The sequence below is a fragment of the Mastacembelus armatus genome, chromosome 19 (assembly GCF_900324485.2).
Source record: "Mastacembelus armatus chromosome 19, fMasArm1.2, whole genome shotgun sequence".
NCBI lineage: Eukaryota > Metazoa > Chordata > Actinopteri > Synbranchiformes > Mastacembelidae > Mastacembelus > Mastacembelus armatus.
The window spans coordinates 3,413,282-3,531,025 of record NC_046651.1 but is presented as its reverse complement, the minus strand read 5'-3'; the positions used below and the strand labels follow the sequence as shown (position 1 = coordinate 3,531,025).

Genomic DNA, 117,744 nt, shown 5'->3' with positions numbered 1-117,744 from the left:
CGTTAATAAACCCACCCACTGTTTTAATCACACCCTTGATCTTGTTCTGACCTATGGCATCGAAATTGAACATCTAATAATTTTCCCCCCAAATCCTGTTTTGTCAGATCATTCTTTAATAACTTTCGAATTTAAAATGATGGATCATGCAGCGTCTGGAAGAAAATTCCACTACAGCAGATGTTTATCTGACAACGCTGTTAATAAATTTAAGAAAATGATTCCATCTTTATTTACATCTATGCCAAGTATAAACATAATGGAGGGCAGCTGCCTTAATCCTACTCCCTACCAAATTGATCATGTTGTTGACAGCGCTGTAACCTCACTGCGTGAAACGCTTGATTCTGTAGCCCCTCTGAAAAAGAAGTTAGTGATTCAGAGAAGACTAGCCCCATGGTATAATTTACATGTTCGTACCTTAAAGCAGGCATCACGAAGGCTGGAAAGGAAGTGGCGTTCCACAAACTTAGAGGAAATTTTTCTAGCCTGGAAAAACAGTCTACTAACATATAAAAAAGCTCTCCGTAAAGCCAGAACTGCATACTATTCATCACTAATAGAGGAAAATAAGAACAATCCCAGGTTTCTTTTCAGCACTGTAGCCAGGCTGACAAAAAGTCACAGCTCCGTTGAGCCCAGTGTTCCCTTAGCTCTCAGCAGTGATGAATTTATGAGTTTCTTTACAAATAAAATCACAACTATTAGAGATAAAATTCAGCAGATGCTTCCTATACCTGCAATAAATGAATCTTTTACTACAGTAGCTCTTGAATCATTTGTAGGACCTCAGTTATGTTTAGACTGCTTCTCTCCTATAGATCTCTCTGAATTTACATCAGTAGTTGCTTCATCGAAATCATCAACGTGTCTCTTGGACCCCATCCCGACTAGACTGCTTAAAGGCACCCTGCCATTAATGAACTCATCTTTATTGGACTTGGTAAATTTATCTCTAGAGACCTTTAAGACTGCAGTAATCAAACCTTTACTCAAAAAGCCTAGTCTTGATCCAGGTGTCTTGGCTAATTATAGACCAATATCCAACCTGCCATTTATTTCTAAAATCCTAGAAAAAGCTGTTGCTAAGCAGCTATCAGACCACTTACACAGGAATGAACTATTTGAAGATTTCCAATCAGGATTTAGAGCACATCATAGTACAGAAACAGCACTGTTGAAAGTTACCAACGATCTTCTCTTAGCCTCAGATAATGGACTTGTTTCGATACTTGTCCTCCTAGACCTTAGTGCAGCATTCGACACCATTGACCACAACATCTTATTACAGAGACTGGAGCATGTGACTGGTATCAGAGGAACAGCGTTAAAATGGTTCCAATCCTATTTATCGGACAGATTCCAGTTTGTTCATGTCCATGATGAACCTTCCACACGAACAAAAGTTAGTTATGGAGTTCCACAAGGCTCTGTGCTAGGACCGATTCTGTTCACCCTGTACATGCTTCCTTTAGGATATGTCATTAGGAAGCACTCTATTAATTACCACTGCTATGCAGATGACACTCAGTTGTATCTATCTATTAAACCTGTTAACACAAACCAGTTAACCAGAAAAACTAATCCATGCATTTGTTACCTCAAGGCTAGATTACTGTACCTCCTTCCATCCATCCATCCATCCATCCATCTTCTACCGCTTATCCGGGGCCGGGTCGCGGGGGCAGTAGCCGAATCAGGGATACCCAGACTTCCTTCTCCCTGGACACTTCCTCCAGCTAATCCATCTAGGCCTATAGCAGCATAACTAAATGATGGTTCAGGGTTACCTGAAGCCAGCCCTAACTATACACTTTGTCAAAGAGGAAGGTTTATGGTCTAGCCTTAAAACTACAGAGAGTGTGTGCCTCCTGAACCCAGACTGGGAGCTGGCTCCACAGGAGAGGAGCTTGATAGGTGCTTTTGGAAACTCTGGGAACCACAAGTAGATCTGCACTCTGAGAGCGAAGTGCTCTATTGAGATAATATGGTACAATGAGGTCTTTAAGGTATGAAGGAACTTGATCATGAAGGGATTTGTATGTGAGAAGAAGGATTTTAAATTCTATTCTGTATTTTACAGGGAGCCAATGAAGAGAAGCTAAAATATGATCTCTCTTGCTAGTTCCTGTCAGGACTTTGGCTGCAGCATTATGGAAATACTGGGATATCCAGATAGTAATGAGTTACAGTAATCTAGCCTTGAGGTAACAAATGCATGGACTATTATTTCTGCGTCATTTTGAGACAGGATGTTCCTAATTTTGGCAATGTTGCGCAGGTGAAAGAAGGCAGTTCTAGAGATTTGTTTTATGTGTGAGTTAAAGGACATATCCTGGTCAAAAATAACTCCAAGGTTTTTCACAGTAGTGCTGGAGGCCAGGGCTATGCCATCTAAAGTAGCTATACTGTTAGAAAAGTTATTTCTGAGGTTTTTAGGCCCAAATACAATAACTTCTGTTTTCTCTGAATTTAAAAGCAGAAAGTTACTGGTCATTAAGGCCTTTATATCAGTTAGACACGCTTGAAGGTTAACATAATAAGCCCTATTCAGAAGTGTTTCAGTTATACTAAAGTAAGATGGATTAGGTCACTTGAGGGTAAACATTTTAATTTCAAACAATGGACTTCAAGGTTTTGTTCATCTGCTTCACCAGCCCATCCGTCCGTGGATGGTACATGCTGGTTCGAATGGATCTGATGACCAATAATTCGTAAAGCTCCCTAAGTGCGCGGCACATGAAGGAAGTGGCCTGGTCTGTGAGGATCTCTTCTGGGATCCCGCTTGCACAACACTTTTCACTGAAATGCTGCGCAGTGGCACTGCCTCAGGGTACCGTGTTGAATAGTCCAACAGGACCAACACAAAACGGTACCCTCATGTACTCCGGTGGAATTGCCAGATTAAGTCCATTCCTGATGGAGACAATGAAGTGAAGTGACTTGTGGCCAAGTACGGTGACCCATACTCAGAATTTGTGCTCTGCATTTAACCCTCTGGGGTCTAAGAATGTTTTGGGGTCCTGGTCAAATTTTGACATGCCCAGACATTTGTGCTTTTTTCAGCTGCTTTTAAACATATTAATGGCTAAAGTTTGATAACACTGTAATTAGCACAAACTGTACAATAATATGTGAGCAGCACAATATGTGAGCAACATGTTTATACAGTGGGTACGGAAAGTATTCAGACCCCTTTAAATTCTTCACTCTTTGTGTCATTGCAGCCATTTGCCAAAATCAAAAAAGTTAATTTTATTTCTCATTAATGTACACTCAGCACCCCATCTTGACAGAAAAAAACCAGAAATGTAGAAATTTTTGCAAATTTATTAAAAAAGAAAAACTGAAATATCACATGGTCATAAGTATTCAGACCCTTTGCAGTGACACATATTTAACTCACATGCTGTCCATTTCTTCTGATCCTCCTTGAGATGGTTCTGCTCCTTCATTGGAGTCCAGCTGTGTTTAATTAAACTGATTGGACTTGATTAGGAAAGGCACACACCTGTCTATATAAGACCTTACAGCTCACAGTGCATGTCAGAGCAAATGAGAATCATGAGGTCGAAGGAACTGCCCAAGGAGCTCAGAGACAGAATTGTGGCAAGGCACAGATCTGGCCAAGGTTACAAAAGAATTTCTGCAGCACTCAAGGTTCCTAAGAGCACAGTGGCATCCATAATCCTCAAATGGAAAAAGTTTGGGACGACCAGAACTCTTCCTAGACCTGGCCGTTCAGCCAAACTGAGCAATTGTGGCAGAAGAGCCTTGGTGAGAGAGGTAAAGAAGAACCCAAAGATCACTGTGGCTGAGCCCCAGAGATGCAGTAGGGAGATGGGAGAAAGTTCCACAAAGTCAACTATCACTGCAGCCCTCCACCAGTCGGGGCTTTATGGCAGAGTGGTGCGACGGAAGACTCTCCTCAGTGCAAGACACATGAAAGTCCGCATAGAGTTTGCCAAAAAACACATGAAGGACTCCCAGACCATGAGAAATAAGATTCTCTGGTCTGATGAAACCAAGATTGAACTTTTTGGTGTTAATTCTAAGCGGTATGTGTGGAGAAAACCAGGCACTGCTCATCCCCTGTCCAATACAATCCCTACAGTGAAACATGGTGGTGGGAGCATCATGTTGTGGGGGTGTCAGGACCTCAGACTGAGCCAAAGGTTCACCTTTCAACAGGACAATGACCCTAAGCACACAGCTAAAATAACAAAGGAGTGGCTTCGGAACAACTCTGTGACCGTTCTTAACTGGCCCAGCCAGAGCCCTGACCGAAACCCACTTGAGCTTCTCTGCAGAGACCTGAAAATGGCTGTCCACCAACGTTCACCATCCAACCTGACAGAACTGGAGAGGATCTGCAAGGAAGAATGGCAGAGGATCCCCAAATCCAGGTGTGAAAAACTTGTTGCACCATTCCCAAGAAGACTCATGGCTGTACTAGCTCAAAAGGGTGCTTCTACTCAATACTGAGCACAGGGTCTGAATACTTATGACCATGTGATATTTCAGTTTTTCTTTTTTAATAAATTAGCAAAAATTTCTACATTTCTGTTTTTTTCTGTCAAGATGGGGTGCTGAGTGTACATTAATGAGAAATAAAATGAACTTCTTTGATTTTGGCAAATGGCTGCAATGACACAAAGAATGAAAAATTTAAAGGGGTCTGAATACTTTCCGTACCCCCTGTATATGATTGTGTTTTTGAGAAAACAGTGTTTATAAGACTTAAACCACTGAAGAACCACTCCTTGAATTTCTACATATTGCTCAAGACGAGAAACCAAGATAGTGTGATCAACAGTGTCAAAAGGCACACTAAGATCTAACAAAATTAGAATTGCAGAAGCCCCAGGGTCAACAGTTAATAAAATATCATTGTAGACTTCTAGGAGTACCGATCCAGTACTGTATTTTGCTTGGATTGGAAAACTTCAAGTACTGAATTTTTTTCTAAAAAAGTCTGTAGCTGGGTGAGAACTATTTTCTGAAACTTTTGAAAGAAGGGGAAGTTTTAAAATTGGTCTAAAATTTGAAGAACCTGTGGGATCCATATTAGATTTTTTAATAAGAGCCTCCACTATTGCATGTTTAAAATAGGCGGGGACAGAGCCTGAGATCAAACAATTAATTATAGCCAAAACACTTGGACTAATAACACTAAAGGCTTGTTTAAAAATGCAAGCAGGAATAATATCTTGAGGACAAACTGAAGGTGTCACATGTTCCACGATCTTCACCAAGGTTGCCAAAGATAGGCTCAAACTGATTAAGAACAGCAGAGCATATAAATGGGACTGACAGATCATAATCCAGTAGTTGGATAGATGATCTAAGAGAGAACGTTTTCACTTTCAGTTTTGTTTTCACAAGTTTGTAAAGAGGCATCAAGACAATCAGAAGCAGGGGGATTAATAACGGCATTAAGCGTATTGAACAAGACTTTAAAAAAAAAAGAAGATATTATTGAAAAATATTTAGCCCTTGGTCTGTTTAAGGATTTCTGATCGTTTGCTAGAGAATCCCTAAAAATCTCTATGATTTAGGAGTTCTTTAGCCAAAGAGTTGGAAGGACAACAAATATGAATATCAAAATCCCACAGAATTAGAAATCTATCATACTTTGACATAATTTCTCCTAAAAATCCAGTAAACTCAGAAATAAAATCCTTATGTAATTTGGGGGACCAGTAAACCAGTGCACATAGCACAGGGTTGGTTATGTCAATTTGCAGCAGCTGCAGTTCAAAACTGGAGTATGCATCAGCTGGCAGTCTCCTGCAGCTGAAGTGTCTTTTAAAAACTGATGTAAGTCCTCCACCTCGACCGGTAGTCCAAGGAGAATTTACAAAAGTACATTCCAGTGGCACAAGTTCCGAAAAAGGACTAAGATCCCCACCATTAAGCCAGGTCTCAGTCACAAATAAGAAGTCCAGAGGTCGCGAGGTAAAAAAGTCGTTCAGAATAAAAGACTTATTTACTCATGATCTTGAATTAACCAGCACCATCATGACCACAATCAGGTTGCAAGCCGACTGTGATACATGGCACAGTGGCCGAAGGTTTGTTAGATCCACACCAACTCTGCAGAAACAAAACAAACGTACCTGAAGGAGAATTGAGTGGAAAACAGGTACAATAGGCCAAATGCAGCAGTACTTCAGCTCCAGGCAACGCCAGGAAGAGTAACGATCCTGAAACAGCTCATATTGGCGAACAAATGGGTTGGAAAACTGGCATCAGATTCCTTAGGTCTTTCTTAATTGATATTTCGACTGAGTTTCAAATATCAAGCAGTGTTTGTTTGTCATAGACATAGTTGAAACGTAAAAAAATCAATAACAATATTGAGGACAATAACAAACAGTCAAGTAGATTGGAGACGACAAGCCACACACACCGGTGCCATCTTGCTTGTTTGTATAGGTCTAAGAATTTCAGGATCCATGTGAGAGGCACTGAGTCCTAGGCTCAGACCCACCAAGGCTGGAGACTGCACAATATTGGAAAAACATGGGAGAAGGAGGCATCAGGGAGGTTGCCGTGATCTGCTCACAGGTCCACCAGCACCTGGGCATTAGTATTATGTGATGCCTCCTACTCCATATGTTTTTCCAGTGTTGTTCAGTCTCCAGCCTTGGTGGGTCTGTTACTGCCATGTTGCATCTCTTCAATCTCTCTGTGGGTGTTGGAACACTGAGCTACTAGTTACTTCAGCGCAGTTTCCATAGGTCCCACATCGTCCTCATATACCCCCTCTCTATGGGGTTACTCATGTAGTAGCATTCTCTCTTCTCAGCCCTGTCCTGGTTCCCGAGCACCTGACGTAGGCCTTGTTGACCCGGGCAATGTCCGAGCCAGTATGACTCCAGTAGCATTATGGACCTTGCCTAAGGGCCCACACTGACGCCCTGGTTGGGGACTCGAACCCCAACCCTTTGATTTCCAGCACTGAAGTCAGTGGCCTTAACTGAGCTATCCAGATGCTTATATACAGTATCTCACAGAAGTGAGTACACCCCTCACATTTTTGTAAATAATTTATTATATCTTTTCATGTGACAATACTGAAGAAATAACACTTTGCTACAATGTAAAGTTGTGAGTGTACATCTTGTGTAACAGTATAAATTGGCTGTCCCCTCAAAATAACTCAACAAACAGCCATTAATGTCTAAACCGATGGCAACAAAAGTGAGTACACCCCTAAGTGAAAATGTTCAAATTGGGCCCAAAGTGTCAATATTTTGTGTGACCACCATTATTTTCCAGCACTGCAATAACCCTCTTGGGCATGGAGTTCACCAGAGCTTCACAGGTTGCCACTGGAATCCTCTTCCACTCCTCCATGATGACATCACGGACCTGGTGGATGTTAGAAACCTTGCACTCCTCCACCTTCTGTTTGAGGATGCCCCACAGATACTCAGTAGGGTTTAGGTCTGGAGACATGCTTGGCCAGTCCATCACCTTTACCCTCAGTTTCTTTAGCAAGGCTGTGGTCATCTTGGAGGTGTATTTGGGGTCGTTATCATGCTGGAATACTGCCCTGTGGCCCAGTCACCGAAGCGAGGGGATTATGCTCTGCTTCAATATGTCACAGTACATGTTGGCATTCATGGTTCCCTCAATGAACTGTAGCTCCCCAGTGCCGGTAGCACTCATGCAGCCCCAGACCATGACACTCCCATCACCAAACTTGACTGTAGGCAAGACACACTTTTCTTTGTACTCCTCACCTGGTTGCCGCCAGACACGCTTGACACCATCTGAACCAAATAAGTTTATCTTGGTCTCATCAGACCACAGGACACAGTTCCAGTAATCCATGTCTTTAGTCTGCTTGTCTTCAGCAAACTGTTTGAGGGCCTTCTTGTGCATCATCTTTACGCCAAGAGGCTTCCTTCTGGGACAACAGCCATGCAGACCAATTTGATGCAGTGTGCGGCGTATGGTCTGAGCACTGACAGGCTGACCCCCCACCCCTTGAACCTCTGCAGCAATGCTGGCAGCACTCATACTTCTATTTCCCAAAGACAACCTCTGGATATGACGCTGAGCACGTGCACTCAACTTCTTTGGTCGACCATGGCGAAGCCTGTTCTGAGTGGAACCTGTCCTGTTAAACTGCTGTATGGTGCTGCAGCTCAGTTTCTGGGTCTTGGCAATCTTCTTATAGCCTAGGCCATAGGTCACTAACAGTACGGGTGCGGACCCAGAAAACAAAGGGAGAGAAACAGGCAAGTGAGACGGAGAAAGAGAGAGAAAAATAAGGAACAAATGGCACCCTCCAAAAAAAGAAAAGTGGACTGCGAAAATAGTGCATTTAATCCGGAATGGACAGACTCATTTCTGTCCATACTTTCCACTGGGAACACTAAACCAGTGTGTCTCATATGTTCAGAAACCGTGGCACTTATTAAAAGTGCCAATGTGAAACGCCATTATGAGACACAACATAAAGATTATGAATTTATTTGATTTGACAGTCAGGTATTGATTACATGCAGATGTTGATAAAACTACTAGGCTAAGTAAATATATATCACACTAACTAGTTAGACATTATGATCTTCCGGACCTTTGCTTCAAGAAATTGTCTCTAACTGGACCTCTTTAAATTTTAGTTGAATACCCCTGGCCTAGATCATCTTTATGTAGAGCAACAATTCTTTTTTTCAGATCCTCTGAGAGTTCTTTGCCATGAGGTGCCATGTTGAACTTCCAGTGACCAGTATGAGAGACTGAGTGCAACAACACCAAATTTCACACCTGCTCCCCATTCACACCTGAGACCTTGTAACACTAATGAGTCACATGACACCAGGGAGGGAAAATGGCTAATTGGACCCAATTTGGACATTTTCACTTAGGGATGTACTCACTTTTGTCGCCAGCAGTTTAGACATTAATGGCTGTGTGTTGAGTTATTTTGAGGGGACAGCAAATTTACACTGTTATACAAGCTGTACACTCACTACTTTACACTGTAGCAAAGTGTCATTTCTTCAGTGTTGTCACATGAAAAGATATGATAAACTATTTACAAAAATTTGAGGGGTGTACTCACTTCTGTGAGATACTGTATATACTATTAGTATTACTATTAGTCCATTGACTGATGTGACGTGATCTGCTGTTGTTCCCAGATTAGCTCTAACTACCTTAGCAGAGGTATATCAAACAAAAGTAAGTGGAAAAAATTGTATGTTTAAAATTTTAAATATCATCCAGTGGCAACTGGCAACAATTTCCCTGGATTTATCAGTGGATTGAAACCATTCCAGGATGTCCTTCAGTGCTTTGTTTTGGGTGTAACTTACAATGGAGGTCAACAGTTGTATAGCAGCTGGTGTTCTGTACAGACTCAGGAAGCTGGCAGGAAACAAGCAGAGCATGAAAAGGAAGAACACATGGAGAGAAGAATAGGCACAGTGACAGCTCACTCTTCTGATCAGTATATCCTCTTTCAAACAGGACATATGCACAAAAGATTATTACTCAATACAAATTATATATTAACATTTCTCCAAAGCATACTTAAAGAATTCAGATGTAGATCATTTGTAAAGATTAGCTATTGAGGTACCTAATAATGCTTACATATATTTGATGTGAGAAGTGGTTGAAGGTTTCAGGAAGAAAACTCCTCCTAAAACCACAAACTGTCCTGTAATAAACAAGACATAGAATGTTAACTAGAAAATTGATTTTTTTTTTAAGAAATTGTGCTGGCTGGAAATAACAGAAAGGGGATTAAGGGGAGAATATAATGTAAGCATTGAAGGGTGTTAAAATGAAAATGATAGTTTAATGACTTAAATGAGCTTAAATGTATCGTTGTTATGATACGCCTGCATTTCTGTTCCCAGACATGTCATCCCACTTCCTGTTGTCCTTGGTGACTTTGTCCCACTCCCAGCTTTACTTTTGTTCAATTTTTTGTCAACTGATTGTCCTGTTTTTTGTATATATTTATTTATTTAATTCATTTTTTGACCTGTCCTGTTTGGCAGCTTGAGAGCACTGAATGGTAGGTCTGAATGCCTTATAGTAGAGTGATATACTCTTCCTACAGCATGTTTCTTTATTTTTTAAGATATTCATGTCATGATCCTGTCATGATTCCCCTTTGGGACTTCCTGCCGGGGACCTTTTGACTGGAAGGACTTCCTGTTTTCCCCTGCATCGGTCCCCGGCAGCTTCACAGTGACTACTGATTATTCTCACCTGGGTTCAATTATCATTTGCTACCTGTATTTGAGTTCTCTGGCTCCCTTTGTTCCGGGCCGGAGCATTAGTTGTGTCTACTGCACCTAATGTGAGTGCTTCTGTCCGTGTTTGCCTGCCTGCCCGCCGAACGGCGGAGATTTGAGTTTCCTGCCTGAACCTTTGGGAATAAAGCTTGTCTAGTGTCTGCATTTGGGTCCTCACCTCCTTTCTCCCGCACTATACCGGGACTCGTGACAGATCCGCCCCTTGAACTTCCTGTTAGTTTTATTTTGAAGAGGATCATGGCAGGATCTAGTTTTGGTTCATAGTTTGTCGCTGTACTTTAACCTAATTAGCTCATGGGCACCTCGTTTTCACCCCATGCCTTTTTTATACACCTGTTTGTGCCTTTTGTCCTTTGCCAGGTTGTCTGTTGAGAAACCTACGTCCCATGCCTTGATTGCCTGATTTCTTTTGCCACGTTCTACTCTGCTTGTTTTCTCGGTTTTTTTGAACCCTGTTGATCACGGATTGCCCTTTTGTTTCCCCAAGTTTAAGTTAAGTTGTTCTGGCTTTCTTTTGTGTGTGTTCTCACCATGTCTTGCGTGTCTGTCTACTTCCTCTTGTGTTGAGGTTTTGTCTTGTTACCCTGTGCATGTTAATTCCCTTTGTTCATGCCTTGTCTCCCTTATGCTCATGTTCCGCAACTCATGTGTTCTTGTTCATGCTTTGTCCCCTCTGTTCATGTCTTGTTTCTTTGGTGTTCTTGTCAGCCTTGTTCATGTTTTCTTGTGGTCTGGTGAGTTTCCCTTAATGTGTGTGTGACCCAGACCCTCATGCCTTGTCCCCCCTTTTCATATTCATGTTTTCCCCTCGGTCTGTGAGTCCTCAGTATGTGTGACCCAGGCCCTCAAGCCTTGTCCCTCCTTTTCATGTTCTTGTTTTCCCCTTGGTCTGTGAGTCCTCAGTGTGTGTGACCCAGATCCTCATGCCTTGTTCCCCTTAGTGTTCATGTTCTTGTCCCACGTTCCTGTTTTCATGTAGTCCCGTGTGCCTTGTGCCATCTACTGGTCAATCCATCCTACGACCATTGTTTTCAAATAAAGTCTCTCTCTGTTTAATTCTGTGTCCTGTGTGGGTGAAGTGTGCTCCTGACCACGTCCTAGTTCATGACAATTCATCAAAATGTACAGGATAGGTAGGTTAGGAAGGGCAGGATAGAGAAAGGGGAGAGGAATAGGATAGGGACGTGGAAAAGGGGGGACAATACAGAACAGTACAAACACAATATAAAGTGTGTATATTTATATATATATTGTCATTTTATCTGCCTTTGATCATTCTCATTGTAGCTTTTCTGCCTACCTCTGCCTGCTTGGATTCTGTTCACTATCTCTGTGGGATGTAGCCTGAAGTCTTGTTTTCACTACCTTGCTGGGACTTTGTTCGATGTGGACTCTGGTTTTGGTTATCAGGTTGGTACCATGTCTTTCTCTGCTTACTCCCATGTCCTCTTCCCTGTCCCCTTCCTGGTCTCACTAGTCACCATGCCCCATGTTTACCTCACCCTCATATGGTTTACCTCACCCTGTGTATGTGCTTTTCCTGACTCCTCTCCTGGTATTTAATAAATTTCCATGTTCCCACCATCCTGATTGTCTTGTACTCTCTGTGTTAGGATCCACATCTTTTTATTACTTGAAAGACCTTAAGATCATAACACCAGTCTCCTTACTTTTCTGCTCGAGGAACTCAAAGGTGCCCTCAAATGTACAGACTGGAATGCATTGTCACTGCTTGCACACCGGAGTGTAGTTGAATATTCCTTTGAATTCAAAAGGAGTTATTTAAATGGGGGTTATCAGAACAATTAAAGGATGAATTAGCCTGTCGGGATGACACGGGATGTTTCTTTTGTCCAATAAGCAATCCACATAGATAACCAGTTCAGGGAGGGACGACGTGAAAGAGCAAGACAGAGCCAGGTTTCCCAACCTCCACACCTTCCCACTCCTCTCCAAAAAGTACAGGCCTTACCTAGACCCTCACCGAGCCCCAACCCGCCTCCGGGGGACACGGAGGAACCAATGCAGCTGGGCCAAGCCAAGTTGAGCACCCAGGAGCTCCAGCGGTGCATGAATGGAGGGTTATGTCTGTATTGTGGTGAGTCGGGCCAACTGATCCGTGCTTGTGAGCAACGGTTAAAAGGAACGACTCACCAGTGAACCTGGGGGTGCTGGTGAGTCGTGTCTCGGTAAGCTCAGTTAACCCCAGGTTGTCGTTGTCGGCCGTCTTCGTGATCGACCGGCAGACATGTCCCCTGTCTGCTTTGGTCGATTCGGGGGTGGACGACAACTTTCTAGATGCTGAAGTAGCACACCAACTACAAATTCCCCTTAGTCCGTTAGCTCTCACACAGTGTCAACACACTTAGCAATCATAAAACATCACCCGTTAGAGAAAGCAAAATGTTACATTATTATTCATGGTATTTCCATATCTAGATCACTGTCACATGGGTGTCCTGGGACCCAATCATTCACAGTCTTCAACTGTATTTCAGCAGTATTTGTTGATTTGGTTACAGAATTTATGTCCATGTCCTCCATGTAAAACTTTACATCTGTGTTAAACTGTCCTCTTTGAAGCGGATTCTGTGAAAATCCTTGATTCCTATGATGTCCTCTTGTATTGTTCTGTCGAGATTTCAGGCCCCTTCTGTGAGGTTGTGTAGTTCCCTGCTGGTAGTACAGCAATACAGGGTTTCTATCGTGGCAGTGAGTTGTTGTGATACCACTGTTGCTGTGACTGACCATGTTGCAGGTCTGATGTTTGCCCATCTGAGTTTGAAAAACCTGTGACACACAGCATCTGGTGTATGTTCTCTTTGTTGGTTTGGCTCCTCAGCCAGTAATCAAATGTAGCTGCTGGTGTGACGTTGTTCTTCTTGCTCTCCTTCTGAACACCCTGGGTACTTGCTGATGCAGCCATCTGAGCCTGAGAGGCTGTGCTGCTGGTAGAACAGCCATGTGCATAGAGACAGTATATGGAGCAGGAAGGTTCCTATTTCTTGCCCTACATTTCTATTTATCCTTCTTATTTTCCTCAACATCAGACTTTTCTAATTTTACCATTAATCCTGCAGCAGATTTTTTAATTTTACTTCTGCCCCCCTTTCTCACTCTGCCAATTTATTTTTCCTTTCTTTGCTTTCCTTTTTTCACTTCCTCTTCTCTTTCTTGTAACAACATTGTATAACCACACATTTATCTCATTTATCTGCTATTATTTTAGCACTGGGGCTGGTGCTTAAACTCTCACTGGACTTATAACAGACACACACAATAAGTGATCTTTCCATCTCATCATATGGTCAGATCTTATCACACAACCACTAACTTTGTATAACTTTCTTCAGTCAGGTAGTTTGTGTGACACTTTCGTTCCGAGCAACGTACCCTTGTTCAGTTCAATTCAATTTTATTTGTATAGCGCCAAATCACAATACAAATCATCTCAAGGCACTTTACAAAAACTAAAACTAAAAACCCAACAATTCCCTTATGAGCAAGCACTTGGCGACAGTGGAGAGGAAAAACTCCCTTTAACGGAAGAAAAAACCTCCAACAGAACCTGTCAGGATTAGGGGAGGTGACTTGTCCAGCACTTCCCCCCGCTGACTTTAGACTGTTTAGTATTCTGAAATAATCAGTTGATTCGCTGCACCTGCCCGCTGCATGTTTTAAGCAGACCAGGACAGTGCGCTCCTTGCCAGATTGTGGTTAACCCTCGTGTTGACACTCTCCTGCCACTTGATAGAACTCAAGCTCTGAGACTTCTTTTTGAATTTGCCTTTAAACCCGAAGTGCTATTGTCCCTGCTTTCACTAGTACAGATGTGTGTCTTCTAGAGATCTGCCTTTGACCTGTGCGAACCGTGTGACGAAGAGGAACTACCTCACCTGGATTCAGTACGGACTACTACGACGTATCTGTGGATGCCATTATCTGACCAGAGAAGGAGATAAGTAGCTTAATATCAATTCTTCCCTTATGTGGATGCTGAAGACGAGGATTAAGTCCTTAACGCTCCCCACAAATAACAAGCATTGAGGAAGTCAATTTTTGTACCCGACACAGTGACTGTGACTTTTGACAGTGGAGTTGTTCTGCTGGAATATGAGGAAAAGCTGTTCTGTTTGGACTTGAAGATTTGAGTTTATACTATTATGAATGAGGGACAATACGGGAACTTCCTGGATCGTCGCGACAAGGAGCCCGAAAATAAGAAGACCACAACTAGGGGAAGTTAAGAAGTGTTTTAGTTTTCCCCATTCATCTGTGTCCCTGATCGCCTTAGTTTTTCTGTGATAGACGATTATGCTAGCTCCTGAGGAACTTAGGGAGCAGTCTAGATCCAGTTGGCGTTTTTCCAGATCTTCCACCAGATCGATCCTTCGTTATTTTCAATAAACTTTAATTGTTCTCTACCTCACTCGTTGTCAGCATTTATGAGCTCTGAACAATCTTGGTAAAATCCTAACAGAACCGGGCTCAGTTTGGGCGGACATCTGCCTCGACCGGTTGGGGTGAGTGGATAGAGCAGAGAAAAAAGAACAGCAACAATAAACAACAAATAGACACTGCAGGTTGGTGGGATCAGTAACTGCACATCAGCGATATACAGCTCCAGGGTAGGGGAGCTCAGTGCACCGATGGTCCTTGGGCAGTCTAGGCCTATAGCAACATAACTAAGGGATGGTTCAGGGTTGCCTGAAGCCAGCCCTAACTATATGCTTTGTCAAAGTGGAAGGTTTTAAGTCTAGCCTTAAAATTACAGAGAGTGTCTTCCTCCTGAACCCAGGCTGGGAGCTGGTTCCACAGGAGAGGAGCTTGATAACTAAAGGCTCTGCCTCCCATTCTGCTTTTGGAAACTCTGGGAACCACAAGTAGATCTGCACTCTGAGAGCAAAGTGGTCTATTTGGATAATATGGTACTATGAGGTCTTTAAGGTATGAAGGAGCTTGATTATGAAGGGATTTGTATGTGAGAAGAAGGATTTTAAATTCTATTCTGTATTTTACAGGGAGCCAATGAAGAGAAGCCAATATAGGAGAAATATGATCTCTCTTGCTAGTTCCTGTCAGGACTCTGGCTGCGGAATTCTGGATTAACTGGAGGCTTTTTATGGAGATACTGGGACATCCAGATAGTAATGAGTTACAGTAATCTAGCCTTGAGGTAACAAATGCATGGACTAGTTTTTCTGCATCATTTTTGAGACAGGATGTTCCTAATTTTGGAAATGTTGCGCAGGTGAAAGAATGCAGTTCTAGAGATTTGTTTTATGTGTGAGTTAAAGGACATGTTCTGGTCAAAAATAACTCCAAGGTTTTTTACAGTAGTGCTGGAGGCCAGGGCTATGCCATGTAGAGTAGCTATAATTTTAGAAAAGTTATTTCTGAGATTTTTTGGCCCAAATATAATGACTTCTGTTTTCTCTGAGTTTAAAAGTAAAAAGCTACTGGTCATCCAGGCCTTTATTTCAGTTAGACAGGCTTGAAGTCTGGTTAACTGGTTTGTGTTAACAGGTTTAATAGATAGATACAACTGAGTGTCATCTGCATAGCAGTGGTAATTAATAGAGTGCTTCCTAATGACATAGCCTAGAGGAAGCATGTACAGGGTGAACAGAATCGGTCCTAGCACAGAACCTTGTGGAACTCCATAACTAACTTTGTTCGAGTGGAAGGTTCATCATGGACATGAACAAACTGGAATCTGTCCGATAAATAGGATTGGAACCATTTTAACGCTGTTCCTCTGATACCAGTCACATGCTCCAGTCTCTGTAATAAGATGCTGTGGTCAATAGCGTCAAATGCAGCACTGAGGTCTAGGAGGACAAGTATAGAAACAAGTCCATTATCTTGTTGTATACACGTTGTGCACACAAGACACTGAAGAAGTCACCACAAAGCTTATGAAATTATCACCTCATTAATATGCCCAGTTCATTATGTGGGACACATTCTAAGACAGTTCTCATTGACAATAATAGCTTACTTCTACAGTACTGTATTCATTTTCATGTTTTCCTCATACGGGTTGTTTCGTTTATAATCATATGGCTTCCCAAAGGAAGACTTACTTTTGTAATCCACAGCCAGTGGAGTTTTCTCAGTTTCTTTTTTTATTCCTTTTTTGTTTTTTAGGATTATTTTTTCATCATCTGGCGTCTGTCCCTCAGACTCACTGGTGTCTCTACCATGACGGGATTACAAAAATCACGTGACTGCTTTGTCTCTTAACGCTAATATACACACACCTAGGGTTTTTCTTATTCAAGACTTACCAAAAACATACAAAAGAAATGATTCATAACACTTTACTAACTTATTAAATTAATGGAACATCCCGTTCAGTCCCCCGTTTGTCTGAACGGAATTTTCCCTTTTGTTTTTTAAATTTTACCACCAGTGTTTCCTTCGGTCTAGAACAAGCTGGTCAGTGGCATGTCCATCCCATCCTCGTCGCCAAATTGTCGTGCAAATTTCGTTAAGTTTGAGAGTTGCTAATGCTCAGAAACAAACACAAGTGTGATGAATCATCTCAGGTTTAATGACGTGCGCACAGAGAGCAGACTTTACAGAATTCTCTTTCTCCTCCAGAATCAGATTTATATAGCTTGACAAAAAAGGGTGGACTCATATTGGAAAATACTGTTTTGTCACTAACCTTGTAACCTTGTGCTCTCTCTCTCCCTCTCTCTCTCTGTACCTTCTGCAGGTGTCCCCGGTCCTGGAGCTGTATATCGCTGATGTGCAGTTACTGGCCCCACCATCCTGCAGTGTCTTGTTGTGTCTTGTTGTTTATTGTTGCTGTTCTTTTCTCTCACCTCTATCCACTCACCCCAACCGGTCGAGGCAGATGGCCGCCGAAACGAAGATTGCAGCTACTCCTCCACCTCGACCTGTGCTTCGACAAACATAATTTTTATGACTGAGGGGGGTTGATTCATTCAGACATATTCATCCTGCTGTAGCCAGGTTTCAGTAAGACAGAGTAAGTCAATTTGGTGATCAGTTATCAAATCATTTACTAACAGAGATTTAGATGAAATAGACCTAATGTTTAATAATCCACATCTGACTGTTCTGTTTTTCTGTTCAATAAGATGAGTGGTCTTAATTTTTATTAGGTTTATTTGTATGTAATGTAGATGGCCGAGAAGCAGACACTCTCTATGTGGTTTGAGGGAGGACTGCTCCCCCGTCTGCCACTCCTCTAAGGAAACTGCAGAGAGGCATTTTAGATTGAGTCCTGGTTCCCGGTTGTCAAACTTTAGGTTGGCTTATAAACTTGGCCAGATTTTTAGAGAGAACAGCTCCACCATCCAAAATGGGATGGTTGCCGTCCCTGGCTATAAGAGCAGGTTTTCCCCAGAAAGCGTCTCAATTGTCTATGAAGCCCACATTGCTGGACACCACATAGACGGCCAGCGACGGAATGACGAGCTAAACATGTCATCGCTGGTCAGATTCAGGAAGGGTGCAGAGAAAACTACAGAGTCCAACATTGTGTTGGCAAAGTCACACACCGACTCAACATTAATTTTAGTGACCTCCGATTGGTGTAATCAGGTGTCATTGCTGTTGATGTGAATAACAATCTTACCAAATTTACGATTAGCCTTAGCCAGCAGTTTCAAATAGTGTTCGATGTGGCCTGCTCTGGCCCCAGGAATGCATCTCACTGGTCACTGGAGTCTCTTACTTCACATTTCTGACTAATTACGGAGTCGTTTCTCAGCGGGTGTGTCACTGAGTGGGGAAAATCTGTTAGAAAAGTGAACAGGCAGGTGAAGATCCATGGGCTTCTGCTTAGCAGTAAGTTTCTGTCAGACCCTCACCCAGGCTAATTCTCTGGGCTGCTCCGGAGCTGCCATCAAGAGATAACAGGCCCCAAGTTCGGTGGCTCCATACCCTTTAACAGGGCTTGGCTAGCGGGCTTTTGTTCTAAGGTGCGGAGCTTCTAATTCAGCTTCCAGAACCTTTCACTTATTACAAGTATCATTATCACTAAAGGAGGCAGCTGCTACTTCCAACAAGCCTGGGCTCCCATTGACTTCCATTCAAAAATCAACACCAAATACTAAGTCAGTATTGTTGCCATAGTAATCATTGTGGCTTTGTCATCTTTTTTTGAACACGCTTGTAACGAAGGACTGTGCTTATCAGGGAACTTTCACCACTATGGAGTGTCGGATTAGGACACAGAGACTGGTATTGGTAGCACTGAACTTTACTGCAGGTTTTCAGGGTACGCAGACAGAAGCTTCTCCACTTTTGTCTTGCAAGCGTGTTGTGTTGTGTGTGTTGTATAGTTCGTCTACAGACTAGCAACAGACTAGCTATAGTTTAACACACCTAAAAACCAACTAGCTAAACTCTAAACAATTCATTAACTGCTACATTTCAGTACAAGTCAAGTACCTTTCTATTTTGACCAGTATTTATTGCTATTTCCTGACTTAGCGCTCGTTAGCCTACCGGTTAGCGTAACTAGCTAGTTAGCTTAGCTAACATGGCCTCTCCCTCTCTCTCTCTTTCTTGCTCGGTGTGCCACATGTTTAGTTATTCCTCTGCCTCCTTTAGCGATAATGATACCTGTAATAAGTGTAAGGTTCTGATAGCCTTGGAGGCGAGGATCACTGATTTGGAAGCGCGGCTCCGCACCTTCGAACAAAAGCCAGCTAGCCTAGCCCCGTTAGCTGGTGTGGAGCCACCGAGCTCAGGGTCTGTTAGCGGTCCAAGGGCAGCTCCGGAGCAGCCCGGAGAATTAGCCTGGGCGACGGTCCGACGGAATCGTACTCCTAAGCAGAAGCCCACGGCTCATCACCTGCCTGTTCACGTTTCTAATAGATTTTCCCCGCTCAGCGACATACCCGCTGAGAAACCGACTCTGATAATTGGCGATTCCATAGTCAGGAACGTGAAAATAGAGACGCCAGCGACCATAGTCAAATGTATTCCTGGGGCCAGAGCGGGCGACATCGAGTCAAATCTGAAGCTGCTGGCTAAGGCTCATCGTAAATATGGGAAAATTGTTATTCACGTCGGCAGCAATGACACCCGATTACGCCAATCGGAGGTCACTAAAATTAATGTTGAGTCGGTGTGTAACTTTGCTAAATTAATGTCGGACTCCGTAATTTTCTCTGGACCCCTCCCCAATCTGACCAGTGATGACATGTTTAGCCGCATGTCGTCGTTCCGTCGCTGGCTGTCTAGGTGGTGTCCAGCAAACAATGTGGGCTTCATAGACAATTGGGCCACTTTCTGGGGAAAACCCGGTCTGGTAGCGAGAGATGGCATCCATCCCACTTTGAATGGTGCAGCTCTCATCTCTAGAAATTTGGCCGAGTTTATTAGCCGACCTAAATCCTGACAATCCAGGGTGGGGACCGGGATGCAGAGACTCAGTCTAAAACGCCTCTCTGCAGTTTCCTTAGAGCCGCCGCCCCCCTCAAACCACATAGAGACTGTGTCTGCCCCTCGAACATATAAATCAAATAAATCAGAAGTTAACAGAAGAGGAGTTATTCATAAAAACTTAATAAAAATTAAGACCACTCCTCTTATTGAACAGAAAAACAGAACTGTCAAATGTGGATTAATAAATATCAGGTCTCTTTCATCTAAATCTCTGTTAGTAAATGATTTGATAACTGATCACCAAATTGACCTACTTTATCTTACTGAAACCTGGTTACAGCAGGATGAATATGTCAGTCTGAATGAATCAACCTCCCTCAGTCATAAAAATTATCATGTTCCTCGAAGCACAGGTCAAGGTGGAGGAGTAGCTGCAATCTTCCACTCAAACTTATTATTAAAAATTCGTCGTCAGAACAGTTATAACTCATTTGAGAGCCTCACTCTTAGCCTCTCACTTCCACAAAATGGAAAACACAAAAACCAGTTCTACTTCATTGTGTACCGTCCACCTGTCCCTTACTCAGAGTTTTTAACTGAATTTCCAGACTTCCAGTCTGATTTAGTGCTTAGTTCAGATACATGATTTTAACATTCATGTAGAATAATAGTCTCAGCACTGCATTTAATTCAATATTAGATTTTATTGGTTTCACTCAAAATGTTAATAAGCCCACCCGCTTTCAATCACACCCTTGATCTTGTTCTGACATATGACACTGAAATTGAATATTTATTAGTTATTCACCAAAATCCTCGTCACACCATCCTTTAATAACTTTTGAATTTAAAATACTGGATATCACAGCATTTGCTACAGCAGATGTCTGACAACACTGTTAATACATTTAAGAAAATGATTCCATCTTTATTTACATCTATGCTATGTGCCAACACAGTGGAGGGAAGCTGCCTCAATCCTACTCCCTACCAAGTTGATCATGTTGTTGACAGTGCTGTAGCCTCACTATGTGAAAACAGGAACAATAAGAACAGTTTATGAATTTCTGTCAAGAATTTAAACAGGACTGGTGACCTGTCCAGGGTGTACCCCTGCCTTTCACCCAAAGAGAGCTGGGATAGGCTCCAGCAGGTCCCTGTGACCCTTAAGCAGGGGATAGATCATGGATGGAAGGATGGAATTTAAACAGGCAAGGACCCAAACACAAGCAAACACAGGCAAGTCAGGAACCTCAATTCAGTATTTGTTTAATAAAATAAAACTGGTAAAACAGACAGGATGTCACGGTTCGGTCAGGCTCCCTCCTCAGACAATCACTTCAATCAGCTTCACCTGAGTCCTTACCACGATCACCTTCACCTCATTACCACAGCCACACATAAAAGCACTCTCCACACTTTCCTCCTGGTCCGATCTCGTAAACACGACCTGGACTCTACTACTGCCAGCTACACACCCAACCTTCACTTCCAGAAACCCATACATTGTGACTCACCTCCTATTCCTGTTCCTGAGCCTGTTCCTGTTCCTCGCCTTCTCTGCTCCTTCCAGATTGTGAATCTCCGTCGTCCGTTTGCACTGTTCAATAAAACACTTCACTTACCTCTGTTTCCGCCTGTATATATGACAGAAGATCGGACCAACTACCGAACCACAGGATGAGCATTCCTGATCCTGTTCTCGAGTTGGTGGACACCACGGAGGAGGACCGACTGATTTCCCGGACATTACAGATCTGTCACGCATAATTCAGAATGCCCTGTGCTATAGGGATATCTTCGAAGTGTGTGCCGCGACGGCCCAGATTTTCTTGACCCGCCCGACTATTTGACTAAGGAGGGGGCAGACCAAATACTCTTCCGCCTGGCCACAATCAGGTCGGTCTTGGAGCAGTGCCTGGATCTGTTCACTCCCAGCGACGAAGCCTGGGAAATATGTGACTCCTTAGCCTTGTTCCAGCAGCCGGCTTCCCAGTCACCTACTTCCCAGTCAGACTCGCAGTTCCCTTCGCTACAACCGTCTTCTCCACAGCCTTCTTTGCCTCAGTCATCCTTGCCACAGCCTTCCTCGCCACAGCCTTCTTTGCCACTGCCTTCCTTGCCCCAGCCTTCCTCGCCACAGCCGTCCTCACCATAGCTGTCCTTGCCATAGCCTACCACGCCACAGCGACAGACTCGCCGCCATCGGAAGAGACCCACTAGGGAGTCTCGGCACAACGCGGAAGCCGCCCCCATCGAGTCCTCTCTCATGCTCCCACAACCACGGCGGTGATCTCCTTCGCCTCCACCACTGCCGCAGTCTCCAGTCCCTCAGTCTCTAGTCCCTCAGTCTCCTTCAGCCTTCATTCCCTCGCCTGTTCCCCGGCTCAGCTTCATGTCCGAACCTGCCTCTAGTGGTTCTAACTGGGAAAACCCAGATGAAGAGGAAGACAGGGAGTCCTCTGATGAGGAAGACGACCCCGTCAGTAACTCTCGTCAGAATCCTTATTACAGAACCCGCCTGGCTATCCGGCCCGGTAGGTTGCCTCGGAGGAGTCCACTTCAGCAGCAGCGTTCAGGTCTCCAGCAGTCTTCCTCGTCTCCGCCGCAGTCTGCCTCGTCTCCACCGCAGTCTCCATCGCTTCCACCGCAGTCTCCCTCGCCTCCACCGCCAGAGTCCCCAGCGTCTCTAGAGCCCAAGTCTCCAGAGTGCCCAGCGTCTCCCGAGTCCAAGTCTCCCGGTCCTCAGTGTGCAGACGACAGCGTCCCCGCTGAGGTTCCGCCCTGGATCCTGGAGCCTCAGTGCAATGACGACGACATCCCCGCTGAGGCACCCATCCAGGTTCCCGAGCCTCGGTGCGCCAACGACAACGTCCCCACTGAGGTCCCAGCCATGCAGCAGCCAGAGCCTCCGGAACCGCAGCAGCAGCCAGAGCTTCCCAAGCCGCAGCAGCAGCCTCCAGAGACTCCTGAGCTTCGGGGCGCCAACCAGCAGCAGCGGCAGCAGCAGCAGCCGCTACCACAGTCCCCAGAGCCGCCGCTGCAGCAGCAGCAGCCGCTACCACAGTCCCCAGAGCCGCCGCAGCCGCTACCACGGTCCCCAGAGCCGCCACCGCAGCAGCAGCAGCCACTACCACAGTCCCCAGAGCCGCTGCCGCAGCAGCAGCAGCCACAGTCTCCACAGTCTCCGCTTCGATGGGGCCGTCCACCCGAGTGGTCCCAGTCTCTCACCCGCTTCAGGGGGTTGTCCATCCGAATGGTCCTGGACCTTGGACCGCCACGACGCCTGTATCAGCCCTCAGGAGTGGGCCGTGGAGAGGGGGGTACTGTTACGGTTCGGTCAGGCTCCCTCCTCAGACAATCACTTCAATCCGCTTCATCTGAGTCCTTACCACGATCACCTGCACCTCATTACCACAGCCACAAATAAAAGCACTCTCCACACTTCCCTCCTGGTCTGATCTCAACTAGACTGCTCAAAGACACCCTGCTATTAGTTGGCTCATCTTTATTAGACTTGGTAAATTTATCTCTAGTATTAGGCTATGTACCACAGGCCTTTAAGACTGCAGTAATCAAACCCTTACTCAAAAAGCCCAGTCTTGAGCTAGAGATTTTGGCTAATTATAGACCAATATCCAACCTACCTTTTATGTCTAAAATCCTTGAAAAAGCTGTTGAAATGCAGCTATGTAACCATTGGTATAAGAATGAATGATTTTCAATCATGATATAGCATAGAAACAGCATTATTAAAACCTCTAAGAATTCTTCTTGCAAAATATGGAATGGTATACTTTATCAATATGGAGTGATATAAATATTGATTGAGGATGCGTTGCACATGTTGCAGATTGCCCACGCCAATATCAAGGCATCACCTCCATGCTTCACTGAACGCGTTAGGTAGGCCTCTATCTTTTTTTTTTTTCTTTTTTTTTTTGAGGTCTGCATCTGACATATGTCCTTCTCTTGGATCCAGACACCTTGTACTCATCTTTCCATAAGACTTGGTTCCAGTCATCCAAAGTCCACTGTGTGTGCATCTTGGCCCACTACAAACCACAGGTTTTAGTGGTTTGATTCTTCGCTTCACTAGTCCACGTGTCGTAGTGTCCTTGTGCAAGACACTGAACCCTAAGTTGCCCCTGGTGGCTGTTCCACTGGTGTGTGGATGGGTGAATGGCCAATAATGTAACAGCGCTTTGAGTGCACTTGAGTGTAGAAAAGCTCTATACAGTATGTACAAGAAGATATACCATCTTCTGCTCTGATTGGATCCATTTGATCCAAGTGTACAACTTTTAACAAAATTCTGAATTTTTTGGCTATATCTTGTAGAGAATAACAACATAATACTGGCAGAGTTAAAGGACAGGATGTAGAACCGGACATCTAAAGGCAAACAGCAGAATATGGTACCTCTGCAGAGTCACACCAGCCCTCCTCTCTTCCTGTTTTCACACTTCCTTAATTCCTTCCATTTCACTCTGATATGCCACTGCTACTGATGATGATACCAACTGAAACTATTTACTTAATTAATTCAGCGGACTGCTGTGAATATGTTTATAAGGCTTTCACTTCACGGTAAAGATATGACAGTCATTTGGCAATATTGCCACTGTGGTGCTGGTTTTAGTAGTCTTGTTTGTATGTAGGTATATATTTATTTATTTAGTGGTGTGGTGTGGTGTGGTGTGGTGTGGGTGTGTGCTTATGTATGTGTGTGAGAAAGAGAAAAAAAGAATCTTAAATCCATTCATCTGTCTAATTATATATGCATTACTGCATATATGTTACTGCATTATATACCTATTGTGTACCATCAAGCCATCTGTATGTCTGTTCCTGCAACTGTGACACATTTCCTATGATGTGCACATGTGTGTGTAGCAGGGGACTCAACCTTCCTTGTGAGGACCACATGTTTGCTCACCATGTAAATCTTTGCATTTAAGAGTGAGGACTTGATTTTAGGCTGGGATGAGCTTAGAGTTTGGTTAAAGTTAGTGTGTGGTTAGTGTTTATTCCTTATTAGGATAAAGGTTAGGGTTTGGGAAGAAGTGGTTATGGTTTACAGTAGGGTAAATCTCCAAGAGAATGCAAGTCAGTATAAAGTCCCAATGAGTAATAAGTCAAGACTTTATGTAGAGCTTATTGTCAACTATTGCATCCCCCTCTTAACAGGCCAATCCATTTCGGGAAGAATAGCAGGAAGTAGAAAGTGATTGTGTAAGCTGGTCAAAGCTTGCTGCCTTACTCAAAATGTAGTTTCAGAAAATGTGGTAACCTTTCTGTGGTGCTGTTTATTATTATGGGAACCTCTCAAGTGGTTTGCTTAGCTACTGAGATCGTATGACAGTTGTATTTATGACACCTTGTATTCACCAAATATTAGGGAATATCAGGAAATACAAGTCTCTGCCTAATTATAATAACACACATACTTACATACAGATTTAAAAACCATGTAATAGCAATAAATGTAACATTTCTACAAACCCTCCTCTATATTAAAGGTAACAATAAGAAGACACCATATACATATAGTAAATTATGAAATATACTTTTGATGTATTGCACTTTTTACTACTTTATATGTCCAGTTTCTGTTTCACAGGAAGCCTTGCTATTCTACAGTGTGCAGAGGATAGTGGAGAGGTGAGAAATGTTACCTCAGTCCAAGGTTTGAACCAGAACCTAACCCCATAGGTACTTGCAAGGGTCACAGAGGTGCCTTAGGAGAAATTATTCAATGTAGATGGGTAAAAATTGGATCAGAATAATTTTGTAAGTGTCAGTCAGTACTGTGTTACCATAGGTGTATGTCATAGTTACCTATTTTTGCCTTCCTGTTTTGACCTACTACCTGTTTTATTTTTCCCTAGGACTTATCTTTTTGTCTGTTCTTCTTGCCATTTTGCAAGATTTTCCTGTCTGTCTACTCAAGGACTTTGCCACCTGTTCATCTGGTCATACTGTATTTCTTGGTGTTTTACAGTAGATGAGTCATACGTTAACTCAGGTAGCAGCTGAAGCTAATGTTGTTAGTTTCAAAGTCCGGTGAATCACAAGGTCTCTTTTTCCTGTTGCATTCCTCTTTTCTGCTGACCATAGCAAGTGCCCTGGAATTCACTACACACATGTGGAGCCAAACACATAGTTTTTGGTTTCCTTCTCTCTCACATCTAATCCTCATACTTGGAATGTGAAGACAGAAATGGCCAGTGGCAGGGTCCATGCTGCTTTACTTAAACCTCCCAGTCAAAGTGAAGAGGAGAACAATGAGGAGGAGAAAGCTTGGGAAAATTTTTTTGCAGAGTTAGAATCTGTGGACCTGACCCTAGGAACCACCTTAAGGTAAACTGAGACAGGACACGGTTCTTAAATTGTCATCTGACACCATCAAAAAATCATGGTGGACTCGATAATCTGACCTAAAAAGTCAGTGATTTAAACTGCTAACTGATCTTATGGCACATCAAGCAATGCCTTTATGAACCTCTACATTGTATGTAAAAACTTGCATGTACTGTATTTAGGCTGAAAACACACACATTTGCTTTTACTATATTTGCCTGAAATGCCGAAAGTGTAATTGAACTTTTAGCACAACGCACTATTAAAAACACTTTGAACATTGAAGGAAACTAGCTTGCAGTAGTTAAGTAGTTGTTTTGCCCTATAGGTATCACTACAGCCAACAGACTGGCTGAGACTGCTGAGGATATGTGTAGTCAGATAAAAAAAAATATGCAGAGACTCATGACTGAAAGAAATATACATAATTGACAAAAAGAGCACAATTTAAAGATAGGGCAGTAAAGTGGGCACAGTCATTTTGTAAGAGAAGATGAAAATGCTCTGTCCATAAAACTAAATCGACTGACTGATTTTAAGTAAGGTTAGTGCATTAACATTTAAGTACAATTGGCCTTTCTAGTGCTATTGTTATTATTTGAGTTTAATTTTAAAATATCTGTAAATACCTATCTACCTATGCCCTGTGATGGACTGGTGACCTGTCCAGGGTGTACCCCTGCCTTTCACCTAAAGAAAGCTGGGATAGGCTCCAGCAGATCCCTGTGACCCTGGTTAGGAATAAGCAGGTATAGATGATGGAAGGATGGATGGATGGATCTGTACCTATACTTACATAGCAGACTATTATTTGCTAGATTGACATAAATACTATGAGTCAACAGCCAACAACCAGTTTGGCTTTCCATGCTGGTCCTGTTTTTGAGCAGATGTGTTGCTATAACCAGTTGTACTGAAAAGTACAGGATATGTAGAAACAAATCTGCTGGCAGCTCATTTGTGATAGCTGTAGCGCCCCGCACAGGCCGGACCTTTCAGTAAGTGCAGTAATAGCCGCAGCATAAACACAACGATCATGGCGGAGAATGAAACCCTGGAGTGTATAACTGAGCACGAGCGGATTCTGCAGGAGATCGAGAGCACCGACACAGCTTGTGTCGGCCCCACTCTTCGGTAAGATTATAAGGCTGCTTAGATAGCGCTGACTAGTAAGGTTTGTGTGTTTGGTTGCATCGCCTACCATGTCAAACCTTTTGTTCATGAGCTAACGTTAGCTGAGCTAAGATAGCTACCGGTAGGCTAACAGGCTGTGTGGTGTTAAAATCAGGCATGAGTCTCATTGGCTTGCTAGCTAACAAGCTAACATTGACAAGTGTTTCAGTTTAACGCAGCAGTATTAAATTAACGTTTGTGTCTGGTTTTCCGGATTTTAGTACTGATGGACGTCTGGTCACCTGTCAAAACATCATCTGTGGGTGTGGCTGTAGACTCTAGCTAACGTTAACTAGCTACATCTTGATAACATTATGCAGCTGATGCTAGCTACTAGTGCTAAGAATTTCGACTAGCTAACTAGTTCAGCAAAACACAAAAACAAAAAACCCCCCACAAAATTAAGGCTACTGAAGTTCTGGTGTTGTGTTGTGGCTGTCAAAGAGCTTAATAACGGTGAAAGGGTATCTTACAGTGCCCAAGCTACCGCTCTTTAGATTGATTGTAGTACCGTTACGTAGTTAGTTACCAAGCACGGCATAAACAGTAAACGGCCCGACCTCTCTTACCTTACCAACCTCTTGACCTGTAGATGCGCCTGCAGGCCATGATAGTCTTTCAGCATTCCTGAAGAACTATAATTTAACTATTCATTAACATTATTTTACATTTGACATAAAGGTGTAACATTAAAACATAGTTATCTTACTCTGCAGTCATTCTATAACAGCGACCTATTTGTCTCAGCAACCACTTGCTTTTAAGTATTAATAAAATGACTCATATAGCAGCATGGAGACTGATGATTAGTGGGCTATTTAGATATGCTTGAGTCTTTTTTTATATGTTGTTCCTGAGCTCATACCCTATAGCCCAGTTCTTCACTTCAGTTATTTGGGGAGTTCCATGATAATTTGCTGTATTTAGAAAACAATTGACAGTGCCAGCTATACATTATAAACATCTGCTTCTTTTCTGTGTTATATCCATAAAACAGGATAGGTCATCTTGAGTTTTTGGACATTTGAATCATGCTTAAAAAAAGGAGAACATAAATTAATTGGCAATAAAAGTAATGAAAGAAAGTTACTTACCTAAAAGGTTTAATACAGAGTAATCACATTTTACTCTGGGAATTTGTGCTATATAAATTATGGCCTTTTATTATATGATTGTTATTTCTGGTCATTCTAGTGACAGAATGGATTGATATCCACACATGTGGATCAATACAGGTCCAAATTTTGTCACAAAGGAGCTAAAACTCAACTGTCTGCATTGTTTTTTGTAAGACTATGTCCAGGCGGACCATTTGGACAGTCCAACATTGGCACAATGTAACCAGATAACTTTCTGGATGTTTAGAACTGTAAAACACTATAATTTTTATTACAAATCAACAAAACTAGGTAAACTACTCATAAAAGATGTATTTATTCTAAAAAAAAAAAAAAAGATGCCAATAGAAGCAGTTGATTCCTCCTGTCTGGACCTTTCTCTTCTGAGATGTTTCTGTTATTTGGCTAGCAATCACTCCTTTATGTAAATATTATCAGCCAACCATGCTGCTATAAATAAAAGCACAGAGATTCAGGTGTCCACCGATCTAATTGAGCCTCTAATTTTTCCTCAGAACAGTTTTATTCTGCCACAAGCCAACGCTAGCACTGTTAGCCTGTACAGTAACTGTTAGCTGTATAGTAGCTTCATATTGAGCTGAATCATCGTCACAAACGTCAATCAAGTGTCCCATATTGCACTGTAATGTTCTATGAGTGATGTCACACTGTAAAATATGAAATATGACTCCCCTTCCCCCATAGCTGTGCCTGCTGCTTGTCGAGCGTTGTCAAGGAGACGGTACTGTAGCAGTGTGTGCCATTTAAATCCCCCCTCCTCTTTGCAAACCATACAGTGTGATACATCGTTCGAAAGGGCTTTTCATTGGGTACATGTGTCAGTCACCACTGGCTGATTTTACTGTCATTAGAAGTTGTTCTCCCTCTGGGTGGGTTCTTCTCTGAGTCGTGACTCCCATTGGTTTTCGTACTGACTTACACTGTAAAACACAACGAACAAGTTTGATTGAGGGCTCATGTGATTCACAAAAGCCCACAGAATGTCTGTTTGTCTGTTGTTTGTCTGTAGTGAAAAAACAGCGAAATTCACCATAAAACAAAGGTAAGAAGTGGCGTTTTTTCATCATTTGTACTCTAGTTAAACAAGAGTCGCTGTAATAATTCAATCCTAAATTGCTTTATACCATTTGAATTGTGAGACTTTCTGCTTTAATATGTTTAATATATAGTTTGTCAGACTTTATTCAAATTTGTCCAATGATCTTTGGTAATACATCTGGACATACAGTCCAAATACAGTTTTCAGTCCACGCCTGGGCCCAGGGTTTGGATTCGGTTAATATTTTTTGTCAGTACATTGCAGTTTAATGAATTAGATATATGGATTGGTATATACCATTCCTGATTTGGGGATCACACATGATGTGTCCTTGTTTATTATTTATTTCATATTAAATGCTACTTACTCGTGCTGCATAATGGATATTTTTGAAAGAACAAAGGACCTTTAAACCATCTAAATAGGTACTATGCCTTGTCATACAGGGTGTCACCACAAAGTAAGGCAGCTAATGTTTGTTGCTTCTTAGCTGTGGATGTGGAATTGGGAGGGCACCTAGTATTAGTAAGCATATTTTAGGATCGGGATTAAAACGAATCCCTATGGAATATATAGAATACATAAGTACTGATGGTACAAAATGACAGTTAATATTGTGATTGTCCAGGCATTTTTTCTTTATTGAGTTGTTCCCTCCAGAGGTTCTTCATAGCATCAGCCTTCTGCTAAAGGTTATAGCTTATACTGTGTCTTTCAAGATAACAGAGCACCACAGTTTGTAGTTGTGCCATAAATTAACACCATACATGTGTGTGAAAGATAAGACAGCATGAATTTGAATATTCCATGTCTTTTGTTAGTAAGAACCCCAGTACCCTCAATCTCTTGCTAGATATTTTGAATGAAAATAGTAGGTGTCAAATGTTAATTTATCATTTTTTTCATTGTCGAGAGATGGTTAGTGTGAAATAAATAGTTACTTTTTTGCAGCATTATCTGCACTGTACAGGTGATGAGGTGTAGAGGGTAGTTCTGAATTCACTGAGAGGAAAGAAAATTACAATCCCCCAAAGTGGAAAATTGTCATTGGTTCATAAATACAAAGTCTGTGGAGATCCTCAGTCGTCTAGGTGAAGTTATATGTAGGTTGAGTCATGGCAACTGGACTTCTAGTTATTAGGTTGATACGTTTCACCACTCACCCGAGTAGCTTCATCAGTCTGAGAGAAAGCTGGTATGGAAACTCCAATTTTTCTTTCATGTTGGTTTCACTCCACCCCTAGTCCCATAGGCTCATTAGGTGAGCTATGTAAATCAGGTGAGAGTCGTTTGACCCACACTCCTGAGTTGGTTTCACTTCACACCTGGCCTGAATAGGTTCTTTAGGTGAACACAAGGAGTGAGGTCAGGTGAGGGTCGTTAGGATCTAATGGTAGATTCATGTGACCCCTCTGATTCACCAAGAGTGTGTCCTTCCTGGAAGACATTTGACGTGTTCCTTCATTTCCTGGGAACAGATGAAAGGTCAGCCTGGTAGATTGAAAACAATTTATTCAATTCAATTTTATTTTATTTGTATAGTGCCAAATCACGATACAATCATCTCAAGGCACTTTACAAAAAGCAAAAAAAACCCCAACAAATCCCTTATGAGCAAGCACATGGCGATAGTGGAGAGGAAAAACTCCCTTTAACGGAATAAAAAACTTCCAGCAGAACCAGGCTCAGTTTGGGCCGCCATCTGCCTCGACCAGTATGGGTGAGTGGATAGAGGAGAGAGAAAAGAATGTCTTGCTATGTCTGAGCCCTCCACCCCAGTTAAGGGAGGGTTTTTACATAGCTCACTTAATTAGGCTATGGGACTAGGGGTGGAGTGAAAACAACCTGAAAGATAAATTGGTGGCTCCATACCAGCTTTCTCTCAGACTGATGAAGCTACTCGGATGAGTGGTGAAACGTTTTGACCTAAAAACTAGAAGTCCAATTGCCATGACTTAACCTCTAGATCAAAACATAAAGAACACAGTGCACTGTTAAAACATACACATAAAATCCTTAAAACACTGCCAATATTAAAACAACACAAAATCATCTGAACAAAAATTATGAATAGGACTGCATAGTCATAAAATAATAAAAAAGGATCTTGCTTGATACTAAAATTGGGAAATTGAGAGACATCACTCACTACAGTAGATTGGTTAGGTTAACCATTTACAAAACTCTGTCTCTATGGCTGTGCAAAGCATATGTAAATAACCTGCACAGGAGATGAGTGCACCCGTATTTCTGTTGATTTCCATGACTATTTAACAGCAGTGACTTTGGGTTCCAAGTAAAACTTTTTACATACACAAATTCTCTTTTTTGTCTCTGCTGGGTGAAATAATCACAGAAGCTCTTCAAATCTTTGGCAGTTAGTTAACACACAGAAGAATACTTAAACATATTGAAACTAATAACATTATTTGCATTTGGAACCAGCTTAACCCTCTGGGGTCTGAGGGTGTTTTGGGGCCCTGGACAAGTTTTGACATACTGACATTTGTGCTTTTTTTCACTTGCTTTTAAACATATTAATGGCTAAAGTCTGATAACACTGTAATCAGCACAAACTGGGCTACAATAATATGTGAGCAGCAAGTTTATACATGATTGTGTTTTTGAGAAAACAGAGTTTATGCATGGTTAGTGAAAAACTACAATTTTGAAGTCACTGACCCGCATAATGAGCCTTCCAGTCAATGTGGCTGAGAGTGGATTAGTGCAATACAATGCGGAATCAAACGTTGGTCATTTGAGTCTTGTTTATCCTCTGAGGAGAAATTAAGCTCTTCACCTCTGTCTGGAACATACGAAGAAGATGCCAAAAAACGCGCCGGCGCCTTCATCGACCCCTGAGGGTTAAGGGGCTCAGTAGACCGTAAATCGTCAAATAGTTCATTTCTGTGTAAGTGGTCTGACAGCTGCTTAGCAACTACAAATCATGACAAGCAGCACGCTTGGCCTAATGGCTAGGGAGTCGGACTTGTAACCTGAAAATTGAAGGTTCAAGTCTCAGGTCCGGTAGGAATTGTTGGTGGCAAAAAGAGTGAATAGCCCTGTCCACCCTCAGTACCACGACTGAGATGAGACCCTTAAGCAAGGCGCCGGACCCCCAACTGCTCCCCGGGCGCCGCAGCATTGGCTGCCCATTGCCCCGGGTGTGTTTGCACGGTGTGATTGTGTGTGCACTTGGGTTAAATGCAGAGCACAAATTCCGAGTATGGGTCGTATAAGTCACTTTCACTTTCACATCAGCTCCACGCAGAGGAGCTTTCTCTACTGCTCTGCCAGTCAACGAAATTGGTCACACGATGACAATTATTTGCACTTGCGCGCACACATGCTACCAAATATATTTTGAGATTGCACTGACTTAAATTTGGTTTATGATTAGGAAGGTTCTTACATTATTAATATAATGTAAGAAAAAATATATTCTAAAAATAGATTTGTAAATGTTCTGTAAAGAAATAGAATAGTGTTTTTATTTTTTATTAGAACCCCTTTCTTCCAAAACCTTTTACCACCCTTTTGCCATCCCATATAAAACATTTTATATATATCACTTTTATAAGATTTATCTAAAAAATCTTTAAAAATGGACTATAGGTAACAGGTTAATTCAGTTCACTTCAAAAATCAGCAACATACAGTTTGCCTAAAGATGTCCAAAAAGCCCAAAGGTGTTCTCTCAGTTGTTTTCTGTTTTACCATACCTGCCTTATCTACTATTCCTTCCATTCCTTCAAATTTCCTGTGTCCTCCTCTTGTTGTTGTCTTTCAGGTCTATATATGATGACCAGCCCAATGCCCATAAGCGATTTATGGAAAAACTGGATGCCAGGATAAGGAACCATGACCGTGAGATTGAGAAGATGTGCAATTTCCACCACCAAGGTTTTGTGGATGCCATCACAGAGCTCCTTAAAGTCCGCACTGATGCAGAGAAGCTAATGGTAAAAGACATAACCCTATAAATACAGGCCAGCAGAGATGTTAGCAAGACATTTTTTCTGTAACCTATATGCTAATTGGCTAATTTGCTTTGAACCGACAGCATGACAACCTAACTTAAGACGTATATCTATAGCATATGATTTTTCTGGAATTAGTGTTCCAGAGGATGACCAGAAGAAGTGATAAATCAAATGTGACTGGTCATCATAAAATCATAAAGTCATGAAGACATTTCACTGTCTCATTCAAACTCACCAGAAGAAACTTTTCAGAAGTAAAACATCGCCAAGAATTTATATTAAATTTTGTTTATTTTATGAACAGCAGTAACCTACAAAGCAAGGTCATGGGTTTATGTTGTTTGCAGATGAAAGTCTTGCTTACTTTTTTTACTTCACTTTTGCTTTGGTACCATTGCTTTGGTACCATTGTTGAAAGGTCGGGTCATTTTGATCATTGCTTTCTGCTGTGTGACAAGAGCTAAGAGTTCAAAAATCCCAACCAGAATTGAATCTGTGAGATCGGTCAATCTGTCATTAAACCCACTGAAAGACCTAGTCTACCCATGATGGGTTCAGGTTGAACTGTGCCAGCACAAACATTGCAATTATTTGTAAACATATTTGTAAACATATTCCACACCTCCAGCTGGTCTGCATGACGTGAAATATCAAATTGAAAGATTAATTAATTAGGTTCTCATAAATCAATCCAGTATATTGCTTTTGGTTTGGGTTTTCAACATGCAGCAGTTTCCACCGGTTTAAAAATACAATAGTTTCTGAACTGTAAGTTGCACTGGAATAGCAAATAGCAAAAACAGCCTTGTTGAAAAAAAATGCATATATAAGTTGCTTCGGTGTATAAGTTGCATTTCTAATTATAGTCTAAATTAGCCTATGAAGAATACAGAAGAAGTGCTAAGTCCTTTACAAAGGGCTTTTCATGAATTCGGACTGGTATTATTGCATTTTTGTGAGCCAGTCACATTGAAACATTAAAATTTACAATGCATTCTCTACTTCTGAAATTCCTCTGAAATATATTGTTTAATTTCAGGGAGAAAAAAAACCCCAGTAACTTCCAAGTTGTAACAAATGTGGGTCAAACATGAGTAAACTACGCATTTGTCTGTGGCAGTTTTAGGTGGCAAATTTATTTATATTTTAATATCTCTATATGTGAAGTATGTGTATCTGAAACTGAGTCAAAAAAGCATGCCACACAAACTATTATTGTGTGGCATGTCTTCACTGAATACATACATTAAATATTCTTACTACTGGCAGAAAGGTAAGTGATTCCTTGGAATTTAATAACAGGTTGAACCTCCAAACATGGGCATTATAATCTATGACTCGTTACTCATGAACTGAGATATGGACTAGTTCCCATTATTCTTTTTAAGTTTTAACTGTGAATTTTCTTACCAACATTACGTCAATGTGGGAATGCTTTATCCACTCACTCCAACCCGTTGAAGTAGATCACAGTTCTGCTAGAGGTTTCTTCTGGTAAAGGAGGTTTTTCCTCTCCACAGACACCAAGTGCTGCTCATAAGGGAATTTGTTAGGTTGTAAAGTGCCTTGAGATGATTTTTTTATGATTTGATGCTATACAAATTAAATGTGAATTGAATAGTTTTCAGTATGAACAAAAAATAGTATCCTGACTGTGTTATTGCTTAAAATAGATTATTCATAATTGTAGACCATATTTTAAGATACAGCATGTTTAGACTTGAGTGCTTGTAATTTAAAAGTGGATATATACATTTTCTTGTCACCCTAATATCAATATAAATAACTGAGTAAAGTAAGTTGTGTGGACTTGTAAAATAAATCTGTTGGAGGAAAAAAGAATAAACAGGAAGAATATGGCTTTCAGTTAAATGTGTTTGTTTTCAAAGGGTCAAGTGACAGACACTAATCGAAGATTACAAGAAGCTGGGAAAGAGGTAAGTAAACATGCATGTATACATGAGTGAGACAAGTCTGCTCTTTTTTGTCTGTCATTTGTCTGGACATATATATGTGCTCATTAACTGTAAGGCTAGTTTTGCATTAGACATGACATTTCTTTAACCCGTAGTAGTTTCCCAGTTTCCCAATTATGTGGCAGCCTCAACACTCAGAGTTTATGCTCAGGGTTTGTACTTGTGGATCCTGCTGCTTATGTGGCTGCTGCTGTGTACTTGCTCCAGAAGACCTCTTATTTAGTTGGTTTAAAATGAACTTCATACCAGCCCAATTCTGTGTGGAGAAAATGGGATAGAGACATACTTACTTGATGTTTGGGAGCTGTAGCTGAATTCATGCTAGGCAGTGAGGCATTGTACAATTGCACTTCGGCATTGTAAAAAAAAAAAAAAACAACCTGAAAATTAAGTGATTGTCACTGAAAAAAAAGTTTGGCCTTGAAAAAAAACGTCAACAAAAACGGAGAATATTGTAATTATTTTCAGGACTAATGCTTCTTTCAACGCCAAAGATTTTTTTCTGCATTTTTTTTTTTTTTTCAGTGCCGAACTGTCACTGTACTGGCTCCATAGTTATGTAGTCAGGTGTTGTTCTTTCAGTCAGTTTTGACCTGAGAACAATGAAAAACAGTTTCAAATTAACTATATTTTATCTTTGCTATTTGAATGAATGTTTGCTCTCAAACACTGTTTATTTAGTGCAGGGCATTATTTATTTATTCATGAATGAATTAATGAATGAAATACTGCCCATTTATCAGTTTCACTGACGAAGAGCTGCTTGATCTGAGCTTGTGTCAAGCATTCAGTCCTTTGAAAAATGTACAGATGTCAATGTCAAAACACAGCTCTTGACGGCCAAGACAGATGAGACAGAGGTCAATTCAGGTAATTTATCAACCTTAAAAGATTCTGAACCATGCTTGGGAAGGTAGAGCCCATGCATGAAGTGTGGCATTTGGAACCAGTCTTGAGTTGCCATGCTTGAAATCTGAAAATTCTGCATTGGTGTTACAGCATTTAAAGTAATTTATAGCAATCCTTGCTCTGTCATACTGGCTCTCTGTGACTGAAATGCTTGGAACTGTGCTGCCTGGTTTCCTTGCTCTGTCATACTGGCTCTCTGTGACTGAAATGCTTGGAACTGTGCTGCCTGGTTACCTGCACTACTGTGCTACACTGAGACCTGCTGCTGCTGCCGTCTCTCCCTCAGCACGCTCACTACTTGGGCCAGTGACTTCACTGACTGACTGGAAATGAAACGTAAAGCTTAAATATAGTCTTGAGTTCTGTTTCGCCTCCCTTGACTGCCTGTTAGGTAAATTCTTTTAACAAATAGACTCAGAGGACGAACTTGGATAAGATTATATAGAAGTTTTACTTGCAAGGAGTAACAGTCACACAGCACCTTGGTACAGCATGAGGATCACTGGCCACTTGCAGCCTAACACATCAGTTTTAATGGAAATACAAAAAGGGAGGTGATTTCTCACAGAAAGACATCTGGGCCCTTATCAAATAGTCAAGGTTAGAGCAAACTGCTCACTGAGAGCAACAATTATATTTCCACAATACACAATAGGCCCTATTCAGAAGTGTTCCAGTTATACTAAAGTAAGGTAGATTAGGTCACAGGAGGGTAAACATTTTAATTTCTCTAACACATCCCTCCTGTTTATGCTTAGCATAACTATTATATGAAAATGTTTAGCAAATCATAATGATAATTATTCTGGTAAAACACAGTGAAATCATAAGGCATAACTAGTATGATTAAACAAACAAGAGCACAATCACAAATCTAAAATGATTAGCACACTGAAATATAACTTGTAGAAATGAAAAATAATCGTCATAACTTTCTGTCTTTATGGGCAAACAGTCATCATCACAACATCACTTTCTGAAGAAATTTTCAATGTTGGAGTCATTTATGCCTTACAGTTCAGAAGTTAAGACAAATCTATCATAGTCCGTGTCATTTCTCGGAGGTGTGCACATATTTACCTGGTTCACCTGAGATTATTTACATGTGAACAGTGGACAGTGTACAAGGTGGGACTGCATTACCTGTAATGAGGTGAGACAGGAAAAAACGGACTTCTCCTTACGTTCATACGGATTAAATAAAAAGTGATGATTTGTTTTCGACTTGAATTGTTTCACTCAAAAGAAAACATTTCAAGCTTTCTAGCCATATAATTCTTATTTTTATGAGGCAAGTATTCGCTGAGATTCTGGTTGTTTTATTTACGCGGCTGTGAAGAGAAATGGCAGAGACAGAAAAGGCCGAGAGCGCACCCTGTCGGCTTTCTTTATTTAAAAAAAGCACAACGTTTTGTTGTTATTATGATGGTATAGCACTAAAACTAGAACCTTTACAGATTTGAATGATATACTTCTTTTACCTGTACGATCAGAATTGACGGAGTAAGTTTGTTTCGGCCTTATCAGGAAAAGATGCGTCAAAACGTGCCGGCGCGTGCGTCGACCCCAGAGGGTTAAAATAAATAAAAGCTGGTCAAACATTAGCTAGTGTGTCTTGCTAGCCATTAACCAAAGAGACATTACATGTAGTCTTGTAACTTACTTTACTTACTTTTACGGCAGCTGGCATATGGAAGTTTTTGGCCTTTGCATTCAGTTTTAAAGTTGGCAATTCAATATGCAATTTGATGTAGTTTGAAAACGCATTTTGCACTTGGCAATTCCATGTGCAAAATGGCAATTTAATCCTTAATTCAATTTGAATTGTTGTTTAAAATGTTAAATGAAGCTGAATCAATGTCATACAGCCAAAGATCGTTTTGTGACGCTTCAAATAGGGTAATGGCTATAGAAAAAGCACACAAAACTCAAACAAAGACTTTTGTCTTTGTAAACTGTATAGTAAACTACATGAGAAATTCATGGACCCTGAAAACAGAAGCTACAGGCAAAATCTACGTATAGTGGGAATCAACGAGGACATGGAGGTAGTGAACCCAAGCCACGTCATACCGAAGTTTTTTACAGAGGTGCTTGGAGAAGAAGACTTCAAATCACCGATCATTATAGACATAGCTCACAGAGAAATTCATCCATCGATCCAATTCCCTGCTGCTTTATCTTGGGCCAAAGTAATGCGATCCCACCTTGTACTTTGTTCACTGTTCACATGTAAATAATCTCAGGTGAACCAGGTAAATATGTGCACACCCCCGAGAAATGACATAAAACATCAAACTTCATCATAGAATTTACTCACTTTTTCTACGTGTTTGGATGATGGCGCGTTACGCAGGTGAAGAAGGGCTTCTTATATTCCACACAGAGACAAATAATTTAGTTTGTCCTCAGAGTAAAAACACTGATTTTAACTCAAATGATGAACGTTTGGCTCCTCATTGTTTTGTATTGTGCTGCACTAATCCCCTCCCATCTACATTGACTGAAAGGCTCATTATGCGCGTCTTTGTCTGGTCATTGAGTGCGTCTTTTGTCTTCTCAGGTAAATCACATGACTATTCATCCTCAGACACACCCTCTTGCATATGGCCTTTCTGGACAAAAAGTGTCTTAGAAAATTTAAATCATTGTATTGTTTACTGTGAATGAGTGAACAAGATGACTTTCACAGCATTCTGAAGTAAACACTTTAGCCTACAACATGCAGGTCTCTAAAGTCTTGTGAACCAATGTTCTGTTTGTGTTTTATGGTCTTATTTCAGTGAGTAAAAAATTGTAGTTTTTCACTAACCATGCATACACTGTTTTCTCAAAAACACAATCATGTATAAACTTGCTGCTCACATATTATTGTAGCCCATTTTGTGCTGATTACAGTGTTATCAGACTTTAGACATTAATATGTTTAAAAGCAACTGAAAAAAGCACAAATGTCAGGACATGTCAAAATTTGTCCAGGGCCCCAAAACCCCCTCAGACCCCAGAGGGTTTATTCAGTTTTATTTGTATAGTGCCAAGTCACAATTCAATCACCTCAAGGCACCTTACAAAAAAAAAAAAAAAAAAAACATCAACAAATCCCTTATGAGCAATCAAATGGTGACAGTGGAGAGGAAAAACTCCCTTTAACGGAAGAAACCTCCAGCAGAACGAGGCTCAGTTTGGACAGCTCCTGCCTCAACCGGTTGGGGTGAGCGGATAGAGGAGAGAGAAAAGAACAGCAACAATAAACAACAAATAGACACGGCAGGTTGGTCGGGCCAGTAACTGCACATCAGCGATATACAGCTCCAGGACCGGGGACACCTGCAGAAGGTACAGAGAGAGAACAGAGAGAGAGGGAGAGCTCAGTGCACCGATGGAGAATCCTCAGGCAGTCTTGGCCTATAGCAGCATAACTAAGTTCAGGTTTGCCTGAAGCCAGCCTTATCTATACACTTTGTCAAAAAGGAAGGTTTTAAGTCTAGCCTTAAAAGTATAGAGAGTGTCTGCCTCCTGAACCCAGACTAGGAGCTGGTTCCACAGGAGAGAAGCTTGATAGCTAAAGGCTCTGCCTCCCATTATACCTTTGGAAACTCTGGGAAGCACAAGTAGTTTGTTTTGAATTAAAGGACATATCCTGGTCAAAAATAACTCCAAGGGTTTTCACAGTAGTGCTGGAGGCCAGGGCTGTGCCATCTAAAGTAGCTGTATTTTTAGAGAAGCTGTTTGGGTTTTTAGGCCCAAATACAATAACCTCTGTTTTCTCTGAATTTAAAAGTAGAAAGTTACTGGTCATCCATGCCTTTATGTCCTTTAGACACCCCTGAAGTTTGGCTAATTGGTTTGTGTTATCATTCCTGTGTAAGTAGTCTGATAGCTGCTTGGCTTTCAAGGATTTTAGAAATAAATGGTAAGTGGTCTATAATTAGCCAACACTCCTGGATCAAGACTAGGCTTTTGAGTATGGGTTTGATTACTGCAGTAATAGCCTGTGGTACGTAGCCTGATACTAGAGATAAATTTACTAAGTCTAATAAAGATGAGTTAATTAATAGCAGCGTGTCCTTAAGTAGTCTAGTCGGGATGGGGTCTAAGAGACATGTTGACGATTTAGAGGAAGCAACTGCTGACGTGAATTCTGAGATCTACGGGAGAAGCAGTCTAAACATAACTGAGGTGTTACAGATGATTCATCAGCTACTTTAGTAGAAGATTCATTTATTGCAGCTATTGGAAGCATCTGATGAAGTTTATTTCTAATAATTATGATTTTATTTGTTAAGAAGCTCATAAAGTCATCACTGTTGAGAGCTAAGGGAACACTGGGCTTGTGTGACCTTTTGTCAGCCTGGCTACAGTGCTGAAAAGAAACCTGGGATTGTTCTTATTTTCTTCTAGCACGATTGGCCTGTCGGTACCTACATCTACCACTATGACTTTCTTCTGCTGTTTGTCCATCACTACTATGTCCGGTTAGTTAGCCATCACCTGTTTGTCAGTCTGTATCTGAAAGTTTCACAAGATATTAGCTTGGTCATTCTCCACCACCTTTCGAGGTGTGTCCCATTTTGATCTTGGGAACTCCAGCCCATACTCGGCACAGATGTTCCTGTACACTATGCCAGCCAATTGGTTATGGCGTTCCATGTATGCCCTGCCTGTTAGTATCTTACAACCTGCTGTTACGTGCTGGATTGTCTCAGGGGCATCTTAGCACAGCCTGCACCTGGGGTCCTGCCTGGTGTGGTAGACCCCAGCCTCTTTTGATCTTGTGCTCAGGGCCTGTTCTTGTGCTGCTATGATTAATGCCTCTGTGCTGTCTTTCAGTCCAGTCTTTTCCAGCCACTGGTAGGACTTTTTGATATCAGCCACTTCTTCTGTCTCTTGGTGATACATACCATACAGAAGTTTGTCCTACCATGGTGGTTCATGCTCCTCTCCCTCTGCTTCGGGCTTCTGTTGCCTGAGATATTCACTAAGTATTCCATCGCTTGGGGCCATCTTCCTGATGTACTCATGGATCTTGGCTGTTTCATCTTGGATGGTGGCTCTGATGCTCACCAGTCCCCGGCCTCCTTCCTTCCTCTTAATGTACAGTCTCAGGATGCTGGATTTGGGGTGAAGTCCTCCATGCATTGTGAAGAGCTTCCTTGTCTTGACATCAGTGGCTTCTATGTCCTCTTTTGGCCAACTTATTATGCCAGCTGGGTATCTGATGACCGGCAGGGCGTAGGTGTTGATGGCTTGGACCTTGTTCTTCCCATTTAGCTGACTTCTTAGGGCTTGCCTTACTCTCTGTAGGTATTTGGCTGTGGTTGCTTTCCTTACGGCTTCTTCTTGGTTCCCATTTGAGTCTGTGAGGCTTTCTTGTAGTCAATCCAGGCAGCGCGCAGATTGGGCTGTCTGGTCTTACAGTCTGGAGTGAGTGCTTTATCTACCAGTAGTTGATGTTTTGCTCCCCTGTTGATCTTGCCCATTCCTTTCTGGGCCCCGCTCATGTATTGAGCCATGTGCTTACTCATCATAGCGACTATGATGCCTGACAGGAGCTTCCATGTTGTGCAGAGGCAGGTTATTGGGCGGTAGATGGATGGGACTGCTCCCATCCATTATCAGCTGGTTCATTTGAGCTGCCAGGCACTCATGGAGTGCAGTTAGCTTCTTTAGCCACCACTCTGCAGTTGGCTGTCTTCTCTCCGTGTTGTTCTTATTTTTGTCTCCAGCCTCCTTCCCCATGCAGGATACTGCTCTTAGTGGTGATGTTTATCTTGTGACCAAGCATCTCAAGGATCACTGTTGCCGTGGTGTATATCAGCCTGTTGGTCTCAGTGATGGTCACAGTAGGGATTGTTCATAGTGCTGCATTCACATCTTCTAGTAGACTTTCAGAGGGTACTTCACTTAGTCCTGGTAACTGGCTGCAGAGGTTTTCTGTGTGCAGCTTATTCATGATCTTCAATATCAGGTCAGCTGCTCTTGTGTTGAGTGTGTGGGGGCTTGTTATTGTGGCTTGGTACCCAATCTCGGGTGGGGATGGTATTATTTCCCCCATGACCTGCGTCCTGGCTCCCCCTTGCCGTGTCATTTGTGTTGTAGCTCTTCAGTTTTTATTTGTGATAACAGTTGCCATTTGCGGATGTTGGATGGTGGGTTTTGAAGTTTCCACAGGTCCCACATCCTCTTCATATATCCCCCTCTCCCTGGGGTTACTCATGTAGTAGCATTCCAACAGTTCTCTCTTCTCAGCCCTTGTCCATGAGTGTCGTGTTCCAGTAGCCCATTTCTCATCAGGTTGCCCTGGTTCCCTAGCACCTGACGCGGACCTTGTTGACCTGGGTGACGTCTGAGCCAGTATGACTCCTGTGTTTCTATCACTCATTTTTGTAATAAGGTAGGCCAGTCGCGTTAAGGGCCTTGCCTAAGGGACCACAGTGGTCAGGACTCGAACCACCAACCCTTTGATCATCAAACTTTTGCGATATTGATTTGGTTAGTTAAGTAGCAGAGGGAGTTGTTAATCAGTTTCATGTACCCAGTGGGAGTAAATCAAGTCTTGAGGAACCCCAGAGGACAAAGGAGCAGGAGGTGATTTGAAGCCAGCAAGGCCTCGAGTTCCATCATTGAGCCAGGGGTCAGGTTTAACTTTAGGTCGTTTGGTCATTAACCCTCTGGGGTCGACGCACGCGCCGGCGCGTTTTGACGCATCTTTTTCTGATAAGGCCGGAACAAACTTAAATTACTCCGCCAATTCTGATCGTACAGATAAAAGAAGTATATCATTCAAATCTGTAAAGGGTCTACTTTTAGTGGTATACCATCATAATAACAACAAAATGTTGTGCTTTTTTTAAATAAAGAAAGCCGACAGGGTGCGCTCTCGGACTTTTCTGTCTCTGCCATTTCTCTTCACAGACGTGTAAATAAAACAACCAGAATCTCAGCGAATACTTGCCTCATAAAAATAAGAATTATATGGCTAGAAAGCTTGAAATGTTTTCTTTTGAGTGAAACAATTCAAGTCAAAAACAAATCATCACTTTTTATTTAATCCGTATGAATGTAAGGAGAAGTCCGTTTTTTCCTGTCTCACCTCATTACAGGTAATGCGGTCCCGCCTTGTACACTGTCCACTGTTCACATGTAAATAATCTCAGGTGAACCAGGTAAATATGTGCACACCCCCGAGAAATGACACAAAATATCAAACTTCATCATAGAATTTACTCACTTTTTCTGCGCGTTTGGATGATGGCGCGTTACACACGTGAAGCGGCGCTCCTTACATTCCACACAGAGACAAACAGTTTAGTTTGTCCTCACAGTAAAAACACTGATTTTAACTCAAATGAGGATCGTTTGGCTCCTCATTGTGTTGTATTGTACTGCACTAATCCATCCCATCTACATTGACTGAAAGGCTCATTATGCGCGCCTTTGTCTGGTCGTTCAGTGCGTCTTTTGTGTTCTCAGGTAAATCACATGACTATTCATCCTCTGACACACACTCTTGCATATGGCCTTTCTGGACAAAAAGTGTCTTAGAAAATTTAAATCAGTGTATTGTTTTCTGTGAATGTGTGAACAAGATGACATTCACAGCACTCTGAAGTAAACACTTTAGCCTACAACATGCAGGTCTCCAAAGTCTTGTGAACCAATGTTCTGTTTGTGTTTTATGGTCTTATTTCAGTGAGTAAAAAATTGTAGTTTTTCACTAGCCATGCATAAACACTTTTTTCTCAAAAACACACTAATGTATAAACTTGCTGCTCACATATTATTGTAACCAATTTTGTGTTGATTACAGTGTTATCAGACTTTAGACATTAATATGTTTAAAAGACACTGAAAAAAGCACAAATGTCAGGACATGTCAAAATTTGTCCAGGCCCCAAAAACCCCCCTCAGACCCCAGAGGGTTAATGGAGCCACTGAACCCAAGACAGACAGGCAGGAGGAATAAAACCAGGCAGTTAGGTCCCCAGTGTAGGCAGAGATGGAAGCGGGTGGAGGACCAAGGCACTCAAAGGCAGCAGAGAAGCAGAAGTTCGTGGGTGGGGTCAGTAACACACTCCACCAAGTTAAAGGAGTTAACAATATCTAAAAATTCCTTCACCAAAGGTATGTCAGGGTGTGAAAATGGTAAAATCTCCAAGAATGAGAATCCGGTCATAGATTGGCATAAATTCTTATTATATCTGGGAGGATGATAAACAACACAGGATTAGATCGGCCAATTTCAAAAGTGGCCAGTTTAAAACTGGAGAATTTAGATAACAAGGAAGACTGCTTACATGTAAAATCGTCCTTATAGACAACTCACATACCACCTCCTCTGCCCGAAGTCATTGGAAAGTTAAAAGAGGCAAGAGCTCAAAGAGAGCACCAGCGTCCTTGGCCAACAACCATGTTTCGGTTATGCAGAAAAAAATCCAAATTATTAGAAGTAACAAAATATCTGCATGGATGATTATGTTTCAGCTGGGAACAAGTTATTTAACCCTAACTGATGCAGTGAGTAGCTTCTCATTTCTTAAACAACAATGTCAGAAGACACATCCTGTGGTCATGGAAAAGACGTTAAATCTGTTCTAGAAGGGTCAAATTATTGGCAATCATCAAGCAAAGAAAACATTTTAGGAGAAACTACTGAAAGTGGGTTAAGAACTGTCCAACGCATTATTAAAACTGGAAGGATAGTGGGGAACAATCATCTTGGAGGATGACGGGCAGTGTATTTATGTTCTCGCTACCTATATATATATATATTTGCTACACCACTGTGCAGTATATTACGTGCCTGTTGCACTGTGTGAGTGTATCTATTTATTTTCTTTCCATCCTTTGTGTACAACCTTTGGCTTTGTAAAATAAAAGTAATGCAGAGATATTTAAAAATGCTGATAATTAATGAAGTTACCACTGCAGCAGCAGCTAGCTGTCTATCAGTCTATCCAACTACTGTGTTGAAAGAATTCTAGAATGGCGCCTGTTAGGTGGCAGCCTGTTACAGCAGCTCCTCTGTTTGTTTTTTTGCAAGTTTTTTACTGAATTATCATCTGTTAATCCGAGTCAAATCAAGATCTATGCTTTCTCTCTGATAACGGATGAAAGTGGACGAGTTGGGTTTTTCTAATTCCTGTGGAGAGACATATGGAGATTTTGGAAACTGCATCAGAAAATATACGTTTCTGTGGCAACGGCATCTATACAAGAGAGCAACTGCTAGCTCTCAAGGGAACAAGTCTGCTTCTTGGTATAAAATCTGACATCCCCCAAGACCTGAGGAGGCATAGGAGGGGCTGCAGAGCAGGAGTGAAGCATCGAGAAAAACGTAGGAGATTTAAACCATTTATGTGAGGTCACTCTGCAACAAAGTGGATGAACTTACAGCTTTAGCTAGCAGCCAGCGAGAGTACAGAGAGTGTAGCTTGCTTTGCTTCACCGAGACCTGGCTGAATAAAAATATACTGGACAGCTCGCTTGAACTGCCTGGGTTCTCACTAGTGCGAGCGGACAGAAGCAAACAGAGCGGCAAGAAAAGAGGAGGTGGTCTCGCAGTTTTTGTTAACTCCAAATGGTGCAACCCTGGACATGTAACAGTGAAAGACTGTATCTGTACTCCAGACATTGAGCTGTTGGTGGTTGGACTGAGACCATACTACCTGCACCGTGAGTTTTCACATGCCATTGTTGTGACTGTGTACATTCCTCCATCAGCTGCAGCACAGAGTGCATGTGACATCATCCACACAGTTTTGTCGCTGGTCTCCAGACAAAACACCCCAGTGCCCTTATACTAATTAATACAGATTTTAACCATGTCAGCATTTTGGGAACTCTGACCAACTTCAAACAGTATTTGGACTGTGCAACACGAGAAAATAAGATTCTTGATCTCCTTTATGCCAATGTGAAGGAGGCATACAGCTCTTCAGCCCTACCCCCACTTGGTGGATCAGACCACAACTTAATATATTTAGCACCAACATACAAGCCTGTAGTAAGACAGCAGTCTGCTACCAAGAGGTATATGAAAGTTTGGTCAAAGGATGCTGAGGAGGCCCTGCAGGAGTGCTTCAGGGTTACAAACTGGGACCTTTTCATGGATGCTCATGGTGAGGACATCGAAGGCATCTCTCACTGCATCACAGATTACATCCACTTCTGTGAGGACAATATTGTTCCATCCAAAAAAAGTTTGTTGTTTCCCCAATAATAAGCCATGGATAAATAAGGACATTAAAGGCCTCCTCAACAAGAAGAAGAGGGTGTTCATGGCAAGAGAGAAGGAGGAACTCCGAGCCGCACAGAAGGAACTCAAGAGGAAGCTGAGGGAGGCAAAGCAGCTCTATAGAGACAGAGTAGAGCACAAGTTGAGACAGAACAATATCAAAGAGGTGTGGAATGGGATGAAAATAATGACTGGCTATAAGAAGTCACACACTGCTGTGGAAGGAGACTCAACGTTTGCTAATGAACTTAACCTGTTCTTCAATAGATTTGACACCACCTCTGCTTCTTACTCTGATCCATTGTCCTCACACACCATCCCTCCTCCCTACACCACCTTAGCTGATTCCTTGGGGTCTCTTTACATCCCCCCACCCAACATCTCTGCCAATGCTGCCTCACCATTGCCCACTGATGCCATCTCCTCTATCAGCAGCCATACAACATTGAAGTATACCTCATCTCCAATAACTCCTCCCCTGCCCTCATCATCCGACTCCTCATCAACACAATACACAGGCCCAGCCTTTGCCACAGAACAGGTGAGGAAGGAACTAGCTAAACTAAAGGCCAACAAAGCAAAAGGACCAGATGAGATCAGTCCCAGAGTACTTAAGGTGTGTGCTGGACAGCTTGCAGAGGTTTTTCAGAAACTCTTCAACCTCTCTCTGAGGCTCAAAAAGGTGCCTAAGTTATGGAAAACTTCCTGTATTGTGTTACATTACCAAAAAGAACTCGTCCCAGTACCCTTAGTGACTTCAGACCAGTAGCGCTAACATCGCATGTCATGAAAGTGTTTGAGAGACTGGTCCTGCAACATCTGAGGTCCCAAGTGTCTGAATTTCTGGACCCCCTGCAGTTTGCATATCAAGAACACATTGGAGTGGAAGATGCCATCGTCTTCTTAATGCACAGAGCATACTCCCATCTGGAGAGGCAGGGCAACACTGTGAGAGTCATGTTTTTTGACTTTGCTTTCAACACTATTCAGCCCCACCTGCTAAGTGCAAAGATGCAGGATTTGGAAGTTCCCGCAGATATAGTGGAGTGGATCAAAGACTACCTCACTGGGCGGCCACAGTTTTTTCGCTTAGATGGCTGCATATCTGATGTGGTGATGAGCAGCACCGGTGCACCCCAAAGAACTGTACTAGCACCATTCCTGTTTAAACTCTACACCTCAGACTTCTGCTACAACTCAGGAACCTGTCACCTCCAAAAGTTCTCTGATGACTCTTGGATGCATCAACAATAATAACGATGAGGAATACAGACATTTGATAAAAAGCGTTGTCTAAAGCTCAATATCAAGAAAACCAGAGAACTGGTGATGGACTTTAGGAGGAACAGGAAGACCCCAGTCCCTGTCTCCATCCTTGGAGATGAAGTAGAGATTGTGGACTCCTCCTTGGAGTCCACATTAACAACAAACTGGACTGGTCAAACAATACAGATGCACTCTTCAAGAAAGGACAGAGCAGACTGTTCTTCCTCAGGAGACTGTTCTTTTGGTGTGTGCAACACGCTACTGAAGACGTTCTATCAGTCTGTAGTAGCGAGTGCACTGTTCTTTGCAGTTGTGTGCTGGGGAGGTGGCATTAAGGCTGGTGAGGCCAACAGACTAAATAAGTTGATCAGGAAGGCAAAATCTGTTGTTGGACTGGAACTGGACAGTCTGGAGGCTGTGGCAGAGAGGAGGATGGTGGACAAAATAAACTCCATACTGGACAATTCTGCCCACCCACTTCATGAGGAACTGTGGCGAATGGGAAGTTCATTCAGCCACAGACTAATTCCCCCTAAAGCCAAGACTGAAAGATTCAGGAAGTCTTTTGTGTCCACAGCCGTAAGACTCCATAATTCCTCAATATAAACAATAACGCACGTACACACACACACACACATATGCATGTACGTGCACGCACGCACACACACAAACCCCCCCAAATAAATAGTTAATTACTTTATTAATTACTTTATGAATAGTTTTATTAAATTTAATAACTGCTGTAACAACTGAATTTCCCCTTGGGGATTAATAAAGTTCTTCTTCTTCTTCTTCTTCTTCTTCTTCTTCCTCTTCCTCTTCCTCTTCCTCCTCTTCCTCTTCCTCCTCTTCCTCTTCCTCCTCTTCCTCCTCTTCCTCTTCCTCTTCCTCCTCCTCCTTCTCCTTCTTCTCCTCCTCCTCCTGTCCTTTCTCACTCGCATTAAATCATAGTGAATTTCCCAAAACAAACATTTCAGTAGAGGTGTGTGTGTACCAGGGGAAGTGTGCATTACCATTCAGATGGTTTTCCACCTGAAAGTAATTTTTTTTTTTAATGACCACATTTAAATACAAATGAAAACCTCCAGCCTCATTTTGTTTCTGTATCTTAAATATATACATTATAATATTCAACCACTACGTGTTTAATCAAGCATAATCTAAAAAAAAAAATTGAGCAATTTTTCTGATATATACAGCATTAGCATTGTCAGTATGACTGTAACAGGAAGTTGGGTGCTGTATAATCATACATTCATTCACTTATTGTCTCTTTTCATTGTGTGTTAATTCCGTCAGGTGACAGTTCAAACAGAAGAGGTGATCTGCTGTCGTATCCAGCAGAGGAACATGGCCACCACTGTTGAGAAGCTCCAGCTCTGTCTACCAGGTACTACTCCTGACTCTGTGTTAAAAGATGGTGTTGGAGTTAGTCACTTGAGTGACTAACATGTAGAGTGAGTAGTTTTCTGCTTAACCATTAATGTCTTTAAATGGGGGTCATAGTTAGAGCTTGGATAATTTTTTTGAATATTAGGTTTTTGTACTTTCTTGCTTAGCATTTGTAGCTTTCAGTGTGCTATGAGAATAGATAAAAGTTCTCTGTTTCTAAATTATTATTTAGGAGAAAAACTTAAAATTGCTTGAATTAACAAAGACTTATACTGTTTCCCATCATTTCTTACTTTGCAGTACTAGAAATGTACATCAAACTAAAGGAGCAGCTGGAATCTAAAAGGTATCCCTCTCACAAAGCATTGTATCATAATGTGACCCATGTGTAATTGCAACATTAAAAGCAACTTTCAGGAATTTGGAAATCCTGAAGGTGTGTGTGTTTATTTGTTGGAGAACGCTGTTTCCTTGGTAAGCAAATTCACTTGTTGCTAACATGCTGTGTGTTTCTGTACAGCGTATTTACAGAGTAGCACTACTCCAACACACCTAAAAACTATCTAGATTCTCTGTACAACTTGAATCCTAAAATCGTTACTTATTCCTGCACTAGTCAAGTACCGTTCTTTGACTTGTCCAGCACCTCTTGCTATTTCCAGACTTAACTTGTTACTTCTGGCTCACTAGCCTACCAGTTAGCTCAGCTAGATGCTAGCATTGCCTCTCCCTCTATTTCTCCCTCTACCTCTCCTCTCCTGCTCGGTGTGTCACATGTTTAGTTATTTCTCTGCCTCCTGTAGTGATAATGATACCTGTAAAAGGGTATGGTTCTGGTCGCTTTGGAGGTGAGGATCACTGAATTGGAAGCTCTGCACCTTGGACCAAAACCTAGCTAGCCAAGCCCCATTAGTGGGTGTGGAGCCAACAAGCTCAGGGCCTGTTAGCTGTCCAGCAGCAGCTCTGGAGCTGCCTGGAGAATTAGTCTGGGTACCTGTCCGATGGAAACATACTGCTAAGCAGAAGCCCCATGGCTCATCACCTGCTTGTTCACGTTTCTAACCGATTTTCCCCACTCAGCGACACACCCGCTGAGAAACTGACTCTGGTAATTGGCAGCTCCAGTGACCAGAGTCAAATGTTTCCTGGGGCCAGAGCAGGTGACCCTGAATCCTATTTGAAGCTGCTGGCTAAGGCTAATCAGAAATATGGTAAGATTGTTATTCACATTGGCGGCGATGACACCTGATTACGCAAATCAGAAGTCACTAATATGAATGCTGAGTCTGTGTGTAACTTAGCCAAAACAGTGTCGTCGTTCCGTCGCTGCCTGTCTAGGTGGTGAACAGCAAACAATGTGGCTTTCATAGGCAATTGGGAAGCTTTCTGGGGAAAATCTGGCCGAGTTTATTAGCCAACCTAAAGTTTGACAATCCGGACCAGGACTCAGAGACTTAATGTTAAACACCTCTCTGCATTTATATTGGAGCTGTCACTCCCCCCAAACCCAATAGAGAGATGCTCCTCGACCATCTTTTTTTTTTGTTTTTTTTCTTTCAGCTTACTCCCATTTGTGGTCGCCACAGCAAATCAATTGATCCGCATTGTTGATTTGGCACAAGTTTTACGCCAGATGCCTTTCCTGACGCAACCTCAGTGTCTGAGGATAGCAGCCCCTGGTCTTCCAAGGTGGTTTCCCATCTAAGTACTAACCAGGCACGACCCTGCTTAGCTTCTGAAATCAGATGCTATTGGACACTCGCACTCCAGTGTGGCTGCATGCGCCTCGACCATCTAAATTATATAAATCAGAAGTTAACAAGAGTTATTAATAAAAACCTAATAAAAATTAAGACCTCTTACTGAACAGAAAAACAGAACAGTCAAATGTGAATATCATCAGGTCTCTTTCATCTACAGGGCTCGCAAAATCGCTAGCTCGACGTCCCGGGGCTATTGTGTCTTCCAGTCGGGCTACCAAAATCTTTCTCAGCCCTGCCCGTCGGGCTATCATATGGGGAGGAAAAATATATTTCAATGCTTCTGCATTCTTTCTTAAATATAGTTGGGTAATTACTTAATTTTCGGGCATTGGGGAGCCACTGTCAATATGTGAAGTATTGAAATTACGTTTGAATTGGCGCTTGTTTTTTTTTTTTTTTTCTTTTACTTTCATTTTGCGATCACGCGAACTGCAGTACTGATTGGTCAGTGACGGAATAGTTGCGCACCAATTCCTCTGACATCGCCCTGTTAGCTATTAGCCTATCCTCAAGTAACAAGTGAAAACTCCCGCCGCAAGCTTAAACGTGTGATAGAGGTTGATTGCGCAGTGTAGAGAATTTCAAAAATCGATGACCGTTATGTGTGTGTAAAAATAAGCGGCACATGGATTTGTATTTTAGTTCTGCTGAGCCAAATAAGACAGGTCAGGGTGAAGAAGTGACAGCCAAAGAAAAGCTGACTACCACAAAGCAGGAAAACCTCTGAAAAATCAGACTATGAGGCAAAAAGAAAGCCAGGTTTTTGGTTTCATGGACTTTCACTTCGAAACAAATATTTAAGTTGATTATTGTAATTTGACTAATTTATACAGTTGTTGCAATTTGTGTTTTAACACATTTTAGATTGACGTTTTGTTTCCTTTACATTATTATACATTAAAAATAATCTCTCTTTTAGTCGGGCTACTTAAATTTATTTTGGGCTACCAAAAACTGTAGAGTGTCTGCCCGAAGGGCTACCAGGGATTTTGAAATTTTGCGAGCCCTGATCTAAATCACTGTTAGTAAATGATTTGATAACTGATCACCAAATTGACTTACTCTGCCTGGATCAACCCCCTCCCCCCTATTTTTCATGAAGCACAGGCCGAAGTGGAGGAGTAGCTGCAATCTTCCTCTCAAACTTAGTATTAAACTCTCACCCTGTGAACAGTTACAACTCATTTGAGAGCCTCACTCTTAGCCTCTCACACCCAAACTTGAAAACTCAAAAGCCAGTTCTACTTGTGTTCATTGTGTACCATCCACCCGATTGTTACTCCGAGTTTTTAATGACTTCCTATCTGATCTAGTGTTTACTCCAGATAAAGTCATTATAGTGGTAAATTTTAACATTCATGTAGATCGTACACAAAAAATATAGTCTCAGCACTGCATTTAATTGGTTTCACTCAAAATGTTAATAAACCCTCCCACTGTTGTAATCACACTCTTGATCTTGTTCTGACATATGGCATCAAAATTGAACATTTAATAGATTTTCCCCATAATCCACTTTTGTCAGATCATTCTTTAATAACTTCTGACTTTAAAATAATTGATCATGCAGTGTTTGGAAGAAAATTCCACTACAGCAGATGTTCATTTGATAATGCTGTTGTAAAATTTTAGAACATGATTCCATCTTTATTTACATCTATGCCATGTGCTAACACAGTGGAGGGCAGCTCCCTCAATCCTACTCCCTACCAAGCTGATTATGTTGACAGTGCTGTAGCCTCACTGCGTGAAACGCTTGATACTGTGGCCCCTCTGAAAAAGAATCAGAGGAGATTAGCTCCAAGGTACAGTTCACATATTCGTACCTTAATGCAGGCATCACAAAGGCTGGAAAGGCAGTGGTGTTCCACAAATTTAAAAGAATTTTATTAAGAAGAGTAAGAAACAGGTGGACAGTACACAGTGACAAGTAGAATTGTTTTTTTGATTGTTTTTTGTGTGAGAGGCTAAGAGTGAGGCTCTCAAATGAGTTATAATTTTTCTGAGGATGTAAGTTTAAGTGGAAAGATTGTAAATACTCCTCCACCTTGGCCTGTGCTTCAAGGAACATGACAATTTTTTATAACAAAGGGAGGTTGATTCGTTTACACTGACATATTCATCCTGCTGCAGTTATCAAATCATTTACTAACCGAGATTCAGATGAAAGAGACATGACATTTAATAATCCACATCTTGACTGGACACCACCTAGACAGCCAGCAACGGACATTAGTCTGATTTGAGACTGGTGGCTCAAGATCGGTTAGAACGGGCAGGTGATGAGTCATGGGCTTCTGCTTAGACGTACGTTTCCATCGGACCGTCACTCAAGCTAATTCTGCGGCCGCTCCGGAACTAGCCTGGCTACTAACATTCCTGGGCTAGCGGTGCTAGTCCAACTCGTCCAACTCTTGAGCATAATGTTACTTTTTTATGATTACGCTGCTAATTATACAACCGATTAACACAACTAAATCTTAGTTCACATATCCATACCTTAAAGGAGGCATCATGAAGGCTGGAAAGGAAGTGACGTTCCACAAACTTAGAAGAATTTTATCTAGCCTGGAAAAACAATCTAATAACATGTAAAAATAAGATCTTTGTAAAGCCAGAGGTGCATACTATTCATCACTAAGAGAGGAAAATAAGAACAATCCCAGGTTTCTTTTCAGCACTGTAGCCAGGCTGACAAAAAGTCACAGCTCTGTTGAGCCCAGTGTTCCCTTAGCTCTCAGCTAAGGATTTGAGTGGCCTTGTAATGTATACCACTTTTCTACACTCAAGTGTACTCAAAGCGCTTTTACACTATTTGTCCATTCACCCACTCGCTCACACAAACAAACATTCATATTCACATTCATACACCAGTGGAACAGCCACTGGGGGCAACTTGGGGTTGTGGACTAGGGAAGCCAAGGATCGAACCACCAACCCTCTGGTTTACCTGCTCTGCCTCCTGAGCCACAGCTGCCCCCATTTAAAACTCAGAAAAACATAAAACCCTGCATGAACCATCAGCCAGATGTTTTTAAGGGCTCATCCTGGTTATTCAGGTCCCTGTTTAACTTGGTCCATTTCTTTATTTTTAATTTGCTAAATGTTTCCTTTATTATTTTATTTTTATCAGCTGTTCTAACATCCTGTTGCTTATTCACTTATTCACTTCAATATGAAGCTACTAAATATTTATCCACTCACTACAGTTTGTCCTTTGTAACTGAACATAAGTGACTCTACATTGATGACACTATAAAACTGTCAAAGTGAGACAGAAACACAGGACAGTAAAACAAATATTCAGTAAAAAACCCCAAAAAAACTCACTCTGTGACCACTTACACAGAAATGAGCTATTTGAAGATTTTCAATCCGGGATTTACAGCACATCATAGTTAGAGGATGTGTTGCGACAAACAGGTTGTTTAGTGAGCTGAAAAGTGTCCAAAAACGGTAAGAAAATACTTATCTTTAGTTTTTAATTTAGCCTTATACATTTCATTGGTTCAATATGAAGCTACTTTTGGAGAGCGATTGTGTCACGCGTCGGTGTGTAGTGCAGACCAGAGAACAAGATGAGGACCCAAGTGCAGACAAAAGGGCAAGCTTTTTTTCCAAGGCTCAGGCAGTGAAACCAAAATTCTCCGCTGCACGGCGGGCAAGCAGGCAAGGGCAGATACAAGACACTCACACACAGGTACGGTAAACTTAACTCAATGCAGCGCAGTGCAATGCAGTGCAATGATCCAGCGGGGAACAAAGGAAACCTGAGAACTTAAATACTAAACACAAGACACACGTGAAAGCAATCTACTAATGATAACAGAAACATAAAGCCACCTGGAACTAAACACAGAACAGAAACAGGAAACTAACCAAAATAAGACGCCAGGAAGGGCTCAAAACCGGAAACCAGGTTCAGATCCTGACAGATTGTCTGGTCTATATTGTTAGCGAGCTGTAGTTTAGGCTGTAGGCACGGGTACCAAAACATGCTAACAATCCCAGTGGCTAAATTATTATAGTCACACACAAACGGCTACAGCTAATGATGGCCGTTGAAAACCATTTGTTTCCAACACGTAATTACATTGTAGCGTATTAGAATTGACGCTGACTGTCGTGTGCAACAAATGTGAAAGTAGAAACGCGTGAAATTCAGATGAAAATTCTCGTTAAAACACACAGGATAACGTTCCTCAATAAATGTGTCTGTGCGTCCGACACACGCAACACGGCATGATGCTCCCACCAAAAAATACACTTTTATTGAGGAAAGTTAATGTGCACGTTATAGCCAGAAGTTTTGTCTGAACTGCACGCGTTTCTACTTTGACATGCAAATGACTTGTTGCACATATGATTTGTTTACAAATATTCTTAGACTATGGCCCTTTGAATTATAGCAGTGTCTGTCAACAAACATAAGGATCACGACAGGTACCCTGCAATAAATCAATCCTGTTTTTTTCCAAAACATATTAGGATTGTGATGTGCATGGAATAATGTAATTATAGAAAAAGTGAGTTTAAAATGACAGATCTTTTTGTTTTGTTTTTTTATAATTATAGTCTAATGGCTGAAAAGAAATTTAACCCAGTATGGCAGTATTTCACTCAGCCAACATCAGGGAAGGCCAAGTGCAATATCTGCCAGAAGATGCTGAGCATGGGAGCAGAAAAAGCAAGGACAAAAAATACTACAAACATAACAATAATACACTTTTTATTCCTGGGCACTTTTATACCATGAAGAGGGAAAATTAAAATCGGCCAAAAAAATCGGCATCATATATCGGCTATCGGCTGCCCTGATTTCTAAATATCGGCATCGGTATCGGTTAGAGAAAACCCATATCGGTCGACCACTAATCATAGTACAGAAACAGCACTGTTAAAAGTCACCAACGATCTTCTCTTAGCCTCAGATAATGGAATCATCTCTGTACATTTCCTCTTAGATTTTAATGCTGCATTTGACACTATTGACCGGCATCTTATTACAGAGAATGGAGCATGTGATTGGTATTAAAGGCAAAGTGCTGAAGTGGTTTTAGTCTTATTTATCAGACAGACTCCAATTTGTTCATGTCCATGATGAACCTTTCACACGCACAAAAGTTAGTTATGGATTTCCACAAGGTTCTGTTCTGGCTAACAATTTTTTTTCCATCAGATTTCATAGATAGAAACATAACAGTGGTAATTAATAGAGTGCTTCCTAATGACTTTGCCTAAGTGAAGCATGTATAAGGTGAGAATCCGTCCTAGCAGAGAAGCTTGTGGAACTCCATACCTAACTTTTGTGTGTGTAGAAGGTTCATCATGAACATGAACAAATCTGGTCACAGCCTGCTTATCAGCCTGGTGATGGAAGCACTGCACCTTGACCCAAGGCTGAAACCTTATGATGTGTGCAGACCATAAAAGACAGTATATTTATTCCTCAGATTTCAGAAGTTATTGAACGCTGTGTATGTGTAATTGATTTCTGGAAGGAGGTACAAGATCCCCTCAGTTGTTATAATCATATTATTTCAGTTAAACATAATAATTTTTAGTTTTATGGAAAATGAACCACCTGAGTGTTGCAACGCAATGATGGCTGGGTTTCACAGCTTTTTTCTAAGCATGTGTAGAAAATGGCACCGTTGCAATTTAAGTCAAATGAAATTTTATTTATTCACTTTGTTGTTACATTATTAAATAAACCAAACTAAAAACTAAGTAATTCAGTTGACAAACAACAGTCCTGTAATAAACCCTGCTTCATGAAAGTAATAATGTTCAATTCATTGTTTCAGCAAGGTGTTAATTTAATCATATGATCATTTTGTGAGATGTAGCTTGTGCTGATATTGAACTGTGCTGCATTTTTACAGAGAAGTGTTTCTGTTGTGCAGCAGGCTCACAGGGGTGGAAATAGCCTTATTCAATACGTTCGTATCAGAAATAATATATTTGCCTCAAGTGGCTTTACGTTCTGTACAGCATACTGTAACCTCTCTCCACTGACCCATTATTTGGTTAAGGAAAAATTCCCCAAAAAAACCCTTAATATGAAAAAAATTAAATGTATGAAACTGCGTCAAGAACAAATGAGGCAAGTTACAAATAATAAACATATATGAAGGACATTATCATTATCAAGATGGGCTTCCAGCACTTTTCACAATCAGATCAACTTTTATTTGTCATGAAGACCTGGAAAGACTACTCAAACACACCAGAGGGATAACCCAAGCACACTATTCATACATAAAGGAGGAAGGATCAAACATACATAAAAAAGTGAAATGGACAATATGATTATTGCGAGGTAGAGAAGAGGCTTGGATTCCACTAGAGGCAAAGATCATTATCTAAAGCAAGGCACCAACAGCCAGGAGGTAGAAAGGTGTCTAATGATAACCGTCAGATCAGTACAGAGAGCCTAAGTGAAAAGAGAGGATAAGGAGGAAGGACAAAGTGAGAGAGAGGCACACAGCTTTGATGCTCAAGTGCTTGAGGGAACAACGTGGAGATTACTATGTGTACTACATTTAATAGATTGACTGAGACTAAGACTTACCAGTCCATCTCCAACAGGTAACAGGTACAAGGACTATGCTGCTAATTGAACATTAAGGTTATTGCCAAAAGGAGATTATTCCAAAGAATGGGGAAACGATAGGAAAGGGATGGAATATGAGGTTTAAGGAGCTCAGACAGGTATAATTGGGTCTGCCTGTTAAGGATTTTGTATGTCGTTAGCAGCAGTTTAAAATGTGATAATGGAACCGGCTATCTGAACCCATTGAGCTCCCCTACCCTAACCCCCCCTCCCTTCCCCTCCTCTCTCTTCTCTCCTCCCACCTCATGTATATTCCACCATTGAATGTCACTAACCTTGTGCTCTCTCTCTCCCCTAGTTTGTGCTCTCTCCCTCTCTCTCTGTTCTCTCTGTACCTTCTGCAGGTGTCCCTGGTCCTGGAGCTGTTTATCGCTGATGTGCAGTTACTGGCCCCACCACCTTACAGTGTCTATTTGTTGTTTATTGTTGCTGTTCTTTTCTCTCTGCTCTATCCACTCACCCCAACCGGTCGAGGCAGATGGCCGCCCAAACTGAGCCCGGTTCTGCTGGAGGTTTTTTTCTTCCGTTAAAGGGAGTTTTTTCCTCTCCACTGTCGCCAAGTGCTTGCTCATAAGGGAATTGTTGGGTTTTTAGTTTTAGTTTTAGTTTTTGTAAAGTGCCTTGAGATGATTTGTATTGTGATTTGGCGCTATACAAATAAAATTGAATTGAATTGAATTGAATTGAATTCCTAATGGTTTCATTAAAGACTGTGCTTACCAACTGAAGCTATACCCTATGTCTCTGCAGATACTATGCTGCGTTGAAAACCATGGAGCAGCTGGAGACGGTCTACATCCCACGGTAGGGTTCTGCTTAAATTAATTCACTATTTAAATTATTTTGTGTAAATATGAATGTACAGCAAAAAGGGGTACCTGCTTTAGCATTGAAAACTTCTGATTTATTTTCTGTTCAGTTTTAGAGGTTGCTACTGATTTTTCTACATAAATATGTTCTAAGGAAAACAGGACAGAAAACGTTTATTTTTGATGTCTTGTTGTTGGTTATCATTAACCAATGGTTATTATTAACCATAGAACCAAAACAATGAGGCGTGACAACTTTTCTGTTGTACATCAGTGAACCTTTGTTGATGATCAGCGCAGCATTAATATTGATTTTGAGTGTTGTCTCAACACAAATGACATTTAAGCATGAAATAAATTTTATTTAAAACTCCCTCCACCATTATTACTGACTGCTGTATGTTTATTAATAACAGGGTGCTTTTGCCTACTTCTGCTGAAGGCAGTGCAAATCTGTTTGCTTCTCTGAAATCTGAGGTTATTACATATAAAAGCAAACAAAATTCACATTTCAACGTGTAAATATTTGCTGTTTTGGGCAGTATGTTGTAAAAATTGAAGGATTGGCTCTAAGGGCTGGGTCGGTCGGGCTGGGGTGCGAAGCGGGGCTGGGCTCGAGCCGCGGCTGGGGGAGCAGTCGCCCCGTCACTCTCCTCTTACTGCCTTTGGAAACAGGGTGCGCGGCCCGCCTTGCGGGACCCATGTCCATGGCACCTCGCACATCTGCGGGCTTAGATTCTTGCGGGGCGTTTGACACCGCATGGAAGGCGGATTGGTTGAGGAGGCTGAGTACAGCGATTGGCATCAGTGACTCTGGACATGTGCCGAGCCCTTTTCGGAGATCTCCCTACCTATGTGCCCTTGGCTAGGTTACCAGGGTCACAAAGGTTTGGCTGGGGTATCAGGGGCACGAAAGTTTTGTGTCTAGGTGGAATTCTGACTTAGAGGCGTTCAGTCACAATCCCACAGATGGTACCTTCGCACCATTGGCTCCTCAGCCAAGCACATACACCAAATGTCTGAACCTGCGGTTCCTGTTTCAGTGACCAGGAGAAAGAGTGAAAGGTTTATCTGCTCACAACAAATATACTGAAGTGCACACTTTATCAATGTAAACCAGACATGTAGTGATGTTGAATTTGTTTGGTTCCCTGGTGCTAGTATTGATGCCAGTAACTCACTCTTCTGGTTCTGTGTTACTAAATTATATTGTAAATAAACTGAGCAAATAAAGATATACTGACATACTATCGAAGTCTTAGCCAGATTGTAAGAACATCTGCACAATTTACTTAAACCTTTTCATAAAGTTATGCAATAACATGACAGTGTCTAAACATGTTTCAGATTTTATTGGTGGTCACCATATAACACTATGTAATATTGAAGTTAACAGTCTGTAAGCAACGTTTATTTCATGTTATGCACTAGTTACAAGCTAGTGGCTGATGTTATATCCCATGTGCCATTCTGAGATATCTGCCAATTGGCAATTTGCCTGACCAGCAGACTTCTAATCAGAGTCCGGGTCTGAGTAAAGTTTAAACTCTTTAATATTCCCTTCTACCATCGTGTACAGTGATTTCACCTGTCAACTTGTGGGAAGCGACGGTGGTGGGCAATGAGTGATACCTTGGATAATTTATGTGTCTAGAGATGGAGGAGCTACAGAAAAAATCTAAATCTTAAATCACACTGGAAATTTTATTATAATGTATAATCCTGTTATTAGATTTGGTCAATTTGGCAGCTGTTTTGCATTCTTTTTCATGTAAGACTGGAAACTATTGGTTGGATTTGATCTGAAGATGAAAATTCTTTGTAATGAATGTATTTTCCTTATCCTGTGTCCCCTGCAGGGTCAGTCAGTACAGGTTTTGTCAGATCATGGCTGAGAACCTACCCAGACTGAGAGAGGAGATCAAGGAGATCTCCATGTCAGACCTTAAGGACTTCCTGGAAAGCATCAGAAAACACTCAGACAAGGTTGGAGAGACTGCCATGAGACAGGTATGCAAGTCTGTGTCTTTGAAACCTCCCCCAATAGCACTGATATTTATCAGCTCATTGATGATGAGTGATGTTCCTCCAGGCACAGCAGCACAAGACTTTTAACAGTGCAGTAGCTAAGCAGGCCAGTATGGGCAACTACACAAAGCCTGTGTACTCCCTCAATGGACGCACACATACGCACAATGGCCTTATGATGGACAACTCAGGGGACGAGGATGAAGCAGATGAAGAGGTGAGAAAACACTGGGTAAATCCCAATTCTGCTAATTGCATCCATGCTTCCCTTATCTTTTTTTTTGCATCTTAATGCCACCCACATAAGATGCCATGAAAAGATGCGAGGAAGAATAGAAGCATGGAAACAAAGCAAGGGCAGGAACCATGTTTTATGAGACATGGCACATCTTTTCCTCCAATCCCTAATGTGAAGGGCCCAGTCACAAACTGATTCTGAGTTCTCAGAATAAGAGTTCTTCATCATGGCAGACCTGTACAACTTCCCTGTCAACGAAGGACCTGTCTAAAATAGGGGAATTGAGATTTAGCCATTCTGTTTCACAGAACATGATTATACTAAAATATATTTTTTTTCCCAATATGTGTGTGTAGCCTCAGGCTACACTGTTTAGTTCTTTCTTCTATAATTAGGTTTACAAATGGGTATTCGAATTCTGCACAAAAAGTTTTTTGGAAGTCCACAATCAAGAGCCCCATTTCAGAAACAAGGTCAGCAGAGTATAGTTGTACTGTATAGTTGTATAGTTGACAGTGATCTTGTTTCCTCAACTGTGTTTGACAGATTCTTACAGCTCAGGACCTGGTGGACTTCTCACCTGTCTACAGGTGTTTACACATCTACACTGTACTGGTACGTGGCCCTGCCTCTTACTATTAAACATGCATACTTCTTCACATATAGGGCTATAGCGATGGCTTGTATTTGTTGTTCACATGTCCTCAGTTTTATTACCATCTTATCAGTCATCTGTAAAACACATTGAATTGCATGACCTGTACAAAAGTTGCTTTACAAATAAAATTTGTTTGATAGGCCAATTTTACAACTATGAATGATACTACTCAAGATAAGATAAACTTTATTAATCCTGAGGAGAAAATTCAGGGAAAGCGATCAAAATAAAGAAAAAATATGTAGGTGGCTAATACAGTAATTCCAGAATGTAACATGATGAATAAATTACTTTAACACTGATAGTCAACATACTTTTTACTGATGACATTACCATAGGAATGTTAGAGGACTAAAGACTGAAAGTCTGTCAAAGTAGAACTGTAACTGTGTTGCTTCAAGGCCTGTGGGGTGGTTGTTAAAGTCTATTGTATTTCTGTATTTCTCTGTTTGCAGGGTGACCGAGAAACATTTGAGAACTACTACAGGAAACAAAGGAAAAAACAGGCCAGGCTAGTGTTGCAGCCACAAGCTAACATGGTAAGCAATCAGAATCAGAATCTTTGTTGTCATTATACACAAAGTACAACGAAATTATGTGCAATCCTATTTCTGTGCAAAAATAAAATTTACAGTTAAAACAAATACTAAAATAAATAAAAGACCAATATGTGTGTGTATATGTATATATGTATATATATATATGTATATATATATATATATATATATATATATATATATAAATAAGGAAAGCAAGGAAAGCAGCCACAGCCAAATACCTACAGAGAGTAAGGCAAGTCCTAAGAAGTCAGCTAAATGGGAAGAACAAGGTCCAAGCCATCAACACCTACTCCCTGCCGGTCATCAGATACCCCGCTGGCATAAAGAGGACATACAGTGGGTACGGAAAGTATTCAGACCCCTTTAAATTTTTCACTCTTTGTTCCATTGCAGCCATTTGCCAAAATAAAAAAAAGTTCATTTTATTTCTCATTAATGTACACTCAGCACCCCATCTTGACAGAAAAAACCAGAAATGTAGAAATTTTTGCAAATGTATTAAAAAAGAAAAACTGAAATATCACATGGTCATAAGTATTCAGACCCTTTGCAGTGACACTCATATTTAACTCACATGCTGTCCATTTCTTCTGATCCTCCTTGAGATGGTTCTGCTCTTTCATTGGAGTTCAGCTGTGTTTAATTAAACTGATTGGACTTGATTAGGAAAGGCACACACCTGTCTATATAAGACCTTACAGCTCACAGTGCATGTCAGAGCAAATGAGAATCATGAGGTCGAAGGAACTGCCTAAGGAGCTCAGAGACAGAATTGTGGCAAGGCACAGATCTGGCCAAGGTTACAAAAGAATTTCTGCAGCACTCAAGGTTCCTAGAGCACAGTGGCCTCCATAATCCTCAAATGGAAAAAGTTTGGGACGACCAGAACTCTTCCTAGACCTGGCCGTCCAGCCAAACTGAGCAATCATGGGAGAAGAGCCTTGGTGAGAGAGGTAAGGAAGAACCCAAAGACCACTGTGGCTGAGCTCCAGAGATGCAGTAGGAAGATGGAAGAAAGTTCCACAAAGTCAACTATCACTGCAGCCCTCCACCAGTCGGGCCTTTATGGCAGAGTGGCCCGACGGAAGCCTCTCCTCAATGCAAGACACACGAAAGCCCGCATAGAGTTTGCCAAAAAATACATGAAGGACTCCTAGACTATGAGAAATAAGATTCTCTGGTCTGATGAGACCAAGATTGAGCTTTTTGGCGTTAATTCTAAGCGGTATGTGTGGAGAAAACCAGGCACTGCTCATTACCTGTCCAATACAATCCCTACAGTGAAACATGGTGGTGGGAGCATCATGTTGTCGGGGTGTTTTTCAGCTGCAGGAACAGGACGACTGGTTGCAATTGAAGGAAAGATGAATCCGGCCAAGTACAGAGATATCCTGGAAGAAAACCTCTTCCAGAGTGCTCAGGACCTCAGACTGGGCTGAAGGTTCACCTTTCAACAGGACAATGACCCTAAGCACACAGCTAAAATAACAACGGAGTGAACAACTCTGTGACCGTTCTTGACTGGCCCAGCCAGAGCCCTGACCTAAACCCAATTGAGCATCTCTGGAGAGACCTGAAAATGGCTGTCCACCAACGTTCACCATCCAACCTGACAGAACTGGAGAGGATCTGCAAGGAAGAATGGCAGAGGATCCCCAAATCCAGGTGTGAAAAACATCATTCCCAAGAAGACTCATGGCTGTACTAGCTCAAAAGGGTGCTTCTACTCAATACTGAGCACAGGGTCTGAATACTTATGACCATGTGATATTTCAGTTTTTCCTTTTTAATAACTTTGCAAAAATTTCTACATTTCTGTTTTTTTTTCTGTCAAGATGGGGTGCTGAGTGTACATTAATGAGAAATAAAATGAACTTTTTTGATTTTGGCAAATGGCTGCAATGACACAAAGAGTGAAAAATTTAAAGGGGTCTGAATACTTTCTGTACCCACTGCAGAAGCCACGGATGTCAAGACAAGGAAGCTCTTCACAATGCATGGAGGACTTCACCCCAAATCCAACATCCTGAGACTGTGACCCCCAAACTGGGAGAGTGTCTCCAGCAGATCCCAAGAACAACATCAGAGATCTCAGTCCAGAAGAGTGCAGTGCTAGGAACAGCTAAGATACTGCGAAGAACCCTCAAACTCCCAGTGCCTCTGTGCTGTCTTTCAGTCCAGCTTTTTCCAGCCACCGGTAGGACTTTTCGATATCAGCCACTTCTTCTGTCTCTTGGTGATACATACCATACAGAAGTTTGTCCTACCATGGTGGTTCATGCTCCTCTCCCTCTGCTTCGGGCTTCTGTTGCCTGAGATATTCACTAAGTATTCCATCGCTCTGGGCCATCTTCCTGATGTACTCATGGATCTTGGCTGTTTCATCTTGGATGGTGGCTCTGACACTCACCAGTCCCCGGCCTCCTTCCTTCCTCTTAGCGTACAGTCTCAGCATGTTGGATTTGGGGTGAAGTCCTCCATGCATTGTGAAGAGCTTCCTTGTCTTGACATCCGTGGCTTCTATGTCCTCTTTTGGCCAGCTTATTATGCCAGCGGGGTATCTGATGACCGGCAGGGCATAGGTGTGGATGGCTTGGACCTTGTTCTTCCCATTTAGCTGACTTCTTAGGGCTTGCCTTACTCTCTGTAGGTATTTGGTTGTGGCTGCTTTCCTTTTGGCTTCTTCTTGGTTCCCATTTGCCTGTGGGATTCCAAGGTACTTGTAGCTCCCCTCAACATCCGCTATGCTGCCTTCTGGGAGTTCAACTCCTTCAGTCCTGACAACTTTCCCTCTCTTTGTTATCATTCGACCACACTTGTCCAGTCCGAATGACATTCCAATGTCGTTGCTGTATATCCTGGTGGTATGGATCAGTCAGTCAATGTCTCGCTCATTCCTGGCATACAGCTTGATGTCATCCATGTACAGGAGGTGGCTGATGGTTGCCCCATTTCGCAGTCGGTATCCAAGGCCAGTCTTAGTGATGATCTGGCTGAGGGGGTTCAGGCCTATGCAGAACAGCAGCGGGGACAGAGCATCTCCTTGGTAGATGACGCACTTGATGGAGACTTGTGCTATCGGCTTGAGGTTGGCTACTAGGGTTGTTTTCCACAGTCCCATTGAGTTCCTTATGAAGGTTCTTAGGGTCCTATTGATGTTGTACAGCTCCAGGCATTCCAGGATCCATGTGTGAGGCATTGAGTCGTAGGCTTTCTTGTAGTCAATCCAGGCGGTGCACAGGTTGGTCTGCCTGGTCTTACAGTCTCGAGCGACCGCCCCGCTCATGTATTGAGCCATGTGCCCACTCATCTTAGCCGCTATGATGCCCGACAGGAGCTTCCATGTTGTGCAGAGGCAGGTTATCGGACGGTAGTTGGATGGGACTGCTCCCTTTTGGGGGTCCTTCAGGATCAGGACTGTCCTGATTTCAGTTAGCCACTCTGGGTGAGTCCCATCCATTAGCAGCTGGTTCATTTGAGCTGCCAGGCGTTCATGGAGGGCAGTTAGCTTCTTTAGCCAGTAGGTGTGGATCATGTCAGGCCCCGGTGCTGTCCAGTTCTTCATGTTGGAGACCCTTTCTCGGATATCTGCCGTTGCGATGGTTACTGGTTCCTGTTCAAGGAGGTTGATGTGGTCTGCTCTCAGGTCTGCCAGTATTTCAGTTTTTCTTTTTTAATAAATTTGCAAAAATTTCTACATTTCTGGTTTTTTCTGTCAAGGTGGGGTGCTGAGTGTACATTAATGAGAAATAAAATGAACTTTTTTGATTTTGGCAAATGGCTGCAATGACAGAAAGAGTGAAAAATTTAACCCTCTGGGGTCTGAGGGGGTTTTTGGGGCCTGGACAAATTTTGACATGTCGTGACATTTGTGCTTTTTTCAGTGTTTTTTAAACATATTAATGTCTAAAGTCTAATAACACTGTAATCAGCACAAAATTGGCTACAATAATATGTGAGCTTCAAGTTTATACATTATTGTGTTTTTGAGAAAAAAGTGTTTATGCATGGTTAGTGAAAAACTACAATTTTTTACTCACTGAAATAAGACCATAAAACACAAACAGAACATTGGTTCACAAGACTTTGGAGACCAGCATGTTGTAGGCTAAAGTGTTTACTTCAGAGTGCTGTGAATGTCATCTTGTTCACACATTCACAGTAAACAACACACTGATTTAAATTTTCTAAGACACTTTTTGTCCAGAAAGGCCATATGCAAGAGGGTGTGTCTGAGGATGAATAGTCATGTGATTTACCTGAGAACACAAAAGACGCACTGAACGACCAGACAAAGGCGCGCATAATGAGCCTTTCAGTCAATGTAGATGGGACGGATTAGTGCAGTACAATACAACACAATGAGGAGCCAAACGATCCTCATTTGAGTTAAAATCAGTGTTTTTACTCTGAGGACAATCTAAACTATTTGTCTCTGTGTGGAATGTAAGGAGCGCCGCTTCACGTGTGTAACGCGCCATCATCCAAACACGCCGAAAAAGTGAGTAAATTCTATGATGAAGTTTGATATTTTGTGTCATTTCTCGGGGGCGTGCACATATTTACCTGGTTCACCTGAGATTATTTACATGTGAACAGTGGACAGTGTACAAGGCGGGACCTCATTACCTGTAATGAGGTGAGACAGGAAAAAACGGACTTCTCCTTACGTTCATACGGATTAAATCAAAAGTGATGATTTGTTTTCGACTTGAATTGTTTCACTCAAAAGAAAACATTTCAAGCTTTCTAGCCATATAATTCTTATTTTTATGAGGCAAGTATTCGCTGAGATTCTGGTTGTTTTATTTACGCGTCTGTGAAGAGAAATGGCAGAGACAGAAAAGTCCGAGAGCGCACCCTGTCGGCTTTCTTTATTTAAAAAAAGCACAACGTTTTGTTGTTATTATGATGGTATACCACTAAAACTAGACCCTTTACAGATTTGAATGATATACTTCTTTTATCTGTACGATCAGAATTGGCGGAGTAATTTAAGTTTGTTTCGGCCTTATCAGAAAAAGATGCGTCAAAACGCGCCGGCGCGTGCGTCGACCCCAGAGGGTTAAAGGGGTCTGAATCCTTTCCGTACCCACTGTATGTCCAAGTGGAGAAACATTCTCTGAACAGGAGTGGAAGACTCAGACATAATTTACCTTCATTATACCAGGCTGCCCTTTCATCTGTTCCCAGCAAATTAAGGAACAAATCCAATGTTTCTCAGGGAGGACAGACTCTGCAGACAGCTGGGGAATCAGAATGAGTCCACCATTAGATCCTAACAACCCTCACCTGAGCTCGCTCCCTTGGTCACTTAACAAGCTTATTCAGACTAGGTGTGAAGTGAAATCAACTCAGGGGCGTGGGCCTAATGACTCTCACCTGATTTGCTTAGCCCACTCAGTGAGCCTACTGGGCCAAGGGTGGAGTGAAACTAACCTGGGAAATAAATTTGGAGGTTCCAGTCCAGCCTCTCTCAGACTGATGAAGCCACTTGGATGGGTGGCGAAACGTTTCAGCTTTAAAGAACAGAAAGTCCAGTTGCCATGACTCAACCTCTAAATAACCTCCCCTGGATGACTGAGAATCTGCACAGACATACAAACTAAATTTTTAACTAAAGCATTTTTATCAAATGACTAATACTAAACAATATTAAAATATACTCAAGTACTATTAAACTCAGTCAGCTAAAAAGTATAAAGTATATACAGTATATGACATAGTTACTTGACATATAATTATGGTACTTTCTTGCATGAGTTTGCAGTTTAGAAATCAGCCATCTAGTTTTGGAGGTCAAAATTTCACTAAAATAAATGCTATGCAATCTCTTGATAAAATATTTTTATGCATTTGGCTACCATGATTTTTGTGTGTGTTTGTGTGTTCTCAGCATGAGACAGTTGAGGGCTACAGAAGATACTTCAATCAGATTGTAGGGTAAGTTATTCCTCCCATTTTTACACCATTGTCACAGTACAGAATATGTTTCCTTTAACATTACATTCACCTGAATTTCAGGTGAACATTTCAAAATTCATTTGTGTTGACATGTTGTATATAACAGTAATGAGACCTGTGTCTCTGTATCATCAGGTTCTTTGTTGTTGAGGATCACATACTCCATGCCACACAGGGACTGGTGACTAGAGCTTTCACTGACGAACTCTGGAACATGGCCCTGTCCAAGATCATTGCTGTGCTCCGCACACACTCTGTAAGCTCTCACGCAAAAAGAAATGCACAAACACACACACACACACACACACACACACACACACAGCCAGCAGGAAGTTGATTGTGAATAAGGAGGAGACTGTTGAGGCATAATGGAGCCTGCTGTGGATCTATTTATCCTGGAAGAGTTTTCATTCACTGGCAGATGCACACACAACCAACACTATGGAGGTTAGTGCACTCACAAACACTAATTATGTCACTTTCAAGAGAAAAGGTCAAAACACACATACGCATGCAGTTTATGAGGAGGTCATTGGAACCTTAATGACAGACAGATTGCAACAATAACATCAGATTAAGAAGGCACATTCTTCACCACTGGGCTCCAGTCATTTGTAAATGACCCAGAAGAATATGCTAATAGGCAAGAGAATGGGCTGCACAGTGTGGGGTGAGAAAACAAAAAGGCAGCATCTCTGCTTGGCCCCACACTCCTCCCCACAGTTGGAAAGTCTATTTCACAGACCTATCCTAGTCCACTAATAAATCTGTGAACAAATATGTAGAACTTTGTGGCAAATAATGCTGTTAAACTCCTCTTCTAATTTTTGATGTGTAAATCCCTTTTAAAAGAAAATTTTCCAGTTCTTTGCATCATTACTTTTTCAACATATTAAAAGAATATGCTCATAATGGTGCATGCTTCATGACTGAAACATCACAGCATATTTACATATAGCACAGATCAGAAAATGATAGATATAGACTAAACTGGTGGGACACATTCCTGCTACTACTGTCATTTCCTCCTTTTGTTTTATCTCCAGCCGGTCATATGTATGCCTGTGTGTGTCTGAGTAAACAGAGAGACCAGTAGCCACTGCTTTATGTCAGATCTCAAATTGTCTTCATGTACTCTGTTTGGCAGGAACCTTGTCTTAGCATTAAGGGACTCAGATATGCTGCTTTCAGGGTCGTAAATCCTTCTGTACTTTAGAAAAATGGAAAGACTTTGTTGGCATTGATTGACCCTTAGCTAAGTCCCTCCTTCCTTAGGTAATATTGCTACATGCGTGCTTTCTCTTCTAGCAATTTATATATGTTTTTTGCAGTGGTTAGATTTTAATCTTGAAATCATTTTCATAACTTTGAAGCTGTGTTCAAGGTCATAGCTTTGCTTATGCAACTGTGCATTTCTACAGTAAGTGTAGGATCATGAAGCTGTATTAAATGCAATACATTGCATTATAGATTGTTAGCAGTCAGTCATAATTTTGCCAGGGACGCTTTTCAGGGCACAATATAAAGCGTAAATTTCACTTTCAGAATTTATACATTGAAGAGGTTGGCAGCAATTACCATATAGTACATTCAGAAAGTATTCAGACCCCCTCCACTTTTTAAAATTTTGTTACGTTGCAGCCTGATACTTATTTGATTATTTAAATTCATTTTTATCTACACTCCGTGCCACATAATGATCAAGTGAAAACAGAACTTTAGAAATGTCTGTAAATTATAGCTAATCATTGCTGAGATGTTTCTACATCTTGATTGGAGTCCACCTGTGGTAAATTAAACTACATGATTTGGAAAGGCACACACCTCTCTATAGAAGGCCTCACAGCTTGGCAATGCATATCAGAGCAAAAACCAAGCCATGAAGTCAAAGGAACTGCTTGCAGAGCTCACAGACAGGTTTGTTGATTGGCACAGAGCTGGGGAAGAATACAAGAAATTTCTGATTCACTGAAGGTTCTCAGTGCCTTCATAATTCTCAAATGGAAGAAGTTTGGCACAAACAGGACTTCTCCAAGAGCTTGTTCACTGGCCAAACTTAGCAATCGTGGGGGTGTTATCAGCAGCAGAGACTGGCAGGACTGGTCAGGGTTGAGGGAAAGTTGAATGGCGCAAAGTACAGAGATATTCTCAATGAAAACCTGTTCCCCAGTGCTCAGGACTACCTTCAGCCATGACAATGCCCCTGAGCACACGCCAAGACAACACAAGAGTGGCAACTGCAAATGTCTTGAAGTGGCCCAGCCAGAGCCCTGACTTGAAACCTATTGAACATCTCTGGAGAGACCTGAAAATGGCTGTCCACTGACGGCGCCCATCCAACCTGACCATGTTTGAGAGGATTTGCAAAGAAAAATGACAGAAAATCCCCCAGTCTAGGTGTGCAAAGCTTGTGTCATACCCAAAAAGACTGAAGGCTGCAATTGCTGCCAAAAGTGTTAACTGAGTAAAGGGTCTAAATACTTGTGTTAATCTAATATTTCAGTTTTTTTCTTTTTAATAAATTTACAGACATTTCTAAAATTCTGTTTTCATTTTGTCACCCGGGAGGAGCTCGGAGTAGAGCCGCTGCTCCTCCACATCGAGAGGAGTCAGTTGAGGTGGCTCGGGCATCCGTTTCGGGCGCCTCCTTTGAGAGGTGTTCTGTGCTTGTCCCACCGGGAGGAGGCCCCGGGGAAGACCCAGGACACGCTGGAGGGACTATGTGTCCCGGCTGGCCTGGGAACGCCTCAGTGTCCCCCCGGAAGAGCTAGAGGAAGTGTCCAGGGAGAAGGAAGTCTGGGTATCCCTGATTCGGGTACTGCCCCCGCGACCCAGCCCCGGATAAGCGGAAGAAGATGGATGGATGGATTTTGTCATTATGTGACACTAAGTGTAGCTTAATGAGAAAAAAAATGAACTTAAACAATTGTAGTATCAGGCTGTAACATAACAAAATTGGAAAAAGTAAAGGGGGTCTGAATACTTACTGAATGAACTGTGTATAGTGTAGTTTAGAGGATATAGGGGGGAAAAAAACAGAGTTTAATGATAATTGGTGCCTGATTAACAGTATTGATTAAATCTTGTTACTAAATTCAAGATTCAAATTCTAACAACTTTATTTATTGTTTATTATTAAATTTTGCTTATTCAATTGCTGTGAGTTCAAGGAATAAAGTAAAGTAAAAATTATAAAATACAAATGTAGAAAATACACTATGTAAAAAGCCTACTGTACAAATGTAAGCAAATTTAAAGGAAAGAAACTACACAAATGTAAAAGATAAATAGGAATAGTAAGAAATGAAAGAGTATAGTGCACTAAGCAGGATATTAAAGTTACATTAGAAATCCTACTACTGTATAGCATTATAAGCTAAAACATCAAATCAGATTTGATGTCATCTCCCTGTTTAGCTGCTTACCATAGAAAAACATATCTGACCTATCAAAACAAAGATTAGAGTACTAGCTAAAATATAGTTAGCATTATAGCCAACTTTATACTACTGTATTTTTGGTTTTGGTAAGGTGATATAAAAATACAGTATACACTGTACACTAATATATAATGATTTTTTTTTTTAAATTAATGAATTCACCAAGCACCACACACAAGTTCTGTTACTCAGAGTGGTAGATACTGTGTTCTTTGTAATTCTCTTTCCAGTGTTTTTTTTTTTTTTTTTTTAATGAATTAAACAACTGTGCTTTACGGATTTTACTGACACATCTTCATGAATGATTGCCATATAAGTATTGCTACTGTTTTTTGTTTGTGTGTTGTTTGGTGATTTTGTTTTCTTTTTTTTTTTTTTTTTTTTATTTTATTATTATTTTTTTAATCTGCAGTCTTACTGTAATGACCCAGACCTGGTCCTGGAGCTGAAGAACCTCATAGTCATCTTTGCTGACACACTACAGGTTGGTCCTGAGCTGAACTTTATCTGAATGGTTTGTGACTCTGAAATTTGTAGAACAGGTGAGATTAAGTTGTGTGTGTCTGTATATGTATGTGCAGGGTTATGGCTTCCCAGTGAACCGGCTGTTTGACCTGCTTTTTGAAGTCAGAGACCAGTATAATGAAACTCTGCTAAAGAAGTGGGCATTGGTTTTCAGGTAGGCTTTGCTGATTTGTGACCTATTTATATTTTATCTATCAGTTTATTTGTGTAACATTCACATGAAACTAAGCAGGCTGGTAAACTTGTCTCCAAATACATAATTTTATCTCTGCCAGTGTAGATTAGTGGTGCCTGCCAGTCGTTTACCCACATATAAGGTGAATGGTAAACAGAAAGCTGTCTTGAATTTGCGAAACACCACAATGGCTTTGAATGTAATGTGGTGTTTCCTTTCGTAATTTCTGTTGTGATTGTTCAGTATAAAATTATTGTATTTTTACTGTGACCCATATTTGGTATTTTAGAGTGCATATCTTTTTCTGACAGTTACAAGAAAATAGAAAGTACAGTATATTCTCATTTATGGGTGAAATTTGATAAAAATAACTGTTCAAGTTATACATTTGTATAAAAGAGAGAGTTACAGTGGGTATGGAAAGTATTCAGACCCCTTTAAATTTTTCACTCTTTGCGTAGTACCGTTTCCATGACAACACTGGGCACACAGCAGGCACAGCTACAGGGGAAGGGGAGTCATATTTTACAGTGTGACGTCACTCATAGAACATTACAGTGCAATATGGGACACTTGATTGACGTTTGTGACGATGATTCAGCTCAATATGAAGCTACTATACAGCTAACAGTTACTGTACAGGCTAATAGTGCTAGCGTTGGCTTGTGGCAGAATAAAACTGTTCTGAGGAAAAATTAGAGGCTGAATTAGATCGGTGGACACCTGAATCTCTGTGCTTTTATTTATAGCAGCATGGTTGGCTGATAATATTTATATAAAGGAGTGATTGCTAGCCAAATAACACAGGAACAACACAGAAGAGCAAGGTCCAGACAGGAGGAACCAACTGCTTCTATTGGCTGTTTTCCATCTTCTTTTACAATAAATACATCTTTTAGTAGTTTATCTAGTTTGTATTAAAAGTTATAGTGTTTTACATTTCTAAACATTTGCAGTGACACTCACATGCTGTCCATTTCTTCTGATCCTCCTTGAGATGGTTCTGCTCCTTCATTGGAGTCCAGCTGTGTTTAATTAAACTGATTGGACTTGATTAGGAAAGGCACACACCTGTCTATATAAGACCTTACAGCTCACAGTGCATGTCAGAGCAAATGAGAATCATGGAAGGAACTGCCCAAGGAGCTCAGAGACAGAATTGTGGCAAGGCACAGATCTGGCCAAGGTTACAAAAGAATTTCTGCAGCACTCAAGGTTCCTAGAGCACAGTGGGCTCCATAATCCTCAAATGGAAAAAGAACTCTTCCTAGACCTGGCCGTCCAGCCAAACTGAGCAATCGTGGGAGAAGAGCCTTGGTGAGAGAGGTAAAGAAAGAACCCAAAGATCACTGTGGCTGAGCTCCAGAGATGCAGTAGGGAGATGGGAGAAAGTTCCACAAAGTCAACTATCACTGCAGCCCTCCACCAGTCGGAGCTTTATGGCAGAGTGGCCCAACGGAAGCCTCCTCCTCAGTGCAAGACACATGAAAGCCCGCATAGAGTTTGCCAAAAGACACAAGAAGGACTCCCAGACCATGACAAATAAGATTCTCTGGTCTGATGAGACCAAGATTGAACTTTTTGGCGTTAATTCTAAGCGGTATGTGTGGAGAAAACCAGGCACTGCTCATCACCTGCTCAATACAATCCCTACAGTGAAACATGGTGGTGGGAGCATCATGTTGTGGGGGTGTTTTTCAGCTGCAGGGACAGGACGACTGGTTGCAATTGAAGGAAAGATGAATGCGGCCAAGTACAGAGATATCCTGGAAGAAAACCTCTTCCAGAGTGCTCAGGACCTCAGACTGGGCCAAAGGTTCACCTTTCAACAGGACAATGACCCTAAGCACACAGCTGAAATAACAAAGGAGTGGCTTTGGAACAACTCTGTGACCGTTCTTGACTGGCCCAGCCAGAGCCCTGACCTAAACCCAATTGAGCATCTCTGGAGAGACCTGAAAATGGCTGTCCACCAACGTTCACCATCCACCCTGACAGAACTGGAGAGGATCTGCAAGGAAGAATGGCAGAGGATCCCCAAATCCTGGTGTGAAAACTTGTTGCATCATTCCCAAGAAGGCTCATGGCTGTACTAGCTCAAAAGCGTGCTTCTACTCAATACTGAGCACAGGGTCTGAATACTTATGACCATGTGATATTTCAGTTTTATTTTATCTTACTTTATTTTATTTGCAAAAATTTCTACATTTCTGTTTTTTTTTCTGTCAAGATGGGGTGCTGAGTGTACATTAATGAGAAATAAAATGAACTTTTTTGATTTTGGCAAATGGCTGCAATGACACAAAGAGTGAAAAATTTAAAGGGGTCTGAATACTTATGACCATGTGATATTTCAGTTTTTCTTTTTTAATAAATTTGCAAAAATTTCTACATTTCTGGTTTTTTCTGTCAAGATGGGGTGCTGAGTGTACATTAATGAGAAATAAAATGAACTTTTTTGATTTTGGCAAATGGCTGCAATGACACAAAGAGTGAAAAATTTAAAGGGGTCTGAATACTTTCCGTACCCACTGTACTCAGAGCAATAATACAAAAATGTAAGTGTGCACAAATACTAAATTGTATTTTCTTTCACAGGGAGATATTTGAAATGGATAACTACAGTCCCATTCCAGTGGAGACGGAGGAGGAATATAAACTGGTTGTCAGCCGCTTTCCCTTCCATGATGCTGAAATAGAGAAGGTAATAAGTTCAAGTACAATGGACTCACAAACCTAAAAATCCAAGCCCAGAGATGCCTAGTTGCACATGAATGAAAGAAAAAAAATTGTTCACCTAACGATAGTCTCAAAGTGGACAATTGAAAATGTTTCAAAAATGACTTTCACAGAAGATATGCTATACATGTTTCCCTGAAACCATGCCTTCTTACCTTTGGTTAACTCCCACATTTATTATCATTGAAACATAAGCATAGTGCAGCTCAAAAAGTACACAAAATAATCATTCAGTCAGAATTTCATTTGTCTTCTCATGGGACATTTGACATTCAATTTTAACAGCTCTACCGCTTTGGGTGAGAGTATATAGACAAATTTAAACAGACACTTCCACTTAATCAATTTGTGTGAACATAAAAAAGTTTGTCATTTAATACGGTTGTTTTCTGTGTTTTGTGAATGTGTGTGTATAAGCAGCAGGACTTTCCTAAGAAGCTGCCAATGTCACAGTCTGTCCCGCAAATATACACACAGGTCAAAGAGTTCATTTACGCCAGCCTTAAGTTTTCAGAGTCACTACACCGCAGGTAGGTCACTGACCAGCTATTGTGCGTACAGATTCAGTATGTCTAGATGGACACTAGAGCACTCCTACATTTCTAATCTTTCCTGGTTTTATGTGTCTTTGTTGTGTAACTGTAGAATATGTGAAACTTTTTTATATATTCAGTTCAACAGAGATTGATGACATGTTGCGAAAATCAACCAACCTCTTGCTGACAAGAACACTCAGCAGCTGTCTGCAAAACCTCATTAGGAAACCTCACATCGGACTAACTGAGGTAGGAACAACACTGCTGTTATAATCATGTGCACACATTATCTAAACCAGGTATTGTGTCATTTAGTTTAAAACTGTAGCCTTCTTTCTGTAGCTGGTGCAGATCATCATTAACACCACCCACCTGGAGCAGGCCTGCCGGTATCTGGAGGAGTTTATAACAAACATCACCAATGTCTCCCCTGAAACTGTACACACCACAAGACTCTATGGCTTGTCAACATTCAAGGTAAAATATAAATGTAATGTCGGTTCATATGTGTGAAATGATATGTCCTGTTGATGCTTCTAACTGTTTCTGTAATTGAATACTTTTGAAAAGCTTTTCCTGCTCTTTCTGGTTATGAGTATCTTATGGAGTACTTGATATCAACTCCAGGGATACCATCCTCTTGTTGTTCACTGAACAAACTCAGAAGGTTGGCTGACTTCATGCTGGTTCCCCATACATATATCATATAGAGTAATCACATCATATGGCTTGTATGGACTTTCAAAATATTAATGGACTGACTGGGTCAAATTCTAAGAATTTCAAAAAAATATATTCACTGCTTTACAGCCACTACTTTTCCAGTGATTGTGTATAGGGTAAATGCTTTTTTTGGGTGAACATCACATGATGAATGAATCATTATTTAATTCTGTTATGTCTAATAAAATGTATTTTCCAGGATGCTCGTCATGCTGCAGAGGGAGAGATTTATACCAAACTCAACCAGAAGATTGATGAGTTCATCCAGCTGGCAGATTATGAATGGGGCATGGTTGAGTCGGACGGCCGTGCCTCTGGATACCTCATGGATCTGATCAACTTCCTGCGTTCCACTTTCCAGGTCTTCACTCACCTTCCGGTGAGTCTGATTCACCTGCTTGAAACATTGAACCTGCCACCTCTCTCTGGCAACTGTGGGGCATTGTCTTCTTGCTTTTTAAGTTCATTTAAGTGTTTTCAAATGATATGTGGCTTTGTTTATTGTATTTTCTGATAATAGTGATTGTGATAATTCCTTATTTTCTTTTGTCTTCACATTTTCCCTAAATTACAAACTCTTTCCTGTTTTCCTAAATGTTATTCACATCCCTATTAAAAGGGGCATGCTGAAAGTGAATTGTTTTACATTGCAAATTTGCCACTGAATAGACTGTATTATGCTGGTGATCTGTGCATACTGTATGCATGGTAATTATGTGGTTACTGGCCCGTACACTGCTTTTGCACCTATAATTATGTGGTTACTGGCCCGTACACTGCTTTTGCACCTATGATATTACAACTGAGCAAGGCACATTTAATGATAGAAAATTGCGAACCAGATAGCTCACCACAGCAGTCTGTTCAGTTCCACTCTGTCAGTGAGTTGCCTGTTATTCTCACCAGCATCTCGTCATGTCTTGAATGTCTAGAGTTTTTTGTTTTTCAGAAATGTCTCTTGTCTCCCCACCAGCACCTTCTGTAATCAGCAGCACTAACTAATTTGTTGTATTCCTTGATTAAGTTGACTTGTCAAGCATGCTTGATATCGCTAGTTGAATTTACCTCCTCCTATCCATTTATTGCTGCCACATTTTTTTTTCTGTCCTTTCCCTCTTTCCCTCCCCCTCTTCCGTTTTTGGTTGGTTTTGGGGGTTTCTCTGCTCAGAATAACAACAACGACCATGCGTCCATGTCGGTGAGTATTCCTGCCTGGCTGCTATAACACTATCCTACTATAGGCAGATGGGAGGTGAAAAGCATGCTTATATTTGAGTGTGGAAACTCCACGACTTCAGGCTTGTTGGTTCTTCTGGTACCTGTTGTAACTTTGTGACATTGGAGGACAGTGCATTTTAGAAAAACAAACTTTCAGAAGGGTATGTCAATGAGCTATAGCTCCTGTTATGACTGATAAATGCTGGCCAAATAAGATGATGAAAGGTAAAAGGAAGGGTGTGCAACACATACTTCCAAAACAGAAGGGATCAAATTAGAAAAGCAGAAAATGTGCAGTTGCTTTGAAATGTAGTTTTCAGATCAGGTACAGTAGGAACTCTCATGTGTAGTTGATTCTTCAAAAACAAAGAACATAATTTATTCTGGTCCTTTTTGATTTTATACTACCAGGTTGAGAAATTCTGTTTATGTGTGGAATTTGTTTGTTGTCGGAGTTTGAACCTTTACTGCATGATTGCATGTCTCTTTTCACTGCTTCAATAGAGGCCATAGAAAATGGAACAACGCAAGTGCCATAGAAATAGTTACAAACATTTTATTAATAAATATCTAACTGAAAAATAAAAACAAATTATAAAATGAAATAATAATCAGTTGAGTGTAAACTATAAAGTGATTAATATAAAGTACATCATGAATGTATTAGGTTAATCTTTATTTTACATCATTTGTATGTTTGGATATTCCTCCAAGTAGAAGCAGTACTGCATTTTAACTTCCATTTCCAAAAAACCATGTGTGTGTCTCCCATGCACCAGAATGGTGTGAATGGTGCTCAGAAAGTTGCATTCTGCAATCTCACCACTAGATGTCACTAAATGTTTCACATTTTACACATTGTGCTTTAAAAGGTAAGCTCTTTACATCTCTTTGAAGCGGAACTGATTACACAGAATACAATGCTGAACTAAATGGAAGTGAGCTATAGAGCATATTTAAGTTATTGGTCGTTTTACTTATGTAGTTGTGTTTTTTTTTTTGTTTGTTTGTTTTTTTACTAAAAAATGAAATGGGAACCAAACATTTTTTAGTTGCTTTAGTAGACAGCATGAGACCCAAGAAATTAAAAAGGCACTTTGAAACAACGCACCCCAATCTCGTCAATAAACCACTCGACTTCTTTAAAAGAATATTAGCAGAATACCGTCAGCAGGAAAATCGAATGGTAAATGGTAATCTTTTTTTTTTCACAGAATGCAACATGCCTAAGTAATTACAGAATTGCACTTTCATTTTATTTATTTTGAACTCTATTATTTATTTAGAAGTTATTTTAAATAAATTTGAAAATTTTAAGTTTGAAATAAGTTTCATTGTCATTTTTTGGGGTGAAGTGCGGCTTGAAACTTTATGCTCGGCCTTAAGTGGGGAATGGCAGGAAAAGTTTGAGAACCACTGCCTTAACCACTACGTTTCATTTACAACTCAGTGAGTAAATGACCCCAAGATTAAACAAAGAATCAATTCTGATTCAAATAGTTAATTTACCAAAGATTCCCAACTATACTGAGACCTTTAAAACTAACAACATAATTTTTGTGATGTTACTTCTGCACAGCCCTCAACCAGGACATCTTCAAAAAAGCTTGTGGATGGAAGGCTGAAACTGAGTTTTCAGTTTATTTTCAAATCTACGTGTACTTCATTTTGTGCGGCTACATAGAGAGCCTTTATCTTAGTGGCAAACCTCTGTGTGAATGAGATTAATGTTGACTACCAGTCTGTAGAATCGGTGCACATTAGTTATTGATATTGTGAACTAAAGAATTTGAAATGAATAGGATGATATCCTAGCTCATTTATAGTGAATGGGAAATCACACTACTGTCTGGTTGCTGGTCAGTTTCAGTATGAAAGATGTTAGTGTAGATGTTGTGGAGCTCAAACACTCACATTGACTTTCTTATATAAATCCTTGCTAGCTGTCTAAGGTCAGAACCTATTCCATCAGTGATTTCTGTTTTTTTTTTTTTATTTACCTTTGATTACATGAATCACTGTTTTTTTTAACAGGAGAGTTTACTATTTAACTGTCTTTCAATAAACCTGCTGGCTGCATTTTGCTTTAGAATTGATTGTGCTGATCTTTTCCTGTTTATCCAAAAACACTAACTATAATTTGCTGAACCATTTTAAGTTAGTGTTTAAGACACTTGAAGGGTCAAAATTAACTTAAATCATGCCTGCTCACTAAAGGAGCAAACTCAAGGATGTCTCAAGTAATGGAAATGCTCACAATTTCTAATCACTTGTTGTAAACATGATGGTGTGGAAGTATGTGTAGTGTCATATGAGCTTATGTTGTGCCTTGCCTGCATTTGTTGGGTGATCTGGTTTTCATATCATGTATGATGTTTTACAGCACAACTTTAGAAATTAATAGCACCAGAAATATCTTTCAGTGAGAGACATGAGTCAGTGACTCTTGTCTTGTATCAGTTGTATATCAGAGTTCACCAAGATAAATATATGTCTGAAATTTTTGTACTGGAAGTAAATTTACTCTCAGAGCAATTTCATTGTGATTAATTGATATGGGTAAAAATTTCCATAATAATGTTTTCATGCTTTAGTGACCAGACTGAAATCTGTGTTTGTTTTCCTCTCTGTCCAAGTAGGGTTTGGCAGTTGTCAAATTCTGTGAATTTAGTATTCTGTATATTGCACCTGTATTTTTTTTTTTTTTTTCGCTGATCAGTTGAACACAATCTCTTTCATAACTTCTCCTCTTCAGCTTTCTGTGCATAATTCCTACATACTTTTTATTAATGTTCACCCCTTCCATGGACCTCATTATGTGTCTCCCCCTCCTCCTTTTTCCCCCTTTTTCTTCCTCATCCCCATCCAACCCCCACCCTTTTCAATCTCACCAGTTGCATTCTCTGTTCACCTCCGTCCCACTCTCTCTTTCTGCAGGGTAAAGTGGCCCAGACAGCTTGTATGTCGGCCTGTAAACATCTGTCCACATCACTGATGCAGATGCTGCTGGACACAGAACTCAAACAGATCAGCATGGGGGCCATTCAGCAGTTCAACTTAGATGTCATTCAGTGTGAATGTGAGTTTCAATAAATATTTATTTTTCTTGATGTTGTAATTTAACTTTGAAGCGAGTCAGAAGAAACCTACAAGGGGCAGTTATTAAATTACAAACTGATCTCAGCCTGAAATTTTTTACCGTTTATTCCAGAGAAAGAAATTACATTTGATTCAAGATATTCATTTTTCTGAACAAGAATGTACAAGAATAAAACACACACAAATACAATTTGTCTGTTAACTTGGTAGTCCACAATTCTGCAAAAGGAGAAAAAAGGAGAACTCGGACTTTTTCTTTTCACTAAAATATTGTAAGCATTGCCAATTGCTTTAGATGAGTTAATAAGTGAAATGCAATGTCTGTTATTGTCCATTGTATAGACAGTATTATTTCTTACAAGTAATGCATTTTTGTGACATGGTCTAAATGACCGCTTAGGCTGTAATACATTATACATACTGTCCATTACAGAAGCAGTGATGATATAACATGCATGGTTTGTGTGCAACAGTAATGATCATTTATCATTTTTTGACATAAGTTACTTCTGAAAAATATTGCTCTTGATAAAAATTGTCAGAGTATTTTTAATATACAGTATACCCCATCAATATGGTAACCTACATATGAAAGAAAATACTGCAATTTACACAGAATGCAGTTGCTACGTTGTGAGCCTCATTTAGGGTTTTTTTTTTTTTTGAAAAACCCAAAGTTTTTTTTCACTTTGAGTTGTAGTCATGCCTTGTCCTTGACCAGTTGAAAGCTTCTTGTAACACAGCAACAGTTGGAAAATTCAGGTTTTTATTAGTAGTTACACAGCACAGCTCTATAGTACAACTAGAAACACACAGTAACAGAAACAGGAAGAAACTAAAATCCAAACCAAGTAGAAGTTACAAAAGTAGTGAGACCTTAATCACACTTTTTAGTCTTTGCATAGTGTAGCTGCTAAGGACAGGACAGTCACAGGTTGGTACTGAGTACTGAGCAGAACCAGAGCAACACTGTGCAGCATTGCTATCCCCTGACTATTTTAAGCTGTTAAGGATACTTTTAATCACCCAACTCTTGCTGCTACTTCTGGCAATCCTACTCTGAATACTGAATTTCTTCATATTATATGTATTATCATGTATCATGTCTATTGTCTTTTCGTGAACAGTATGGCAAGATGTTGTTTTGTATTATAAACCAATATATGCCAGTCAAAGCTTTACCTAAACAACTGAAGTATGCCAAACTCTTGCTTTTGAATTGTGTTCTGTGTATTGCAGTGTTTCCCAAAGTGGGGGTGTAGAGCTATTGCATGGTGTTTTTTTTTTTTTGTTTTTTTTTTTGTTTATACAATAGGAACCATGCGTAACATACATTCACTAATACTGGCTGCTTATGCGACAGAAAATTCAGAGAGATCTTGATGGATCAAAGCAAAATGTGAAAATTTTCATTTGCATTATTGTTGAATGTTGTGCAGAAGTGATGTTGCTGTAGCAACCATCAGCCGGTATGGTGATGTGAATAGGCAAGTTTGTGAGAGGGCTTCCAGCTAAACATAATGTAACAGCAGATGAGTCTTTATAAACTCAAAGCACAGCTTCCAAAGCAAAGTCAAGAAAATATGACAAGGCACATATCGTCCCTCACCTTCACCAGGCCTAATGAGGAGAGACCACAGTGTGTTTGAAAATACTAACGTTAGCTTCTGACAGGTTGAAAGACATTATTTATTTTGTTTTTTGCAATACGAAGTACAAATTACAGTGTTTAAAATAAATTCCAGTGAAATTTGGAAGCAGAAGATTTTTTTTTTTTTTTTTGAAGAGGGGTGGTCCTCAAGCAAAAGTTTGGAAACCACTGGTGTATTGTAAGTTCAAAGTGACTGCATTTGTTTCTTTTCAGTGTTTGCCAGTTCTGAGCCAGTCCCTGGCTTCCAAGGAGACACACTTCAGCTGGCCTTCATTGACCTACGACAGGTAAACTGTGTCACTGAAAAGCATTTACATAGTGCACAGACTTGGCCAGCACAAGTTTAGAATCGCTTAATTTGCACAGTAGTTATTTCATTTAAAGCTTTTATTTTTAATGTAAAGTTTTTATGTTCTTTTTATATGGGAGTAGAAATAAAACCTTCTCCCACTTTGTGCCATGGCAGCCATCATATGGTACCAGTACAAAGGGGAGAACAGCAATTTTAGGTATTCCATGTTTGGAAACTTTCCTGCACTGCCATAAAATCCAGAATTGCTTAGACCTGAGTGTTTAAACCAAAAAATAAAAGTAGTGAAGAGAAAAATGGTATTCAGAATATTTATTTTAGAATAGAATAAACACTGTTAGTTAAAAATTATTTTTTGTTTGTTTATATTGTTTATTGTTATTGAATCTCCTTCCACTTGTTTTCATTTGATTTTTACTTCCCAGTTGTGACAGATCTCAATATTACTGGTCTTTTCAACTTTCACCTGTCCTCCACCCATCCTCTCCAACACACATACACACACACACAGGCACAACCCGCCACCTTGTTATTGTAAACACCACTGGTATGTGAAGTGCTGCTGGGTCCCATTAGCTGTGTTGACCTGTTAATCTGAGCCTGAGGTGGAGGCTCAACTCTGCATCCAGTCCAGGTCACAGCATTATGCTCAAGGAGAGTGTTGAATAAAAGAAGGCTGAAAAAAAAGGTTTCTTACATATGACTTCTGAAGCAAGTAACTGAACTTAACAGCACTTGGCCATACATATTACCACTCTATTTATTAGATGATAACACAAAGCATGACACCTGGGAGAAGTTAGCTGAATTTTCAGATGTATGGCATCTTTCTGTAGGTATGAAAGCAATATGACATATATTGAAAAAGCTTCCAATAATAAATGATCAGCAACCACATTTATCTTGTTGAATATAATAATAATTTTCTTGAGTAATCAATAGTTTGGGCTCCAAAATGTCAGAAGCAGTCAAAAATGTCCATTGCAGTTTTCAAGATCCCCAGTTGAAGTATTCAAATGCCCAATGATCCAAACCCCAATGATAATGTAATGTAAATAATTTTCAAATAATGAAAATGGTGAAATCAGAAGATTTATTTGCATTTTTGCTTCAAAAGACTTTAGCAAACTAATAAATATTTATCAATCTAATAAGAATAATAAACTAAATGGCTGACAGTTTTCTTTTAGTCAACTATGTGATTTAGTTTGTTTCAGCTCTAAAAACTGATAAACTGAAACTGATACTCGAACTTAGTATTAAATAACATAGTTACATAGTTCCTTCCAGAAAAAAATCATTAAAATATGCTGGCTCGAAAAATAATGTAGGTCTGAAAGGTCTTTTAAGTGTAGAATGCAAACAGTCAGGGAGGTGGCTAAAATCTCTGCAGTCCCTGAAAAAATCCTGAGGTCATGACCTCAGTATCCTTAATGATAGCAACCCTGCCTGTTTCTGAGTAGAGATTAGTTTTCTGCAATGTGGCTCATTATGTAAGTGTCCAGATTTGCTTTCATACAGGCTGCTTGGTTGACACTTTAATCCTAACCTAAGGTAAACAGTTTGGGAGACATCCACAGGCAGAGTGTACATGCAGGCCATTATGCTATACTTCCATTTTATTTTTAATGGTTATTGTAACTTTTTATATGGTTATTCTGAACCATGTTTCGAGTAATTGAAACAATAATACAAATTTGTTTACATAGTGCCTTTCAGACCACAACTTTACAGTAAACACACATAAGATTAGTAAAATCAGAAATATAAATCCAAAACAAAAAAGTTTGTAATGTAAATCACAACATTATGCTTTCCTTTCTGAGCTTAATGATGTGAGTGATGTGAAGCGTGCTTATGTGTTCTCCTGCACTCACAGTGGGTATCTTCTAGGTTCAGTACCAGATACCAGACTGTAGTTGCAAACTGCAGCACACATTAGCACAAAACCATTTTCTGAGTATGTCTGGCCCTGAGTGAAAATATGATCTAGTCGGACCTGGAGTTCACCTTGTCATTCCTGACAAGCCCATAATAACAGAGCAGGTAGACATGTTTTATCCAAACTACTTTTATACAGTACAGGTCAGTGAGACAACAGCATCTACCAGGGGACATCCATAGTGAAGCTTCACAAGTGCATAAAGAGATGGAAGGCAGAGAGGCGTTTCTAGAGTTTCAGAACACTACCCTAATGCCCCTTTTCCATTGCAGTTTCAGCACTACTTGGCTCTTCTCTACTCGGCTCGGACGTCATTTTCCATTACAACTGAGTACCACCTCAACATGGGCGGGGCTGTCATAGCACAGCAGTGCTAAACTGCCCTGACACCACCAAGTACAGAAACGTCTGCACCTCTTCGTAGGAGTATGATGTTGTTCGCGAGTAGTGTTAGACATTTGCCTTGCTAAAGATGATAAAAATGGAAAAACAAATGGTCGCTGTTGCCAGTTTTTAACAATGGCGGGTTTCATTATTTTGTCAGACGCAGTTGGACATCTCGCTCATGACTCCTTTAGTGACGTCACTTCCAGTGTGGCCCACAGTCTGTTGACGTCACATTTTAGTGTCAGCTCAGCTTGCTTTGAACTTCAGCCGAGCAGATACAAAAAAGTACCTGGTACCAGGTACTATCCCCTAATGAAAAACCTAAAAGTTGAAGCGAGCCGAAGAGTCCCGGTGGAAAAGCCCCATATGTGTTAAGGTGAAACCAGAGAGTTTCATAACAAAACATTCAAAACATTAAGTGATGTCACATGGATGATGATTTATCTGACACCATCCTTTTGGTCAATCACACACAAACCTTATTCTCTTTTCCTTTCTCCCACACTTTTTCAGTTAATCATAAATATTCACATCAGCCCAACCTTGTATGCCAGCTGGCTGCAGCTAACATCTGTCTACATCACTGTTAAGATTTTTGCTGGGACTGTTTCAAAAGTAAAGCATCTTCAAGCATTCTGTTCTTCAGGGTTGAACACAGAACCTTCTTATTGGGAGGCAACAGTGCTAACCACTGCCACACAGTGCTACATGTAGACAAAATCATTACCAAACAATACTCTCATGTAAATTGCAAAGAAATGAGCCAGGGAAAGGGAAATTTTACATCATCAAACCTTATTATGGTTGCCAGGTTTATAGGAATAGCAATACCACTCTGCTGTAACTGGTTAAATACCAAATATAAAATCCATCCATCCATCCATCTTCTATACCCGCTTTTCCTGTTCAGGGTCACGGGGATCCGCTGGAGCCTATCCCAGCTCTCTCTCGGGTGGAAGGCAGGGGTACACCCTAGACAGGTCACCAGTCTGTCGCAGGGCCACATATAGACACACAAAGACAGACAACCTCACACACTCACACTCACTCCTACGGGCAATTTTAGAGTCACCAATCAACCTGACATGCATGTTTTTGGACTGTGGGAGGAAACCGGAGTACCCGGAGTAAACCCACGCAAGCACAGGGAGAACATGCAAACTCCACACAGAAAGGCCGGGATGCGAACCCACGACCTTACCAAATATAAAATGATTTTCAAAATTGTTGGTAAATTTACAGATGTACAGTTAACCCTAACCTGATTTCTGCTGGGTATCTGGGTGAAGGGTGTGATAGTAGCAATGCCCAGCTATCCTACAATCTTATTCTTGTAACTACAGTCCTATTCTTTCAAGCACTACTCAAGGTTCACTGTAGATAGTTAATGTCAGAGGAGGCTTTAGAATTTGGATCAAACATTCAGCATAATGAATGTCAGTAAAGCTTCTTTTAACTTGTAGAAGTCTACCCTTGAACAGTGAGACACATATCCAGACCCACATGTCCACCAGTATCTTCCACTATTATACTGGCTGTTGTTTTCACTGCATAGGGATGTCTCTCAGATACAGTATGTGTGGGTGAGAATCCAGTGTGGGGTTTGGATATTTGTTGAATTCTGGAGAATTCAGTGAGAGTCAGAGTTAGCTGTGGCACCACGTGTCTCCTTGTTGCTCGTCACTTAGCTCCAGGTGAGCATAATGGCATTGTTGCTAAGCCTCTCTCTGCGTTGGAATCTCTCGGTCAGCTGAATAATGCTATTATCACTAAGCTGTTTTTTCAACATGACCCTACACCCAGCTGTTTCACCCTGTGACATTAGCATACACACAGTATGGGGGTGGGGTAAGAGAGTCATCTCCATCAGGTTAGCCAGGGGTCATAGAGGGGTTACTTTAAATGCTCCTGTTCACACTTAACACTCGTGTTGTGTCAGCAGAACCTCCTCCCTTGTCTTTTCTTCTCTCCATAGCTCTCAGAATGACACAGTGACTCAGATATGCAAGTCTTCACTGTCACCCCATTAACAGACAGTTTTCCTGCCCTGACTTTAACACAACTTTATCCCTGTTTGATTTCTGTAAATACTACACGCATAGAGTATATACAGAGTTGGCTGAGAATTACTGTAAACTTCCAGGAGATAGAAGTGGCTTGTGTCCAGTACGCCATCAGTTTTGTTCCTGTCAATCTCAAAGTTATATGTGATTGTAGAATGTAAGTTGCTACATTAATATTTCATACAGTGACAAATTCTAGAAAATGATACTGCTTCTCCCAAATATTCATGCTGATGTGGCCTCTGCAGTGTTCACAGAGTGGAGTGGGATAGGAAAAAAACTGCTTTTTTTTCCCATTGGAATCAAGATCTGGCTGTCACACTGAATTTGCATGAAGTTGAGCCTTCCTTATCTTTCACTTGAAGTGTAGCTGGGTGCTGTCAAGTTCCACAGGGGCACAAAGCCAGGTCTCATTCAAGTTCACATCTTTGAATCTCTATGCATGAACAACAATGTATAGTGGAAGTGTGGTTTAGGACACAACTGTATGAAACTACAGTTGTGGACTTGTTTCTTGAATGAATAGTAGTAAGTATGTTCAACAGCAAATATGGGTTGACCATGTAGTTACAGATTTGGTTTTTCTCACTCATTGATGATCAGTGCTTCTTGTTTGTCACTTTTATCAGTTGTAGATAGCGTTATTTTCATGTTTTCCTGATGTTATGTTTAAACAGAGATTACATCAGTGCTTTGAGGAGCTACAGAGTATTCAGAGCAAGCTTAGCAGCTTGTCCTATAACTCTGTAATTCTAACATGGCATCAGCTCAGCATCCAAAATGAGATGAGAGCTGCCAACAAAATCATTACATATTTGTCATTACGTATGTGATGGGTTAGTATGTGATATCATCAAAATACACATTTCACACCCTTAATGAATCATTATAATCATAAACAAGTATCACAGTAATCTGTTCTCTCTAAGTATGAGCTGCTGAATTTAATAAAGTGGTCTGGTTTGACCTTATTTTTCATTCTTCTATTTTTCCGAAATATTAGACTGAGTGTAATTAAAAATGAGATTTGTTGTCTAGTATGCTGAGTATACATTTTCATACCATTATGATTCACAAGGAGTAAAGGTTTGAAAATGATCATGTCAGTCTCTATATCATCCCCCATTAACCTCTCACCCAATATCACCTTCTTCATTTTTCCTCTATGAGGTTGTGTCTGAAGATCTCTAAAGTGAAATTCTGTTCTTTGTCTAAATGTTGTAAAACTCTTTGTTTTACAGCTCCTGGACCTCTTCATGGTTTGGGACTGGTCAACTTACCTGGCAGATTATGGTCAGCCAACCTCCAAATACCTGAGAGTGAATCCAGCTACAGCCCTGGCTCTACTGGAAAAGTGAGTTCATCTGATACGTACACAGTGCAGAGGTAGTGTGTACCAATGTTTCAACATCAATTTTAAATGTAGTATTCACACTTCATATTTTAGCAGTGGTAAGCCTTTTGGTGTGCCATAAAGAGTCCGTGAACAGCAGTGCAGACTGGCTGGGTGCCTACTGCATAAACTAGTAAGACAAGAGTGAATCCAAAATTGGTCTTGGATTATTTATGGTATCTTCAAGCATTTAAAGTTTTAATAAGCAGAGACTTCAAGTTCCTAAAAATGGCCTTAAAGGCCAAATCATGGTATCCACAAGGGTCTGTGTCGTGGATATGATATCTATAGCGGAGTAATTTACTAACGGATAAACTTCAAGCATATGTTGTGTAGCAGCTGCTTTGTGCTTAGACTACTCAAATACTAAAGGGCTTGCCTTACTGCAGCAAAACCAGGTAACATTGACATGACTGCTGTCAGGATCATTTAAATCCAGTCCTCGAGGGCCACTGTCGTGCTTGTTTTCCAACTGTCCCTGCCTTACCCACTGCTGAATACCTGAATTGGGTGCGCTCAGCCAATCACTAACTGGAAGGGCAGGGATAGTTGGAAAAGAAGCAGGACAGTGGCCCTCTATACCCGCTTATTCCTAATTAGGATCACAGGGATCTGCTGGAGCCTATCCCAGCTCTCTTTCGGGTGAAAGGCAGGGGTCCACCCTAGACAAGTCACCAGTCCCTCACAGGGCCACGTAGAGACAAACAACCTCACACACACTCCTATGGGCAATTTAGAGTCACCAATCAACCTAACATGCGTGTTTTTGGACTGTGGGAGGAAACCAGAGTACCTGGAGAAAACCCACGCACAAGCACAGGGAGAACATGCAAACTCCACACAGAAAGGCCGCCACCAGGTTATGAACCCTGGACCTTCTTGCTGTAAGGCAATAGTGCTAACCACTCAGCCCCCTGTGCGTGTTTATTAACATTCAAGTCATATACAGTGGGTACGGAAAGTATTCAGACTCCTTTAAATTTTTCACTCTTTGTGTCATTGCAGCTATTTGCCAAAATCAAAAAAGTTCATTTTATTTCTCATTAATGTACACTCAGCACCCCATCTTGACAGAAAAAAACAGAAATGTAGAAATTTTTGCAAATTTATTAAAAAAGAAAAACTGAAATATCACATGGTCATAAGTATTCAGACCCTTTGCAGTGACACTCATATTTAACTCACATGCTGTCCATTTCTTCTGATCCTCCTTGAGATGGTTCTGCTCCTTCATTGGAGTCCAGCTGTGTTTAATTAAACTGATTGGACTTGATTAGGAAAGGCACACACCTGTCTATATAAGACCTTACAGCTCACAGTACATGTCAGAGCAAATGAGAATCATGAGGTTGAAGGAACTGCCCAAGGAGCTCAGAGACAGAATTGTGGCAAGGCACAGATCTGGCCAAGGTTACAAAAGAATTTCTGCAGCACTCAAGGTTCCTAAGAGCACAGTGGCCTCCATAATCCTCAAATGGAAAAAGTTTGGGACAACCAGAACTCTTCCTAGACCTGGCCATCCAGCCAAACTGAGCAATCGTGGGAGAAGAGCCTTGGTGAGAGAGGTAAAGAAGAACCCAAAGATCACTGTGGCTGAGCTCCAGAGATGCAGTAGGGAGATGGGAGAAAGTTCCACAAAGTCAACTATCACTGCAGCCCTTCACCTGTCGGGGCTTTATGGCAGAGGGGCCCGACGGAAGCCTCTCCTCAGTGCAAGACACATGAAAGCCCGCATAGAGTTTGCCAAAAGACACATGAAGGACTCCCAGACTATGAGAAATAAGATTCTCTGGTCTGATGAGACCAAGATTGAACTTTTTGGTGTTAATTCTAAGCGGTATGTGTGGAGAAAACCAGGCACTGCTCATCACCTGCCCAATACAATCCCTACAGTGAAACATGATGGTGGGAGCATCATGTTGTGGGGGTGTTTTTCAGCTGCAGGGACAGGACGACTGGTTGCAATTGAAGGAAAGATGAATGCGGCCAAGTACAGAGATATCCTGGAAGAAAACCTCTTCCAAAGTGCTCAGGACCTCAGACTGGGCCGAAGGTTCACCTTTCAACAGGACAATGACCCTAAGCACACAGCTGAAATAACAAAGGAGTGGCTTTGGAACAACTTTGTGACCGTTCTTGACTGGCCCAGCCAGAGCCCTGACCTAAACCCAATTGAGCATCTCTGGAGAGACCTGAAAATGGCTGTCCACCAACGTTCACCATCCAACCTGACAGAACTGGAGAGGATCTGCAAGGAAGAATGGCAGAGGATCCCCAAATCCAGGTGTGAAAAACTTGTTGCATCATTCCCAAGAAGACTCATGGCTGTACTAGCTCAAAAGGGTGCTTGTACTCAATACTGAGCACAGGGTCTGAATACTTATGACCATGTGATATTTCAGTTTTTCTTTTTTAATAAATTTGCAAAAATTTCTACATTTCTGTTTTTTTCTGTCAAGATGGGGTGCTGAGTGTACATTAATGAGAAATAAAATGAACTTTTTTGATTTTGGCAAATGGCTGCAATGACACAAAGAGTGAAAAATTTAAAGGGGTCTGAATACTTTCCGTACCCACTGTAATACATGTGAACAGGAAGCCACAGATTGACAAATGCAGTCTCCATTCTTCTCTGCAGTGGTCAGCTGAGCTGTGATCTGTTTAATTAACCGAGGAATTTGCATAACAACAACAGAGTCATAGTGCTATCTGGTGGTCAAACTACACAGTGACACGGATAGTAGAATAGCTCAAACACTTATATTTGGCCTACTTTAATTTCTTTAAATGGTGATACTGATGTATCTGCCATTAGATTAAATTAGCAAACAAAATCACCTTGTCCTTCAGTCTTTAGTGTTTCATGGACTACAAGTGCATTAATTGTGCATGTGCCACTGAGGTAAAGGGGATTTGTTTTGTGCACTGACTGTATGTAACATGTTCCACATCATTACCGTTATACTTATGTAGTCACACACACTGTTTTCGTTTTGTTTAACCAAATATCATAAACAGCGAAGCATTTCTTTATGTTGGAAATTTCCTAGTGTGTGGCGGTTATCCAGGTACATATACAACAACTGTAGTATGTATACAAGAGTGTGCACATGTTTTATCCACATGCAAGTCCACAACTGTCTGCATCTGTTGTGGATTATGGCCGGGGCTTTGGAAGTTATTAAAGAGTCTTGTCTTTTGCCTGGTGCAGGCTATAATGTCAATTTGAAAATGTTTTTGTATGTAATTGTGGGCTATTGGTAGAACTGAAAGTTGTGATCATTGTGGGGCATTGTGCTGCATGAGGCTATTCACCACAGGAATTTTTGTGGTATGATCCGTACTGTACTAACACACATTTTATAGGCTGCTTCTTTTTAAAAAAATATAAAAATCATTTTCTTTCACATGAATAGCATTTAATAAGACCCTCTTCACTCAAAAGTGATTTTTTATTTTTATATTCCATATAAACTAGCTGTCAGAAGATTTAGAACACCTCCATTTTTCCAGTTTGTATTGAAATTTACACATTTTACTTTCTCAGTATAGGCCTATTTTGATATTAAAGCACAGAACAAACAAACAACTTGACATTAAATATAGCCACTTTTGCAGATACATTTGTGCTCATAACTTTACATATCTCTAAAATACTGGCCATTTTGAAACGCTGTAAATGATCATCCAGAAAACATTTCTTTATAAGAAAAGTGGTCAAATAAGATCTTTAGGAATTGCAGTTGTCATTATGATTTTAAATGGCAGACACAGATTGTTTGTTCAGTTATATTTTGGGGGAAAACATAGCCAGTATTTCCCAAATTGTGCCAAGCAACAGTAGGTTAAATTTATGAGCACCACAGTATAGCAGCAAAACACACTCATAAGATTCTCTCTATAGTAGATATCAAATATTATTTGGAAAATTCTTTCCAACACTGTTGCAGAAGTTCCCACAAATGTATTGTCACAATGTAGGTTGCTTTACTTTCACCTCTGCTGAGTTTATCCCAAACCATCTCAATGGGGTTTAAATCTGGAGTCTGCTTTGGGTCTACCAGACCTCTTCCTGTCTGTCTTTCTTTGTTAATTGCCTTTTTCTTACCATTATGAGAGCAGTATACTACTTGCTGTAGAACACTCTTGTCTAAATATTGCTTTAGAGGCTGTAGTAACAGTCGGTTCCAACAGTGCTTTTATACAGACAGATGCAAATCAACAAAAGTTGGGACACCTTTAGGAATTGCTAACGTCAACTTTCAAGACTTTATTTACTTCCATGGCTGTAGAACAGCGCTGAGCTGTTAACCCATTAATTCTTTCCTGATGAAGACCTTTTTGTGTGTACAAATGTACATTATTTTTTATTTTTGGGTAACCTAAACTTTTTTTCACTGCTTAAACTGCTTAAATTTCAATAAAAACTGGAAAAATTGGGATGTCTAAAACCTACGACCGGTAGTGCTGATGTACGTGCAGACAGGATGGGTTTCCCTTTCTCTGCTAAAGTGTAGGAATCTTGTTACTTCTCTGAAGTCTGAGGTTCATACATATAAAAGCAAACAAATTTGTGATGCCACAAATCTGAAAGCCAATCATGATTAACTGGGTAAATATCTGTAGATTTTAGTATTAGCGATAAAATTTGCTTATTAAAATAGTTGGCAACGAATGTATTTATTGGTTAGTTCTAGTGATGTAGCACACAGCAGCAGCACATGATGCCACGGTGAGCAGCTGCAAAGATGAAAATGGCAGAAGTGGAGAAAAGTGAAAGTCAGGTTTCCACAGTTAAACAGTTTTTACACTGTTATGTGGACAGTAGTGGTGCCTTCTTGTTTTAGTTTTTCTATTTTGTGGTCAGATAATCAGTCATCCAGTAAAATGTTTATGATTCTCAGGCCAGTTGATCTTTTTTTTTTTTTTTTTTTTTAAGTTGCTGTCTGCTAAGCTAACAGTAAAAAAGCCACACACACACACCAGTGTTACATCCAACCTCAGGCCTGTGTTAATACAGCATTACAACACCTGGTTGACCATATCACATGGATGGAACAGAAACACCTGGACTCCCTGCTCATTGTTTGAGGGGATTTTAACAAAGCAAACCTCATGAATAAATTGCACAAATGTAAACAGCAAACCAGTTGTCCCATCAGGAACAAAAACACACTGGATCACTGCTACACTGTAATAAAGGACGCCTATCAATCTGTCTACCATGCAGCTCTGGGTATCTCTGATCTCTGTTTGATCCACTTCTTCCCAGCCTACAGTCAGAAAGGCTGCAAAGCCTCTTAAAACAATGAAGAGATGGACCTAAGAGGCAAAGTGGGGCCTACAGAACATCACCAGTTACACGAGACCATCCCCCTGTGGGGGAACAAAAGACTGGCAGATGACCTGAATGAGTTTTAATAGATGTTGGAGATGATCTTTCAAAGACAGAGAATCAGGAAAGCACCAGGGCCAGCCAGTGTGACCCCCTCTTTGTCTGAAAGTCTATGCTGATTGGTTAGCACCCATCTTCACACATCACTGGAACTACTGTATTTTCTGCACTACAAGTCGCACTTTTTACTCTTCAGGCTTGTCCTGCAATTTACATAGCGAAGCAACTTACAGTATATGTGTGAATTTACAGTAATTTTGTCAAGTAGTTGTTAGCGTTAGATGACACTCTTGGAACTATTGAAAATAATACTGTACCACTGAAAAAGTAAAAACGCTTATGTTCATACTAAACTACAACTCCTAGTGTAAAACAGGTGAAAATGCCACCCAAAACAAAGAGCTATACTACAGACAAAGTGCAGGTAATAAAGTCTGCAGCTGAAACAAAGTTTGGAGTGAGTGTCAGACAACCTGAGAGAGGAGGACACACTGCTTCACCTTCTCCCCAACATTGGCACAGTTTAACATTACTTGACATGGATGAATGAATATTGTAATGTTCTTCTGTTTGTTGTTATGTTTAGCCTACTTTCTTCATAGGCTAATTTAGACTATAATTAGTATAATTAGTAACTTATACACTGAAGCGACTGTTTTTTTTCTGTTCAACAAGGCTGTTTTTGCTAAAAGCAACTTATATTCCAGTGTGACTTATAGTCCAGAAAATACTCTATACACTCCCCTCCTGCTTCAAATGCTCCACCATCATCCTGGTTCCCAAGAAGCCCTCAATCAGTGGACTGAATGACTACAGACCTGTCGCCCTGACATCTCTGGTCATGACGTTTTTTTAAGAGACTGGTGTTGACCCACCTGAGGGACATCACAGGCCCATTGCTGGACCCTCTGCAGTTTGCCTATCAGGCAAACAGGTCAGTGGAGGATCAAGTCAGCATGACATCGTACAACATCTCAACTGCCCAGGAACCTATCCACGGGTCCTGTTTGTGGACTTCAGTTTGGCATTAAGCACATCATCCCAGACATCCTGTGGTCCACACTCATCCAGCTCACTGTACAATCCTCCATCTGTGAGTGGATAACAAGCTTTCTTACAGACAGGAGAGGGAGGTGAGGCTGGGGAGAACTGCACCCAGCACCTAGTGAATCAGCAGAGAAGATATGTATTCACCCCCTTCTCTTCTCCCTCTGCATAAAGAACTGTACCTCAGACAGCTTGCCCTGTGGTGTGGTCACAACAACCTGGAGCTGAACATGCTCAAACCAGTGGTGATGACAGTGGACTTCAGGAGGAGTCTTCTATCCTACCTCTCCTCACCATACTCAGCAGTACTGTATCAGCAGTGGAGACCTGCAGGTTTCTGGACTTCACAATCTCCCAGGACCTGAAGTGGACGTCAGCATCATCATCAGGAAGGCTTAGCAGATGTACTTCCTACTTCAGCTCAGGAAGTTCAACCTGTCCCAGGAGCTGCTGGTACAGTTCTAGAGGTGAATCAATTAATCTGTTCTCTACTCATCCATCATTCAGTAGCCAAACTCCAACACAGTTCAGACTGCAGAAAGAGTCACTGGTGCCAACATCCATCATCGACCTGTACACCTCACAGGTCAGGAGGACAGAGACGATTTCTTTAGACCCCTCACATCCTGGTCACAAACAATTTAAACTCCTTCCCTTCAGATAGTGCTACAGAACACTGTACACCAACACAACCAGACACACGGACAGGTTCTTTCCATCACTGATGAACACTTAATCCATGCTGTCTGATAACAGAATACTGTGAATAACCACCAGTGCAATAACCGTCCAAGCACAATAATTGTAAATAGTGCAATAACTGTTCATCACAACTGTTAATATTGTAAATATACAGCAGTCACCTGGAAGCTCTTCTTAGCTCTACACGTTACCTTTCCATTTCTCCTCCTTGTATTGAATTTAATCCTTATATTTTCACGTATGTACACACTGTATAACCTTGTGACAAGCACACTAAGAGCAACTGTTGCTGCTTTATTTATTTCTACCTTTTATTTTTGTTTACTTTTTCATTACTGGTTCTCTTAATTTTCTTCTCTCTACTGTTTTTCTGCTGCTAACCATTGGTGCTCAGAGTTTACAGAGGGTAGGTGCAGCATTCTTATTGTTTCTCTTTGCTGTTTGACATGCAAGTTAATGTCTAATCATGCTTCTGCCTCTTTAGTGTGACAGCCTTTAACAGCCTGCTCTCTCTGTTTCTAGGATGAAGGACACTAGTAAGAAGAATAACATCTTCTCTCAGTTCAGGAAGAATGACCGAGACAAACAGAAGCTCATAGAGACTGTGGTCAGACAGCTGAGGAGCCTGGTCAATGGCATGTCTTCTTAAACAATCTCTGTCACAAACTGAATGAACATGCATGCATTCACACGTACACACATACAGTACACACTGGACTGCCAGGTCGCTCCAAAGGATATTTTCACACAGGAAATGATGTGATAACACAACATGACAGTGACACACAGAAGAATTACACAGGGAATTTGTGCACACACAGTCAGACAGAGAAAAAGAACAGATGGACAGTTAATGTACATTACACAAAGGCACAGCAAAACAGGTACACACACTGTGCAAGGCACACAGGAAACTGAATCCTAGCAAACACACTTGTATCCTCTCCTCTCTCCTTACTGTTATACCTGACTGAAAAGTTAATGTAAATAACACACACCCACACACAAAACAGTTTAGTGGATTCTTTATTGGACTAATCAATATGTTGATTATAAAGGATTTTAACGGCTATGAAAAGACAATTATGTTTGTATATTTGTGAGCGTGCAATGATTGCAGCTGCTGGGGGAGACTGATACAGCAAAGGATGTGACGCAAGTACTGGGACAGCTAAACTATTGATCAGTGTGTTCAGTTAAAATGAAATAGTTTCTTGTGTCAGATACACATAGATTTAATGAATTTATGATTTAGAGGCAAAATACCATGTTACTGAAAGACCCATTGTACATTAGCTTTTACATGGGTTGCATGTCACAAACTAAGTGTGTCGGCTCAGTAAGGGCTACCTATGACACCTTTCTCTGTGTAAAAACACAGATACATTCACATGTATCTTCAGAAAATTATCATTTTATTCTTCGGGGGCACTACATCACCAAATGTCTGGTCATACTATATAATATGACCAGGTGCTTAAACTGGCAGGAAAACATCTCACTGCTTCCATTTGGTTTTACAATCTGTCTACTCCTATAGAATTATGGCTAGTGAATTACTGCCATTGATAGTGCTAATAGACAAGTTAAACTTAATACTTCAACTGTTATCACTCGGTATGTATGTTTGCAGAAACAGAGAATAGATGAGTGGATGATGACGTCTTGGAAAGACTGATGTTCATGGAATGAAGTGAAGTTTTGTCAGGCTGCTTCTTAGCTTTGCTTACTCTTCATGTTCTTACCTTCCTCACATTGTACATTTAAACCAACACCCCTGAGACAGAGCCTCCAAATGACTGAACACAGTGTTCATTTGGGAACTTATCATATTCTCTGTGTGTGAGAATATCAAAACTGAGGGTCAAATGTGTTAGTGAAGTCGGTGAAGTATTTGCAGGTTGTTGTACTGGATTGTAATAGATTATACAGATAGATGCAGGTGGATGGGTTTGTTCAGCAAAGTTTTTAAGGAGCTGATAAGAATTTTAGGTTGGAGTGTCAAGGCAAATCTGCATGAAGAAATCTTAAGAGTTTGCATACAGAGCTATCGTGAGAAATTTACCATAGTCACAGGATACAAACACTTGGTATTAACATGCAGTTTGTGTCTGGTCATTATTAGTGGAAATGCAAACAAAGCAATGAAATATGTTTCAGTCAGTCAGGCCACCTCAGGGAGTGTGGCAGCCAGATGTGAATGTTAGCTGTATGGTTTAGAAACATCCTAAAATCTACCAAACAACTGAAAACATTAAAAAGCTACAGACCAATTTATCCTCTGTAAATGAATGTTAACAGTATATAGAGAATTTGCAGAATGATTTGCTTTTTCCCCACATTTATACTCATGCATAGTAACCAGCTCTGTGTATGTGGAGAGAGACAGAGAGTGTGCGTGCACGCACAATTCAGTAACATGCTTTCAAAATTCTCTTTTTGTTCCTCAGGGTGAAATTAAGCTTTAGAATCTCATAACCCATATACAGCCGCAAAGCACAGCAATAATGAATTGGTTCATTTACAGCCTCACAGACAGGTTGATATTTATTATTTAAACTTACTTCCTTAAACCTGTACATGACTTCTGATGAAAATGTTTTATATTGAAACTATTTCTATTGTTTTGCGTCTGTGATCTACTTTCAGCAGGCATTTTTGCACTGAAAATGATATGTTTTCTCCTTTTAGATTCTTTCAGATTTTTCCCTTTTTTAATAATTGCTTGTAAATGCCACTGTATATACTGCATATTTTGTAAATAAAATATTACAGCAGTTTATGAATAGAATTGCAGATTTATGATATGTACCTCCACCAACACCTAGTAAAAATGTATTTAGTAAGACTGAATTTCTGTTTACTTGGTGAACACAGTTCAGTGCAGTGTGAGGAGCTCAGTGATTTATGTTGGTACCTTCTCTCCCCTTATTCACATAGTAGACATAAAAATATTATGTGCTAGCAAAGGCCCTGTAACATTTCAATATGAAAAGTTTTGGAAAGTGGTCTGAAAGAGTTGGAACTGCTTTATTATGTAAATTTTAGTTGAAATTATTTTGTAGTATAATGGCACAAATTGTTTTTAAAAATCAAGGTTTTACATTGCTTGCATGCCAGTGATTTTTGTTCAAATAAAAAAGTTTAAAAGTTCTTCCCTTTCACAGAAGGGTACATTATGATAACTAAAGGAATCCCTACTTTACATTTGTCATTCTATGTATGGCACCATAACTAAAATGATGTTTTCGTAAATTTGTTGTTATTTGTGTGCTGGAATAAAAGTTTTTTCAGCAGTAATGTCTGCTTGTTTTTTAAGTTTACTGTTTACTGCTTGGACACACATAACAGTCAGCTAGCCCAGTGCTACACATGGGAATGTATCTGCGCAACTCCATAAATCATTACATTTTCTCCAGTATTATCATGGAGCTGATCTTAGACAACTTATCTCGAAAAAGTGTATAGATATAGTGTTATTTTTGTTGCTTGTCAAGAAACCTCTGCAGGCAATGCTCAAGGTTGTATGACAAGGGTGAACTGTCCTTGTGGGAGCTCATGTACTGTACCATCCTTGTGAGGTCAACAGCTTCACAGTAGTAGACATACTTGGCATAGCCAGAAAGATAGTCAATAATCCCAAAAAACATGGTCCATCTGTATGTTTTTTGATTTCTTCTCTAAACACTTCTTCTACAGGACACTGGTCGTGCTGTATGTCTTGTCTTTTAGGACAAGGAAAAGTTAATCTAGAAGACGAGGGTTGAAGTGTCAAGACATCATGAAGAAGGCATGTGTCATAAATTTCTCCCATCACTGCCTCCATGCCAATTTCTTCTTCCCCTTACTGTTCATATTTGCTCTGCGATGTTTAAATCTTCATACAGACGGGCCATTTCAGAGAGCTGTAGTGTGATCAACTGGTTACTAAGGCAAAAAAAAATGTTCATGACCCAGAACAATTACAGTTTATATCTGCAGTTACCTAATACACCAAAATAATTTGCGGACACAGCAACAGAATTCTTGACTCATGCCAGTATACTAAATCCTGTGGAGGCTTTCTGTCATTTTGTATCTTCACTCCTGGAGCCTACCCCACACATGGTAACTGGGAAACTGCAAGTGAACTCTGGTCAGTATTTGAATGCAAGATCCCTGTCACCAGAGATGTAATGAGCGGAGAAACATTTGAAGAGCTATATTATGACTGGACAGCAACCACCCTGCCAACTCAAACAGAAATGGGTTTAATTTCCACAGAAAGTTATCCATTTCACCATGTTATGTGCAAACTGACTTACACTGTGATATAAGACAAAAGAAAAGTAATAGAAAAGTACTTTACTCCAATTTATATTGTCACTAATAGGCAGATAATGTTACACTGACATGGCTGTTTTCATTCTAACATTATTAGATGGTTGTCATTACTTTCTAATGAAAGACACGTGTTTTTTTCTTGCCTAAGGGTAATGATGGTGGGGGGCCAAGGGGTGGAGGGGGGTTGAATCAACATTTCAGTTTCACTGAGTTGGATTTTAATAACCCGGTAGAAGGTCTAATGAGGTGCAAGATATATTATTGGTTTGAATTAAATTCAGTTTTCAGTTTCTCCTGTTGAAACTTGTAGTTTCTACAGTGAGAGACATGTCAGCGTCAGTAGACAAACAGTGAGTGACCTCGTGCTGAACCAGAAGCCTGACACTCTTCTGACCTCCTCCCACTGGGAATGCACCTCAGATTTACACCTCAAACTACAAATCCCAAGAGACAAGTGGACCAGTTACCAAAAAGCATGTTGTAAATCAGCAGAAATGCAGTCCTGCTCTCCTACTTAAAGATTTTTTCATTCATGACAGTAATATAAGGGAAGACTAGGGGCAGTTGGCACATTTTTGTGTGGCTCTTCAGCTGCTGCTCACCAGCTCGTCTCTGTGGTTGCTTGCTGTTTGCTGCTGAGCAGGTAGTGGACAGTGGCTTTTCTCAGCTGCAGCTCTGAAAACAGCTGCCTATTTCTAAGAACAGTGAGAATGAACCAGAACAGTGAAGCTATGACCAGTAAAACCAAACACAAAGAAAACTGCTAAACGGTTTACTAGAGCTAAGGGCAAATGCCCTCACTTTGAGCAAAACATTTCATATTACACACTGCAATAAATGAATTTCCAGCCCAGTTCACAGAAGGATGGCAAATCAGCTTTGTGTGTGTGTGTGTGTGTGTGTGTGTGTGTGTGTGTGTGTGTGTGTGTGTGTGTGTGTGTGTGTGTGTGTCGCGCGTCGCGCGTGTATCGGTCTGTGAACTTGGTTGCGCGCAAGAGTTCATCGAGATGTCAGGGTCACAAGTAGGTCAGCCAACGCACTGGGGGAGGAGACATGGAAACACGAGCGCACGCGCCGTTTGGCGCCCTTACGAGGTTGCGCTAAGTGCGCTACTGCGCGCTCTCTGCCTGCCTGTGTGTGTGTGTGTGTTGCGGCGTACATGGAAAGTACTTACCTTCACTGACTTAGCTACCGTTTTGAATTGCATTTTGAGCAATCATAGGTATTTAGGCACTTAATGTAGTATTTATTTACAGCATATATACCCTACCTGACTCACAGGTATAGCAACTACATTCTGTGGAGAATCATGTGAAAACACATAAATCACTTAACACTATTGAAAAGAGGATTTCTGTCTTTGTATGCTACTAATATTTTTTTTACATAACCATAAGTAGATTTAGAACCATCCATCATCTATACCCCCTTAGTCCTAACCAGGGTCCCAGGGATCTGCTGGAGCCTATCTTAGCTCTCTTTGGGTGAAAGGCAGGGGTCCACCCTGGACAGGTCACCAGTCCATCACAGGGCCACATAGAGACAAACAACCTCACACACTCACACTCACTCCTATGGGCAATTTAGAGTCACCAATCAACCTGACATACATGTTTTTGGACTGTGGGAGGAAACCAGAGTACCTGGAGAAAACTCACACAAGCACAGGGAGAACATGCAAACTCCACACAGAAAGGCCCCTGATGGGTTTCAAACCAGGAACCTTCTTGTTGTGAGGCAACAGTACTAACCATCAAACCGCTGTGAAGTGTAAAGTGTTTGACCTGAAACTGTCTTCTTCTGTGATGTACACTGTATCTTTCCTGGTTTGTAAAAGACTGGAAAAGAAAAATTGTTCAGGCTATGTGAAGCTCCAGGTTACATGTTCCTGTAGTGGAAATTGGGTTCTGCTCCACACTTGAACTTCCCTTAACCTCCCCCTCCTACCCCTTAAGGTCACACCTGAACAACAGAATCCTGTTACAAACATTCACACAGATGAGAAAAAAATCACAAGCTGCAGCTAAGCAGCTGAAAACGTGCATTGCCCAGAAAGAGAGTTAACAAGGATTTGTCCATTAAACATAACAACCTACAACAGGTGATGGGTTTTCAGTAGCCTGTGCACTGTACAAATAATGCTGTCATTGTTGTCATTTTCAGAGTTACCAGGGCAGAATCTAATGTGTCCCTATATTCCATAAACAGCTCCTTCACACATATAAAAATACTATATAGTTAGAATTATCTGACATGACCGATGCAAGACCATCGAATCATCTAAACGCCATAGTAATCAGTCTGAATATACCTACCAACTCTTCCAAAAGTACACTCACACTTTAAGGACTTATGAGACACACATGACATGTTCCACTGTGCTGGTTACCACCGTGCTTGGAACGCAGCCGAAAGTCATTAAAAAGGTCACGCAATGTTACAACCAGGCCAAGAGGCCAGGTCGGAATACAGGCTTTTATGTAACTGTAATCGTGATGGTTGCCGTGCCTTTCCAGCGAACACAGTCACCCGGAACAGAACTGTCCATGCGATGTGTTATTGTGCAAGCAGCACCCAAGCTGTCGAACACTGGCCGACCGACTGACCGTGACACAAACACCCGCACGCCGGCAGCGCAAAAACACCACACACAAGAGCCAAATGCAAAGTGGAGGCGAGTCATGCAGTGTAGCCTGGGGATAGCCGTGCGGTCGTGCGTGTGCGCGCGTGTGCGCGCGTGTCCCTCCGCTTGCATCTGCTGACCCAAGTTTGAACCCGCTCAGACATATCATTTTTATAACTTACACACACACGCAGTGCAGGTTAAAGTCTTGTAGATAAGGTGAAGGTCAGGTCTGAAAGCGCACTGATAGCAGTGAGTCAGACAAATGAGACACTCGTCATCATTCGCTCATATGCTGCAATATTGTTGCACTGGTGTCAACTCAACAGTCACAGGGAATCAAATCAAATAAAAAGCAGGCTTAACTTCGAATGGCACCAGTGAGAGCCATGGATTAAGACAAGAGCTCCATTTTCTTCAGCAGCTGAAAATGTGATGTGCAAATGTTTTTTGCTCTTGAATGCAGGCCGCCCTGCAGGCATGATTACTGATCCTACAAACGGGGCTTAAGCCAAAGTAATGAGTGTGTAAAGTAGCTGCCTTATTGCCAACAAAGAAGTCTTGGGATGCGCTTCCATTGTCTATTGCTTCCATTGAGAATTTTCACCTTTTTTTCTGTGCGGATTGTCTGCGTGCAACAGGAGGTAGGGATTAAAGATGCGCCCATCGAATGAACAAATGGTGGCAGGCAAGACAGCCAGGACAGTCCAGAGGCGGGGCCGAGCGACACACAATTAAAGATGAACTTTCTGTGAACTAATTTATCTGAGGGAGGAGAAGGTAACGGACTGCCTGCAGTCCTGGCAAGCTATAAAAGGCGCATTCGTGAGAGCTAGTAGCTGACAGAAGTTCACCTTAACAGATCCCACGGCAGCAATAAGACGCTGCCTGTTACTGGAGGCGCTGGACCATGGCTTTGAGCACGCTGCTGGCTACCTTCCTGTGCACCACTGTGCTTCCTATCCTGCTGTTTCTAGTGGCGGTGAAACTGTGGGAGATTTACATGATCCGAGGCAGAGACCTGAACTGCCCCAGTCCGCTACCCCCCGGGTCAATGGGCTTACCTTTCATCGGAGAGACGCTGCAGCTCATTCTGCAGGTAAATGCATGACCGAGCTGTTAACACTGTGCAGCTTTATTCAGTGTCCAAGACTATTATGTTTGTAGAAATACCTTTGTTAGATTTATTTCCGATACATAGTAACTTTAATGCTTTTATTTTTGTAGTGTTTTCCCCATTGTTGTCATGTGTAGAGTCTGCAGGTGTGTTTCAGTATTTATGTAGTATCGCCTTGTATTTCTGTGTTTGCAGAGGAGAAAGTTTCTACGGATGAAACGGCAGAAGTATGGTTACATCTACCGCACACACCTCTTCGGGAAACCCACGGTACGTGTGACCGGAGCAGACAACGTGAGGCAGATTCTGCTGGGGGAGCACAGACTTGTGTCCGTGCAGTGGCCCGCGTCTGTGCGGACCATCCTGGGCTCGGACACACTATCCAGCGTGCACGGAATCCAGCACAAGACTAAGAAAAAAGTGAGTTAGGCTTTAATTGCCCTCCTTAAGAATCAAAAAAAAGAAGCTGAAAACGTCCCAGCCCAGGGCCATGTAGTCTAATTAAGGGAAATCTGGATTATACTGATTATTTATTAATATCGAGGCTTGCCTCATTTACATTAGGGAGCACTACCGTTACTATAATTGTGCTACCTCGTCTCAATACTAATAAATAATAATAAATAATCACACTTTATAAAATCCGGGAAGTCTGTATAGTCAGAAAAACTGCCAATTAAGATATTTGAACCTATTGGATCGTTTACCCATCTACTAAAAGCCTTTAATGCCTGAATTACAAACACATTACTTGATAGGGGATTTTTGCAGTGCACCTAAAGACAATATAATTAGATCTAGTTCATCCTCATATCTGCTATTTGAGCACAATGGCCAAAGAGTAACTTGTCAGTAATTATTCTAAAATGTAGTTTGGATATTTTGTTGGAGTTATGGTTTTTGCTTTCATAAATATAACAATGAAAACCCACCACTGCCATCTCCCAATCATCCCTTCTCCAGGCTATTATGCGGGCCTTCTCCAAGGAGGCTTTGGAGCTTTATATCCCCATGATCCAAGAAGAGGTGCGGGCTGCGGTAAAGGAGTGGCTGTTGAGGGGTTCCTGTGTGCTGGTCTATCCAGAGATGAAGCGACTGATGTTCCGCATAGCCATGAGGATCTTACTGGGCTTTGAGCCAGAGCAGATCAGGACTGATGAGCAGCAGCTGGTGGAAGCTTTTGAGGAAATGATCAAGAATCTGTTTTCTCTGCCTATTGACGTGCCCTTTAGCGGACTGTACAGGGTAAGAGCGAAATACATAATCATCAGCTGCACTCAGATATTTTAAGCTTTGAAGATGTATGATGAATGAATAAATGAAATGAATGTAAGCTGATGGCTGGCTGCATGGTAAAGGAATTGTAGTAAACAGGTTAAAACATTAAACAACTCCTTCTTTGGTCCTGTATACAAACCCAGCTGTATAAAGCTGGTGTCTGTATATTGTGTAGCTAACATTCTTAAAACTGTAGGGAGGTGTTGATAATTGTAGGCAGCCTAAACGTCATTTCATGGAAAAAAAAATCTGTGTTGCAATACTGTGAAAGTGCTTCTGCTTCCTTGCAAGTATTTCAGGTCATTTGCTGCATATGATTAATATGACTATATGTACATCATACACAGCTTTTTATCCACCATTCCCATCTTCCAGGGCCTGAAGGCAAGGAACTTCATCCACACCAAGATAGAGGAGAACATAAAGAAGAAGGTGCAGGAGGCAGACAATGGGTCCAGTCACAGGGATGCTCTGCAGCAGCTTATAGACAGCAGCAAGAAGAATGTGGAGCCTTTCAGCATGCAGGTAATAATGACATAATCACATTTAATATGATTTTGATAGTTCTTTAAAATGAGTGGTCATGTTCAGGTTGATTATACAAAATGTTGTGTCTTGGTAAAATGTAGTAGTAGTATTTTCTCCCAGGAGTTCCTATTATGCTGTAAAAAAGTACAAAATGAAACCATTTGTATCCAGAATATTTGGAATCTTTGCAAAATGTATCAGTGAACATGTTAATAATGTTAGAAAATGCAGTGTGTGAAACTATGTGGTTCTTTGTATAACTTTTATCAACATAATATGAGGAAATGCATGTTTGATGCATTCAAAATGTGTAAAGGTTAGTTGGTATCTATACTAAATCTGTCTCTGCTTATCCATTTCCAGGCCATTAAGGAGTCTGCTACAGAGCTGTTGTTTGGGGGGCATGAAACCACAGCCAGCACAGCCACCTCTCTGGTTATGTTTCTGGGCCTGAACCCTGAAGTGGTGGACAGACTGAGGCAGGAACTAATGGACAATGTAATTATACCATATACCTTCAGTTCTATAAAGTGTTATTCCCACACCTTTATATCAGCTACTGTTTTGCTCATTTTATGAAAAATTAAATAACTTTTAATCAGTATGCACAAACTTGAAGAGGTCATAGGTCTCCTCACTAACTTCTCTTCGCCATTCAAGCACATCTAATTCTTTACAGTTCATAGTGTCACCCACTAGGGTTTGATTCAATCACTGAGATTTTTCTATGTCTGAAATCGGACCTAAACAATCCACACTATTCCAGTCCTCACCAACCACCATGACACACTTAGTTAATGTTGTCTTCTGCATTCTCCTTATGCTTCTGGTTGCCTCTTTGTAATCAGCAGGAGCAGGGGATGGACCTCCAGAGTCTGAACATCAAGTCTTTGGAGCAGTTAAAATACACCAGCTGTGTCATTAAAGAGACTCTGAGAATCAACCCTCCTGTGCCCGGGGGATTCAGAGTGGCTCTCAAGACCTTTGAACTCAATGTAAGTTGACAAGCTCTCTATATGGCTAATTATTTGGCAACTTGATGTCTGCTGTTCAGAGATCACACAGCCTTAAAGTTCCCACATGCAGTTGATAGGCATGTGTTCAAACTAGTTTCTCAGTATCTTCCCCCCACCATTTCAGGGTTATCAAATTCCAAAAGGGTGGAATGTCATCTACAGCATTTGCGACACCCATGATGTGGCAGAGATCTTCACCAACAAGGAAGCATTCCAGCCAGAGCGCTTCATGACCAAACCCTCCGCCGACTCCTCCAGGTTTCAGTACATCCCCTTTGGAGGGGGCTCCAGGATGTGTGTAGGGAAGGAATTTGCCAAGATCCTGTTGAAGATCTTTCTGGTGGAAGTGGTTACAAAGTGTCACTGGACTCTTTTAAATGGGCCACCCACCATGAAAACAGGACCTACTGTCTATCCTGTGGACAATCTGCCAACCAAGTTTACAAGCTATATACAGAATTAAACTAAGATGATGAGGAGTCTTGCTTCCTGAAGACGTGTGAAATTTGAGGTTTCCCAAAAATTTTAAACAATGTGTGTTTCACCTCCAAACCCATAGGGGGAACTATAATCAAGGCACTTGGAGTTTTTTGAAACACAGCAAAAGCTGCATTTACATATAAACACAAAATATGTTTTGGACTTGGATCTTTCTTGGCATGAATTGTACTCTAGATGATTTGAGAACATATTTTATATTGTGATAATAGTGTGGGTGTGTGAGTATTTTTTTGAAGATATGAGCAAACTGAACAAGAGGCACTATACGCAGATATGGAACACTTTAATTAGCTGTACCTATAGGATTATGTACATATATATATATAATAAAGGGCCTGTTTATATAACCTCTGTATCTTATCCCAACTTATTTAAGTGACTTGTTTGTACTGGTGCTTTTTAAAAGTGTTTTGTGGTAAAATCTTAGTTTCATAATTTTATGTAAAATAGAATAAATTAAAGGAGTAAACTTATGAATACTGGACTACTGGAGATATAACACTAAGAACAGGCCTAAATTTCTTCTTTCTAAAGTAGTGAGTTTTTTCCTTTTCCCTGTAATATTTGGTAGAAGAGGTCTGTGTCACAAGTTTCTGTGACAGATATTTGTCCTCCCAAACTGGAGGTCTGACCTGAACATGGAATGCATTTCAGGACTGCAGCTAACTGGTCCCACACATCATCACCACCACCCACACACAGCCCTGACTAATCAACCTGAATCTCTAATTAAAGAACTGCACAATAGCTTCTACTAAAAGAGTATTCAAGGTAGTAGAAAGCTTTCAGAACAGAAGTATTTTTGGCAAGATGTTTGATTCCTTGCTTCATGACCACAGATAACAAATAAAGCTTTGTCACACTATGTCAGAGAGGTGTTGATCTCAGTTTGAATACTAGATGGGCATCTCTTTCTGCCCATCTGGTCAGTTTTCATAATACAAGCTTACTAAGAAAAGTAATAAAAGCATTAAAACCATTTTCCCAGTTTCACCAGGGCCTCAGATTTGCTGTACCCACAGAGCCAATGTCAGGGGTTTGGCCAGTAGATGGCACAATTTTTGACCATGTAAAATTCTTTGAAGAATGAACTGTTTTAAAGACAAATGCTTAAATCGTTTTATCTATCATCAGGTTCTATACATAACCTGTGTAAATGGCAGCTATGAGACAAACCACTGCTGCTATATCAATTAAGCAATTTCTGTAGCAAAACAGTTCAGCTCAACTGTTTACGTTTTTTAATGTCACCAGCAAAACAGTATATGGGTTGTAGGGTACTTTTAAAGGCTTCATTCTCTGAAACATTTTTTTTTTTCTTTTGACAGTATGGACCTGACAGGTGAATAATATAACTTTGGTTCCTGTGAGCTGAGTCTCTGTGAACTGCACAGAAAATAAACAGACGGTATCTGCAATGTCGTTTCCACTGTAAAGCATGGAGGAGTGGGTGTGATGATCTGGGGCTGCTTTACTGGTAACAATGTTAGAATTCAAGAATTACGGATTCAAAGCACACATAAACAGCATGGCTACCACAGTAATCTGCAGTGTCATGCCATCCTATCGGGTTCTTTGCCATAATATGAGATGAATGGTTTATCCAGCTATCTCTGGGCTTGTTCTGAGACTACAAAACTGGCTCACTTTTAATCAGAGCAGGTCACCAGGGTACCCTATGTTGTATTGATCTTATCCTCAGAAGTTAACCTGTTCTGGGGCAGGTGTGCATTTTAATTGCATATTGGCTTTATCATTCAATCAGTGCTTTCATACTCATATTCCATCACTGCAACTCATAGCACCATGAGGAGACTTTGCAATGATAATAAGAACTAAACCCCCTGGTGTCTTTTATAAGAAAAATAATCTTTGCACTGTTTTCCCATGATTATAGTGATTACAAATGCATATGCCAGAGAGCTTGACCTTATCAGGCATGAGATATTTTTCTCTCCTCTCCTAGCCCTGGCAGTAGAAACAGTCTGACATTACCTTTCTGAGGTACAGGTCTATAAGGCTTATAGTTTGTGCTCAGGACAAGAAACAAAACACATGTCCAGGTTATATAAGGGTATTTGATCAACAAGGAGATTGATGGACTCCTGCATCATCCACTTTACATGTTCTCCCCATGTCTGTGTGGGTTTTCCCTTTATACTATTGTTTCTTCCCTCAGAATGAGCATTCATTTAAAAACAGAATATAATGAATACAAAATGGAATCATTAATGAGCTCTGTTATTGCATTTGAACATGATAAGATATGGACCAGCTCAATAGTTTATTTAAGACCTTAAGGTAAAGTTTGCTGATGACTATTTTCTCTGTACGCCCAGAGAGTGGGTGGTCCAGAGACTCTCACACATTCCATTATCCTTACAGAATCAATAAGCTGTGAGAAGAAAAAAAAATAGGAACAAAATCTGGAATCCATAGAAAGAGGGAAAGAAAAGCAAAAGGCTGATGACCGTGGCAGATGAGCTGACAGAGGGTGAAACAGAGTTCATACTGATCAATTCAGTTTCAGGACACTGAACCAGTACTAACTTCCAGTAGAACATGGGAAATAGGCCAATAGCATAGATACATGTTTACTGTACCATCAGAGATACGCTTCTTCCATCACATCTAAGATAACAGACTATTATTGTTATTGTTGTAGGTGTTGCAATATTTAATGAACAGCAGAAAGTGTGGCTTGGTGTTTTATGGCTGCTTTGTTAGAATAGGTGTGTAATCTGTTTTTTAGCTTATGATCAAACAATCTATGTGGTGTTTTAAACAAGTCATACAGTCACTCAACCTTGTCTAAACAGAAATATATTTTTTGGTGTTTAGGTTGGTTGGAGGAGCCATGAGTAAGAATGTACAAGACCATCCTTTGCAGAAGCCTTTCATGGACTTACACACCCATTTATCAAATATAAGTGGGTGACTGGACACTTCCAATGAAGGCTGTCACTGTTTCCTCAGTATTTATTAATTGTTGCTATAGAGTGGTAGTTTGGTGATATTTTTAAGGAAATAGGCCATAATTTTGGGTAATACAAGTATTTGGCTGGAGTATATAGCTGGAGTCAGGTAGTAATTAGCCTAGGTTAGCATACAGACTGGAAACAGGAGGAAGCAGCTAGCCAGACATTGTCTGAAGTTCAATCATAATCATGCCAGCACCTCTAAAGCTGTTTTATATAATGGAGTTTCTTTGTTTGAACTTAAATGTAAAAATGGCTATATTGTAGCCAGTGCTGCCAAGTTTCACCAATGGTTCAGAGATTATGTATTTTTGTGTCAGAATTACAGTTCTGACAGTCCTGCTTAGATGCAATTTTTTTTGCAATAAAAAAAAACATATTTTACATAGACCTGAAAACAATGAGCTAAAAAATGTATCACTATAAATCTTTTTAACATCAGAACCAAAACCCGCGTACACTGTCACATTGTGGGGACAGTGGCCTCCTCGTGGCGACCAGAGCCAGGTTCCCCATCATGTAAATTAGTGGTTCCCAACTCCAGTCCCTAAAGGAAACTGCTTGTTTTCCAACAATCCCTGATTTAGCCACAGCTGATTACCTCAATCAGGTGTGTTCAGTCAGTCAGAAGCTGGAAGATACCATGTCAGATGAGGATGGAATTGGGGGAAGACAAAGTGAACTGGTCCAATCAACATCCGTGATGCTGACAGTGAAGTGGTGTCAACCTACAGATATCTAGGCATGGACCTGGACAAAAGGTTGGACAGGTCATGGAACAAAGATGTACAACAGAGACAACTATTCTTTTCTCTCTCCTCTATCCACTCATCCCAACAAGTCAAGGCAGGTGGCCACCCAAACTGAGCCTGGTTCTGCTGGAGGTTTGTTCTGTTGAAGGGAGATTTTCCTTTCGACTGTCACCAAGTGCTGCTCATAAGGAATTTGTTTTGTTTCTATATAAAGTGCCTTGAGATGATTGTATTGTGATTTGGTGCTATAGAAATAAACTGAATTGAATTGAGTTACTCTCACCACTGACCTACTAATTAACTACAAGGCTACCTGAATTTCACTTTGGGGATGAATAAAGTCTTCCCTGACATCTTTAAAACAAACAGATGCAATGAGAAAGCCTTAAATTACACATGTTATATGATTAAATACCAATTGTGGATGCCAAAAAATATTTGGTGAGAATATTTTTGTTTACATAAATTACATCTCATATTCACAAGACCAGTATTTTCTTAAAGATAGCATTTCAACCTGAAGAAAAAAAAACCTAATGAATTCCTTGTCCATGGCAGAACAGTGGTGGAGTGGCACGGTTGCCTCACAGCAAGAAGTTCCTGGTTCGAAACCTGGAAGGTGCCTGTCTGTGTGGAGTTTGCATGGTCCCCCCTCCGATTTCTTCCCACAGTCCAAACACATGTATGTCAGGTTAATCGGTGACTCTAAATTGCCCATAGGAGTGAGTGTGAGCGTGTGAGGTTGTTAGTCTCCATGTGGCCTTGTGATGGACTGGTGACCTGTCCAGGGTGTACCCCTGCCTTTCACCCAAAGAGAGCTGGGATAGGCTCCAGCAGAGTCCTGTGACTCTGAAGGATAAGCGAGTATAGATAGTGGATGAATGAATGAATGAATTCCTTTTCCAGTGTGTTGATACACTGTTTATCTGTTGAATTTGTTCGATGACACTGTCTCCTCATTGTCAAAGTTCATCACACCTGCCTTCACAGACGATCAATCCACTTCCAAATGAAAGGCCAACAGAGTGCAACTAGCTAGATGCTACTGACAGAAAACTGATGGATGTTCTGAGACTATGTATGGTAACCTAATAATTACACAAGGTTTCTGTTGCCTTTACTCAAGAGCACAGAAAGTCTTCAAATTCTTACAGTACATAGTCACAGAATTTTTGGCACGTCATTTGCTTTCGATAGTGGCAAATAGTGGTTTCTAATAAGAAACATGAAACATATTGACATGCATTTGCAATATTTTACTCTTCATTTTGCTTGCTAAATAAAAGTCAGCCTTTTTCCAGGCTGGTGATAGCTTTACCAACAAATGTGATTTGGCCTCTTTTACAAGTTGCTTTTCTTTCTGGTACCATTATGATTTACACCAAGCACAAAATCTCCATGCTGATTTCTTAGCATTGTGTTCTTGTCCCTGGACCCTGTGTATTACTGAGCTATTTGCAATTATTGCTTCCACAAATTCTGAACGGTTTTACTTATTGTAAGTCACTGTGGCCACTCAAATACGAGTGATTAGATCCTCAGCCCTAAATGTTCTAGAGTAAATCACTGTAATCGTATTGAAGGCAATGCTTCTATACACCAAACCACTTTGTTGCTAAGAAAAGCAAGTGACGTAAGGAGTGGAAACTGGAAGAAGCAGAGGCAGTCACAGTAATGAGAAATTCTATTCTGTTTTCTAGGATTCCCAAAAGTATCCTTGTTAACTATGTAAAGGTGCAAATGAGCTATGTATGAATTGAGTTTTCTGAAAAATCAGACATCTGTTGATTGAAGCATTGTTTCATATCATCATTACTATAAATGTAATTTATTTCAGCAGGTTACATTCTTATTCTTTCATATTTCTAATTTAAAAGGTAAATGTCCATGTACAATATTTCAGCAGAGAATAATCTAATCCACTGAAAGTCAGTTGTCTTAACGCAATCATGTGTGCTTAATTAGGTACAGTGAGAAGGCACTTTAACTTCCATGGGCAATTTAGTCTGATGGCCAAAGTCATTGAGAGTCAATTGGCTTAAAGTGTCTGTGGTGCAGAAGTCAATGTAAGTCAATGGAAGCGTTAATTCCTCAAATTGCATTGGCACAGCATCTGATGGGCTCTCAGCCCCTGCTGTGGAACTGTATAAGTTCCCAATAAGAGATGCTAATAGCATCATTACCATAGTTGTTAGTGAGTCACTGTGATTATTCATAATTTGAGAGACTGTTGACAAGTTTAGCAGGTCAGGTAGAGTTCAGAGCCCTGGGAGAGCTGCTTAATATGTAAACACAAATTTTTATTACACAACTATCTCTGACCAAGGTTTACCAAGATTTTTTGTGAAATGCCTTTAACATTGAAGATAGATATTTACAAAGAACTGTAGTATATAACATTAATGCAATTTTTTGGAGGGGCCTTACATTTTTCATTTGTATTCGATTCTGTAAGAGGCAGAAGAGGCAATGGAAATAATCATAGTCACACTAATCAAAAACTCATTCCAATAGGTCTTTATTGGTCACATCATTTGGGGTTGTCTGACATCTTCATCAAAACTGGGAGCGGATTCTGGATTAAAATAAAGATGAACAATATGCATGAGCAATCTAGAGTGCTTTGGCAGACATGTTCTACATATTAGCAAACATTTCTCAAATAGTGCCAGGGGTACCTAAAGTTATGAGCACAACTGTAGCCCATCCTTAACAGCACAGTATGGCATCTGCACTAATCTTCATTCCTTTAGCAGAAGAAGAGAGAGAGAGCAGTATCAGGAGAAAAATAGAAGCAACAGTGCAGTGAAACATATTCAATTCAATTCAATTCAATTTTATTTGTATAGCGCCAAATCACAATACAAATCATCTCAAGGCACTTTACAAAAACTAAAACTAAAAACCCAACAAATCCCTTATGAGCAAGCACTTGGCGACAGTGGAGAGGAAAAACTCCCCTTAGTGGAAGAAAAAACCTCCAGCAGAACCGGGCTCAGTTTGGGCGGCCATCTGCCTCGACCGGTTGGGGTGAGTGGATAGAGCAGAGAGAAAAGAACAGCAACAATAAACAACAAATAGACACTGCAGGTTGGTGGGGCCAGTAACTGCACATCAGCAATATACAGCTCCAGGACCAGGGACACCTGCAGAAGGTACAGAGAGAGAGAACAGAGAGAGAGGGAGAGAGCACAAACTAGGGCAGAGAGAGTCTCTTTCTCTAAAATCTAAAAATCAGGTTAGAAATCTAGGGGTAAGATATGAACCATCTCGGACTCTGAGAACATCAGGGACAGGCCTTCTGCTCGTGCCCAGAGTCAGGACTAAACAGGGATAAGCAGCGTTTCAGTTCTATGCAGCTAAAATCTGGAATAGTCTTCCTGATGATGTTAGACAGGCATCATGATTAAGTCCAAGCTAAAAACTTTTCTTTTAGCGCGGCATATGACAACTGAAAGTGCTTTATCTGCATTCATTCTCTTTTCATTTCATTTTAAATTTTTTAAAGTTCATTTTCTACTATTTACTGTTTATTTTAATTTATGCCCATGTAATTTTAAGTTGTCTTTTAGTTCTGTAAAACACTTTGAATTACTCTGTGTATGAATTGTACTATATAAACAAACTTGCCTTGCCTAGGGTCATGGGGATCTGCTGGAGTGTATCCCAGCTCTCGTTGGGTAAAAGGCAGGGGTACATCCTTGACAGGTTAGAACTAGTAAAACTGTGTAGTTTTGAATGTACCAAAAGTACATGTAGGATACTTATGCCATTTACTCCATTTACTCCACATTGGTTTTATATACAAAAATGTATATTTTTTTCACTTCTGTGGTGCTGTACTACTGATAATGTAATTGTCAGAGTTTGGAGTCTGCAGGTCACACCTCATTTGCTTCTTGTAACATATTAAGGGATACCTCAGGTGAAAACCAAGCTTGTCATTGGATAGAGTCACTTTCTATCTGTCTGCACAGAGTCTACTCTCCAAAAGTAGTGGCTCTGTATAAGTGGTGACCCTCAACGATCCCTTCGTTATGCTGCTATAGACTGCCTGAGGACTTCCCATCATGCTATGAACATCTCTTCACTCTCCTGTTATTTGTTGTTTATTGTTGCTGTTGCTTTCTCTTTCCTCTATCCACTCACCCAAACCGGTCGAGGCAGATGACCGCCAAACTGAGCCTGGTTCTACTGTGGGTTTTTTCTTCCATTAAAGGGAGTTTTTCCTCTCACCTGTCACCAAGTGCTTGCTCATAAGGGATGTGTTGGATTTCTATTTAAAGTGCCTTGAGATGATTGTATTGTGATTTGGCGCTATACAAATAAAACTGAAAACAGCAAAGGAGAGAATTAAGACACATTAAGGAGGAGTGATTGCCTTAATGGACCACATTACTGGCTTTGCATATTTAAGTTTACCGCCTAGTCCACTTTCATGTATTGCAAGAAACTCCAGCTTTCAAGTTTAACTGTAAAATTTGTAGACCTTTCATGCAACATTGAAACAGCCTGCGTTAAAATCATTATATAGCCAAATGAGTGTTATTTATTTTCCATTTGTTATATGAACTGTTTTCTGACTTTTCTCTTTCATAAGAGGAGTCCGTTCCCTGGCACTGTACATCTACAAAGAAACACATTAGAATGGTCAAAACTGAAGCAGCAACTGCGATATCCTAACTTTTTTCTCTAGGATTTGTCATACTCCAAAAACATTGGATCCTAAAATTCCCCTAATGTAACCCTTTTAGTATTCTTCTCTGCAATGCCACATCTGTGTTTTTTAGGGCTCATAGAAAGCCACTCAGAACAGTCCAATGTTTTGTTCTTAGCCATTCTTGGGTGTTTTTAGCTGTGTGTTTTGGGTCATTATCCTGTTGGTGGGCCAATGACCTGAGACTGAAACCAAGCTTTCTGACACTGGGCAGCACATTTCGCTCCTGAATGCCTTGGTAGTCTTGAGATTTCCTTGTGCCCTGCACAGATTCAGGACACCCTGTGCCAGATGCAGCCCCAGAACATAACCGAGCCTCCCCCATGTTTTACAGTAGGTACAGTGTTCTTTTCTTTGTATGCTTCATTTTTGCATCCATGAACATAGAGCTGATATGACTTGTCCTGACTTGTCCTAAGTCCTCCTCTGTCGTCTTCCATTAAGTCCACTTTGACTCAAACAGTGATGAATGGTGCGATCTGACAATGATATACCTTGACCTTGGAGTTCACCTCTAATCTGTTTGGAGGTTGTTCTGGGCTCTTTGGTTACCATTCATATTATGGAGTCCCGTGGCCCTTAAACCTCTGAATAATATGTACAAAACTGTTGTCACAGGAACATCAAGCTGATTGGAGATGGTCTTATAGCCTTTACCTTTAACATGCTTGTCTATAATTTTCTTTCTAATCTCCTGAGACAACTCTCGCCTTAGCTTTCTGTGGTCTATGTTCAGTGTGGTACACGCCATGATACCAAACAGCACAGTGACTACTTTTCAGCCTTTAAAAAGGCAGACTGACTGATTTGAAGACACTTGTGATGCTAATTACAGGACAGACTTTAGTTTAACATGTCCCTATGGTCAAATTCTTTTCAATCTTTTCTAGGGGTACCATCATTTTTGTCTAGGCCAGTTTCATTTGTTTGTTTTTTTATTATTATTCTGTTGAACCACAATTCAAAAGCATTGTCTGATTTTCATTAGTTCATTTTCAATAAATTTTTATTCATTATTACTTTTGTCAGTTTCAAGCTATTTGAGTGACCATTGTGGGTTTTTCTTTCTTTAATGGAATGGTACCAACTATTTTGTCCACGTGTGTATGGTGGGTCTTGTCTTAGTATGGAACTTCCAATGCTTGATTGTCATTCAATGTCTACTGTCTCATACACGCTTTAAGCAGCTTGTCTTAGATTGCCATCTTGCTGTTGTAATCTTGGATGCTCTGGGTTCCTTCGAGGACAGTGGCCTTGACACCTATTTGACTATTTCACTACACCAGTAGTGTATATTACTGGCAGGGCGTATCTGCTGATGACTTGAATCTTGTTCCATTGAGCTGACTCTTCAGGACGTCTTTTATCTTTTAATTGTTCTTGAATTTTACTGTCCACTTTATATCTTCACTGTGGTTCCTACATGAAAGTGTATTACCTTGATACTTATAGTGTAGCTTGGCCTGGGACTTACAGGGATCAATATGCGTCAAAACCTTCCTCTAATTCCAAAAGCTTTTCATGTAGACTGTTGTAGCTATAGATTGTCATCAAGAATCATGTGTATTTATCTGTGTATTTTGAGAAAAAAAGTAGAGATATAACTACAAAATCTACTCACAGCTACCAGTGTATCAGTATCAGCATCAGCACAGAGAATGAAAATGACAGAGGAAGAATTAAGTCACCAATACAAAATGTAACAGGAAAAGTAAAAGCTAAAAGAAACACAGGGAGCAAAAGACCAAGTAGATGTGACAGAATGCACAGGTCTGGAGTGCATTTAGGGGTTACAATCTGAGCACTTAGCTACATGTACTGAGGGTGTAAAGACAAGACTGGTTACAATCTTCTGTAAGTTGAATGAATGAGAGCGCTGGCTTGTCAGACTTGGGTGATCTGTGGACTAGCTGTGTTGTCAGCAACTCCACAGATCAAATCAAAGTGAGCCGGGAAGCATAACCTGACCACCATCTGTCAGTGGAGAGGCATTCTGGTGTCAGGTGTGAATGTGTCAGATGGATTTACACATAATTTGAATACACCTGGTAATGGATCTGCACACACATGAAAACATGTACAATCACATACACATGCAAAGCCCTGCCTCCCCCAATCCCCTACACAGACACAGACACACACACACACACGTTCACAAATGCACATTTGTGCAAACACATCTATCCAGTTTCACTTTCAATGACTTGGCTGTCTGTATTCCCATGATCAATCATAGTCCCAGTGTTTGCTCTGCATCAGCTATCTGTCACCTTCAAAGGACTATCTTGTCTTCTGTGTAGAGTGGAGTAGGTGTGTATATGTGTGTTGTGAGAGAAACAGAGAAAGGAGAGAAGTTTTGTCCTTGATCAGTGTTTGTATTTTGCTTTGTCCTTACAAAGTATAGTTCATCACATCACATACTGTAAGTTTCGCATTATCTACCAAGTAAATTCTTAGTAATTAGGGGATTGTAAAAGGAAGCGTTACCATGTAGTTTTATGCTTACTGAGAGAGAGCGTGATAAAATTTCACAAATTAATAAACAAGCTAAAATATTTTATAAATATAGTCCCTGGGCAGCATGGTGGATGAGTGGTTAGCACCGTTGCCTCACAGCAAAAAGGTTGCGGGTTCACAACCCGGCCTTTCTGCGTGTAGTTTGCATGTTCTCCCTGTGCTTGCATGGGTTTACTCTGAGTGCTCTGGTTTCTTCCCACAGTCCAAAAACATGTGTCAGGTTGATTGGTGACTCTAATTTGCTCATAGGAGTGAGTGTGAGTGTGTGTGTGTGT

General features: G+C 40.8%; 2 protein-coding genes across 9 annotated transcripts; both read left to right on the top strand.

Moving 5' to 3' along the window:
• The first annotated feature begins 25,806 nt into the window (after positions 1-25,806).
• exoc6 (exocyst complex component 6) lies at positions 25,807-96,197 on the top strand. Of its 8 annotated transcripts, none has more exons than XM_026316464.2 (24): positions 25,809-26,024; positions 33,166-33,337; positions 35,248-35,295; positions 49,046-49,136; positions 49,439-49,484; positions 58,268-58,321; positions 60,186-60,336; positions 60,419-60,571; positions 61,139-61,207; positions 61,706-61,789; positions 67,707-67,753; positions 67,910-68,030; positions 71,627-71,698; positions 71,796-71,893; positions 74,513-74,618; positions 75,071-75,183; positions 75,327-75,438; positions 75,532-75,666; positions 76,112-76,291; positions 77,081-77,110; positions 80,068-80,209; positions 82,094-82,167; positions 87,824-87,936; positions 95,642-96,197. In XM_026316464.2, exons 1-24 carry the CDS (start codon positions 25,885-25,887, stop codon positions 95,766-95,768), a joined length of 2,478 nt encoding a protein of 825 aa, XP_026172249.1. In that variant the 5' UTR covers positions 25,809-25,884; the 3' UTR covers positions 95,769-96,197. The 8 variants fall into 8 exon arrangements, with proteins under 8 accessions (XP_026172254.1, XP_026172249.1, XP_026172251.1 ...); XM_026316465.1 differs by having other exon boundaries at positions 25,885-26,024; positions 75,074-75,183; XM_026316468.1 differs by lacking the exon at positions 25,809-26,024 and adding an exon at positions 27,008-27,158.
• Positions 96,198-102,553: 6,356 nt separating this feature from the next.
• On the top strand, positions 102,554-106,881 carry cyp26a1 (cytochrome P450, family 26, subfamily A, polypeptide 1). Its single transcript, XM_026315621.1, has 7 exons — positions 102,554-103,164; positions 103,378-103,602; positions 104,146-104,427; positions 104,836-104,985; positions 105,352-105,486; positions 105,837-105,983; positions 106,129-106,881. Exons 1-7 carry the CDS (start codon positions 102,976-102,978, stop codon positions 106,465-106,467), a joined length of 1,467 nt encoding a protein of 488 aa, XP_026171406.1. The 5' UTR covers positions 102,554-102,975; the 3' UTR covers positions 106,468-106,881.
• The last annotated feature ends 10,863 nt before the right edge of the window (positions 106,882-117,744 follow it).

Coding starts and splice junctions, on each gene's coding strand:
- exoc6 (XM_026316464.2), top strand. CDS start 25,885: ATGGCCAGTGGCAGGGTCCATGCTGCTTTACTTAAACCTCCCAGTCAA. Junction 49,485..58,267: donor GAGCAGCTGGAATCTAAAAG/GTATCCCTCTCA, acceptor ATGTCTCTGCAG/ATACTATGCTGCGTTGAAAA. Junction 71,894..74,512: donor AAGTGGGCATTGGTTTTCAG/GTAGGCTTTGCT, acceptor TTTCTTTCACAG/GGAGATATTTGAAATGGATA.
- cyp26a1 (XM_026315621.1), top strand. CDS start 102,976: ATGGCTTTGAGCACGCTGCTGGCTACCTTCCTGTGCACCACTGTGCTT. Junction 103,165..103,377: donor CGCTGCAGCTCATTCTGCAG/GTAAATGCATGA, acceptor CTGTGTTTGCAG/AGGAGAAAGTTTCTACGGAT. Junction 105,984..106,128: donor TCAAGACCTTTGAACTCAAT/GTAAGTTGACAA, acceptor CCACCATTTCAG/GGTTATCAAATTCCAAAAGG.